Genomic DNA, 116675 nt, shown 5'->3' on the forward strand with positions numbered 1-116675 from the left:
AGGTTATATCGCAAGCCAAGAATTCTCAATTTTATACCCTCTTTCACAGAAGGCACAGCTCTGTCACATATTTTGAATGGCTGTTTTTTCAAAATTGGCATGTTCTTCAAAATATTGCTAAATAAGATCACTGTGTACCACATTCTTCTGCCAAAATATACAAAATGCACTATATCAGTCACATATGTAGTTAGGCATTCAGGACAAGACTCAGGATTGGCTTTTTTAAACTGTAAATAGCAAGCCTCTATTATGACCTAAATGCTATTCTCTCTGAGAGACAACCATAACATTTATTTACCCGAACTCAGCAGAATGGCTTCCCTCAAATTATAGCAAACTGTCAGAGACAGAAGAGAAAGACAGAGAAGATTTAGGCCCAGATCATGGGCATTTTTAAATCAAAGGCTGATCTGCCATTCCCTGAGAGAGACCAGTATTTTGCCTGTAATGAGCAGTTACTCTGAAGCTGGATTTGTGGCTGAATGAAAGAATAAGGAATTGCGTATGAAGGAGATTAGATTTCCTGCTATTGATCAAGGATGCATAAGCTGGTGTGTAAAAAAAGAATGTGCAAAATAGTATTCTACATGCTGGATCTTGAACTAGAACACGGGTTCATGTAATTTGATATGAATTTTGAAGGAAATAGGATTCAAAATGAAGCTCTACTGTGGGATTTAATTGATTAGATACACAGCAAAATACAAAACCACTGTTCAAGGAAAAGGTTTGTGTGACACCTAGAAGCAGGTACTGGGCTTGTTATCTTACCATTAGCTGTGACTGAGAATATGATAAGTTTATTTTGCAGGATTTCATGAGGGAGTACCCTGAAAAGCAGAATTTTATGGGAGGAAGTAATACTGGGTTTCAGATAGAAAGGTTTTACTTCAATATTTTTCTTGCTTTCTTCAAGGATAGTGTCACAGCTGTGCTGGTGTGAGTGATACAAGGGACGTAATGCCATGCTTGTGGAAATAGAAGGAAGATGTTATTATGCCATAGTAATAATTGCACAGCAGTACAAAGAGCATGCAATGGACAAAAATACGTCTTTGGACAGGAGACTGGGGTTATTTTAAAAATTGCATGTTTCCTTAAGGATATGAGAGTGAGCTCTTGTTTCTCACTGTATCTAACTACACAGGATTAAAATATCAATTTTAAAGTAATAGCAATATCAATTTTCAAAGAAATCATTGCTTATGAAACCAAAACTGAAGGTAAAGAAATTGCAGAGTAATACAACTAAATCCTAGGAGAGTTATCTATTTAAGATTATGGAGGAGCTAAAGGATCAATCAAGCACAGTGCAAACAAACTTAATAATCTAAAATTTACATAAGTACATATTGCATGTGTTAAGAACATGTTCACAGTAAAAGTGAGTTAGAGGACTTTAAGAATTCCCATTGCTTTCATCTTGAAAGTAATGACTTGTGCAACTGTGTCAGTGAGTTAGAGAACTGGACCCTGCAGAGGGTTTGAGGGGAAAAGAGGCTTAGCTAAGAGTTTCTGAAGAATATATTTCCTAGCCTAGTGAAATAATACAAAAATTTTACTTGTCAAAAGTCAAGGACAGTGGTCTTGTTTGCTTTCATGGGGGAATTTGCATTTCGAGTTAGATGAGGGAATCCAGGGGTGTTTAACCACAGTTTTGGACACTCTGCTCCAGTACGAAATGCTTACCTCACTGAACTGCAGGCCTGACTTTCAACATCTGACATTTCAACATGTAAGGAGCCCAATCTTTGTATGTTTGCAGAGCAGAGTGTACTAAAGTCTCAACTTCTGCGACACTTCAGACCCGCAGCTCTAAGAAAGAGAATATTCACAGCAGTGGAGAAGGAAATAAAGGCTGGAGAAAATACAGTGATAAGAAGAGGCTGAACAGAAGTGTTAAACTTTCCTCTGTAGTTTGTGGAGTAATTGCAGGCCACTCCGCTCTGTAGACACAGCTCTACCTCTCCAGATTTCATGAAGAGGCAGGAAAATCAGGCTTAGAATTTAATTAATTTAATCCCTGAATTTTACTCCCCCCCCTGCACTGCCCTCGTGTGGTCTTAGTTTCAGCACAGAAACGGTGCTGGAAGCACAAAAGAATTACACTTGGGATTTGGAGAAGTGTGAAGCAGTTACATCATAATTTGGACCTGATTCAGGATGCTTTAACCAATCTTGTTGTTCTGGACTAAAATCGCATGGTGCAGATGTGAATCTCTTGTTATTTCATTAGAACTATAGTTTTTAGTTGATTGTCAGCCCCTGTGCTCTAAGAGCACAATGATCTAAATGCCAGGGTCTTACCTCTTTATTCTCTGAGTTTATGTCTCCTGGTTGCTGTTGTGTGGCTTGTGTGAAATGAGTGAGTGGTTTCAGACCTTTGCACAGGTGGTTATAAAATGAAAATCAGTGTCTCCAAGCAAATGACGTAATTAGCACTATCAGATCTTTGGAACAGAGAGGGGAAGGCTTTGGGACTGCACCACTTTATCTCAGAAGTGACTCCTGCACTTGAGTCACCAGCTAAGGAAGTTAAAACTCTCCCTAACTATAGAATGTGCTGGATGTGTTTCACTGATCTCTGGAAGAGTTTTGCCTCTAAAACACGAGTCTTTTCACAGCTCTGAATTGTCTGGACGCATAAAAGAAATGTGGCAGATGGCAACTGTTCTTGGTGGCAGTGCCATCCCGGGGCAATCCTGTGCTCCCCCTCACCCTGCAGTGTCTGAGCAAGGTCTGACTGGAGCCCGCTGGAGCCTGGCCGTGGCTCTGTGCAGGATTACAGACTGTTGTCCTCTCTTAAAAAGACAGGATTGCCTGGCTCTCACAGCCCTCACTTCTTTCTGCCTTGTGCTCTTGGCTGGGTTGCATTCAAGGACTGCTGAAGAAAAATCCGTGTTTTCCAGGGATCAAGGGCTCACACTGCCTGCAGTATAGGCAAATGTAACTCTAACAGTAGCAATATGCTGTCTCATGCTGAATTGTGGCCTAAATACTTCTACACCAGTGATTTACTGGGCAGAATTTTACTTTAGCTGCTGCCTTAACTAATACTAAAATGCAGCATGGAGAGGGCACTCAGCCAGAGCTCTGTGTTCTCTTCCTGGCTCGGCCACGCTCATGCTCCTTCTGATTTGCTGGCTGTCACATAGGAATAGTAATACTGAAATTCCCTTGTAAAGTGCTTCTATAGCTACAACCACTGGGTAAGAATTAATTACTATTATTACTGTAGATCTTGGGAGCCAAATGTTGACCTTTCCTTGCACTCATATGTCATCAAGTTGCCATAAGCCTGTCTGAAGAAATAATTTAACCAGCAGGCTGTAGTAGAGCAAGGGCTGCAAAAAAATGCTAACATCACAGATCCAATTGAAGTCTGTTGTCCTGCTACCAAAGAGAACAAGAGAGAAGAGACCTAAAACCAGCAGGTCTTAGCAACATTTCCCACAATCTCTTCTAGGAGAGGTGAACTGATGGAAGTTCATTTGTGTGTGATTTGAAGAAAAATCTCAAGAAAAGCAACAGATAAAAGAAACAAGAGTTGTGAAACTGAATATGATGAGGCCTGTTGGCCACATGACCCTGGCTGTCTCTTTGAATCCTTTTCTGCTTGCTCTGCTTGAATCCTTTTCTGTTTAGGTAAACACAAATAACTGCTATGTACTTTTGTCTGAGATAGACAACCAGGAAGGCAGAAAGAACAAAGGTAACTTTTCCATGAGAAACCACAGTCGATCTTGAACAAGCTGTAGGAATTCAGAGAACAAAACAACTAATGCCTCTGCAACTAATGCTTCTGTAGAGTTCCTACAGCTTTACAAGAGGAAAAAGCCATGGGGACTTTTCAGCAACCCTCCATGCTCTGACTTCCACGTTTAAGAAAAGGCAAAGGGTGCTGGTAGAATATATCAGAGCAATACCCTTAGAAATTAGTAACAGAATGTGGAAAAAATCCGTTTCAGTTGTGAGTCATGATTTCTCAACAGTGCATCCATTACTACCCAACATATCCTGATGGGCCTAATTAATCACAGAGGAAACATTTTAACAGTCACAAAAAATGAAGGAGCAATTATTTGAATATGATCTGATAATGACTGGTTTGTGGAAAGAAGGTTGGATATTGGCAACGCTTTTCAAAGAGAATTCCAACCAGAAAAAATATTATTTGCAAATAGCTATGATCTGTGCATTCCAATTGTACCAGAAAAGAAAGCATCTGAAATACATGGCTGTGGAAGCAGATTTTACAGCTCTTCTTCTAATTGTTTTTCCTAATTTTCTGCAAATTTCACATTATGACCAGTGCTCCCCATTGTTGGCCCCAGGCTGTTTTCCCACTAGCACTCTTAGGTGTTCCTTATTGCTTCCTCCATGCTATATTAGATGCAGGTTGCCACAGGTTATTATAGCATCCTTGATTATCTAGCATAACAGTGATTATCAATAAATAGGAAAGTGGATTAGCAATGTTAATGATTAATTGGACACAGAAACACATAAAGAGTGCAGGTAGCAGGATAACTTCCCTGCTCGGGGAATATGTGTGGACAGACGCCTGAGATTTTGCAGCTAAATGAAATCTTCTAAATCATTGTAGAAGGTACATTTCATTCATTAGCTGGGGAAATAATCTGGTGGTAAAATGAAGAGTCTGCCTTATATTTTGGTGTTGCCTGGAATTTGTAGATACTTTTGGGTTGGTTTTGTTTTAAATTAAGTTTTTTAGGTGATGTGTGTAAATTTGTATGTACCTTCACTCTTTAGAGATGGACTTTCTTTCTTTTGTTTCCCTCCTCCTTCCTGCTAGCTACTGTCAGTGAAAATTATGAATTCTAATGCAAGAACTCAACTACCATGTATTAATTTTAGATGGTACTCCTGTGCCAATGTGGAAACTGGAGTGGACAGGGAGCTAGCTTCACCTGCACATGCAGAGAGCTTCAGCTTCAAACCCTGGGAGATACCTAGCTAGGAGAGAGGACATCTTTTGATAACGTGGTGAGAGAATAGAAAGAAGAGTTGTCTCATGAGAGCTAATATGTTAACCAGTTTGTTACAAATAAGCTGTTGTTCTTGTTTTCAATATATGGTTGGCTGGCAGCCAGCTACATTTATGGTTTTGTTCCTTGTCCTCGTTATCATTTGGATCCTGTGCCCTCCACCCAATCTATATACCTCGGTGCTTTCCGGGTTTTGAGGTCTTTGGAAGTTGTTCCTTGTAACATGTGGTTTCTATGTTTGTTATTTTTACATTAAAAGTTCTTTGTTTTGGGGCAACTCCATTGTTCCCATCTCTCTATATTGATGCCACAGGTTCCTGGCTGGCCTGGTTCTGTTGTGGCCATATGCCACATGGTGCTAATGCTGGCCTCATTGTATCTGGACACTCTTTTGCTTTAAGTCGCCTGACAGCAAAGCTTTTGACTAAATCCACAACGAAGCTGTGCTTAACACTCAGCAATCTCTTCTCCATTATTCAATTGGACTATTCCTTTTGGCTGTGGCTGGAAGTTTCATTGCAACGATTTAGACCTAAACTAGACATGAGAGTGAAAAGTAGACTTTGGAAAGGAAGAAGGAGCAAAGAAAGATTACTACTTTTATTCATAACAGAGGCATTTTTGTGTGTACTCAGAAAGGAAAGGGAACAATTTTTAATCCAGCTTTTCAAGGTGAAACTTTTCATGTTCTTTCAAATTTGGATCATACTTCAGTGTATTTCTAAGGCAGTCACCCCCCACTTTTAACAGAACAGTAAATCACTGCATCACATTCTGACTGTGCAGGTGGAAGCTTTGTCCCAGTCCTACAATAAATCAACAAGGCAGGTCACAAACTCACTTTTAGCTGCAGCCCAGTCATGGTCCCTTCTCCTGTCCCCCAAAGCAGACCCTGTTGTGAGGTGGAGCTTTGTGCTTTTCAGCATGGACTTGCACTGACCTGTTTTCCACCAGTGAGATGATGAACTTGCACGAAAAAATGTCCCAATACATTTTGCCATTTGGACATGGGTCAAATTTGCCTTGATTTCCCTGGTGTGAGTCAGAAATGGCTCCGTTACATCACTGTAAATTAGATAAACCTTACTGGTCTCAGTGGAATGACTGAATTTGGCCCATTGCTTTAATACTGTGCTATTGAAACAGTTAATCTTCTAGGAAGGAATAATATTTAAAAAATGAAGTTTACATATGTTGGGATGTGCTCTGGATAGCAGTGGAGTAAGACAGAATATCAGGCTTAATCACATTTTGTGCCACAGTTCTGACAGCATATATGTGGCAGCACTGCAGAAAGAAGCAGCCTCCACATTATTCTCAGTGTGTTTTAGCAGCACACCAGGGCATCTGGGCAAGGAGACTCTCAGAACTATGTCAGGGCTGGAAAATATTGCCTGAAATGAAGTGTAAAGATGAATTAAAAAATTATTTCCTTGTTTTAGCTTGAAGAAATTTTGGAATTTTTTTTTCCAAAAAAGCGGGAAGATCATTTGAAAAGATTTGCATCTAATGTGAACAGTTCCATGTATCTTCAATTAACATAAAAAATACATCAAAATTTATGATGAATTATGTGTCTCCTTGGTCCTGTTCACATTATACGTACATCTGAAGTGGAACCAATGCAATTTATGAATAATTTAATTAAAATAATGACAAGTATTATTTTTGTAGCACAGAAACTGTAAACATTAATTGACTAAGGCTGAGAATTATGAAATGCAATCTTAATTACTAGGAACTAGGATAATCAGCTGAGCTGAGGCAAACAGGACAACAAACTTTTTAGAAAGGCATTTACAGCTGCTAGGGTGGAGCTAACATCTTAGAGGAGTTAGTGTAGTCAGTACTTTGAAGTGCACAAAATTTTGGAATAAACCATTAAAGCAACACAGGATGTCTTCATTCTGCATTTCTTTTGAATATTCTACAGCTCTCAAAGCTTCTTCCCATATTTTATGTTCCTGTTGTCTGCCAGCCCCAGGGCTTAGCAGTAAATGTCCAAGCCAGCCCTTCTTCATAGTGGCATTTCTGTCCTGTTATCCCTCTCCTAGCTACAACTATCAGGGTCTGCTTAACAATGAATAAAGATTCCTGCATCTTGCACTCTCCTGGGAGGAACTTCTCTGGCTTGCCATGCAGAAACCTTCTTCTGCTTTCCTGACTGTCTCCTACTTCAAGGTGGGGACATTTTTCTTCAGCTTCTGTGCTCAGGTTTTTACCCCTGACCCTGATGTGTTTAAAGAAAAAAAGAATACTTTTTGTACTATCAAGATAAGCAAAGAAGGTGTTAGAGCCTCCTCTTGTAAGATGGACTCAGCTTTCCCTTGACTGTTATTTCTAGTTTGATCTCAGCATTCTTTAATATTAGTACCAAAATTGTGCAAAGCTTTTTGTCTGGCTGTAGAGCAGAATGCTTTTCAAACTGGGTCACCCTCTGCAAGGGCGAACTTTTACTCCAAGTTCAAAGTCAAAAGCATCAGAAAGCTCGGAGTTACCACCCTGAGGATAAAATACAGAGCTTTTAAACCATAAATGCTGTCCATCACAACATCCCTGTTACTGCAGCAGGCCAAAATGACACTGTCTGCTTTGCAAGTGACACTGCCTTTTTCTGTGTGTGTTCGTTTCTCTGCTTTCAGTCTCCAGTGCCTCATTTCTGACTCATTGTATGAACTGAGCCAACGAATGGGAACAGAGGGCTCAGCCTTCGTGTTTTCCTTCCATGCTGCCCCTGCACACTGAGAGATAAGAGTTTCCCAGTTCTCTGAGTCCATAAATTGCAAAACAAACCTACAAAACATGCAAAAATGGGAACTGGGGGGGGGAGGCTAAAATTCTGATCCCAAATTACAAACGTGATAGACAAATTTTGACTAATTTTCACTCTCTGAAGAAATGGGGTGTTAGAATTTTTTAAGAGTTCGGATTTCTGATTATGGTATAATCATTAAATTAGGTAAAATATTTGCTGGCATCACCATTTTAAAAACTGAAAACGGTTTGAAATGAGAATGAAATTAAGAGGTTGTTTGATAAAAGCAATAGAACTCACAGATCAGCCAAAAAAAAAATCTTAGTGAGGTGCCACCTTGTGCCTGCAGAGCGATATGGCCGAACCTGTGCACTATAAGGAGTGAGCTGGAGTGGCATCAGCCGGCACATCTGGGCACTCCGGGGCACGTGGAGGGATCAGCTGTTCCCACAGTCACTTGCAACAATTGTGCTGCTTCTCTCATCGGTGCACAGAGCAGTAAGAGGTTGCCAGGAATGGGAATGCTTCCCATCTTTGTAGCCTGCTGAAAAACATTTTCTTCTGGGTTTATTAAAAATTAATTTTCATGTTTTTGTTTTTAAAACGTTAGCACAAATTTTGCTGCTCTTGGCATTTTCTGTGTGTATCAAAGTTTTTCTTCTCTTTTTATTCTGTGATTTGTATTTCTTGAAAATTAAGTTTTTTTAAATGCAATTCCAGCCTCAGGGAATACAAGGAGAGTAGAATTTGGTGACATGAAGTGCTGAATTAGAACAAATTTCAGCAATATCTGAAACGTCTGTACTCCTTAGTTTGAGTTGGATTTTTATTAGGCATTATTTCATTCTATATATATTCATCAGCTCAGAGTCACTTCAGCAATGGCAACTTGCTATTACTAAGTCACATTTGGCAGGAGCACTGATGTTTGTATGCTTCCAAGAGCAGAAAATGAATATACCAGGACTGTTAAACAACTGAAAATACGACTATCACTTACTAAATTTTCTGTTCATGTATAACATAACTATGTTTGTCTTGAAGATAGTTTCCATAAGAAAACGTTGTGGTTTTTTTTTCCTAGAAAGCAAAATATTATTGAACAACCTTACATACTAAGGATTACATAAAATTTTCTGGTGGTTGACATGGTACATCTCCTATTTTCAGATGTATTATTCCCATAGTGAGTTTCAGTATTAGTGAGTCAGGTCTGACAGTAAGTTTTAGGGACAGAAAGTAGAGTTGTGCCTTTATATGGACAGAGAGCTGGTTTCCTGATAGTACTGATGAGCTTGTGTTTGTATAGAATTGATCAGTAATTAAATGGAGACTTTGGCTCAGTTTGAAGTGTTTCATGCAACTATGAATCCATGGTGTTTTAGAGATAAGAATGTAAGAATCAGAAGAACACCCACTTCGCAGAAATGACAATCCAAATTGTGTGGACTTCTGTTTGCAAGTGTGAGTCTAAGAGAGATGTTGGTTTTCCACATCCCCATCCTTCCCCAGCTCCTTCTCTTTCTCTCCATCTGATATTCATCCACTGTCAGATTATAAATGGAAACAAAGGCTTCATGCCTAGTCTAAGCAAATGCCCCAATCCCTGTTCTTCAAGAAGTCTGAGTCAGGATTTTAATTCTTGGCTCTGGCCCATGGTTTGATGTGTTGGGGTGCAAATTGACTCATTCACTTTTAACCAGTGCTATGAATGCTGAGCAAGGGGATCCGTTTGTAAAGACTAGCTACAGAATATGTTACGGTGGTGGCCAGAGAACGATCTAAGGCTGGAAAACACAGAGAAATCACTTCTAGTTTACCATTAGTCTTTTAAATATTGCTATAAAGCAGAAATCCAATGACTACTGTGTTAAGGCCTCAGAGCATGCTGGCAAATTGCCTGATAGGGCAAGTAAGGACATCTCACAATCCAGGCTTCACAATCCGCCTTAAACAAGAGGGAGCAGCAATTTCTTGCATTCTGTCATTTGGCAAATATGCAGTTCTCAGATGTAACAGCACTGAGTATTTTATTGAAACTTTCAGACATCAGCCTGCACTCTCCTTATGTTCAGGGTTTTACAAGCTGTTTCCATGACAAAATGAGATTGATTCTGGAGCCAGATAGTTAATTGGTTAAATCGATTTTATTTACCAAAAAATGTAGGCAAAACACCGTTCTCTTCAATACAGTAGACAGATTCCTTTTTTATGTTTTGAAACCTTATTTTCCAAAAACTACTCTGTTTATAAAGCTTTTTCTGAGGAAGATGGTTCCTTCGCTAACTTCTTGTTGTTGTTTGTTGTTCCTGGTTTTCTTTCTTAATTACATTTCATTCATTAGGATAAGATTTTTTTTTCTATATAGAACTTCTAAATCCAACCTTTTAAAATGCCTTTTCATTTCTGCTTCTGTAAGAGTGAAACTGCTAGGTAGCTTATATTTTGCATGAGATACTAATCATGGATCAATAGAAAGAATAATGTCCACTGTCTGTATCATTAATGTGCATGTTGGAAAGTTGTTATAATCAGGAGAATGTGTTCCTGTTTTTTTTGTTGTTTGGTAGTTTTTTTCTTTTTTCCTTCAGGATGAGTAAGACAGGAAAAAAATAGTTATCCATCCACTGACCAAGTGGTAAACTAGAATATGCTTCACAAAGGGATAAATTTCATCCAGGAGTTTTATGGAGGGAAAAGCTGTTTGTAATGAAAGAATCTTTCATTTCAAACAGCTGCAGTTACTCTTCAGAAGCAGAAATTGCTCCATGTATTATTTAGATTGTCATATCTTCATAGATCCACTAAAAGAAATTGTATTTTAGATGTGCAGATAAAGTCCACACATTTTAAATTATATTAACTGATGCTGAGAGTCAACATTTGAGTTTTCCCTGAAGTTTTGGTGGCATCAGCTCACGTATATGCCAGTAGAGCCAGTGGAGGAGATCAGTGCAGCTGTCCCAGGGGTCACCCTGCACACACAGCCTCTCTGTGTGAGGGGCTGCTGCACTGGGGAGCCATTGGCTTCCAGAAGGCCTGGTGGGCTGTGACACTGCTGCTGTTGGTACCCGAAGCAGCTGAGAAAAAATCTGGATTGCAGCTGCTGCAGTCACACTTCTTGTGGGCACTGTGGGGGAACCAAGATGGAGCAGCTGCCGCTTACCTGCCCTTCCTAAGCAGCAGTGCTGCATCACAGCCTGATTTTCACAACTGCTGGGACACAGGGACAGCAGGTACAGCAAATTATCATAACTCTAAAGAGCAGTGTTATGTGTGAAAAGCCATCTTGTTTCACATTCCAGAAAAGAAAGAAATGGGAACTTCTTAATTGGTGAATATTTCTTGTGGGGCAAATCCGAACATAAATCACCCCATTACTGATCATGGTGATGTAATTGCTATTGTGAAGAAGTTAATTTTGGATTCTTTAAAATTGAAATCATCTACCCTCTTTGACTTTCCAGGCTTTATAACCAGCAGACACTGAAGTGAATTTCAGGGAGGTAATTTTTCACTCAGGCTGTTTTCTGTGAAGCCCAGATCAAAGCCTGCTCTGGAAAGTGGAGTAGGCCAAAGCCACAGTACCAGCTAAGGTCTTTTCTCAACTCCTTGTTACAAAGTCCGCTTTGAACACTTTTTTACCTCATCTATTCAGCATGTGAGGCACTGGGACAGGTTTTTCAGAGAAGCTGAGGATTCTCCATCCCTGGAAGTGTTCAAAAGCAGGCTGGATGGAGCTCTGAGCAACCTGGTCTAGTGGAAGGTGCCCCTGCCCATGGCAGGGGTTTGGAATTAGGAGATTTTTGAGGCCACTTCCAACCCAAACCACTCTGTGATTCTATGAAATACAGAGCATTATTTTCCTTTCTTGTGAGCAGTGTTCTCACTTGGAGACTGCCTCTAAAGAATGTCTGCATGAGTTTTGGAGCTTTAACTCTGCCCTGCAAAATTTGAAAAAAATAAGTACACTGGTGTTTTTAGTTTATAAATCAGTACCTGATGCTCCAGATAATCTAGGTTCTGCATAAGATACTTTTTTCCCCCCACTAATTAATAATGGACTGTGATATCTAACTGGCTGTTAGAAATCCATTAATTGAAGTAAAATGGTTACAGACTTGTCTTAAAATTTAGGGAAAAAAAGAATGTATTTGGCAGAATTTTTAATTATTTACTCTGTAAAAGAAAGAAGGGAAGACAGAAAGTATAGTCATTCCTTTAAACTAATCTCTCTTGGAAAGTTCTTTGCATCACCATTCAGCTGATTTGAACTGTGTGGGAAGAAAGTTTTTATTTAGAAAGGTGCAGCTGAAGGCTCAGTTTATGTGCTCATAGGTGTGTAGTTTTATTGAAGTTTAGGCAGCAACCTCTTAGACCACTGTAGCTCCTGTTATTTCCCAAAGCCTACAGAAACCCCTCCATCTTCCATCCACTGTGTGCATTACAGAACAAACAGGGAAAGCAAACAAAAAGTGCCTTTGACTGTTCAAATCCTGGCAGTACTTGTTTGCAGGAGATGGCCAGCTCCATGTGTCCCAGGGACAAGGAAGGAGCACCCAGTTCTTCACAGATCTGCCACTGGCTGCACTGATAATCTACAGAAGGCCACACTATATGAGATTTGCTTGCTCTGTCTTTCTAGTTCAAATGGAAAAAAAATAATTTGTAATGAATATGGATGTTTCTATGGATTTCAATGGTTTTTAAATTAGGAGCTTGTTGTGTAATCAAATTCAGTGAGGATGAGAAGACACATGGTAAACAGAATGGTTTTGTCTATAGCACAAAGACTGAATTAGATTTGAAAAAGAAAATCTGGTTGGAAGTTAATGTAAGACTATTTTATGATGTTTGTTTATGACTTGGGAAAGGAGGAGAGTTTGGCAAGGAAATCTTTTGTCCTAAATCCTGGCAAGCATATTCATATGCCAAAATGCTGTTTTGTCTACTTTTCATTTTTCTGGATTCTGTAGACAGAAAAAATATCACTTGTGGACATTTATTCTGTTGTGACAATGTAGATTCATCATGTGAATATGAAATCAGAGGATTACAAATTGGGTATTGCAGCTATTTCACATGTACATGTTGGAAACTTTGAAGTATTCTCAGTATGCATTCTGAAGAGAAAAATACACAATTCAGTAGAAAATCTGCCTTGATTTTCCATTCACTTATGTGAGTTTTGCATTAGTGCAACCTTAATACATTCATTGGGCTTACTCCTGGTTTATCACATTGCAAATGGAAATAGCAGCAGGTCTATATGCTTTTGCAGACTTTCACTGATTTTTGATGGGTTGCTGACCTGGTTGCAGAGCCATAATCTTAGGAGAATACCAAGAAAGAAATAACAGGTCCTTCACAAGCAGTGCAAAACTTCATTAGAACATTTATACTTCACATCTTAACAGCACTTGGGGGACATCACATGTAGGCTAGATAGTTCACAGTGTCTGAGGTCTAAAGAAGCTGACAAGTATCCTTTGAAGATGGTTTTAGTGCATAATGCATCTCAACTAACCAGGCTCAGGGTCACAGGAATTTTTTGGACTCCTGGCTTCTGCTTCACCATTTGAGTTGCAAGAGCATTTGCAGTGTATTTGATACTGATGGGCAGTGAATAATTCTGTCCCCTGCTGTAGAATTCTGTTTCTAGTAGTGATTTTGTAGTGAGGAATGTCCAACCTTTAGCATCCAACACAGAGCAGTGAAAATTATATGCACAAGTATTTCAACAGCTTGTGTAGCAGCTGGCAAATTATGTGTAGGAAGGTTTGTTCTCTTGTCTGTGTATGTGCTAAATACTTACTGCTCCTCACCTTTTAAATATGAAATACTAAATAATGAAATTTAAAGAAATAGAAGCTCTCAGGAAAAATGTGGTTTTGTGTAATATATACCTCATATTTCATTATACAATGAGGATATGCCTCAAATGTCAAGACAGCACTTAAAAATCATTCTTCACTCTCACACAAGATGTCAGCTTGGACTCCATGTGAATCTAAGGGCATTCAAACATATTTTGAAACACATTTGCTGAACCGCTGTCTATAAATAGCAAAGGAACTGAGTAACACATCAGTAGTAATAAAATTCCTATCAAATATTTGTATTAATCAACTTTAAACTTCACCAAGTACAGGAATCCTGCAGCAGAACCTCTAACAATTATTTTCTACCACATAGACAGGAATTATGAAAATAAATTACAGTTCATATTCTAAATATTTTAATAACAGTAAATAAGTAATGTAGCAAACAAGAAAGTACAACTCAAGAAGCCGTACCTTTGAATTGAGTTTATGAGGAAATAATTTTGTATCAAAGTAAGTTCTCATGCATTTCCAAAGGGGAAAAGAAACAGTTTGCCTGCAACCCAATTCTGTAATAGATTATAAATTCTGCAAGTAACATTTCAGAATTTCTCATGTTAAAAATTTAAAGCAATTCATCATTTTATAGAGAATACAGAGTTTCCAATAAGGCTATTTTACAAAACATTGAATGCAGAAATTATTCAATCAATCCCCAAAATGTGCCTATGTGAGCTATACCATATAGGTGTGCCTGTTTCAAACCCTGTTTCCCACTGTTCCTGATAACTCATTGGATTTCCTGGATGGACTTTGGACACAACTTGCTCCTTGCCTTTGTCTGGCAGTGTCTGGGCTATTGCTGGAACAGCCACTGTCCCAGCTCTGCTCTGCTGGCCCCAAGAAGCTGCCATGGGGCCCAGTCCTGTCTGCACTGTGGTTACTCAGAGCTTTCTTCACTAAGCATCCCTTCTCTTACTGCTGATAGGAGCTCCTCAGAAAAGACCTAGGGAATTTCCAGAAAGCTGCAAAAAAAAAATTGAAAATAGGGAGAGAAGTACTAGAAAGCATGTGGAACATCCCCAGAAAGCAGCATGTGAATTTCTAGAACACTTTAAAAATTGTGTAGGAAAAAATCCGGGAAAACAAACAGGACCTTCCTAGACAGTATCAGGATTTCTAAAATGTAAGGGAAACGCTAGAAAGTAGTGGGAAGATTCCTAGGAAGCAGTGAATGAATTGTTAGAAAGTAGAAGGTGAATTCTTAGAAAGCATCAGGAATAAGGATAAAATGGACTGGTGTAATTACCAGAAAGCACTAGGAGAAATCAAGAGAGTTCTTCCACTGTTAAGGGTTTTGCAGAAAGCTGCTGGAAAAGTGCCAGAAAATACCAGCATTGTTTAAAGATCCAGTTATCCTTATAAATCTTCAGAAAATATATTTTTTATGCCTCCAAGCAGCATATCTTGTTTGTTTTGAAAACTTGATGCTTCCTTCTGGCCTTAAACAGTCTTCCTTTTTAATGTCTTATTGCAAATGTTTTCTCTTTCATCATGAGGAATTGCAATTTCACAGTCAGCAGCTTGTGGTTTTAGATGAAGGAGAAGAAATTGGACTTCTAGAAAAATACAACCTTGCTGTCATCCAAATCTTCTTAATAAATAAAGAACAGGGAAGAAGGAAAAAATATGGGCTCTCAGCAGACTCAGTGAGAGTTTTCCATGAGAAGTTACTGGTTCTTAGTGAATCACATGAATCTATTAAAATATGCTCTCCCTTTTTCAGCATATAATACCTTGGCTTGCATGCAAAGTACATGACTAGTCTGATTTGAAATGATTTAGGAGGGTGCCAAAAGAGTAGTCATGTATAGATACATCTCAAGGGGAAGATGAATCTCCAAAGTAGTGCCTGCCAAGACCTGAATATTTGTATCTATTTCTATGAAAGTTCATCCCTACCCGTGCTCTCCAAACTCCTGTTGGCTGAAATGTTTTACTCTTTGTTCCTGGGGGATAGCATGACCCAGCAGATTGGGCTCCCTACCCCATCTCTGCCAGGTCCTGCTCTTGCTTGTGCCCTTCCAAGCATGAGTTTCCCTGGTTTAGTTTACCCTGTGTCTGCTTTCCCTTTCACCCAGAGCTCCCCAACCACTGTGGAACACCGGTATATTTGGGTAACTAAATAGCAGGATACCTCCTTCAGGGAGAAAACTATTTCAATAGATTCTGTACCTGAGCAGGCCCTGCAGGTTATGCAAAAGGGAACATTTCATAAATACATATTTCTCGGTGAACCTGATACCCATATTTTTGTACCAATGGCATATGAAGGCACCATAGGCTTGACCTGGCTATAAGCTTTCAAAATATTGGCCATATTGAATAGTTACAAGCATGCATATGAATCTCTTGGGGCATATTCCTTCTAGATAAGAAGTCCTTCATTGTAAATGGTTTAAATGCTTTAAGGCACCAGACTTTGAATTCAGCCTTTATTGCAAATGCATCTGGTTAATGTTAAATTAAAACACTCCAGGAAATCTGTACTTTTCACTTAATTGTTATTTATGTAAATTTTTGGAGAGTATCCATTGCTCTAAAATCAAGTTAATTGGAAACAGAATAACAGGCATGAACACAGTCCCAGCAGAACATTCTCTGTCTGATGCCGAACTGTTAATTTTTATTATTTTTTCTAAGACATTGTCCAGATTTCCATCCAGTGAAATCTTCAGATGCCAGATGAAGGCACAATCTTTTATACTTAATCTCATATTTTTTCTGAAAACTATTCCTATTCAGCAAATACTATTTGTAAACATTTTAAGTCAGGTTGACATAAAGCTAAATCTGTGCTCTGGTGACTTGGGGGCTTTGGCCTGCATTTGCAAGGTTTTGGGGACATTCAGAGTTCATCTAAGGCCACAGATCTATGTTGATTCATCCATCTATGGCCCATGAAGAGTGTTTCTCTAAAAAAATTCAACCCACCAGGCATGTCTGTGGCCTCTCTGTGATGTTTCAGTCATGCTAAATTCTGACACAAGGCTTTGTAGACTGCTCCCAAGTTTAATAATAGGATGGCTCGCTACATGAGACCATTTTCCCCACTGCCCATTTGTGTAGTTTTGTCAAAACATTTTCCTGCTTGGCTGAAATTTGGCTGAACTTCTTTCAGCAGAATGCAGCCCAAAATGTTTGCCCAGAAAACAGCACAGCAGGATTAACAGCAGGCCACTGTGTCTAAAGGTACAGAGAATTTGGGAGCTATGTCTTAGCTATTTTTTTCTCCTTTGGCTGAAATGGCTTTTCTACACTGAAATGCTTTTGCCAGCCTAGTTATATTGGTTTTAAGTTCAACAAATGCAGGTTACCTGGTGGCCAAGAAGGCCAGTGGCATCCTGGCCTGCATCAGGAATGGTGTGGCCAGCAGGAGCAGGGGGGTCATTCTTCCCCTGTACTCGGCACAGGTGAGGTCACACCTTGAGTGCTGTGTCCAGGTCTGGGCCCTCAGTTTAGGGAGGACCTTGAGATGCTCGAGCGTGTCCAGAGGAGGCAGCGAGTGCCTATGTGTAATGTGCCGCTCAACTAGCAGAATTGGTTAAAAATCTCAAGGTTCTCTGAGATAACCAAAAAGTTGGTTTTAAAGCATCATAAAGTTTCCCTTTAGTAGGCCATGGTGATGACAGCAAGGGAGGAAGTTTGGCTGTAGGACTCCTGTGGCAGTTTGCAGATGTTAATTTGCAGAAAAAGAAGCTTTCATGGCAATGAGATCTATTTGCAGAGAAGGGCTTTTAGTGTGTGATACTGGTTTTGAAATCCTTGCAGGGCTGAGACCTTCTGCATGCTGGAGTCCCTCAAGAATTATAAAAACTAGCAACAAGTAACAGGATTTGTACTTTGTGATGGGAACAGAAAACTGTGTCCTGTGTACCTGCGTGCTCAGGACAGCTCAGCCCCCAGCTGGGACAAAAAGCTGGTGTGGGCAGGGTGCCAGCAGCTGTTCCTCGGCCAGTTAACTGCAGGAACAGGTGAGGCTCATAAGCCCCAGCTGAAACCTTATTAATAAGTCTGTGTAACTCCTGAGAGCCAAGTTAGTGTCTTCAGCCTGGTGTGCAAAGAGTGTAGAGTTGTCTCTGGAGAACTGCAGCTTTTTTTAGACAGCAAATCCTGCTCAGCTGCCTGAGGACACAGGTATGTGCATACAGCCAAATGCTTTAGCACTTCCAATTTGAAAAATTTTTGCTCCAAGCTTTCTTTCCTCCCTTTTGGCCATAGCTGCATCTTGTTTCCTTTGCCTTTTAGTAAATATGGCTGGTCAGGCTGAAAAAGCAGAAAGGAGGTCTCTTGATTTCATCAAACAACAGCCATGTCTGAGGAGGGTATCTGCTTTGAGTGCCCTGGGTTTGTGTGGCCTCACAGCTCTTTCAAAATACATGACAGATTTTGAAGTTTTTCTTCAGAAGCAATCATAGTTTTAGGGATCCCTCTCTTTCTCTCTAGGTCCTGTGGATTTTACCAGGCACCTGACCCTTTTATATGGCTTGCCTTCTGCAATATGGGCACTCAAACATTGAAGAGATATCTCTATTTTCTTCCCAGCCTTGCTCTTGGATAATGGTTAGGCCTTTTAAAAAATGTCCACATTACTTCATTTTTAGTCACAGCTTGGGAAAAGGTTTTTATTTCATGTAGAATAGACAGTACTTGATTTGTGGCCTTGACTTTTGAAGAATTCAAGAGCAAACTGCAGGCTAGTCTTTAGAAATCAATTCAAACTAGGAAATGAGATATAAATTTGCATCACTTACGTTTCAAAACTGAATTGATGAGATCTCTTGGATTTGGACTCAAAAAGACCTGAAAATTATAATCAATTCATAATCCTGAAGGTATTGGTTGGGTATGTTCCCCAATGAGAGTGTGAATGTGGTATGTGAAAGTGTCTTGGAGGAGGTCAAATACGGTTTATATATATAAGAGGGGTTAAGTAAACTGTGTCAAGATTTTCTGCAACATGTTTCACTGAGACTAAAACGTGCCATCATGTCTTTATGGGCTAATGTTTATAAAAGGTACAAATTACTTTCAAGTGAGGGCTATCTGCTGAAGGTTAGCTATTAAAAATGTTTCCCTCTGTTGTTATAGTTTTCTAAACCTGGGTTGTCAGTGGAAATACTGGCAACTACTCCAAGTATTGAACATCTCCAAAGACTTTGACTGAAGCACACTGTTCTGATGAATTCTTTACTGCTGACAGTGTTGGCTAATACTGTGAGATAAATAGATTAAATATTGACTCCTTAATTTTAGTTGCCATAATTATAAGTGCACAACTACTGAAGTATACAAGTAATTCATGTAAGTCTAGATCAAAACAAGTTAGTAGGAAAGGAATGATCAATTATCCTTGAAATGTGCAAATACCCAAGAAAATGTAGTTATATCCTAGGAAGCATTGAGATAGAGAAAGTAGGTAGATGTTTTATGTGCACCTGTGGAGAACCTGATTAAAAACTTGCTAAAATCAGTGGATTTGCTTTCAGTGGTCATAAAGTCCTAAGTTATTGTACTATATCAATTTCTATAGCAAGTATGGGCCTAGTCTGTAAGTTGAGACTGCAGTTCAAAACCATCACCCTACAGTCAGCTCCCAATGGTTGGGCAGATTTTATGGAACCTAAACATTCTAAAGCGTGTCTTGAATTTGGGGATATATTCAATCAATTTGATACAACTCAAGTTTTGAGTGCTGTTTTTATTTTCTTACGTGAACTTCAAAGCATAAATAAATGTATTTTTGATGACTTGCAGAATTCAGGGAATTTTGGAGTATGTTTTCATGCTCTTCTATGTACTTCAAATCATCAATGTTTGCTTTTAAATTGCTGTTATAAAAGCTAAGGCCAATTTGTGACAACTGTGATTTGATTCGAGTTTTAAGTCTTCCTCTGAACATAAGGCAAACCAAAACAAACTTCTGGATCATGAATATGCAGGTTACATTGCACCATTATTTTCAGCTGTCCTGGGAACTCATTAATTTCTCATTATATCTTTTGTCTAAACATAATTTCCTATTGAGTAATTAAGCGATGAGCTTGCAATTCTCTTTCTCATAAGCATATGCTTAAATGTATATATAATTCTCTATTGGTAAAGGGGACTGTGGAAATATTGCTCTGATTAAAAATCATGAGCTGATAAAAAAGGAATTAAAGTGATAAGAAACTTGTGTCCCACAAGATCAAGTACCACTTTGTAGCAGTATTGGGCAATGTGCTAAGGCTATACATTTATATACAGCTTTTGGTATTAGTCTGCACAATTAGGCCACCTTTTCTTATAGTATAATCAAGTCTTTTGATAATATTTCATTTTCATAGTGTTCCTAAGATGACAAGGATATGGAACACATGCCTCAAGTGATCTCTTTTTATTGCCTGGTTTACATAATTTTTATTCTCTTTAGTCTCTGAAGGATATTTTCTGGCCATGTGTTACTGTTTAATTCAGTGACTTTTTGTATGGATTTTGCTTTGTAATTCCTGGGTTCCTAGATTTGCTTATTATTGGTATAACACCTATATATAAACTGCCTAGAAACCAGAAGATGTCAATACATTGACATATTTTAATCAATTTGTTCTCCATGATGTAGTGTGCATGTTTTCTCTACTGTTTTAAGGCAACAACTTCAATACTGAGAAGATACAGAGTTTGCGAGGCTGGTGGTGAAGCAATTAATAGGGGAAAAGTGTAAAATATCACATGGTGTGCTTTAATTCTATTATCAGAGGCTCAAAAGAAGAAAATTTGATCTCATTACAGTTCTAGTGTTCTTTTTTTGAAGAATTCAACAGGACCATGTCTTGGTTTATTGTGGAGCTTTCTAGTGAATAAAAGAAATATAATTCTGGATGAACACCCAGTTTTAAGTCATCTTTAGCAGAGCCCATAATTTTGGCCTAGCTATCATTTAAATAGTCATGTTTCCATATGCTTCATTCATGCCAGCAGCCTGCTTTATACCTGCTGCTTTGTATTTAGTCTATTCTGAATATGGGTATTCAGAAGAACATCACTCAGAGTTAATAGGAAAGTGCTTTTTTCCAGAACAAATCTTGAGGAGAACAATTGTGTGTAGGTTTCTATAACTTGGCTACCAAATTTGAAATGTCAGTGCAATCTGTCTGTGCCCATTAGAAATCCTTATCACAGCTCTGCCTGGTGCAGTCTCCACCATTTTGTAGAATACTTTTGTAGTATTATGGATATGTAGATCATTTTAAGGGGCTGCTCTGTTTTTATAGGCAAACCTTGCCTCTAATTTTTGGCCCTTCAACATTGCAATAGGAAAAAGTAGGTAGTTATCCCTTAGGAAAATCTCAGATATTGACTGAGGAGTAAACCGTTAGATCAGGTCACTGCTGACTTGAGATATTCTGATGTGCTCTTTCAGTCATGAGCATTTGCTTTGCTGTCAAGATTTTATTAAGGCTCCCAGGAGGACAAAACAACCAATCAGTTTAACAAGGAGCTCCCCAGCTCACTGTGGAGCATTTAGCTCACATTCCAGTATGGGTCACTTTGCCATGTTCTGGTTCCTTCCAACATAATGGAAGCAGCCTCTTCCCCCACAGCCCCTTGCATAGAAGAGAACAGCTACCTTTGTATCTTTAAAAATACTTAAAAAACTGGTGGCCTTTCTTTATATAAGCACAACAAATAACCTAAAAATAGAACTATAGCTGGAATGTGAGCTATTCAAGATGAATTAATGTGTTTGTTAAAAGTCTAGGGATTTCTGATGGTCTTGTGAGATACACATGACCTTTTCACGATGCTCCCTAGAGATACTAGTCATCCTGTCCAAAAGCAGCATGAAGTTTTTCAAGCATACACAATGTAATTAGGGCACTTTGAGCCTGGTAATGGAGTATGAACATTGTAGTCCTGCTCAGATGGCCTTTCCAAGTATACCAGTTTTCAAATACTGTGACTATTGGCACAATTAGTACAAGGGTCTTATATCTCTAGATATAACTAAGTTTTGTGCTTCCAGTGTAAAATGTCAAGAATAATTTTCTTCTTTTAGTAAGCTTATGCTACGTGCTTCTCCAGGTAAGAAGGAACTGAAACTGTGTGCCTGGAGCATGGTGATCTCAGTTTACTGGAAACCCATCCAGTCACCCAAACCAACCTTCACACTCGGCATTAGTTATAAACTATATTATATTAGCATTCTCAGAGAGATCAGAGACTGCACAAATGGTGCAGGTTAATGTATCTCCCCTACAACAGACGGCTGAGCTCAGGATCAAGGGTTATGATGGGGTAGTACAGGAAAGCTTTGGTCGTTATCATCCTGGTGCTAGGGGCCTCATCACTGTGCTTAGCATCATACAAACACATAGCAAAAAAATGTCATCACTCAGTCCTTACATCCTAATCATTGTCCTCACCACTTGGGCACAGAGGACCTGAGTGACCCAAGGGTGGCATTTCCTATGGCATTGCATTTGTTCACTCCATTTCACACTTACTCTGCTGCTGACTACAGAAGCCACACCTCTGTGAAAACACAATAGACCTTGTTCTTACAAATTACTGTTTTTAAGAGCTATTAAGATTTTCAAAAGGTCTTAAGACATTCAAATAAGCAAGCAGCCAGATGAATACCTAGTCCATGTGTTCAAGACTGAGACAGACAAACAAAATGTTCAGAATTAATGTGATCTTGCCGTACTCATTACACTTAAAATGTATATTTTATGTCAAAATAATGTTTCTCTAGTGTTTATAACGCCGTGTCACAGTCTTGAAAAAAAATAATACAGTAAGGAATAGTGATAAACAACATCCTGTCCAAATGAAACTTAAAACCAGGCTTTGCTTAAAAAAAATCTACCAGTGAGTATGGGGCTATTACTTATACTTACAAGTACTTTTGATCCATAACTGACAAAATAATCTAGATGATGTTGCAGTGTTGATACTCTGAAAAAAATGTTCTTTAAAGGGCTGCCTTTCACCAGGAACTTCTCTTTGACCGGTAAATACTTATGGCAACAGGCCTGAAAACTTAGATTCACCTCTTCTGTATGTCTAATACCTTTTGTCCAGAGATGCCCAGCAGAGCATCATGCCTTAGGTATCTCCTTATGCTTAAATGCTGCAGTAGGTTTCTTTTTTTTTTTTTAAGTGTAAGTTTTTATCTGACTCTCAAAACAGCCGGACACCTTTAGTCAGCACTGAACCCCTCCTGGGTTGTCCTCTTCCTCCATAACGATGAAGCTGAGGTGGCACTAGAGCCTTTGTGCTAGGCACTGCTTTGGATAAAGCTGCCCTACAGAATAAAGCATTGTTCTGACAGTGAAAAACTTCCCAAAGTCATGGTAGGAGGAAGGTTTGTGGGATGAAACCGTCCAGAGCTGACTCAGCTGCAATTTTTTTAGAAGCCTGCTGTGTAACACTTTGCTCTCCCACAGCCCAACACACCACATGCCTGTGGGGAGCATCACTGTATACCAGGGCAGAGGAGGGAGAGATGATCGTGAATGAAGACATGTTTATTATCAGGTCAAATAAGAGCACACAGGAAAGGACCTCCTTTGTGTTTATTTGAAAATAAATATTGAAGAGTTGGAACAGAGAACACATTCAGGAGCATCAGTGAAAATGATGACAGTAGCAAAGTTCATAGCCAGAGACTGTGATGTTACAAATCTATTAAGAAAAATAAGTTTGAAAGTAAAACAAGCTAGTTATTTTTGAGTATGATTATCTCAGTCATGGTAACATTAAAACACTATCAGAGAGGCTCACATCATAGTTCTTTTACAACTTTTCATTTTTCTAAGCTGTACATGGGCATGAAGTTAAGTGAAGAGAGCTTCTGACACTCTATGGTCTCCCTGGATAGCTGTACTCTGAAGTTCACTTAATATCTTTTAGGAATATGTTTGCCTCTAGCTTTCTAATTGCTAATGAAATTACCTGAATCCAAATGTACAAAGAAGAACTTTGTTAAGCCTAAACACTTTCTGTCCCAAATCTGGAAGGCAAGCTGATTGTTAGTGATTTATGCATCATATCCTGTAGTGCAGTATTTCTCAGGGTCAAGCTTGTACAACAAATAAAATCCCCCAGTACATGAACTATGTCTCTTGTTCTAGGATTTCCCTAGCAGGAAATCCAAATCCCGTGTACTGTAGATCTGCCCTAGTGAGATAATTTGTGTTCTGCCAGGTTGCTGTAAGCAATATATTTGATCCAAGGCAAGGGAAAATAGTGTAATTGCCATGTGAATTGTTGGAAGTCCAGTTTACTAGCGGTATATGTTTTGAAATTTCATGGAACCACATGTATTTTGAAATCTGCCTCAAAATTGATTTTGCCTTCTTGTAAATGGAATATTTTGTGTAGGTTCTGATGCTCGGGGGATGTGAAAGACTTAGGCAAGACAGGAGCCCAGGAGAGAACCAGAGGTTTGCTGCCAGTTGTATCAGAGAAGCAGGTGAAAAACTTGGAAGAAGAAAAGGCCCACTTTCAGGTATGCTAAATATTTCAGGCAGATTTTAGTTGTTTTAAAATGTATGGTTGACTTCCTCTGTTGAATTTCAAAGAGCCACCTGTGATAGCAAATGGGGCTTAAAATTACTTCCATTTTAAGGAACGGTTTTGTCTTTTTGTGTCAGAACAGATTGAAATGTGTGTGTGTGTGTTCATATCTGTATTTTGTTCAGCCATCATATATTTTCTTGGATTAGAAGCCTCTGAGGTGATAATGGTATTTGCATATATGTTATATTTGCAAATTGGCCTGTGACTTTGATTCAGAACCACATTGTCTTCACAGCTATGAATGCTTCAAAGTTTTTCTGTTATGCTTTCCTCTTCGAAGACTTGCTTTATCCCCTGAGATTCCATGGAAATCTGGCAGCTGGATTCAAGTCTCTTTTTATTTGTGTTTCTGCTAGGTGTTCTACAGTGCAAGCATCTTCAGAAACATGTTGATTCTATACCCTGTAAAACATGAACCCCCAGGGGAATACATGTGTATGAGATGGAATTCTCTCTGCATTGAAGCCAGACAGGCTTCCTGCCTTAGGTGGCAGAATGGTTGTGTAGCAGAAGTCTTCTGCAGAGTGTAGCCATCAGCTGCTAATGTCTCGAACATCTGAGATGGAAATGAAGATGAAACAGTTTTTGTCTTTATATTGTATGATTTTAATGGAAAGGTCCAGACTGCCTCTTTTGAGCAGTTGCAGGAGGGTTCACAGGACTGGTAGTTAAGTTACTACTGCACTTTCCCTTTTCTCCACTGAGATTTCAATTTTTTCCCCCGTGCCTCACCCTTGATTTTTTTTTTTTTTTTTCTCTCCCTTGTTGCAATAATTTAAAGATGTTCAAATCATCAAATTTTGTTCCTCTACTATGGAAAACATCACTGCCACAATTTAGTCCTTTTATTCTAATACAACTTATTTTTTTAAGTCTGTCTAAAAGACATTAACAAAACACCTGCCTCTTTAATTTAGCAGTGCTTGTTGCCAAGTATGTGCTGCTGCTTGGGCTTCATGTTTATCTGATGCCTCGGTCATGCTACAGAAAGTGTTGCATCTGTTCAGTTCTGGCTGATTGTTCATTTCCTTCTATTGAGATGCTGAGTTTAAGTCTTAACATATTGTTTACTTTGCTGCTTTTTCATTCACAGCCATGTTTATAATGGGAAGGCAGGCAAGGTTTCCTGAGAAGAGTTGTGCAGTGAAACAAAGTTTTGTTATTTCTGAGCGTGTGGAAAGTTCTTCACCCATTAGGCTATTATGTGCCTGATGCTGAGGAAATAATGGTATTAATGTGCCCAAACTGGTCCTCTTAATGGTACTGAGAATGTCAGAATTTGCACCCAAGACATCTGTGTGTGATAGGTGATCAGAAATCATTGCTGATATAAGCAGCTGCTTATTCATATTCCGTCTTAGAGATGCCTTTGGAAGGAAGCTGTGGTCAGCGAAGAGGGAAAAATTATATAAATGTGTCATGCCCAGCTTAGTACTATATGGATTTCTCTAATATTTGATTCAAGTATACAAAGAAACTCCATGGTAAAAATATTTACCTACTACTTTCTCCTCTAAGACTATTCTATTAGACTGTGCAAACAAGCAAAAGCATTAACACTTACAGAACAATAATTAAAAATATTTGTTTACCAAGTTTTAAGTGCAAAATAGAAGACAAAAAATCCAAAGTATTAACTGATGGGTGCTGCTTTTTTTTCCCCCTGGATAATCCTGCACTATTTTTAATGGTGGTTTGAAAAAGACAGCTTTTAAAATTGTACGTGTTTTAAAGAAGCATTTGCTTATGCAATAACAATTGTACTAAGCAGAAAAAGAGCAGCTGTTACTGAAAGTTACAGTTAATTGTTGTATTTCCCAGCACAAGGTTATTTGGTGGGAACAGAGGGGAAAAATGCAAGCAACTGCCAAAAAAACAAGCATGTGAGGTGAAACTTGAATTTACTCTCATGAGAACTTTCTAAGATTCATAAGTAACTGAGGAAAGCACACTGTATTTAAATCTCTGGAGATGTGCTGTATGGAGACAGAGCACAGCACACAGTGCTGGCAGAAGGAGGAAAGGAGAACAGAAAGTCACAAAGACTGATAGGAGGGTAAGGCTCATCAGGATGGATAGAGGATAAAATGCCTGCCACCTCACATACTTTTGTTGTTTGTTTGGGGATTTTGTTTTGTTTTGTTGTTCTCAGAGTAAATTTGAAGCACCTATCCTTTTCCTTGCTCCCATAGCACAGGTTTTCCTGTGCTTTTTAAATGAAACAAGCAAAGCATGCCCCTGTTACAAATCTGTACAGAAGATGGATAAATTAGCTGGGGCATTTTGTAAGCCCTCCAGGCCAAAACTGATTGTGATCTGTGTATGCCTAAAAGCAATCTCTAAAGAGGGGTTTTAGCAAAATATCCCACCTGGGCTCTGGCTGTTGTTACAGCAGTGGGAAAGCTGTGGCAGAAGTGTCCCTGGGCAGGCTGCAAGCAGGAAGGGGAGAAGGGCCAGGGCAGGAGGCCCTGGTTATGTGGGTGCTTCTTGGCCTGGCACTGCCCACTGCTCTGCTCTGGCACTGCTGCTTAGCCACAGAATGTGCCACAGGGGCTGTGCTCTGGGAACCCAGCTTGTTAGTCCATCTGTTCTTCCAGCACAGGCTATAAAACATTATAGGTCATAACAGGCAGCTATTTATTTCTTAAGTCCTTAGGTGCCAGAGGGGAGATTTCTTTTATATATATAAAAATAGCACTGGAATGCATTTATTAGGAATTGACTGGATTTATTTTGAACCACAATATTTGAACATTCAGATCCACAGACAAAACTCCAAGAAAGTACAATGTCTGCCATACTCTGAGCTCAGTTCTCTCATCACTTATCCTTGCCTGTATTGCCACCCATTGTGAATAATTTCACTGACTCCAATAAAACAACATGCAGTAGCCAACTTCTAATTCAGTACTATTTACAGCTTTCCAAGTTACTCCAGTACTAAGTTTAGCTCTAAAGAACAAACACATTGCTCCCAAAAAGAACAAACTCAAAATGAAAATTGAGCAATGCCCTGACATAAGTTTTTTCAACGTTAAAATCAAGACTGATTACTATTAACTCATTAATCAAAACATCTTTCAGCTAGAAAAACTTGTTGCCAACTGTTACTATTATTAGCTTAATGTAACTATGATGTAACTGAATATCAGTTGATATTAGGAAATTGCATAGTTCATACAAAGTCAAAATATTTTTTTGTTTTTTATAAAACAGCTAATGTCTGTTAAAGTTTATGGAATGAGGTGATTGTTATTGTTCCCATTACATTGTGGAGATACTGGTCGTGGTTTTGTAGTAAAGATTCAGCTGAGATTTGTCCGGAAAGCAGGAATTAATTCCTTGAAATTTAAATTGTCAATCAGAGACAGGTGTATAACACCTTATTACTGAATGAAATTCTGGCATTTGTGAATCCAGGATGAATTGTGATATTAATACCATGTGTCCCCAAAGAATTTACAGAATATCAAATGACTAATTAAAACTTAAATTCTTTAAGCAAACACAGAATTGACAACAATTTGAGAGCATATTTTAAGATATTGCTATGCTATCACACTAGTGTGTCACTGCTTAAGATTTGCATGGTAATAACTTCAGACAAGTAAATGTCACTCATACAGAAATTCTGTGCATAGGAATGGCATGTGTAGGAGAAACAAGATTTTATGTTTTATAGACAGAACATATTGTGATCAAAGGGATTTTGAGAAAATGAACAACTTTACATACCTTGGCCAATGCACAGGCATACAGCAAGTGTGGGCTAGTCCCTGAGTCGGCTGTAAATAAACTGTCCCTTTCTCACTTCTCTGTATTCTCCTTTTTCTCATGTTTTCCATGGTGGATTGAAGAAGCAATATAGTGATGCATATGGAGCCTACTTACTATGCAAAATTCTAACACAAATGATAACCTGCCCCTACCATTTTGGACAAAATTGGTTACTTCTGATTAATTAGCTGTTTATTTGTATTTTCTGCACAGATATTTCATATTAGATGTTGATGTCAGTGGAAGAGTAAGTGCCTTTCAGAGCTGAGGGCAGCCCTCAGACTGTTTCTACCTCTGTAACCCCTCTCCAGACACAGATGGTTGGCAGCCACCTGGGAGTGCTCCTGCCCAGGGATCACCGAGGGGTGAGAGGCACTGCTCACTGCAAGGGGTGGGGTAAAACAAAGCATAAGTCTGCAACTGCATTTACACCCTGTCCTGCTTCATGTAGTGCAGTTTATCAGTGTGCAGGACAGAGGATCTAGCTTGTCTCTGCTGCCAACAAAAGGTCTAAAATTAGGATTAATTTTCACATTTTACTTTTGATTCTTCTCTGCTCAGACTGAGAACTGTTTCTATAAGCTCTCCCTTCTTGTTCCTGAGTCTCTCCAGCCAGTGATACAAAGGTGCAGTCAAATGTGCATGGATGTAACAGAATTTAACCCACAGCAGAGACACACTGAATGAAATGAGCATTTGCAAAGGGCTGATATGTCTCTGGGCAGCCTGAGTTTATTACAGTTATGTAAGTTTTCTTAAAAACATAATTACAATGGGAATTATACTCCCCCAAGTATACTGCAATATCTCACTTGGAGCTGCAGCAAGCAGAGCTTTGCTTGACCTGCTATTTCTGTCCCTTTTCTGCCATGAATTTGGCATGGCATCACAGGGAGTGTGATCAAGACAAGCGGTGACAAAGACCTGATCAGCCCAAATGCTGAGGCAGGTTCTGACCACAGTATTTTGTAAACATCTGCAGATACTGCACAGAAGTGCACAGGCACTTAGTGGCAACACAAAGGGCTCCTCACTTCAGGAGTGAAATCAGGAATGTAGTGTGGAATTTGAGAGAGCAGAGTTATAGGAATCCAAAGGGAAGAGCACCCTGAAATGAGTGAATTGAACTGGTGCTCTGAAGTTTAGCCATAAAAGTAGCTCAGGAGTATTGCTGAATCAGATGCCTGTTTATTCATGATAACCACCACCAACCATGGATAGATGTATGCATAATAGAAATAAACTTTAACTGAATACATTCAATTCACAATGATTAAGCAGAAATAACTTCATTTTCAAGGCTGGGTATTTAGGAAAGGGTATGTGTCCAACCACTTCTCTTTAGTGAGAAAGAGCCCCCACATCAGAACTCTGATGTGGATCTGGCCTTCCTTGGAGAATTCAGATCTAGGACTAGCTCTGAGACCAGTTTTTAATTTGAATTACTGCTACCACATTAAAAAATGCTCCCACTATGCAGATGAAATCCACCTATATAAATCATCATCAGCAGGACTCTTTAAAGCTTATACAGACAGGCTTTGTGCTGACCTCTGCACAGCAGCAGCCTCTTGCTGGGCCATCTCCACAGGAATGAATTGTATCCAGAAAGCACAGCGGAAGAGATTCAGATTAGTATTCTACATAAGGCTTTTAATATTGGGTAGCATAAAGATCAAGTAAATAATCTAAAAATAACTAAGCTTTAATGCTATGAAGACCCTGTGCAGAAATTTTCCTTTGTCTCTTTGGTGCTGATCTTACAACAAACAGTTTTTACCTTTTGTGATCATATTGTGAGTTATTAAATCTAATCACGGAGGAGCTGATTTCTTGCTGATCAATAGTGGATGCATAAAATTTAGTAAAGTTATTTTTAAACTGTTTCAATTGGTATTTAACCAAATTGGGTATTGTTTTAAATGTTTAGGCAAGCTATCCTTAAAAGGGGAGGGATACTCTTGCACATTAATTCAGCACTGAACTCATTAACTGGCTATGCATGCAGTTTTGTATCAGTAGCTCAACTATTTTCAGTTAATTAGGCAACATGATTAAGATCACATGAGTTGAATTAACAGGTCAGTGCCTTATCTCACTACAATTGCGTCTAGGAGATACCTTGATCTAAAAGCCATAGGAAAAGGACAATTTAGCCTTCCCATTCTCAAGACACCAATTTTGAATGTGATCAGACCAATGTTTCATGGAAAGGCTTCAATTTTGAACTTATGTACAGAATTTCTGCTTGGAAAGGTGAATTTCTAATCGAGGCATATGGATTTCATACCGTGGTCCCAACAACCATTTGCATAAAAGCTGCACAACAAAATGACAGTGGAAATTCTTCACTTCTTATCCCATATTGGTCAATTCATATTTAGTATGCACCTCATTTTCTTCTCCTGATTGAGGATCTGAGTGATGCATTTCAATAAAAATTATATAGATCATTGCTCCAAGTACACCTCCCAGCAGAGGTGCAACTATAGGAACCCACCACCAATTATTACCAGCCCTGTAAGACAAAAAGAACAAGAATTAGTGTTATTTGTTACTCTAGTGAACACCTTTCTGTGTATTAGTCACTGAACAGATCCACTGGTGCACCACTTGCTATAGTGTAGACCTTTTCATTTTGTCTCCCATTTCTGTCAATAGGTGAGACCCCCATCTGCCCTACCTAGGCTGGTTCTGATTAAAATGTTAAATAACAAATAAGGCTAAATAAGGCCTTTTTACTGCATGTCTGAATGGAGACAGAGGATGATTTCTCCCTTGTGAAAAGCACTTTTCACTGACTTGCAGTGAAATGAACAGGGACATATTTATTGCCCAGCAGTCTTGACTTGTGCTGTCCTCAGATGCTTGTAAATAGATTTTCAGGATGTTACAAAAGTGGCTGATTTCATCTGCATGGAAGCTTGCAAGTTCACACCTGCAATAGTATATGCTATCTTCCTCTTGACAAATGTAATAAATTAAACTGGATTTTGAGTATATTTACCTTAAGCAATGTAATAAAACACAGTGACTGTAACATTGATTATCCTTGACTAGAGAGTTCAAGATTCAAATTTCATGATGTAGTATCCTATATCTATATTTAAAATGTAGTGTCTTTCAACAAGAGGCAAATAAATGCTTAGAAGTTTTATATGCCTAAAACTTAATCTTAGGATTTTTTTATTCACTAAGAAAGTCCAGCATGCTGGTTCCACTGAAGTGTTTACATTTGCACAATTACTAGAATTTAATTTTAAATATGTAGCTTTACAGCCATATTTAAAGTAAGAAGTCCATCAGTGAACTGTATAAAACAGTTAATAACAACCTCTTTATGCAGGAATATTGGGCTAGTGGAATTGCTCTCCTTTTCCTAGAGGTCCACACTCAGACAGTAAATTACCAAGTATCCATTTCAGAGCACGGAGTCTCTTAACTGTACTGATGCATTCAGGTGTTTTGGTTTGATAACATGCTGTATGAATTGAATATTAAAACTAGCTACCTCAATTTCATGCATATTGAAAATTGAGATTTATTTTTTTTCTCCCAGAAATACAAAGGGACAAATTAATCTATGAGATGAGCTTTACAGGAAGCTGCAGGTGAACTTTTAAACTGTCAGGATTATTATTCAGCACTCAGTTGTACAGATTTATGCAGAAGTGAACTTGTGTTTGTCACAATGCAAGAATAGAACTGGGAGAATATCTGTGCCCTGTTGATTATACTATTACTACTTGTTCAGAAATGCCTTGGAGGTGTATGTTTTACCTTTGGAATTACTTCTATTTTGCCCTGAGGATATAAAATAACTTCTGATGTTGTTTTACTGAGTTCATAAATGTTTGTTTTTGAATCATGGATGACTGTTGAGCTCTCGAATTTCTGGAACAAGCACAGACTAAGGTTTTATTGAATTAATCAGCAGAACAAAAGCTGTATCGAGTACTAGCACGTGTTCTTCTGTGTGATGTGTTTTTACACGAGTGTGTAATGAAGGTGTTTCTTGGCAGATTTCTCTCAGCTTGCTCCGTGACCTTGCCTGTGCCTTGTCAGTGCCTGCATGACCTTCTCCAAATCCTGGCCTGTTTGCAGCAGCTGCTGTCAGCGGTGCACTGGATCCCCTGTGCTGAGGTGCTGGGTTAAAGCCTTTGGAGAGGGTGCTGCCCAAACTGCAGTGGGATCAGGACGCAGCTGAGTAGGAGATTCCATGACAGTGCTCTGCCGCTGGCACAGGAACAAGAACTCGCTGTGACAAGCAGAGATCACCGGAGGCCCCTGAGTGCCCTCAGGCCTGGCTGTACCCGGCACAGCTCGGCTGCCAGCCCGGGCGGAGAGCGCCCAGCCCAGCCTGTGCCATCGCCAGGGGCTCTGGGCTCGGCTCTGTGCGGGGAGCTGGCAGGACTGGGCTTGGCTGCCGAAATTCCCTGGGAACGAGAGTATCTAAGCTATGGGGACTGGGAACCTGGGCCCATTTAAACTTGCAGAGACACCCTTCACTAGCCAGCTGCTGCGGGAACGGGAGATCCCGCTGTTTGTGAGGTAATCCGGGCTGCAGGGCTGCACTCCGAAATACTTCCGAGGCTGCTCTGCCATCGCAATGCCCGTGCAGGCAGGAGCTGTGCCTCCTGCCCTTTCCCGAAGCGCAGGTTAGTGCAGCGCTGCCGCCTTGTCCCCGGAGCCGGCGGCCACGAGGTGTCAGCGTTACCGCGCCGAGCGGGGCTCAGCTATCCGGGACTGCCCTCGGACGCTGCCACCAAATACTGCTCTGGAGAGCCCTACCCCTCTCTCTCTCTTCGTGCTGTTTCGTGCTCGGTTTTGATTGTCAAAATCCCCTCTGGTATTTGGACTCAGCGCTCTAGCTGTTTTCTCACTACAGACAATACTTTGCTCCCCAAACTTTTCTTAAGCTTATCCGAATATTAAGCATGTGCTTTAGAAATACTGCTGGTTTTCTGATCGGAGCCTTTAACCAAAACAAACCATTTGCATGGGCTAGGGAAACCACACCATAGCTTGTGTCTTCTGGCTTGGTTTGGGGGAAAATGCTCCTTCAGGTGTCTTTGTGCAAAATGTAGTAACAGCAACATTTAGAAAGCACCTGCTGAAATGAATTCCTGTCTTCTGGACAATTCCATGGTCCAGCAGAAGGGCTCCCCTCCAGTCTAGCTCCCTGCCTGAGAACATGATAAAACCAGCATTTACTGTACCTGCAAGCACAAAGAAGGGTAGAGGGGATTTCTCCACTGTGAGGTAATTATCTCAAGGTTTACAGCGTTTGCTTAGGAACAGTGTAGAAAGTCTTGCTATTTGATCTATTAGAAAGTGAGGCTTTCCCGGTGGTCCCTGGCTGTTCTATAGGCAACACTGGAATATTCACTGACATGGACTCAATTGCCTTGGGAGATGCTTCCATCTTCCCCCCAAAGGAAGAATGTTCAGTGTTTCCCGAGTATTTTCTACTGCTTAGTTTGTACGGAGCTCCCCTCATGTCTCTGTGGAAGTTTCATGCTCAGGTCTCCCAGTTTCTGGACACGCCTTTACTTGACAGCTTAAGAACCTGTCTCAAGTTTGTGAATTCTATTTAAGTGAAAATACCCAAGGTTTATTTGCCAACTGTTGCTGCACCCCTTTAAGTTACCCAGGCACAGCAGAGCATCAGGCAATTTAGGATCCTAACTACAATAATTCAGGCTTTTCCCATGGCTCTTCCAGCTACCTAACAAGGCTTAGATTCTACCTAAGTATCACCTGGATCTGTGCACTAAATAAATAAGAACATACTCCTGTTGTATTGTTCCCTTGGGCTTGGTTTTAGCTGTAGCCTTTTAACTGAAGGCAGGGAGGAAGACTTCTTCCTCAAATTTTCACATCCCTTATATTGTTGCAGGTTTATTCTGGCAAAGATCAGCGATCTTGTATCTTATTTTTTATGTTCACATTTTAAAATTTCTTAACAAGGTCTTTACAGGGGGACTGCATTCCCTCTCTTATATAAAACCTTACACTATGGTAGGAAAGAGTCCATATTGGTATAGATGTAGAGTTTTCTGATAGCTTTTTAATGTAAATGAGTATGACCACACTTTTGGAGAGAAGGGGAGTTCACAGGTATTCTGTGACTAGATCACAGTACAATCAGGCTTTCAAACTTTCAGTAATGTAATAGTCAACTTCATAATACATTACTGATGATAGAATGACACCATGGCTAATACCACAGTCAACAACTCCTTGTAATTACTCAGATATGAGAGGAGAATCCTGAGTGTGGGATGTCACCCAATGTGTCCTTGTTTTTTAAAAAAGTGCAGTCCCGTGGTGCAGTGGCAAGAGCTACTGGGGAGGAAAAATTTGGAGGTCACTGGACCAATGAGCTGATCTCCCACCAGCAGCTCACCTGAGCTGGGTTACAGCCTTGGCTCTGGCCTTTGCTGTGGCTCTGTGCCTATTTCAGCTATGCCATGCCTGGCTTTTCTGTATGAGAAAAGCTTTGCTACTGCTTTCCTCAAATAAGGTACATGATCTATGTAAATAGAAATCATACTGAATAAATAGAGATTATTTGTGCTTCTTTTATTTCTTGCTACAATAAAAGCTCTACTAACCAGAGCTCAGTGCTACAGTACTACTGGGGATTTCTACTTGTAAATAACTGGAAAAACAAACAATACAAAAATAAACCAAAATATCTGCTTCCCAATGACAGATTACTCTTACTTAGATACCCCAGAGTGCCTCTTCCCCTGGATACGTGTGAGATGTGGATTTGATGTGCAGCTAATTAACTGTGCAGTGGTCCAGCCAAGAGCGTGTGCGTGTGCACATGGGGATTTGAGAGGGCTCTGAAATGTGGGAAAAGGAAGGGAGCTTTTTCATTCACTCCTTCGCTCCCAGCCAGGAAGTCAGGCTTTTAGACTGTTGTATGTTTCTGCAGTAACTCAAAAGTAATCATAGGCTAAATCAATCTGATATGTCTCTGTTTTTTACAGCACCCAATAAATATTTCCTCCTAATTATCTCCTTTTTTTTGTTTGTTTGTTTTTTTTTTTTTTTGTTTTTGGGGAGGGTTTTTTGAGGGTTTTTTTTGGGATTTTTTTGTTTTTTTCCTGAAAGCTGCAGGACCAAAGAAGAAAGTGCTAACATTTTCAGTGACCTCTAAGAAGCTCTAATATTTTGGGAAAGGTCTTCTTGAAACAATGATTGATACTGGAGATTATGCATGTTTGATTTGCCCTAGGAGCAGGAAATCCTTTTTAAAGCCCAGTTCCTAGAGGATATCTGGCTTAAAGTGCATGAATAGCTGCTTCTGGTATGCAAAGAATTACCTGTATGTATATAAAGTATGACTTGGTACCATGTTGAATCAGGATCTTACTTTCCTTGAAACAATTTTAGCCAGGAGCATTTGGCTTCATCTCCAGGCATACTTACGTGAATACTTCCATCCCCCATCCTGCAATGGCTGTGAAGAGCCTTGGGCCAAGATCCCTGGCTGGGTTCATGGCACAGCCACTGTTCATTCCCAAGGAGCAAGTAAGAACAATTATAAGAAGTCCTACTGCAATTGGCTCCAGGCCCTTGGGCACGCTGTTATTTTTGGTGTCAAAAATAGCAAATATAGCCAGAAGAAGAACAGCTGTTGACATCACCTGGCCAAGGCAAAGAAAAGAATATTGAATAAATATGTGTAGATTCTTTCCAATAATGAAAAGAGGGGCTATGGTAGCTTTGTGGATTGGAGTGGCTTAGAGCTGGTATTTAGTTTTATCCCACTATACAGAATAGCAAAATTTGGAACTCAGTGCCTTTCTACTTCACATTAGTTTTTGATACAGAGAAGTTTTGATATCAGTGCTGAAAGACAAAGACAAGAAATGTGCCGAGAACATTTAGAAAAAAAAAATCTGCAACAACTAGGTGGGGAAAGAACAGGGGATTTAAAAGGCATCTCCTTTAGACCTGTGGTCTCCATTAGACCTGTGAGGTCTAACGCTTTGTTTCCACATTTTTTTTCCTGTCAATTTTTGGTAGTTCTGCCACTATAGCAATGCAGTCGGTTCCAATAACATAGAAGTGTTTTATGTGACTGTAGCTTATGCTGATAAATTAGACTAGAAATGCATCTCTTTATCCAGGTATTGCATAACATTAGAAGAAAAAGTGACATCTGCAAAGTTAAAACTGAGCAGCTAAAATTAGGAAGCACCCAAATTAAGGTTGCATTTATGACCATACCATGAACTCTCTATTGCATATGCTAATTGAGCTGATGAAAGAATTTTTTTAGAATTACTTCAGTACAAGTATAACTCTGCTTAAATCAAATGCTTTGTCAATGTTGATTTTGCTAATAATTAACTTGATGGGAAAACAGACAAAAGCTTCAGCAATGTCAAAATGTTCAATTTCTATACTGATTTGAAGAAGCTTAAGTTTGAGGGGTTTAAAAGTTTTTTGTTTTTCATCTGCTTTTAAGTTTGTTTTGAAACATGCATGGGTAAAAGATATCTTAGGGGAAAATCTGTTGACTGATCCAAAGATCAGAACTGTCTTTCTTACAAAACTCAAAATAATGTTTAGATTTTTTTGAAGCCAGATTGCACAATCTTTTACGTAATGAAAAATTTCTGTGTTCAGGCCATCCCTTGTTTTTCATGCCTTACTTATGCAGTATTTATTTCATGTATTCCCAAAGAAGATGAGTAAGTTGATTAGAAGTATATAAAAGATATGAAACTTCTTTTTATTTTTTTTCTGTTGCATAAGTGGAATTAAAGGACACACCTTAGAAATGAAGTTGAGGATTTTTCAGATTCGGTCATTTGAAAAACAAATACTATAAATCTGTCTGCAAAAAGAAGGTAAGAGAGGAGGCTTGTGCAAGAAGGAAACTCAATTGTTCAGGGTATGTTAAACTGTCTGGTTAAGCATTGTATAAGGAATAACAGGTCCACAAAACGGGCTGGATTTTGATGTAAATGGACATGACTGCTGAGATTTATGGAGAAACATTGATTTATGCTGAGCAAAACCTCTTACATATATTGCTTTAAAGACATTTTGAGTGCAACAATTAAGATGATGTATGAGAAAAGAACAACTTCAAATTATTTTGCTTGTAAAATGTTACTAAAATGTAACCTCCTGCAAACGATATTGCATTCTTATTGTATTGTACGAGAGGACATCTGGCTGAAATGGCGAGATTTGGCACGCTTTTTAGATCTATGTGGTTTTTTTTACTGCTTGGCTTTACAGGTTTTTTAATGTTTAATTTGTAGAATTAAGACAGCAAGTGCACTTACCTGATCTGCAAATCCATTTACGAGGGACAGATAGGGAGCTGGATATGTTGCAAAGATTTGAGCTGTTGCATTAGGTCCTGTGACTTCAAGTTTTCCATCACTGTACTCCATAAAGGCATCTATAGAAAAAACCATTAACTGCTTGCACTTCTCCAAAAGCTTTTCTAGGCTTTCCAGGACTAGAATATATGTGATAGGTCTGAGCACTTCACATTCTCGACTGGAAACTGATCTCTAAGGTCCCTTCCAACCCAAAGCATTTGGTGATTCTCTGAAGTTTTTTTCCTGGGAGCACCACGATTGGATTTGAAATCATGTACTCCTCATACCCTCCTGTCTCATCTCTCTCCTGTGCCATGAAGTACTTGTTTTATGTACCACAGCTTTCCAAATGGGGCCTGGTTTTCCCCTGCTTATAGCTCCCAACTCAGTGCCAAGGAGCATTTTCTGATTCTGAATACAGATAGGTCATTCTGCAGGAGGTGCTACATTTGTTGTGATGATCCAAGAAATGGACAGCATCCTGATTGTGCATTTGTGGATTCCCAGTCACCAGGAATTACTGCTATTCCATTTGACAATTGTGCAGTTTTAGAAATAGGGAGATATTAAGATGGGGTACTCAAATTGTCATAGACAGACAAGAGTAACAAACTCTAATCCATTATTTTATTAGTGAATCTGGTGATGAGATGATACTTGTGAAAAAAAGAAATAGTTCCTCATCTCCCATGGAAGTCAAGGTGAGGGTGATAAGCTCTTCTTGAAGCTAGCAGACAAATCTATTTCTCCTTGTTTCTGTTTTTTCTGGCTTTGCTTAAGGCCACAACATGAGTGCAGAGAATTTTAGTTGTTTACTTTGATCAGGCTCTTATTTGATGTGTCAGATAGTTTTGTGGCATTTAACTATTACAGGGGGAGAAATAAAAGATGATCTCCTATGTCTGTTTTTCTACCAGTGACTTTTCAGGGGACCTCAAAGAGTGCATGGCAGTCCTACAAGTTGCAGGAAGTAAAAACTACAGAAGAGGTTTGGAAATTGATTAGAGCAAGAGGAGGACTTGAGCAGAGATAGGGATATGAGAAAATCCTGCACTCCTGGATATGAGGAAGATGTCCCTAACCTAGACCTAAGCTTCCTGCTTTGGCTCCCTATCCTACTGCTGCCCTTGTGGCAGAATACAGTGACTCCCCTGTCAACCCCATGTATATATTGACACAGTGCTGCTTCCCAGCCACAACCCTTATTCTCACTGTCAGGCTTGAGGAGGACTTAAATTCAGATAGAAATCCTGTTCCAGAATTCGAGTTTCCAAATTCTAACACTAACCTTAAAAAACATAAACAACTCTTCCCAAAACAATTATGATCTTTCCTAAAGATTTTCCTCTTTGGGATTACTGTGGGTCCTGAGCACTGAGCTGACATACAAGGGGCATTTCCATTTTTGTTTTTCCTCTGTTGCACCTAGAACCCAGCAGGGTCTGCAGACATAATGCCCACAGGAGAGGAATGTTGAAGGAGATGGGCTGAGCCAGTAGAAGCAGAGTTTTGGAGTAGGGGATTGAAGCAACTGCTCTGAGTGGATTCAGTCAGACAGTCAGTTACTCTTTTTTCCTTTTGTGGCACACTGTGTAAAAAAAACCCCATGCCTCAAGGATGGGGTAATTTTTTTCTTTTTCCCTGTCAAATATGTGACCCCTTTATCACTGTACCTGGAGTTCATTGCCTTGGAGAGTCACCTCTCAAGGGTGGTCTGAGGTTTGGTCAGGAGGGACTTGATCTCATATCCTGTACCCTCAATGAACGATGATGGTGATTCTTGCCTACAGGCACTTGTAGCAGGTCTTTAATGTTTCTAATTTGCTTGGAAGATGGATAGCCCTATATCCTGGCTATTAAGTAATTTAAAATCCTTACTGGGAAATACATGATCTCAGAGTATCTGATTTCCCATGAATAATTTTTCTAAATATCAGAACATTTCCTGGAGTATTAAGTGTTTCAGTAAATTTGTAGGGTACCTGGAATGTTCAAGCCATTGTTTTTTCCCTTCAAATTCTTTATGCTCCTTCCTTTCTTTTGTAGCTTTAGCTTCATTCCTGCCATTAGCCCTGTGTGAACAAGAGTCCTCTGCCTGCCTGACATTCATTGAAAAATTGGGGCCTTAGAGACTGCCTGACCTCTAGTTTGTCCTGTGAACATGTCTAAGGTGTACTCACTGTAATAAATCCCAAAGACAGCTGCTGCTCCAACGAATGCTCCCAGGAGTTGTGCTAATATGTAAATTGGTAATTTGGTCCATTTTAATCTTCCAGTCACGCACATGGCTAATGAAACAGCTGGGTTTATGTGACCACCTGAAAAATAAATCACAAATTAAGTCATGTGGATGACTCAGATACATAAGAATAGGTGAAGAATTTGTAAAAATGTGGGCACTTTTGAACACCAGAACAGTACATGCTTTTCTAGATGTTATTTTGCAGTTAAATGCTGACTGCAATTAAACTGAAACAAGTTGGGTGAAATCAGAGGAGGGAGGGCAAAAGCCACAAAGATCCATCTTTACTCCTGATGCTTGTGGACTGTGCTCTTTATTAGACTGCTATCCTGCAGTATGTAACTTATAGACGACTTTTCTAGAAAAATAGTAAACCTGCCCCATTAGTTGTGATGGGATGGTCCTTTATTCTGCACATATTCTCTCTCCTCGAGGCCTTTGGCTTTTTATTTTTAGGGGAGAACTAGGGCAGAAGAACATTCCTTTAGTTTCCCAAGCACCATATTATGATTAAGATTAAGGATTGTTACTGGCTTGAGCATATGTCTTGAGACAATTCTGGAGTGCCCTGGATTTAAGTCGTGTTTGTGTCCCTGTCTTCAACCTGAGGTTACTTAGGAACTCAGTTTTCATGGACACAAAATCAAATAATGTTAGGGCTGTCCAGTTTCATGTTAGCTGTTGCTGAGCTATGCCTAAATCGAATCTGGGGGCAGCAGTGCATAGTCCTTCACCATATTTTTATCTAGTTCTTGTGCATTCTGGAAAGGTCCTTGATAAGGAAACTGATAAAGTAGCTGTGCTGAAACAAAGTTCAGTTTTGTGTGAAACTTCCTTTTTGTTCAGGAGTAGCTACACCTGAACTCATGCACAAGAAAGATTTCAGTAACACTGGAATTCTTTGTGGCAATTTTAGTTTCTAAAATACATTTATGATGTCACACGTTCTCTTCCTTCAACATCTTTTGTCAACAAAAAAGGTGGCGTATGCTCTTGGAAAATTTCATTGTTTACAGATACATGGTTGCTACTTAAGAAATACAAATTGCCAAATAAATGAATAGGTACTTCTTTGTAAATAAATACCGAATAATAAACCCTCCAAATTTTGCAAGGACATAGGATCCTTTGCTTCTCTTCCAGGTAAGGTCTCATTTCAGTCTGTATGAATATCAGAAAAAATGGCCTTTGTCTTTGGTAAAATAACTGAATGAGCATGTCCTTTATCTGTCAAAGGTTAGTGATGGAGAAAGGGCCTCTATGTACAGTTTCTGTGTTTGTTTGCACTTCAGGTCAGTGAATCATTATCTTATGAAATCCAGGCACCTTTGATACATAATGAACTAAATGAACTGACAAACACAGATAACAAGCTGGATAAAACCTTCTTTGTATAATTTCCAAAATGCTGACCTAGTAGCACTAGTCTTGAATTAAAAGTTGAATTCCTCACTGTGTTTCAAATTCTTCAGCACAGAGCTAATAGATGGATGGCAACTAATTTAACAGCCCTTCATGTGAATTTTGATTAATTGTTGTCTTATCTTTTGTTCCTTACTCTGGCTGGAATTAATAATTTTCCTTTCTTTCAACACCTGATTTTGTTCCCCACCTGTATATAATACAGGGTGACTATGATGCCAGGACAAGTCATAATAATATTACACAGGGCTGATTAACATTAAATATAGAAGTCTAATTGAAGGCTGTCATGCTGACATAGGGGAGTTACAAGATTCTTGGTTCCTATGCCACTGGTTTAAAAAAAAAGTTCACTTTGGACAATGTGTTCCTCATTCTTTTGTAGTTGCAGTGATCACAGTCATGGGTTTGAAATGTTAAGTTGGATAAAATAGTGGGAAATTATCTAGATATTGAGGAAAACTGGATGAAGGAAAATTAAAAAGGAGAATTTTCCTAAAAAAAAGCTCAAATTTACCAAGCATGCAGATTATGTATTTTGTTACCATTAATTTAGAATTACATAAAGAACTGATGAAAAATATTTTAGCAGTAATTAAACATGAGATTTTGGCCCAAGAGCCACAGAAATTGTTAACAAATTATACATAGGAACTTGTATTCTGAAGTGTCCACTGGTAATCGTGTGTTGGATAATAACAGCCTGTTGAAATATCTGTTCCTATTTTTTTCACAGAGAAAATGCACTGCATGCAGAATCCTTTGTCATGGGAAAAACACAGGAAGCACAATACTGCAACATCTGCAACTGCTCTGCCCTGCTGGGATTGAACTCTAATTTTCTACATAATGATGGAGATGAATATCCCTTAAAGGTGCAAATGTAGGACAGGTCTTCACAGGTTTGTTTTCATGATACTACCTTAGAAGAGTTTAGCTGCCTACATGTAAACCAAGACCTGTAGTTAAAAGTTGTTTCGATTATAGGAATGTGCTGCTGAATTAATTTTGTGTGATATTAAGGAGCAGTTCTGGTCTGTATCAATGACAAGATTGTCTATTTTGTAGAACCTGGAGCACTTTCTAATGTGAGACTTTCTAATGGAAACCTTCTGCATGGTGCCTCTGTAAAAGAATCTGTAAAGATAAGAGAAATGGCCAGAGTAATTTCTGCTACAGCAACTATTTCTAATGCCCTAATTATACCTAAAGAAATTTGTCCAGACCAACTTAACTGTCTTTATGAAGGGTAAGAAATGCCTCTGAGACCTGGAGTACAGGGCACCATTTGCTTTAAAAGCCAATATAAACTCTGCACACAACACAAAGTATTGTGTATTTCCATGCACAGCATTGTTGTTACAACCCATCAGTTTCTATTTTAAAGGAAGACTTTATATGTTAAAAGCAGCTATGCAAATGTTTCTGATCTTAGTTTGGCCAAGTTGAATGGTGGAACTAGGAGACAAGACAGCATCCAATATGCCACTTGTGGACACTGCTTAGTTAGCCCAGCTAACTTAGCCCCAGGACTAAAGAGAGACCAGTTCATGTTGAGGAAGTGTTACAGCAGAAATAAAGGGGAAAGCACAGTACACTGACAGTGTCATTGAATGTATCTCTGGTACTAAATCTTTCTGCTGTTTCTGCTTTCTATGATCTGCTACTTCTGTGAATAATCAGACAGGAGCAGACTTGTTATTATAGCCTGTCATAGGACATGAAGAAATAAATTGCACTCTGGAAGGTGAATCCTGTTCATTATACCCATTAGTCATTCTGCTTTCTGTGTAGCTGGCCACCATTTTATCTGGTGACTGCTGGATTGGTCTTCATGGTTATTTCCATAAACACAGTGCCTATTCTGGCCAGGATCATCTCTATTGACAGAATTTTCAAAGCAGCACCAAGCACATTTCTGGTTTGCACAGAACACTTTCTATAATAGCCAAAGATCTGCCAAGGTTTTTACACTGTAGTTGAGATCAGAATTTGGTGGGACATTTGGTCAAAAACAAAGAATAGATGGAAACAAGAACACACAAGATTTACTAGCAAAAAACTCCATTGTGGACTCTGCTGTAATGGTGCTTACTATTGCTAAATTCGTGATTGTTTATACCATGAAGTGGAAGCCCTTTAACAAGGAAGCATTAATACTGTAGCAATAAATGCTAATACTGTAGCCATAAATGCTATACAAGAAAAAAAGCCACTTACCAGAAACGCCCCCAGACACGTACACTGCAATGGTGACTGCCATGGCAAATCCCACTGACACCGTCATGGGCCCTCCATGTTCCCCCCGGCTGAGCACTGCCTGTCCCACACAGCCACAGCCAAGAGTCTGCATTTGGAAAGAGAAGTGTCAAACCACCAGTGTGTCTGTCAAATGTTACTGCTTGTGACTTCTGCTGTCCTGGTATAGCTGCAAATGCTGTTGAATACTGAAATGGTGCTGGAATTTGTCATGTGTGCCATTGTTGCCTTTGCCGCAATGCACATTTGCTTTTTATTTTCCTCATCTGTCACGAGGAAGAATGTCTGCTAACGAGGACCTCTCTCCATACAGAAAACAGTTCTCAGGCACAACGATGGGATACAGATCAGGACTTGGAGCCAGAACAAGACTGCACAGCCTCCCCAACAAAACTCTGCATCTGAAAGTGAAATTAATTCTGTGTGGTAAGTTTTCAGTTCCAGACTGATGTTATAAGCGATGAAAAATTTACTGTAAAAGTTATGAAAGATAGTTGAAAAATGTTTTAATGTTTAGTGCTGGAACTCTGGATTGAGATAACCTTCTGGTATTTTACAATGTGTGTTATTGTTATGCTGACTTTATATCACATATTGCTCTAGTAAAATATTTCACTGGCTCTGTAGCTTGAACAATTAACTGAAGTGGATATATCTCAATAATTCACATGGAATAATTCTAAATGGATATAAACTAGTTTCAGATTTTTGTTGGTTCCCCTCAGAATAAAATTCAGCAACATATTTAAATATTTGCTTAAGATGGTGATTATTCAGTTTTAAGCCTCTGCTTGCCTTCAAGCATATGTTTAGATCCTATTAAAGATGATAGGAAAGATATTCAAAGGGATAAAAAACTTTTGAGGTAGACTGCCTGATCCATTTCTGTGTCCTTGAAAATCTGCTTTTTAAATAACGCCTATGTGCTCTGCTGAACAAGGAGCTCAATACTCTATGGAAGCTCTGAAATAATTTCTATAGTCTGAAAAGTTTTGCTTCTCTGCAGCTATAAGTGTGACTAGATTTATCTTGAGCTACTTTAATTGCTTGTTTTCAGTTGCAAGGCAGTTGAATTCAGAAACTGCAAAGTTATGGGAAAATCTCTTGCCTTAGAAATAGATTGTACCAAAATGATTTGGTGATCGAGGTTTAACAAGTAAGTCCTGCTAGAATAGATGCAATTGAAACAGGCAAAATCATGCTTTTGTATCCATTATTTCCCCAAGGGTTTTAGCTAATACCAAAATGTGACAGAAAAGCTCTCAATAAAATTACACTCTTAACCAGCTTTTTAATGCAGACGGCGTTTCTAAGTGCCCCGAGACTCTGTCATATACCCAGGTGCAGCTCTTGCCTTGAGGTCATAATCATGTAAGCAAACAAAATACTGACTGGTGCCAGAGTGTTGCAGCTCTGGTTGTGTAAGGGTAGGGTGGTGTTAGATAGCTGCAGTTTATTGGACTGTATAATGAAAAGCTCCAGGACACAGTGCAAGCTGCAGTCAGCTGCCGTGCAGTGGATGGGGCACGCGTTAGCCATGCGCTCACCTTGCACTGCATGTGCTGAGCACGAATGCACTCACAGATAGCAAACCAAGATAAAACACAATGGGGCTGTTCACAGGTGAAATTACATCTCTTTTTAAACTTCATATGAGAATTCATAATGCATTTGCGTGTGTAATATGATAAGAATGCGTATGCTGGAATTCATAAGAATCTAGAGGAGGTGGAATTAGCATACTCTAGTCATCACTTTCCAAATTTCTCAAAGGGAGTATTCCAGAAACTGCACCAAGCAAGATTTTGGGAAAGATATGGCTCAGATGAGGAGCAAGCTCAGTGTGTTGCTCTAGGCTCCTGCACACACTGGGGTGCAGGTTGAATTCAGGTAACCAGCTCAATCTACAAGTATAGGGTGCACTTGTGTTCTGAAATGGCACAGGCAAAGTTTTGCAGATTCAGAGAAAACACCATTCTTTTGAAAGCATTACCTCTTTCTGTAAAGATGATGAAAAAAGAGAACAGAGGTAGAGGAGATGGTTATAGAAAAGGATAGGGGATAGCAACATCTGTGTTCATCGACAACAAATTCACAGGAAAAGGGAATTTTGGAAATAATGGAGGGAGGCTGTGGCCTCCCTTCCTTATTACCAGAAACAGCTGTGTAGTCCTCTTGCATTGTAGCTCCTGCTCTGCAGGTCTTGGGGAAATACACAGCTACAGATGCTCCATTTCTGTGCTAACCAGTCTCTCTTCTACAGAGAAGACATGGAGCTGGAACACAGCTGCACTCGGTGGACCTGCTTATTTCCAATGACTAAACACTTCTGCAGGCATAGCCAGTGTGTGCCCATCCAGGGATGGGAAAACTGGGAACTGAGCCTGCAGATCTGAGCTGTGTCACTGTAATGCTTTCTCCATTTGCTGACCTTTTAAGAAGGAGAGAAAAAAGTTGCCTCATACCTACTGTAGCTAGGTTGGCGCAACTGGAAACTATCACCTAATTGTGTAATTACACAAACAGTGATTTAATACCTTGTGTTTGCTTGACTAGACCAACTAGGTCATTGAGTTGTAATTAAATATTCTAAGATTTTAGGCCAAGTTCAGCCATCAGTGGCACCCACAAAACTCATTGACTGAAGTACATGGAGTTAATGGGAGTTTAATTTACAGTAGAATATAGACAGACGCTTTATCTTATCTTGTGTATCTTATGTTACCAGGTTTTCCTCTTATCAGTTGACTATAGCGTGATCTACTTAAAATTACTGGAGTACTTTCAGCACTGGCTCTTTTTTTGTTCATAAAGTCATTAGATTACTGTCCTAAAGAACTTGCTTGGATGAGGAATAGCTGTCTGAACCTGCTCTGCCAAAAAACCTTGCTTCATAGCCCATTAGATCGTCCTCTCTGTTTCGGATAACAAGGCTTATGTTAGGAAGGGAAAACAATGGGTCTTTAGTGAGCATAAGGTCCTATTATTGCCTGGAAGCTTGCAAGACTTTCTCTATCCCATGCACCAGAGAGACGAAAGATCATTTTGCCTCCATCTTACTATTTTCAGGATTTCTCCAAATGCGATTTTTCAGTGTAAATAGGATTTCTGCAAGAGCTGAAACCACAATTTTAGGGAACCTATTTTTCTATGTGGCCAATAAAGTTTTAGACATCTTAAAGAATGTTTATATAAAAAAGGCCCCTTCTTACCACAGAGTCCTAGAAGTGGTGTGTATTTATAGCCAGACCTCTGACATTCCACATTAAAGAGGAAGCCAAACTTTTTAGCAGCATGGAGGAGTGAGCTGTGCAGTGTTGGACTCTGTACATCCCCAGCTCCAGCTGTGGTGAGGCACACCTGCAGTGGGTCCCACAGGTGTCCCTGCAGGCAGAGTGTGGCCTCAATGGCTGCACAGATGATGATGTTGTGCATCAGTACAGGAACTCAATGTGTTATAAGGAATACAGTCAGGAGGTGAAAAAAAAAAAATTAAAAAATCAGTATTTAATCATAAACTGCTCATTTTCAAGCATGACGTGCTAAAAAAACAGTGGCTGCATTTGCCCTTCCTTGCAGGTAAGAATCTGTGCCATGAAAACTTTACAGGGCTCCTCATGGTGTGCTGTAGTCTTGTGCAGTTCCCCCTACCCAACATTAATATTTCCAAATAAGATTAGCTACTTATAAAAGCAGTGAGTAAGTTTTTCAGTTTGAGGCATGCTAAATTGGTGATGTCTTCCTAAGGGAGTGTGTTTTAGAACTCGCTTTCATTTCCACCCTCTTTCATTTACAAAGCAAGTCTGCTTAGGAATTTACCTATTGAATTTCATAATAAGATCTTTTCTAATATGAGAAACTCTTTCCACACAGATGCATTTTTCTGTGTATTACATAGGATCTTAATTCAGACAAGGTTCTAAGCATTCTTTCAACAGGGACAGCAATGCTAAAAGCAACAAAAACGGAGACATGTTAGATCTTCTAAAATTCAGGCATTAGCCCCACAAGAATTCAAATTACTGGAAAACCCTTTCAGGAAAGACCAGTCCTCATCCAATTTAATGTTTAATATTTGCTATATTTTGTTAAATCAGAGAGTACTTAAGCTTTTAAAGGTGAGATAAAAATCCAGCTTACCAGTCAAGTAATTTCTAAATACTGTTAAAGCACACTGCTCTTATTTTACCATTAATGAAATGTTTTGGTGGGGTGGGGAGGATTTCTGTGCATTATGATTTAATCAAGCTTAGAGCAATAAAAAGTCACTATATCCGTTCTCCCGATGATCTTCTGGGAAACAACCAATATCCTCTTGGGCTCGGATGGATTTTAATTTTTTTTCAGACTTGCTATCCAATAAATAAGGGGTGAAAAAACCCCAAACCCTTATTTAGTTAATTAAATAGTATAGACACAAGCCTTAAAATTATTGCCATTTTGAAAACATTTTCTAGTGACAGAAAGCATTACTACTTGGAGACATGACTGTAAATTTAATAAAACTTTGGATGATTTGTGTTTATAAAGCTTTTAAAACATATAAATATCAGGTTCAAATTGCTTTGTGGGAAAAAATAGTGAAAATGTTGAGGGACAGACTATGCTGTGTTATATAAACTGATGCTTTTAAATTTTATTATTGCTTTTGCATGTGCAATAGGAGACAAATAAAAGTTTGAAATCACCTGGAGAGAATGCAAAAGCCTGCATTTTCTCATATTTTATTATGATTAATATTGCACTCTTCATCCTGAAATGCTAAATGTTTTTTCTTTCCTGAATTATAGAGGGCAACTGGTTTGAGTCAGTTTCTTCAGTGAAGACTGTTTTTATTTTCTTACTAATTTTTAGAAATTCAGGAAAGGAAATGAAATATGATATTCAGACACAAACTTTCAGGAGTGAAACATTGCCTCTTGTATCAGGGCTAAAATGAAAAGTCCAGGCAAAGGAACAAAATCTTATCTAGCAGCCTTGAAGAGAAAAAGAACCTATTCAGGTGCTGCTTCCCTCCCACCTTACTCATTTGTTCTTGAGCTATGATGCTTTGTTTCCTGCCCCAACTGAAAAGCTTTAAATCTTTCTAAACTCCTAAAATATGTTTAGACTCTGCAGCAACTCTTGGGGAATTGTAGCAGTGAGAAAGCATGCCAGAGTGGGCATTGCAGACTCAGAAAAGGAGGTTTTCTGTCCTCTCCTTGGAGTATAAGGGTACATACACCTTTTCTTTTACTTGTTCCTTTGGGTGCAGAAACAGGGGGGCTGGACCTTTGCTGTGCCCTCACGGGTAGAGGTACATGATTAGGAGTAATTAAAGCCTAAGTTGTTTCCTATTGGGGGAAAAAAAAAAGAAAGCTGAATGCTTTTAATGGTATAGAAACCTGTGAGGAATGGGTTAGAGGAACTGAGTCCCGTTTGCCTTTAAACTGGACCATGGATTAGAGAGCTCTCTAGAATTTACTTTCAACCAGAATGGTTTATTGAACTGTTGAGATTGCAAAGATATAAACTCACTGCATAGCACAAACTCCATTTATTGTCTTTTATTCTGTTCTCCAACTGTTTATGACAGCTTTAAAAAGTTATTACTTTTATTACCTTTCTTTTATTTGGTGAAACTTTTGAAAAAACACCTTGTAAATTTGTGTCTGTAAAACATAAATTCAAGTTTTGCACTCACAGTTGAATGTTGGAGAGATGCAAGACTACTGTAAGTCCCAGGCAGAGGTGCCTACACTTTAGACCTATGGATGTAAACTTTCTGGGGAAAAGGGTATCCACAGAAAAAAGTTTTGGGAAATTAAGCTCAACTTACTGAAACCTCTTGGTTAAACAATGAGTGCTGAGTTACTGCTGGGGCTGACATTGCAGAAATGATGATAATTTTCTTCAAAGCTTTCATGTAACACAACATCTGAGTCACCTAAAACTTTGAAATGTCATATACTGGGAAACCTATGTTTGGATGAAAAACAAAAGATTCCCATGATTTTTCAGAATTATTTGCTACCATAAATATTTTGGGGTAAAAGAACAATTAGCTAACCTTCCTTTCAAATTTTTCACACTGCTAAATATTCAGCTGAATTAAAGAATGACTTCTAAAACAGAAGGACTATCTAGAAATAGCCTGATTCTGATAATAATAAGATTATAAAAATAACTCCAGAGTATGTAAGAACACCTCCTTAGCCTTAGTACAGCTAAGGGTCTTTGTTGCCACTTTGTTTTCTGTTTGCAATGCTGATTTTATGTAGTTTCAAAAAGAAGAAGAGTTTGTATATCTTCACCAGAATCATTGGCAAAATGTAATGCCATCAAAATATATGCAGCTATATAACATTAGATTCATGAGTGGCCTCTATTTTTTATTGGTTGTACAGTATTATTGCTGCTAGAGACCTAAATGTATGCATCTCTGACATAAGAGCTGCTTTTCAGAGTGCAAGCACTAAGGCTCATGGTATTTGTAGCATTATCTAATATTTTAAAAGCTGAGTGACAAATCAAAATACCAATTATAAATACCAATTTATAAATATTTTATAATTTTATAAATAATTTTATAAATACCAATTATAAATAAGTTTTAATACCTTCTAGCTTTGATAAACTTATGTTCACTAAGAGCTAATTATACAAGATTCTCTGCTCCAGGAAATTGATTGCTGATGACAAACAAGGCAGCTGTTAGAAGATGCTGATGTTTAGTTTCTTACCTTAGACAAAACTTGCTGTAATTTCATCCTATAGAAATAAAAGTCTCCCTTTCACAAAAATCTAGAACTTGGAATTTATCTTCGTTTAAAATTTCTAAGTAGTAGCTCTGCGTTAAATGTTAAACACTTATTTAAAGAGCAAAGGATCAAAAGCTATGTTTGCTTTCATGTAATAACATAATGTAGTGAGAATTCTAATGAATGTTTAGAATAAGGGATATATGTTATCCTACAGTATTGTAATTAGCATGCACTGGAATGTAGGGACACAAAAAGTAGATATAGAAAAGTTGTTTAAATTTTAATCGTATGGACTGAGAAAATCCATGTAATGCCAATCTTGAAGACTTTTCTGATGATACTCAACAGAGCAGGAGAGAATACTTGCATAATGAAGCAGTCAGAATATGAAAAAAAGACTAAAATACTTTAATGATAAATAGCCTTCCTCATTTAGCTGGACTATTTCAGGGCTGTTGTGCATTCAGTTCATGCTTGTGCTCTGAATCCTCTAAGCACACACAAACATTTGCTTCAATGGGAGTTGCAAGAGGCTCCCCCACCTCCAATGGGAGACCAGGGATATGTGCATAGGAATATATATATGTACATATTAGGAGCATATATACTCCCCACTTGTATTTATATGCTAAATGGAAGCCTGTGTTTTGTCTCAGCAAGGAAGTGTATGCTGCTCTGGCCTCGGGAGATTCTGGCTCCTGTGCAGCTCCTTTCTGGGAAACTCTGTTCAGTAAGATGCTCTTGAGAGTGAAAATGAAATCCAAGCTATATTAGGTGAGCAGTAGCTGTTAAAGGAAGCCACATGGCCTATTTGGCATCTATTTTTGGAACTGTTTCAATTCAGATACACTTAATGGCATAAGTCAGAGTAAATCCCATTTTGGTTGAGAGCAATGCAGTCAAGTTCCAAAGACGAAATATGGAGAGAAGCATGATTAAAAGCAGAGAGGCAGCTGGATAGGTGAGTTCCAGGCAGACTCACTAAAAAGCCACACAAACCATCTATCTGATGCAGCATGGCTTCCTGACTCTTTTGTGCTGGCACACAGGTGTTGTTCCCCAGATTAACTCTCAGAAATCCCAAGAGGAAATGTACTGAACCAGGAAACATGATGAACAAAAAGCTCCCTAGAGAGCTCTTCCTCAAGGGAGACCTTGAGGACAGTCCCAGTCACACAGGCCTGAGATTGTCTGAGGCTGGGAACTTTGTGTGTGCACTGGCTCTCAGCCACCATGGTGCAAAGGCAGGTGTTCTCCCAACTAAGGATGCTTCCAGGCTCCTGGAGTTTCGCGTTTCTTACCAAAATTGGGTGCTTTTCTAAGCAGAGATTGTGGCTCTCTCTACCTGGGCTGTGCCTGTATTATCAAGTTGTGTAATGTGTAAAGTTGTGTAAGCTGAGAACCTGACTGTGGATCTCTCAGGAGGGATTATTTATTTAGAGCACCTCCAGTCTGATCCACTGGACTGAGCATCCATTAATGGTCAGCACATTTTGTGTGATTCTCACCTTCTGCTTTATTTTCACCCGGAAAGAATTTCGTCTACGTGCTCTGAGTCCATGCAGCAAAGCAAACTGCAGCATGTTACATAGGGCTGACCAGGCGCTATTATCCACACTGTGTGCCCAGCGCCTTTCTCAGGGCTTGTTGTGTCAAATCTGTCCGACATTGCAGCCGCACCCTTCGCAGCCTGAGGTGAAGGCTGGGTTTTTGTCTGATGAGTGATTCCACTTTCTAGATTTCCTGTTTGGAAGGTAATGTTGCAAGGCTGAGTTACCAAGATGGTAGTTTAGACTCCTATTAGTTTGTGGCCTGTGATGTTATTCTCCAGAAAAATTAGAAATAGGTGATTTAGAGGGACAGCATTTCACCCGGCTAACTCCCAGCCATGGGTCCCAGATTTAGGTGTGGTCAGTTAACATTGGTTTCCAGACAGAGCCTGTGGCTAGCATAAATGCACTCTCAGCCTTGCTTCCTGGCACAGGTGCTCTCCACAGTCTCTAAACCCCATCACAGCCATCTGAAATGGCTTTCAGCAAAGGCATGAATCAAGGCCGTGAACTCTCCTCTTGATTTGTAACAGCTTTAACACATAGTTCTTACACTATCCTATTACTGTAACTTCTTTTGCATACATGCTGTCTGTTTTTCTAGCATTTCTGTCCTCTGACTTACCAGGGTGCCCCTTTCATTAGCTCCAGTTTAAATTAAGGGTCTAATATTTATCTGTACTTTAAGTGCTGACAAAGCTTAAAAGCAACAGAATAAATAGAATCGCAGAATTACAGAACAAACTAGATTGGAAAAGACCTTTGAGATCATCAAGTCCAGCCTATCACCTAACAATACCTCAACAACTAGACCATGGCACTAAGTGCTATGTCCAATTTTTTTTTAAACACCTCCAGGGAGAGTGACTCCACCACCTCCTTGGGTAGATGATTCCAGTGCCCAATCACTCTTGCAGTGAAGAATTTTTTTCCTGATGTGTAACCTAAACTTCCCCTGCACAGCTTAAGATAACAGCAGAACAGGCAGTTTCTTCACAATAAACACTTGGTACTGCTGCTAACTTGTGCAGTCTGAACAAGCTGAGGTATCCAAGCACTGAGAAAGCTGCAGTTTAATCCAGGTGAGGCTCTTTCTGCTTTAAACCAAGGCTGAAACTGGAAAAGGTAAGAGAAATGAGAAACTCAAATCGTCAGCAATAATTTTGTAGCTGCTATACTCATATGGAGAATATACTGGAAAATGGGATCTGGGTTTGCATTTCCTTTCCAGCCTTGTGCAGCAGGACATTAAATAATAGCATTTGCAATCTAATCTGCACTTTAATATGTTTTCTTCTCTTGCTTAATTTTATTAATGGAAAGAGGAGGAGGGTCTTGTGGTGAGGACAGAGTACTGGAAGTCAGGTGATGTGGGTTATATTCAGAGTTCTGCCACAGGCTTCCTGTGCAGGCTGCTGTAATCAGGTTTGCTAATATACAAAATGAAGATAATGACATTTCCCCTCCTTACCAGGGTGTTGTGACACTTAATTCATTAATGTTTGTAAAGTGCTCTGTGCTCCTTACCTCTAAATGTGCTCCTTACTGTAATAATGTCTTATGGATGGTATTAAATTTGAGAATAATGTTATTTTAGTGCCAGTGTACTTCAGTTGGCAGAAGTGTAGTAAAGACCATAATTTCCAGTATTTTATGAGCTACTGGAATTTTTAGATGACTTACTTGAAATTTAGCTAATATAGTTACAGTTATAAAACCTATGTCAGTATTGTGCTAGATGCCTTTTTTTGTCTTTTCAACTATGATGAAATATTTAGCAATAAACAAGCCTGCGTTGTCCAGACTAAAAGGAGAAAGAGAGTTTGCCATAAATAGTCTAGCTGCTTGACTTCTAACTCTGCTACACAGCCTGCTCTCTCTCCTGGTGAGTCACAGTCCCACTGCAAAATGCACAAAAAACTGAGCAAGAAATTAGGTAAAAAAAATAAATTTAAAATCTGGGGTTATAAAAAATCGGAAATTTGGGTATTTATCCTAAGTTGTAGCAGTACTATAGGACCAAGCAACATACGCATAAATTATGTAGTACAGTTAAAAATAAAACAAAAAATGGTTAACTTACATTGCCAAACCTTCTGAGATTTTGTATTTCCCAATAAATTCACTACAAACCACAAAGCTAAATTCCTATGTTGCACAGGAAAACTGAAACTCAACCGAATTTTTCTAAACATGCGGTACAATATGTTCAACAGAATTTGTGCATAAAATGAACTGCTGAGTTTTTAAAAAACAGGAGAGTATTAACAACATTCATTGTGCATATCTGGATTGTTCAGAATGTGCTCCTTCACTGAAATTCTGCTCCTAGATGAAATCCATGCCAATCAGACAATTCTAATACATAAAACAATCTGGTTTTTATAGGCAGCGATAATTACATGGGGTGAAGAAAGAAATTACAAACTTACCGTTATAGAGCAATTCATTCAGGCTGTGCATGGTCAGGCTGTAACCTCGCTGCTGGCACAGTACAAGAAAAACGTACATGTCCCCTTATAAGCACTGTCCAACATTAAATTAGTAGGAAGAAAGGAAAGCAGCTGACACTTACTATCAGTATAAAAGTTCCCAGGAACTCTGAGAGGGCTTCTTTAGCCAGGCTGTTCTTCAAGGAAAATTTCTCCTTTAAACTCCTTTTGCTTTTCCGGCTCATTTTGGCTTCCTCTATTGCTCTGGTGCCCTAGTTACAAATACACACAAAATTTGTTCTGTATTCGTCCCTGCTTCAGCTGAACTTTGACACTTTTACTTAAACATTGAAATATGAGATTTCATCCTGTACAGCCAGTGAAATCATCTGACTGCAGGCATTGGCAGAACCAACTCAACATGCCCTAACAATTCATCATGGATTTGTCATTCTGTGCTTTCTCTGAGTGCACTTCTATTTATACTGGTTAGATAATACCTGTAAGTTCATAATGAGATTTCTTCTTTTTTCTTACAGAATGGATTAATCATTACAGTTCCTATGTTACTTTATTTTATTTTAATCCTAGTAAGAATGAATAAAATGTTGTTTCAAAAAGATAAACCACAAAGTAAGGAACCAAAAGATAGTTGCAAATTTCTCTCTGACCTAGATTGGGATTTAAACCACGCTACTATTGGCTGTCAAAGAATTTTTCAAGGGGAGGTTGTAAAGAGAGTGAATGCTTGGGAGAATGCTGTGCTGTAGCCTGCATACAAAAGCCCTTAACTTCTGAGATATTTCAGTGGCTAATGAGGAATCTTACCTTGGTGATGTGTGTTGAATTTGCATATTCACTCACAATACTCTTTTTGGACTAAATGTCTTGCTCTCTAGTGAACTTCCCTGTTTATAAAAGAGCAACGAGGCAGAATAAATTAGGAACATTTAATAAAGTCTGCTTCAGTCCAGTGGCTCCCTACAAGGCAGAACAGGAAAGTAAAGCACTGAGTGACTATATATTTCCTATATGTTTCGTTTAAAAGTGCATAGATGCTATAATATGGAGCATTATAATATTCTTTTCTATGGTCTTAAGACTTGAAGTTGACAAATTTCTCAAAGAATTGCGCCTCCTAGAGAAAAATATTACAACTTTATTTCTTCATCATCTTGAACAGTTTTATCAGATGTGATACAGACTTGACACTGCCTGGTTGATTCACAAGGATTTTCTCCCATTTGACTTGACACCAGAACCTCAGTTCTGGTAGATTATTTTGGCATGTATTGTAGCTGCTCAGTGCAGCTGAGGTTTGTATCTGTCCTAAACAGGGCAGAGCCTTACAGGGTTAGGGAGATGTGTCATTTCTGTTATCCCATCAGTGTTCTTCCTAGCCTCCAGCTAGGTTCTGATGTGTGTTCCCTGCAGCAGTGGTCACCTTACGACCACCAGCTTCATCTCTTAACCACCCAGTTCTCCCCCACCACTCAGTTTTAATCCTTAACTACTTTACTGTGTCCTTTTACTCACCTTTCTCTCTCTCTGCATCCAAACAGCACTGTGCCCTGAGGTGGTTCTGAAGTCGCTGGGCTGTGGAGCCCCCGGAGCTGATGGAGCAGCAGATGGCAGCGTCTGTGCTGGTGCTGCCTGAGCCGGGGACACCTGGGCAGAGGCGGGGACACTGCTGCAGGACAGCTCCAGTCCTGCTCTTCAGGTCCTGCCTGTGGCACAGACAGCTGGGCCCGCCCTTTGGAAGCCCCCGAGAATAGCCTGTGTATGGCAGCTTGAAAGCCTTTACCCCACACCACTGAGAAACAAACATATTACTCAGGACCTTAATTATCGCAGCGTGCTAGAGTACATGTTTGCTATGTCTGTGAGAGAAGTCTTTCAGAATAATGTATACATTTGAACTGAGGGAGGATGCCTGGGAGGGTGTTCATTACAGCAGGAATGAGATAAGCCACTTCCTCTCTTTCAGGGAAATGATAAATATATTAAACTCGTTTATTAAAGCAATTTTTAGTTGTTTGTCCGTAGTCATTCTTTCTCGTACGCAGATGCAAGTCTTGCTCACAAAGTAGTACGTAGATAATTCTGAATTTGGTCTCATGGCAGGTATGAAGACATTAATGCTATTTTTCAACTAATAATGGGGTAATAACATGTCAGAGACAGAAATTCATACTCATTTGATCAGATCATGTTGGCTTTCTTATATGAATTTTCTGTCTTTGGAGGGTGGAGAACTGGCACAAATACATCTATTTCACATTTGCTTTTATCAGATTTTCTTCAATACTTTATGTGATGCTAAGTTAGACCAAAGGTTCTCCTCAGCTCCATAATGAGATTCAAGTAGATGCTCTAAGAAAATATTGAAGAATAGAATACACAGGAGATGACCTTAGTAAATCCTTCCAGCTTTTGACAGGTGGCAATTTAAAGGTATTGCCACACTTTTCGAAGAGAAAAGGGGGCAGCTCAGAACATTTGAATTTTCTCCTTTTCTTCTATTTAGAAAGAGATTCTAGGACATTTACCAAATTTAACAAATATGTATGTAGCATTTTAAGAAAGACAAATTGTAAAGATAAACACCATGAAAGCTTTGATGTTAATTACTTTGATTAATTTAATTACTTTGCTGTTTAATTTGATTAATCTTCTGTTTTACTGCCTTTTAGTTGTATGCAATGGAACATCTGGTTGAAAATGGGAAAGAAAATGCACTGCGATTACTGTTTTCTACTGCTCCCTCACCTGGCCCTGCTCCCAGAGTCGGAGTGATACTGGCAGTGCCACCCATAAATATTGACAACTGAGGGAAGGAAATGAAGACATCTTCCAAAAATGGAAGTTACGTAAGTAAGTAAGGAGCATACATTATTAAATGTAGAACCACAAGAAAGCTCACCAAAAAGATTTTAAGGTTTTGCCAAGAATGTGAAAGTAACAGTCTAAATGTTTTCAAATGCCATTACCAGAGGAGTTCTGTGAGATTGTGAGTAAAGCCATGGAGGATGGAAGCACAGAAGAAGCATTCGGTGTGGCTATGTCCACAGCTAAGAGAATTACTTGCCTTGATAGATTTGGTGGGCTGAGTGTGAGCAACTGTTTTAAAATAAATTGTCATCAGGAAACACTTCAAAAGAAATTGATAAATTAACCAGTAACCAATTGCTGGAGCTGTGCAGTATTTCCGTCAAGGGATTAAAATGCTCAGCTTTTCAAGTGCCTTGTGCCAGTGGATTGGTTTTTTGCTGATCCTGATCCTAATGTCAGCAAAACAGAACGTAGGAAATATACCAGTGATCTGCTGGTGTTTCAAGAGTGTCCTTCAAAGGTGATCATTGGAGCTACAAAACTGTCAGTGTGACTTCTGTGCCAGGAAAATTACATGAACTGCTGTAAAAAGTAAAATCAATAGACACAAAGATAAAGCTGACGCTCTGTAGAAGCATCAAATGGATTCTGTTAAGGGAGGTTATGCCTCACAAATCTACTAGCATCCTTTAAATACATCAAAAAGCACATTGATATTATTTTCATGCTTGAATGTGGGATCAGTGTAACCTTAGATTGCAAGACTAAGACTCTTGGGACCCTTACCCCCAAGGCAGTCTGGACTGAACTATTTCTTCTCTTCACCTGGATTCAAGCAGAGCAGGAATTCACATGATGTATATAACCTAACCATTTTTATAGTAATCTTCACTCCTATAGAAATAGCAAAGTAGAGAATAATGCACATAGCTCCCACAGTTTAAATCCCATGGGTAACAATATATAGTGTACTGAATTTTTAATAGCACATTATTCAGAGTATCACATAAATTGTTATTACTGATGTAATAAAACCTAAACCAACACAGCTGGAGAGACCAAGGTTGTAAATACACTATATATTTTTTGTATTGTAATAATATGGGCCAAATTTTTTTAAAGTCTGCTGATTTTAGTTGAATTACACTAACTCTGAATGTGTACCTCTAATTCAGATCCCTGGTCAAATACCTTTGCCTAATTTATATCTCAATTTTCATACAGAAATGCTGCATGGTAGATAAGGGGCATTCTCTGTTTTACGGATTGGTTCTCCTGCTCGGGAAGTCAAAGAAAAAATTCAGGTGAAGAAGATCTGAACACATTGCAATTCAGCATTCAAAGTGTTTTAGTACATAAACCCTCTATTTCTTTTGTTCTTGTATTTTCTGATAACCCTTCTATCTCTGCTATAGTCCCTGTGAAAAAGTGCTCAAGGTGAGAAATATCTGTAATGTACAGCTCAATTTTAGCTAAGCCCACCTTGGAGGAGGGGCAGGGTACACAAAGAGACCCCTTGAGAATTTGTTCTTCTCAATGTCCAGATAAAACATTTCTGTCTGTATCATGAATATGAGCTCAAACCCTCACCACACATGTGTGCTTCAAGCTTTTTGCTCATAATCTTTGCATATATATGTCTGTTGTTGCTAACACTCATTTCAGGGATAACTAAACTGGACTTTCTCTAAAGCAGGACCCAGGGTTTTGCTTTGTTCTTGACTGTCTGGGCACACCATTAGGCCTCAGTGCATAACTCGTGCAAACACACATGATGATACACACATATATGTTATGTATAGTTGTACAAATGATAGTGAATTTCAAAGCTTGTATGTGTAACACAGGCCCTGCCTGAGAGTTTCTGAGCCAGTTTAATCTCTCAACAGCCATGTTGGCACAGAGGGGCATAGCTAACATTTCACTGCAGAGGGCCCCATGACAGAGGTGTCAGTGCTGGCACCACATGGAAGTGTCAGGGCAATGCTGGACAGATGCTTATGTGCACAGCTGTTATCAGCTGCACTGGGCTGTGCTGCCTTCTCAGCTCTAGGAGGAGCTTATCTGGAGGGTTATGATATGGGCAAGTCTTACTCCTGAATGCATCCAGAGAAACTGTTTCAGTATAAGAAGAATTTTGCTTTTAAGGCATAGATCAATTCAGTACAGACAAATGCTTTGTTTTAGCCAATTCCCTGCTCTTTTTTTCTGCATATTCCCTTTTGTGAAATAGCTTTGCTATTAAAGACAAAAGGCATCTTGCTAAATATATTAATGCAGCATGAAGAAAACCTCAAAGTATATCCAGTGGACTTTGCAGGCATCTAAAGCCTGTGGTTTCTCAACCTGAATGGGACAGGCTATCAAAAGCTTTCATCATTCTATAGAGCACAGGTTCCCTATAGCAGCCCTGAGACTTACTAAGGCTACTTGTAGGGTGGTGAAGAGGAGGAGATCTGAGCCTACCTAGCTGATAAAAGGAATATAACATGAAAGCCAAAGATAATGACAGATTTGACTCTACTGACACACAAAAGGAAAGTTGTGTGTTTGGCAAATAGATGGAGCTAACTAGGACAGTTAATTCACTGTTCTAAAACCTGATTTCCACTGGGAAAGTGACAGTGTTTCCTGTATCTGACTCACCAACCCACCTACTTTCACCTGTCTCCCACTCTACTTGGCCCTCCAAAGAAGCCATCCAGCCACAATCTGACCCTCTGTTAGAGAAGAATATTCTATAAGAGCTGCTGCTCCCAGTGCTTTGTCTCCTCTCCCACAAGAAGAGCATTTGTTTGTTTTGCCTCCATGTTCCACTCATCCCTCATCTTTTAGTAGGTGAGTTGTCAGTCTGCTTGGTTTTCATTCTTTTAATTCCCTTTCATTCAGAATTATTCACGTTTAAATCCTCTGGTTTTCCTGATACACGTTTTGCTTCTGGGATTCCTTTTATGTGTTAAATATTTAGAACATAGATGATACATTTATCTCAGACCCCAGTATAAGAATATTAGATTGCCAGGCCCTTTCAATTCCTTTGAAATTCCACAATCAAGAAATTTTAATTAAAAAAAAAAGGTGTTCTGAGGTTCATAGCTGACCCTTTATAGGGTATACTTGGGAGCAGACCCAGCAGCAATCTTTTGTTACTTCTGCATGGTATCTATGTTCATTAAGGTAATGAAGCTATTAATTGAATATGTAAGTTCAGGTAATTAAATACAAGACTTATTTCTTTAGTTTAAAGGGTAATAATAAAAAATTTAAACTTGCAAACCAGATCACACATTTAGTGATGATGAATGTGAGCTGGAAAGTGCAATATTCCAATATGAATTAGTTAATTGCATCCATTCATTAGGTGATATACATTAGCAGAAGGTCAATCCATTTGAGGCTCAATGTGTTTTACAAATAATAAATTTCAACAGGTAAATTGAAGAGAAATTCAAAACAGAAAGGTTTTTTTGCATTTAAATTCAGAATAAAATCCTTACACCCAAGAACATGTTCCCTGTAAGTTCACAGTTACCAGCACATGCTCTTCACAGTGCTGTGAGGTCACTCTGGCCACTGAGGGACAGGTGACATTTCAGCTGCTGGCTTAGACTAAAATGCTAATTTTTGAGACTGACCCAGTTATAAAGTGAGTCAAACACACAACTTTTTCAAGTATTTTCTGCTTTATCACTCTCACTGAATTATTTGAAGCTTACTTAAATCCTTACATTTGCATTTCAGTTTTGGACTAAATTTGCTATAAATTTACCAAAATTTTAGCAAGAACTGGTAAATTTACCAACTATATCTGCATCCCTGTTTCTTGAACAAATTATTCTGCCCTTTAGGCCTCTTCCTTTTGTGAATTTTGTAAATTTACCAACTGTTAATTTGCCAGCATTTAACAGTTCTACTGTGTATAAAATGGCCAATATCACAGGTAAGAAAGCTGATCTGTTTGACTCATTTTACTAAAATTTATCAATTTGACTCATTTTTAGTAAAAAAAGTGTTAAATCAAGTTTTCTTCATTAGACATTTGTGAATATTCAGTAATAAAAGGGTTGTTCTTGATATCAGCATTTTTTCTGGTGTTAAATGTTATGTAAAAATAAGGAAAGTAAAAGTAGGTTTTATTCTGTTTATTTATAACTTAAGATATATTCAGACTCAAACAATTCTTTATAAAATTTTTGATATTGAAACGATTCACTGAGATACATGAAAAATTCTAAAATAGCATTTTAGAGGATCCTAACAGTATTGTGGGTGTTGCTTTACAGATCATATTGCTTAGGAGTATTACAATACCTTTTTACTTTCTATGTATAATATAGCTTTGTCTGGAGCAAGGACTGCTCTCATCCTGCACACAGCTCAAGAGCCATAATTCTTAAAGAGATTTCAACCAGTGAGCCTTCTGCAATGGTCAGGCATAGAGACATTTAGAGAATTGATTCAATTAACCTAGAGGAAAAAAGTGCTATAATGTGTGATTTATGTTTGCAGATAAATTAAAATACAAGTATCTTCTGAAGAGCATTTGCTGCCCTCATGGTCAGTAATGAAAATAGCAGGCAATTAAAATAGAACACCTGAGGTTGAAGCTTTAATGTATATATCAGAAAATGAAGTTCAGATTTCGTAAGTGAAAGTCTGAGCTGACAAATAACTTAGGGGAAATTTTTATTCAATCTCTACTTTTCTTCCAAAAGCAATTTATAAAGCACACAAGAAATAGGAAGAGATGTTTACTGAAGCAGGAGGCAAAGGGTACAGAGGAGTGGGATCTCTCAATCAATACTGAATTTGTATGAGGAACCAGGAATATCCTTGCTAAATGGTAGTGGAACAGCTGAGAGAAAAAGTTATATATAAAAGAACTTATGGGTCATATTAAAATAATTTTGGGGTAGATTTTGCAGTTGATCTTGAAAGGAATCATTGGAAGTGTGTGATAGAGTGATGTGACTCAGTTCCTTCCTGTGTGTGACAGTGCTTTCTGGAGCTCGCTCAGGAGCATAAGAAATGTCCACGGATTAGAAACAGTGAGAACAAAGAGCTCTTGCTTGTTGTGTTGTTGGAGTTGCTGCATCCACTACCCATTTCAGTGGTGTATCCATATGTGCTTTGGCACAGCTAATTTGCCTAAAAGACGTTTTGAGATACGAAGAGTTTCACCTCATCCTCTAGTTCTATGACTTCCTTTAGACAACAGGTACACAGTAATGTAGAGCAGAAAAAAACCCAATACTCTGAGAAACCCAGGAATGCCTTAATTACATCTGTATTGTCTTCAAGATTGCAACTTTGTCTTTTGCACCCTGTCTAGCTATCAGAGGTCCTGTTCCCATCAGATGGTGTTTGTATAAGCCAGGTCTATATCCTTATCTATAAATAATACCAGCTGCTGGGGGCGGCTGGAGGAATTGAGGCTTTTAAATATAACAAAGGCATATCTTCAAATTATACATTCAGGTTGCTCCAAATATAAAAAACAAAACCTTGAAGGAATGATTTTGATATTGGCTGTATACTAGCTTAAATTCTAACACTGAAGCAGGAAACAGAGTCACTTGGTTGTTCTTCATTTTATTGACAACCATTTCATCACAAAGTGTGAAGACTCTGTCATTGCAATCTGAAACAGAACATATTTGTTTCCTGATTTGCTGTCTAAGTAAAAGTTTAATTAAAACCCATTCATGTGAGAGAAAACAAGCCAGTTGGACTTCATTGACAGTTGATTTAGTTTTGCAAGTTTACAAAAAAACAACAAGCAAACAAACACCCCAATAACCCTACTAGAAACTACAGCACTGCAATAAATAGTTTTCTGTTGTACAGAGGTGTTTAGGGATCATTAGACTGAACCCCAAGTATTTTTTCTGTTCTTTATTTTCTATTTTTGGATTTACTTTTTCTTTCACAAATTAATTCATTTCTTTCTCTATTCATTTTTTTTTATTGAGTTATTGTCCTAGTGTCCAGAGCTGCTCTTGTCCTTGGTGAGAGCCCACCTTGGCCTGGGCACCAAGGCTGGTGTCTCCCTGGTGGTGGAACTCCAGTCACTCCCTCGCTGTCCGGAAGAGCAGCAGGACACGTGTGCCATTGTCTTCTGGGGAGCCCTCCGAGGGTGGCTGCACACCAGGAGCCTGTGGGATGGTAAGTGCAGTCCCATTCTCCATCCAGGAATGCCAACAAGCCCTTGGTCTAAAGGTCTCTGAGGGCTTTTGCAAACTGAATTGCTTTTAGATGTAAGAAGAATGTGTGGTTTGTACAGCGAGAAGTTGATGAAGGTCACTTAAGCAGCTCGAGATTATGTGGGTTTGAGCTGCATCTTCACACACACTGGAATCCCTTCTCACCAAAATCTCCTGAATTTTATTGATCTAATAATGAAACTGTCATACAGTTTCCTCATTCCTGAAACTTGTTTAAATGCATACTTTTTTCGAAGGAGCACATCCCCACTCTGATTTATTTTAAAATGGCTTTTAGAAGGTGTCATCCTTGTGATGAAGTGTTAGGTCTGTGTTGCCAGTGTGCCATTAAAAATTGAATTTCTGACGTTTAAATGTCTCACTCATCCCAAGTGTCACAGTTTGACAGCTCTGCATGTCACATTACAGCAGAATATTATGAATCCATTTCCTCTGTCAGGTCAAAAAAAAAAAAAAAAAGAAGACTGAAAATGAGAGAAAGCAAAATCTGTAGTCTTCTTCATTAGTGAGGCGGAAATTTACAGAAATATACATGTTAACCCTGAACTGACTTAACTGGCATTCTGTGCCTTGTGCTGCCTGACTGTGCCCAAGTAATCTTTGTCCCATGCTCCTGTACAAACTCTCAGAGAATGCTGGGACAATCTTTTCAATTGTCTGTGAACTTGTCAAAGATGGAGTGAGGACTGTAAAGGGCATCAACAAATACTGTAACAAAATCAAAACATGGCCAGATCCCGTTGTTTAGTCTTGACTATGTCAATGAAAAGGTCATGTGGTGTATTTCTTGTTGCTTTGTTTTGCCAGCTTTAGACAGCTGCGCATTTGGTATCCTTTCTTTGTTCATCTATGTGGCATGTGATAACTTCAAAACATGACATCTGATCAAGTTCAAAACATTGGGAGTGTTTGCATCAGTGAGCAGAACTTCACTGATTTTGCCTAAAGTAATGCAAAAGTCCTGGGCTTTCTATGTTTTCTGCCTAGCAGGTTTGACCAGGGAGCGTGCAGACTTTTTAATACATTTCTGATGTCTGTCAGCTCGTGTATCTGGCTCGGTTTGGCCGCTGCCTTCTCGGTACCCTGCTGTGCGGCATTGCCCAGCCGCTTCTCCTGCACGACCTGGCCTCCCGCTAAGAGGGCTCTCAGAAATAATCGCTGGCATCAGCTGCCTGTTGCTCAAACAAATTTTTCTGCCCCTTAAGCCTCTTCTTTTTGCAGAGAGCTTTGGGCAAAGCGCGGCCGCGGGGCCTGGCCGGGGCCGTGAGGCGCCGCTCCCCGCGCGCTGTGGGGCGGGCGCGGCCGGCAGGGGGCAGCAGGCGGCCGGCGATGGCGCTGTGGCGGCGGCAGGTGGGGCCCGTGCGGGGCCGCTCGGCACCGGACACGGCGGGGCGGCAGCGCCGAGGGTCGGGGCGCGGCCGCTCCGGCGGCACCGGGACAGGGGAAAAGAGGGGCGGCCCGGGGAGCGGCGGCCGCGCTGCGGGGCACGGCTGGCGGGGACGCTCGGGGAGCGCCCGGAGGCGGGAGCGGGGCAGGGCGGGCGCGCGGCCGCCAGGTGAGGCGCCGAGCCCCCGGCCGGCAGGACGGGCAGCCCGGGACAGCAGCGGGCGGTGGGGCCCGAACGGGGAGCGAGCGGATAGGGACACGCCGCCGCTCAGGCTGCGCCCTGTCCGTACCCTGTCCGTGCTCCGGCCCGGGTCCCGCGAAGGGTCTCCCGCCCTGCCCCGTGGGCTCCCCACCCGAGCGCACCCGTGCTGCTGGGGCACCGTGCCTCGGCCAGCCGGCCCGACAGGGCTTCCCTAGTGCAGCCCGGTGTCTCCCCGTATGCCGCTACCCCCGCCGCGGCCGGGACTGCCCGGCCTGTGTCGAGCTGGGGCTGCCGGGGCTCCCCGCGGGATGCCGGAGCCAGGACTGGCCCCTCCCGGCCGCGGCGCCTCCCGCCCAGCCCCGGGGAGCCGAAGGGGGAACGCGACGATCCCGGTGACCCCGCTCCCCGCGGCCGCTCCCCGGTGCCGCTCCTGGGGCGGAGGGCAGCGAGTGCTCCGGGTGCTCCCATGGCGAGCCGGGAATCCCCGGGACGGGACAGGACGGGGCGCGGGGCCGGGGGGGCCCGGGGAGGCTGCGCCGCAGTGAGCGGGGCTGTGCCGCTCTCGCCCTAGGTAGGATGGACCTGCCCCCCTGCCTCTGCCCCCATGTCCAATAAGAAGAGACCCGGCTTGACACCTGCCTATATACAGAGGAGGAGAGCAACATCTTCAGCGCTGGGCTTTGGAGGGGGGGACCAACCCAAAACACAACACAGCATCAGGGCAGAGCGGGGGGCTCGGTGGTATTATAAAACCCCCCCAAGACTATGACTTCCAGTAAAATTGAGATGCCAGGGGAGGTGAAGGCAGATCCTGCAGCCCTGATGGCATCTCTGCATCTGCTGCCTTCTCCCACTCTCAACCTTGAAATCAAATACACCAAGGTAAGTTGTGTTCGTTTGTTCTGGCGAAGAAATTCATGGTTTTCTCTCCAAAGGAAGGATTTTGCTTAAAATCAGTTTCATTCTGCCCTACCCAGCCTGAGTGTAGAGATAAAAAAAAAACCAAACTGCTAAAAGACTGCCTTGGATCTGTGATAAAAGAAAAAGATTTTTAGCCCTGTAATCATCTGAAAAACCACAAGATAATAGAAAGCAAATTAGATCTGATGGGACTGGCTTTGCCACTTCTCTTTAAATGTACTGTTTTCTACAGAGCTGTTTGGGTTTATTTTCAGTGCAAAATCAGTAGTTCTCGGGTATGTTTTGGTTGATTTTGATGTGCTTCAGAGGACATTACTATACATACCTGTGTATCTCAATCAGAAAATAAAAACATTTTCTTTCTTGAATTACCCTGTGTGCCCAAGGGACTCTTTTACATTTCCTGTAGGACTCTTAATACTACCAGGTTGTTACAGCACTGGAGCACGGCTCTACGAACTTCCATGGTTCTTGAATACACCCTTGAACAATATTGCGAGAGGGCATGTTTTTCCTACAAACCTTTAAGAGTGATTTTCATAAAGAAAGGGTTAAGAACAAACCCACTGAGTCAATGTAGAAAAATCTGCTGGGTTTCTGTGGTGTCTTAAGAGACAAAATTGGTTTTGTTGATTAAAATGGGCTTTAGAACAGTCATTTGTTTGTAAATGCGTTTTGTATTTTAAAAATTCGTTTATATATTTTTAATCTTTAAATCTTCAGTATCTTTAAAGAATGTTTTAATTTCTCTTGTAGATGTTTCAGATCTATTGTATAAACAGATTACAATGTGTCAGACTTTGTTTCTAATTGCCAAGTAACTTAATAGGAAAATAAGCACATCAGCACTGGAAAAAGGTGATAACATTTTTATCTACTGGAAATACAACTTCAGGAGCTTTAATGCTGATAGGAGACTCATTTTGGCGATGTGTAATTTTTTCCTCCATATCATCACTTTAAAAGCTTTTCATCTTTTCTCTTTTTTTTAGTGGGTGCCAAAACTAATTTGTCTTCTAATTTGTTACAGCAATTCCTTGTTTTAGAAGAATGTTTCAGAGGAAAGTTCAACTATTTTAAATTAATTACATTTTAATGCAAGCTGCAGTATGCAAATCTAAAAATGCATATGGTTTCTTGCTCATAATTTCTTTTTAAGTAGTTAAATAAGTAAAGAATTAAGTTATTGGATGCTGTGTAGTGCTACACCTCGGGAGCAATCATACTGTGCAAAGAGTATTTGGCATGAATTTTGTTCATTGCTGGTTTCAGTGTGAACTGTGCTTCAGGAGGGTTTGGTGGGAAATACTTGAGAGTGGTATCACAGCCAGTTTGCATCATAAATGTACTTGCATTTCTCTGTTATAAAACTGGAGAACTGTTTCTAAAAATCTTTGAAAAATACAGCAGTCATCAGCAATCATAGCTTTCTTTCTGTGAGAATGTACAGTGACCTTTAATAAATCCATACATAATGCCATCATCTCAGATCTACAGTGTTACACATTTTATACTAAGGGAACAATTAAAAGAAAGTTATTTCAATATTAAGCCAAAAACAACGGTAATGTGTTTCTTCTAAGCTTGGGTTTGAGATATCAGGTGACTCTTGGTTGCTTTTGAGAAAATTTTGGTTTAGGATAGATATCAAATGTTTCACTTGGCATATCCTCTGTCTCTGTTTTTCTGTCTGTCTTGCTCTTTCCTCCTTTTTCTTTTTCTCTGCAGGAAATTCAAGTGATTTATAGATAATTGGAGTCTTCAGCTTGGAGTTTTGTCTTGGGCAGGACTTTTATCCAGGATCCACTTTCCCACCTATTACAAAGAAAAACAATCAAAAATGAAATAATGGATTGTAACTTGATTCTTTCTTTTGGGGGAGTGGTTGCTTCATATCCTAAATGACAAACAACTTCCATAAACAATAAATAACATGAGACTAAAGCACTTTGGCAAGGAAAAAAAAAGAAAACAACAACCCCAGACCTTGTAAAATCAGACATCTGTAAGCATTCCTAGCGGTCTCTCTCCTGCTTGTTAGCTGGGAATTTTAAATACACAGCCAGAACACAGAATTCTTGAACTCTTTATTACAGGTGTCTATGAATGTAAAAACTTAACATTTGGAAGTTAATTCTTTATGAAAAACAGAAGTATCTATGAACATTTAAACTTAGTGAAAAAAATTTAAATATTTTTTGCCAATTAAATTCTATTTCTGTAATTCTAAAATTGGTAAATAGACAGGCTCTTTAGGGTAGAACATGCTAAAATGACAGGATTCCCTAAGTGAGTTTTGTTAAAGATTTGTAATATATACCAGGAAAAAGAAAATTATTCATTAATCTTTTAATAACTGCATTACCCTTGGGGCTGCTATGAAAGCTCCTTCCAACTACATAGATGAAACAAATATCACCTGTGTTATTCTCATTTATTCGATTATTTAGCAGAATTGTTGAAACTCGTGAAATATTTCTCTGGTAAGTTTATTGAAATAAGCAGAAAACTGTATGTGAAATCCTTCCAATCCGTACACCTGACAGAGCACCCAGAGGCAATGTAGGTTTGGATAGGTCAAAAGAAATAGGATTTAGTGATGAAAATTACCCGATGCCAAGGTTTTATGTAAGATGTGCAGCAGTAGCTATTGGGACTTCAGTATAGGGAGTCAGCCTATCCTGCTTTAGAAAAATAGTCATTAGAAATATTTTTCCCAGTTTTTTTAATACCTTGGCATGGTCTATGAAAAATAAAGTGTTGTAGATGTGTGTAATAAGAACTGGTGAGCAGGATGTGAACCAGACATGCAGGTGAGTGTTCAAGCACACAGGGTTAAGTTTTGTGTGGCTGGCAAGTACTAGAACTGCTACATTCAGAATTATCTCTCTTTTCACTGTGATGACTCCTTAACCCTTTTTAACGTTATCAGCTGGGGAGGGATTGCATCTGCAGAATAGGGCATCTTGGAGTATTGCATGGGATTAGGTTGTTCCAAAGCCCTGTGGCACAGCAAGCCCTCCTCAGGCTTGTCAGGAGCATACAGGCAGTGATGTGCTCCATATGTAAGGGGGCACGTAGGTAGGAAGGGGATCCAGCCCTCCCCCTGGGAATAAGTCACGCTTCTACAAAAGTCAGCTTTGTGTCAGAAACTCTCCCAGAATGTTGGGCTGTTCCAGAAATATCAGATGTGTGAGAGAAGCAGTAGCATGATGTCTGCTAAGGACATGTATTAGCATGTTTAGTATTGGCAGCACAGCCCGGAGAACCTGACAGCTTCTGAGGGTGGTCGGAGGGTTTGCACTGTTACACTGATGCCCCTCTCTTTGATGCATTTATGAAACTTCATTTTCTTTCTGGAGACTGTCTCCCAGTAGATATGGAATCAGCCCAATGGACTGAGCCCTTTGCAGCATTTCCCTCCTTCTGTCTCCATTTGTGGAACTAAAGGTGTTTCTGCAGGATGTGGCTGTCCTTCCTTTGTTATGGCATGATCACATCTGCTTTACTAAATATTTTCTTTGTGGTTTTAATAAGTCATGTTGACTCTTTTAAGGACAGCCTGGTATAGAATGGGGACCCCAGGGCTCTGTCCTCTTGCAGCTCTGTCACTCCATCAGGTAGCTGAGTGAATAAATGTTCTCAGTTTGCATCATGCTGAGCAAACTAATCGATGTTTTAAGTTTTGTTTCTTGCTTGCCAACTGATTTAAGTCTGAGCAAGAGATGAACGATTTTAGCATAAGGAAAAGCTGGAGAATTGTGGTTTTGAGAGCTTTTCAAAAAGAGGTGCCCTAAAGGGATGAAGTTACAACACAGTGGCAGTGAGGAGGTACATGAAACACTTCTCTATTAACAGCCTATGATTTAGCTGACAACCATATATTCCTTGTCCTGTGTAAGAGGGTTTGCCTCTACCCTTACACCACAGGCTAAAATCTGTCCAGGTTCTGCACACAGGCCAGGTGAACTACCCAGCACTGCAACAGAAAGCTGTATGCAGGAATTTGTATGAAGTGTAGGCAAACTGCTTCTGGGTAGGCAAAAGCTAACAAATACATCTCAAATTATCATATGATAAGCATCAGAGTTTGAAGTATTTTATTGCTAGGTTTCAGTATATTCATTCACATTGCACTTCCTTGGCATTAACTTTTCCATAAAAATTTCCAGCACATGTTTTCCAGATAAAATTCTAGGCTAACCTTTTGATAGGAGGCAGGAAATCGATTTTCTTTAGATTAATATGCAGAATCTTTGTAGTTTTTTGAACAGAAGACAAGCTTTGGCAAAACTCAGGTAAGTGAGGAATACATGCACTTTCCCATCTGTCTGTCCCTGAATGAGCTACTTTAGTGCCTTTTGAAGTCCTGAAAAAAACAGCTTGGCTTTTGGGTCACCTAGGTGAGCACAGTTCTTTTACAAAAGATGGGGCATGGAAAATTAGAGATGCATGAAGAGTAGACAAATAGAACAGCTATTTACCCACTTGGGGAACACCTCAGCATCTGATGCTGGCACTAGGGATGCCACTCTGTATCATCACGTATGATGTTTCGTGTGTATACTGTATGCAGATACACTGCTGCTTAAATCCGCAGTTTGAATTCTCTTCCGGTGTGTTCATACTTTGTGTTCAGTATTGCAATCCATCAACTCAGATAGTGATTGGAAAATATTTATGCATTTCCTTCCAATTAGTAGCCTGAATATGGGATTAGTCTTTCCTCCCAAACCTTTACAGTCTTCTTCACAAACCCAGTTTACCCAGGTTTTGCATGAGGGAACAAGACACAGGCATAGCTTTATGTGTATCCAGTCCCTGCCTTTGCTTATTCCAGCCACAACTGCCACGAGCCTTAAAAAACACAGAAAGCACGGGGCTGAACTGGCCTCAACTAGAGAACTGTGGCAGAGTGCTCTGTTACTGAGAGGTAACTATGGCAGCAGTGACCTCTTACTGTGCTGAGTCTGCAAGGAGAGGCTGGATCTTTAGGGAAAATGCACCCTGGTTTAGTGCATCAATCAGTACAATAATACACTGCTGACTCTGTCCAGTTGGTAGGGTCAGATGATGCACTGAAAGACTTTCTCATTGCTTTTCTCATTGCAAAAAATGTTTAACACTTCAAGTATTCAAATGCAACCCCTACTCTGCAAACAGAGCAGAAACTTCAATATGGATCTCTAATTTCTTATGGGGGATAGGTCCAAATTTTGCCAACTTTGGCTGTCTTTGGGAAGAATTTCACGTTATCTGCTGTTGGATAATTCACTTCTAAGTATTTATGAGGTCTCAGATATCAGCTTGATAGCCCAGTAGGCAAGACACTAATGAAGGAAAAGTAGGATTCAGGTCTTTGCTTCAAGAATAACCATGATGTTGGACTTTGGACAGCTCACCCTCTTTCACTCTTTCTCATTCTGATTTTTAAAAAAAGTCCCTCATTAAGTCTCTGTTTCCTCTGTTTCATTTTGTTCTTCAGAAAGAAGTTGATTGCCAGTTCTGGTGCATTTCCATATTACATTTCTATCTTGTAGATCTGCGTTTTCTGATAAATACCACTGTCCAAAAATTATTGATGCAGCCTGTCCATCTCCCTGTCCATGCAAAATTGCTCCCTGCAGATCTTAATGGGCTCTGCCAGTTTGAAGTTATTCACTGCCATAAACTACCTGGGAGGACCACACTGTGGAGCCACCAGATCCAGTTGTCATCCTTTCTGTACGATGCACATGAACAGTTCCCTTCAGTGAGCTCTTCATGGACATTGCAAATCAGTGGGCACAGATCAGCATCCAGAACTTGTCTGAACCCTTCCTTCCAAGAGGCTTGGCTTTGTCTTTCCTGCCTTTGGCAAATTTCATCTCCCTTGAGTTGCCCAAATGTTATTTAACTTCAGGCCCAGTAATATTTTCTACAATACTCTCATTAGCCTGAACATTTTTATCTACGAACTCTGTACCTTACTATGAATGATTTGCAAAGGCAGGTGAGCCAAGATATCGATTGCCAGTCACAGTAATAAAGGGGCACCTTGCTATTAACCTCTTTCCAGGGAGAATTATCCGTTTATTTCCAGTCTTTTTATCTTATCTCTTAACCACTTTTTAATCCATGGCAGGACGTTATCTTTCACCATATGGTTACTAACTTTCCTTAATAGCCTCTTGCTAAGGACTATATCATCAAAAGCCTTTTTAGAGTCTAAATAAATTGTATCCACTGATTCATCTTGGCTCCTAATTTGACTAACTATCTTCCAAGAAATCTCACACATTTACAGAGATAAATGACAAAAGATGAGTTCAGTGGTCCATATCATAAATTCTTTTTCAGGTCTTGCATAAAGTCATATTTCTTCTTTTACAGTTTTTCAGCTATCTTTTGTAAGGCTGGACTGTAACATTTCTCTGTTTATTTTTTGAAAATTCTTTAATTCTCCCCAGTTCTAAAAAAACCTCACGGCTTTTTATCTATTTGGGGTTTTTTTAGGAGTAGAACTCATTCCCTGAAACAAGTAACCAATATATCAAATCTAGTTCAGCTGAAAGAAATGACAGACCAAAAATGCAATTAACCAAAGACAAGATCATAAGGAAGCTATGTAAATGTAATGTAAACACACAAGTGTAGAGGTTTAAAAAATCTTCAGAAAACTGCAGTTCCATGCAGTTCTCTAGTGAGGAATCCTCAGACAAGGGACAAGACATCGTACTTAAAGCACAGTAAGTGCATGAATAGCTGTGTGAAGATTTACTACCAAGTATTATGCAGAGAATGATGAAGTCTAAACATTGATTGCCATCCAAGGGTTCAATCATTCATTACTGTTGTGTTTAGCAAATGAATTCCTGTTCAAACTGCATATTCCTCTCTGGTTTTCTCCAAAACACAAGTTCCCTATTTCAGAATTTGTCAAAAACCATCTTTCTATTCATTAGTCTTTTCTTGTAAATAGCAATCTACCTTTTGACATGAATGCAACACATCAATGCTAAGTCACACGGTGAACTAAGGTTTAGGAGCACTTCTTTACTAAAAGTGTGATATGTGAAGCCACATCAAAGTGTTGTTGCAATAGCATTGCTGCAATAATCTCCCAAATGACAAAAGAAAAAAAGAACCTATTCCTTGATTACTTGGAGTCAGTGCCTTTCATAGAGAGCCTAGTGACCTACATCGGTGACTTGAAACATAATGCATTCCAGCTTTGTTGGACTGAAGTGGGAAAATACTGCAGAGGAGCATCCACATCACATTCTGGGACCCAAGTGAAAATGTTTAAGGTTAGCTCAATCTCAATTGGCCTCAGCTGGAGGCTAAAACACGGGTGCCACACTGACCACTAGAGTATATAAACCTTAATCCGTGAGGGATTCCTAGGTAATGAAGCATTTGAATTGAACTCAGAATCTAAGGGTGTGCTGTGGTACAGCTGTGAGGGGCCTACAGCAGGTGGTGTGGTTACAGAAAGGATATGTTTGCTAATTTTCATGTGGATTTATAGTATGCCCTAATTTAAACTGAGTTACAAAAACATCCATTTGGAAAGTCAAAAAAATACCAGAAGTGTTGCATAGTAAAACAGGCTGCAGCCCCTTTGCTGAACTTGGAAAGAGGATGCCAGGGGGACACTGTCCTCCTACTGTGCTCTGGTCCTATTGCAATGATTACACTAAATCCACTGGGTTTTCTCAGAAACTATCAGAAAGTGCCTTTCCAGACAGAAATTCCAAACACATGTATTTACACAGGTAAGGTCTTATCTCTAAAGTGAGACTGATTTCTTTCCAAAGCAGAGCTAGTTACCATTTGGGGTAAATATAGGTATTTTTATACCAGTCCTATATAGGCTGGTCTTATCCTCTTGTGAATAGGTCAGCATGCCTTAAATTTGGCCCCAAGAGACTAGAGCTGGTTAGAATGTCAGGTGTACATTTCACCTGAAATAGATCTCTCCAATTGGAAGATCCTTCCAGGCCTGTGCTGTGGCATTGTTTTCTCATGCTTCAGTGGGGAAAAAACCACTTAATGCATCATCACCATCATCCTTCTCCTCCCCCTCATCTCCCCCACCATCACTCTGGTACACTCTCAGTGATTTTTATGCAATTCTTGATGCCTTTTGAAAACTGGAAGAACTGATGCAGTAAATTTCAGGTTGCATTAGCATTCAGGATTTCTTTTTATTTCAGGAACTTTATTTCAACTCCTTGCAGCACAATTGGGAGTGAAGCACTGGGCCTGTCCTGGACCCAGCCTTAAATGATTTTTGGTATACTGCTGGTGTTAGATTTTTAATAAAGATGATTCCCCAGAACAAGTATTTTACCTGTCATTTTCTAGTCTTTCAACTAGTGGCTCTGCTTTTCTAATATTTGAACAGAAATATAATCTACTTTGGGATAGCCAAATAAGGATCTCCCCAAAATGAGCAGACACCTGTGGAAGTATCTTCAGTCTCCCTTCCATAGCCAGGTTGTTTTCAGAATCCAGTGATTTTCCTACAGCCTGTATCTGCTTATTTATTATTTTAGGCTTCTCTTGGCTGTTTTACTTGTGTTCCCTTTCCAGTAATTTTCTTCAGAATATTTAGTATGTTTAGTAGCAATCTTTAGTTTTTGTGTTTGCAATCTTGGTGGTTTTCAGCCTACTTTTCCTCTCATATATTCCTTCTTTGCCACCCCATTTATTTTCTTGCTTGTGCTTCCCGTTTTTAGCCTTGGGAATGCAAATCTTCTTTGACACTTTCACATTCTTAAGCCTCCATGCTGATTCTATGGATTTTAATTTCCGAGCTTCAAGCAGGGAGTTTCTAAGTTACTTCCTCTTTAAAAAAAATCTGCTGCTTGAAGTTTAGTATCCCAGAGAGTATGGCTTCTTCATGTGTTTCTCTCCTGCAATGAAGCTAGAATTATTTACATGGTAACCATTTCTCAGGGGTTCAGACACAATTTTTAGTCCTTGACAGGACTATGTCAAATGTTGTTTACATTAGGACACAGAAAACTCTGTTCTCTACACACTATTTCAGTGCAGCTTTCACTGAACTAATACGGAATTATTTTGGCACCAGCCTTACTGCCTTCATACTCTTTTTCCTCTTCAGTACCACTTCAATGTCACTTCAGTTGCTCTTATTTAGAAGTCAGTACCTCACTCCTGGTATTATCCTTCACGATCTACACTGCTTCTATATCTGGGGGTCTGCATTTTGTGTTATTTCTCTCCTGCAAGCAGTGCCCACGCAAAGCGTTGCACACAGAGCTGCTCCCCCCTCTGCAGCCCGACTTGTCCTCCCTGCACAGCTTACACGTAAAAAGTGTGGAATGCCTCTGATAATTCCCAACCCCTTTGCTCAAAAAAAACGCTGGTTTTTTCCTCTCTGTGATACAGTCCAGATCACCCATTTTCACACTCAGCTTTCTTAGGCTGGTTTATAGGCACTTGCGCTTTTATATCCCAATTATAAGATTACCTAGATGAAAATTGTGATCTAGTTTGTTGAAAAATCCTGTAAAGTCTTTTCAGCTCAATTGCAAAAGCACTTCCCATGATACTGCACCTCACTTTTATTTACCACTCTGCTAGTGCAAATGTCCTTAAAATAGAATTTAATTTTAAACTGCGTTTAATACTTCTTTATATTGTCAGGTTGATTTGAGAAGGCATTTATGTAACTGACAGGTGGATACATAAATTTCTTTTTTTTTTTAAAGAACCACTTCATTTCGTTGTCTGAAACATATTTGGAGTATATTTTAAACATTCTTTGCCCCTACACATAAAAGCACTCTCCTGATTCCACTGGATATTTTCAAAGCTTACCATAATATATGCATTTTGCATTTGCTTATGTTTCTTTTCAGCTGTAACAGAAATAGTTTATTCTTGAGATGTTCAAAACTAGAAAGAAATTGCCACCTACCTTTCAAATCAAGGGACTTTTTATTTTTTCCAATTGCTTCAGTTGTGACACACTGTGGCAGCAGTCCTATACCAGAATGGACCTTGAGAAACAAGCACAGTTATTTTTCAGGACATCTGGCTTAGCCTTTACCCCCTTTTCCATCAGTGCCTGACATTTTGTTGGTCTTCCTCTTTTTGTCCTTATCACACTTTCTTTACCCTGGCTACTTAACGGCCCCTTCTCTTTTGTGATGTTTATTGGATGCTGTTTTCCTGAGAGGTGAAAATCAAGCTCTGCTTTTTTCACTATTCATTTGAAATAGTGATAGAAGACTAACAGTGAATGTGCTATAGCTATGCTGATGATGGCCTAGGAGTCTTGGTGGTCCAACCCTTTCATAGTGATTTTTAAATCAGTTTGTTACATTACTAAAGATGTTTTTAGCTGGCATCACTTAACTGCAAGTGTTAATATTCTGCTCCTTCACATCTTTCAGAAGGCATTAATTGATTCAGCCTCACTGTAAACTGTAAAACTGTGACAAGGTTCCTTCACAGATGGGGGAGTTTAAATTTGTGGGAGTGTAACCATGACTAACTCAGACAGTAGGTCAGTGTCAGAGGCAGGATCTCTTGCTAAACCAGCCAGACTACAAGAAGATTAAGCCTCTATTTTTGTACATGATATTCTGGGAAATGGCAATACAGATGAATTTTGGAACCAGTGTTTACCTGTGGACGCATGTCTGAATTTCTGTATGTTATTAATTACACACTTCTCTGTGTACTCACTATACACGCACACACGGTATAGATGAAAAAAATCCCTTTCTTTGTGCTCTGTGCTCTCTTTCTGTGTCACTTCATCAGGAGTTGTCTCTGTTGTTGTTCCTCTGAGTGTTGTCAGGGAGGCAGTGCCCTCCTTGCTGCAAGATCTGCATAATGAGTTCAGATGAAGCTGGAGCTGGTGATGTTGTTCCCCTCTGTACTTCTCTTTAGGAGGAGGAATATTCCATCAGTGCAAAGCAGTGACAGTACTGGAACTCCAGTTCTGGTATCACTTCTATTCACGTCTGAAAGGTTTTGTTTTAGTAAGGCACTCCAACATGGAGGGAGAAGGAAGGCCCTCCTCTTTAGATGCCAAGCAAGAGCCCAGTGCAGAACATGCCCATTGACTAGTGCAGCACAGCTCTTCCTCCCATCAGCCAAGACAATTGTTTTTAATGTCTGGATTCTGCATACAACACAAATGTGTTCATGCTCTTGCTCTCTGTCTCAGTTCACTTCTTTCCTTGAGGGAGCAACAGGACAAATCCTTTGATAACTTGTTATCTGGTTAGAAGCCTTTACCTGCTTTCCTGGAGTGGTTCCCTGTGACTGGGAACCTTTACAGTCAGCTCTTCCAGATGTTTGCCTAAATGGTCTTCAGGGAGACTAAAAGCAGTGAACCAGGAACAGCAACATCTGACTTCAGCCAGGTCCCATGGGAATTTAGTTATTACTCACTGGATTAGACTGGCAACATACCTTATACCAGGTACCTGCCAAAGGCTGCATGCCATGAACCTTCACAAACAGCTGTCACTGGTGTGCTTCTCACAGAAGTGGGGCACTGGGTGACACATTTGCTGTAATTAATACAATGTCTGGGTGAAAAATTTCTCAGACTAAAGTCTTGATAGCGATTTTAGCCATTTAGTGTTCACTGTGTTCACTGCAAGCATAGTGTCACTATGCTTGTGTTGTGGTCACTACAAGTGTGGTGAACTACAATGACAATACATTTAATGTCCTTGTGTTCACTGCAAGCATAAATCCTGTCTTGTAGACAGCAGGGAAATTAATGAGGTTTGCCCATATTCTGGCATCACTACAAGGGGTTCCAGCAGAGAAAAATGGAGTTTGGTTAAAAAAGGGGAAAAGAAATATGAATTTTATAGGAAATGGGGAGAACAGATCTTGGGACTGCATATATGAGTATTGAAGATTTTAAAGAAGGCTCTTTATTGACAAGACTTACAGCACGCTTTGCTCATTTAAGGAAAGCTCGGTATAACCAGGTTTTGGTTTTGCCCTAATCCACTTTTTAAATGCTGTATGTGTGGCAAAAGTTTAGAGTCATGTTTTTAATTTACATAGTTGAAGTAATTGGTCTGTTTCTATTTAAAGTTAAATAGAAGAACTCATTTTTCATGCAGGCCTTCATCTCTATACAGAATAATTTGCTGGTCCTACACAAAAATGTTGAATTCTATCAAACGCTGGCATTATTTTGGTATATCCTCAGGTGTTCTATTTGATTGAGACTGTAATATGCTCTTGCAGGAACACTCCACATCCAATTTTAGCCTTAGCACCACAGTGTACTTTGAGGTGTAAATCTGTCAGGTATCCAAGCACAGCAGGATACTTCAACAGTTTAAACCCAGTTCTCCCCAATCAGCCTTACGAATAATAAAAAGTAGAATGGCCTATTCCAGTTTTGTACAAAGGCAATGACTTAATCAACAGAAAGAACTGGAGGAGAAATCAGAACTGAACTGAGGAAAGAGAATCTAGAGGTTTCTTCTCTCCAGAAGAATATTCTAAAGTAAATAAATAAGTATTTTCCGAGACTTTTTATTGAAAAGAATTTCCAGCCTGAGAGATTTCATTACAGCATTGAATGAGAGGTATCGGGTTCCTTTGCATCTTCTTGAAGAGCAAAAAGAATTTATAAATCAGACTTCTGGGAATTGTTATCTCACAGCTTCTTCTAACAAACAACAATTTGTTTTAAAGGCTTTCACCGAAGATGTCATAAGTGGTAATCCCTATGTTGTAAGTGGGTACTTAATGTGATTTAACTTAATGCTGATGATGCAAAGGTATTCTCCCCCAAAGCCCATTAAGAACATCCAATTTTCTGGTAGACTAACACTCCTGCTTACTATCGTAGAGATAAGTGACTCTTTAACCAGGACAATAAGGAATACTTTAAAACCAAGGCTGCAAAACTGAGTGGGCACAAAACTGTTCTCTGTGAAAGTTCAGACTTTGAGTGTAAATGTCACAAGCTGAGTTTTTTCTTTTTAGGAGTAGTTTGGATTTCTGTACATACAGACATATACATACAGGCACTTTGCATCATCTTAATGGGTGTACTGGTGAATATCATTATTTGTGATATCAGTAGGCATTGTCTAGTAAGAAAAAGGCCAGTGCAAGCCATTTGTGTAAATTAAGTAAAGAAACTGCTAAATAATGAGCTTTATTTCATGTCTCTCTAAAGTGCAAATAATTCTAACAGTTTATCCAAGATAATGCTTCTCTTACCACATGCTTTTTGTGGATTCTGTGCATGCAGAACGGCACAAAAGGAATTGGCTCTGGCATCATTAACAAAACATGCTAACAGTAATATTTGAAAAGCTTCAGAATGCAAAGTAGAAGCGAAGGCAAACTTTTCAGGAGCTTAAGGCTGCTCACTTGGGTCTAATATAGACTTAGCACTTTGCAGGTCAGTGGCTCTGCTATTTGTCTCTGACCTAACAGATCTGGAGTTCTTCACATCAAAACCAAGTCTTGCTGAGCTGAGATCAAACGTGTTAAGGTAAGGATCTTGCCAGTGATTTATCGTGCCAGGGAGGGTGATCAGGCCATAAGGGGCCACTGCAAATGAAGCTGACATTCCAGCAATTTCTCATGTGTAGTTATAAGGTAATTTTCTCAGGCAGAGCTTTTAAGTCAAAATAAGTTTGCTCATTGTATTTTTCTGTGTTGTCTATAATGTCTGAAATCCTAGGAGGAATATTTATTTATGCAGCACAGCTAATTTCTAAGTAAGAACTTGTTCCTGATGATGAACGTTTTAAATGGCAGTTACCTATGAGGGAGATTAAATTCTTCCAAATGGCAGAACATGTTTCCCATGTACAGATGAATAGCTCACACTGTTTTCTGTCACACGTAAAGAGCACACAAGACTTGCAATGCACAAACAATGCAAGACACAGGACAACCACATAGAGTAATATGAGTCTTGTTTGTACAAACCCCTCCTCATTCCCACCATTTCAAATGAGTGCTTGTGGAAGGGTTTCCAGGATCAAGTTCTTAATAGCCACAACTTCATTAAAGCCCAGTGACAGCCCAATAATTGATTATGTAAACAAATACTCCTCCTCTCCACTCTCGATTTAGTGGATTATAAAAAATCTTTCATTATATCACTTTTTAAGGTGCAATAAATGACATCAAGGACCATACTCCATAAAAACCACTGCCATCCTTACCCAACTCATCCAGTGATGGTTTGTCTGTGTAATTAGTGAAAATGGAAAGCATGGGTAATTTTTTAGTCATCCTGGTTTCACAAACAATGCAGTAAAAGAGAGTAAATGTTCTTCTCCAGCAATTAAAGAGTCCCACTGATTAAAGGATAAGTAAAGATTGTGAGCTTAGTTTCTTAGGAATACATGAAATATTACCTGAGCTACGTTATTGCTGCTGTATTGTTCTATTAACAGCAGACAAAGTCTTCATTAACTGAAAAAAGTAAAAATTACTTTGAGGAAAGACTTTATGTGCTGCAATGAAAGTTTCTCCCCACTGGTTTAATAAGGCAGCCAAAAGGAGTAAAATGTTTGTGGTGGGTATAGTTCAACAGACAATACAATCTGAAGTTTCTTCTCTTTAGATTAATTTTCTTGAACAACCAGGCGCAAAATAATCCCTTTAATGAGACTGAATTGAAATAACGGATGCTGTATCAGCATGTGGCACAGTGAGAAACTAAAATAGAAAAGGGTATCATCACAGTTTGGCAGCCTGGGTTTTGTGCAGGAAATACTTGGGGGGGAGGAGGAAAGTAAGCACGCTACTGCATGTTGTTAAGACTTATTTAATCTTCTTAACTAATTACTCACACTTCCTAATTCAAAATCATACAAACAAAAATGTTTAGATAAGCCGGGAGTTTTTTCAAATGGGTACCCCCTACAGCTTAGAAAACAAACATGACAGGTTTCCCCTGTCTGATGTGCTGCCATTTGCAGAAGAACAGACCCAACTCCCAGAAAGACAGAAGACTAATTAAGACAGGAAGACAGGCAGGTCAAACATTTGGTGTGAGGGATGTGGGACATAGGGGAGAAAAAATCATGTTACATTCCACTTTCACAGCAGACTGACGGGAGGCTTCTAGCCCTTTCTCTGATTCCATTTGCTGCTCAGAGATCCTGGATTCCACCAGTTTCTCCTCCCATCACACCCCTTTCCTAGCATACATTCCCTAAACCTCTTCTATCTGTGAGCTGGCTCAGTGGGGGACTTGCCTTGTCTGCCTTTAAGCATCTGAACAACATCCAGGTGAGCAGAACAGGGCAGCAGCCCCTGCAGACAGGTCCTGCTTTGCCCTCTTCTCCCAGGTCTCTGGGACTGAAAAGAGACCGCGCTCCTGCCACCATCAGAGCTCAATCACGAGAATCCTCGTCCAGCTCATGTCAGCCGCACTGAAGCCTGACAATTTACACAGGCTGAAATGTCACTGAACCTTGATGTATTCACCTCTTTCAAACATTTGGCTTCTGATCCAAAGTCCACTAGTATGCAGCACTGGCTTTAATTCTGGTAGAGTTGACTCAGACCTTGCTACTTGGGATTTACACCCAGAGAAGACAAACATCCTCGTCTTCTCATCAGACACCTACCCTTGGCACAGGACTGGGCTTGCACAAACAAAATTGTCCCAGAGCTGGCTGTACTGCTGCACTGACAGCGAACCAGAGCAGCCCCTCTCACTTCTTGGGCATTTTATTTTTGATTCCACTTTTTTGATCCTCCTGCTGTACTATGTTTGTAAAGGTTTAAAATTCCCCAACCCTCTCAGTACACTCAAAAGTGTGCACTCTAAAGTTCTTGAGTGCAATTTCAAGCTTGAGTTTATGAAGGAAATTTCTGTACCATTTCTGCTACAGTACATCCAAAAGCTATGACATTATCCATCAGGCTCTGAGGTCCAAATGAGAGTTTTAAAAAGATTAAGCACCCCACAGAACACAGAGCTTTAGAACAGAACTCTTTTTCATTTTCGATTTTTTTTCTTTTTTTTCTTTCTTTTTCTATTTTTACCATGTGGGGGGGTGTGAGTAAGGAGAAAGGACAACCCAGCAGCCAAAGAAGAAAAAGAAAAATCAACATATTCGGGTTTTGTTTGGTCTTTCAGACCTCACAGGCTCTAGAGCATGTGTCAAGTTTCCAGTGAAACAGCTTTGTTTCCCAGTACAAACATCCCTCTGGAGGCTGTTACCACTGATTCCTTTTCCTCAACTGGGGCCTGATTCAGCTCCCACTGAAACCAGCTGGATTTTTCCTTTTGTTCTGCTCTGGATCTCTTGGGCCTCTTGTGGCTGAAAACCAGCTATGCCCATGGGAACTTGCTTGCCTGAATTAAATTTGGTGCAAAGTTGTTCCTGTACAGTTCACTGGTACTCTCATACAATTGCAGTTCCTCCACAGCTGAAAGGCATCTCACTAAAGAACCCAAACCTGGGTAACTTCAGAGGATGATTCTGCTCTGGGGTAAGGAATGATGACAAGCACCTGTGCTGGGGTGCTGGGCCAGCCAGGCTGCCTTGGCTAGTGCAAGGGTGTCCCCTGAAAGCAGCACAGCCACTGGCACTGCCCAGAGAGGCTCATTCATGGCTCAGAAACAGGATTCTGTACTGATAGTGCTTGGGGAGGTTGGCCTTGAAGCCCATTACTTGCCTTTTGTGAACTGCCAGCAAGAAGACCCTTGCTGATCACCTGAGCAATCCTCTTCAAAATAAAATTAAATGGCACTGCTGATCCATCGCTGCTCATTCAGCCAGCAGACTGCTGGCATTGCCTTTTGCTTTCCTAGTGCCTTCTTATAAACCAGGTTTTTGCTGAGTCCATAGCCAGCTGTTGGTTTCCAGCCACTCCCAGGAGTGCCTCACAACACACTCTAGAATGTGAGAGATTTGTTGTATCGAGACAGCCATAAAAGTGAAGGAAAACAAGGCCTGTGAAAATAAACAAGCTGCACCTCTGTTTTGCAATCCCACCTAGTTCATTCCCTTACAATCGTACTAATCATTAGGACTCTTGAAATGTTTCCCAAGGAGAGGAAATGAAGTTGCTGAGATGGGAAAGGATATGAAATTTCCTGACCAGACTGAGGCACAGGTGCCCGGTATCTGGGATGTTATGCACTATTTACCAAGGGAAATGCTGCTGCTGGATTTTTTGCATGCCTCTAAAATCATTGTCCACCCCCCCTCAAAAAAGAAGTGCCATTATGTACTTCCTAATGCCTCCAGCTCTGAGAAGATGCTGAGGGCCAAGCAGCTGTGATTCTCTTATAAAGTACTTTGGCATCTGATGCCCCCTCCCCCATCCCAGCAGATTTAGTGTCAAAAGCTCTCTAAGGAAAAAGCCACATATGAAAAAAAGATCGTTGATGGAATGAAACTATAACCAGCTACTAAATCAATTGAGTTAGGAAATTCCCATTCCTTCCTCCATTCATCCAGAACCAAATCTCCTGTGGGAAGCCATTATTATTTGGATGTTAAAATCCTCTTCCTGTACCAAAAAACATTTCTGGAGCTGCAACAGCACAAAAACCTTGTTTATTAAATCCATGGGAAAATAATTCCACCTCCAAAGAGCTGAATGCTGGGCCACTGTCTGTGCACTGCCTGAAGTTCTTAGTTAAACAGCTGGGGAGCCTGAAGAAAATGTCTCATGACATCATCACTAAGCAATATCGAATTAAGAATGTAGATCATCATTTCACTCACACATCATTTGAGAACATTTTTAAGAAAGGAAATGAAAAGTTATGTTGTTGCCACCTGTGTTGATTACTCTTATGAATTAAGAGAGCCCAAAATCATTTTTCCCCCTGTATGTTTTAAGGAAAGACAATACGAAAAAGAGAGGCAGTGAACATGCAGGAATCCCCAGTGATTTTCTCAAATGGAGGGCTAGCCCCACGCTCAACAGCAGAGGGAATTTGAAGTGCCATGAAACTAAAGCTCCTTCAACTAAGAGCTGCAAAGGAGATATTAGTTTTGTGCTTTATTTTAATTAATTATATTTATACACAAACTCATAAAGATAGTTGTTTAATACTTCCTTTCTGGTAAATAGTGACGAAAACACAAAATATGTTTTCTCCCTGGTCTAAATTTTGCTATTGCTGCACTGCAGATCAGAATGTCCAGCCTGGGTTTGTACACATCCCTTCCTCTTTGAATACTTGTCACTCCAATTACCTGCATGGTTTAAAATGAAAAATAAGTTGCTAATAATTACTAAGCCAGTGGGGATGGATGGCTACTGAAACAAGAGAGTGTAGCTGTTTATTTGAAAAGCTAAATTTGCTTTGTATTATACTAAAAACATTTACTCTTGGCTTGATTTCAAAACTGATGAGGATCTAAAATGATTGAACTCAGTGTCTAATGCTTGTGTAATGCAGGTCTTGTGCAAAATGCAATGTATGATTTTTCGGTGCAACTACATGTCAGTATTCCAAGTAACTTGGAATTTTTACGTGGTAACTTTGGAGTTTGCTTTTCCTTTCTCCTTTTCAATATGACGAGCTATCTCCAAGGCTCTGAACAGTCACTTGGCCTGCAGGATGAGTCAGATTGCTTTCTTGATGAGCCCTGTGGAACTCTGTCAACAGAAGCCATATATAATTAGCCACAGGCAGGATTTGAACCTAGTAAAGACATAGTGAGACCATTATCCTGCAAAGTTCTAGCAAAAGATCTGGGAGGTTCTTGATTATTGTCAGTACCAGGAGGGATGTGACTGTTCTCTTTAGGAAAATCCATGCCCTCTCTATCTTTCATTTGGGAAGGAACAGAAATTGCCCAGAGACCTGTGTGATGCAATCTCATGAAAATGATGAGACTCCAAGGGACATCATGTTCACAGGGGCAACTGGGAGCTTCCACCCAGGCTGTCACATTGCACTGTTTGGAACAGCCCCTCCCACCCCCCACCCCCCCCACCCTCACATACCCCAGCACCTGCACCCCCAGGTCCCCTGCTGCCCTGCTCTGCTGGCGCCTTTGGCAACACTGGGCAACAAACGTTTGGTTTCCTCCTTTGCCCACTGCACACCAACTGCAGCCAGACTCCACTCACAGGAGGCCTTGGCTGCTTTGTCACTTGGGTTTGTTCTTGGCTAAATCTCTGCACTGACAGGGGCACCTCAGCACAGCAGCAAAGTTGGCCTTTTATCTTTGCTCTGGTGTTACTGCCATTACTGCCTCTACTGAGAGTAAATGGCAAACAAAATGTTTGTGTATTCCAAGATTTTTCAAGTGCTCCCTTCTTCCCTTTGCCTTTTGGCACAATGCTATTGATAGCACCCAACAGGCCAGGTTATTTAACTACCACAATACCACATAGCAAATGCATGACACATTATAGACTTTTTCTTCTCCCTACTGCATATCACAAAAGGTAACACTAGGACTCAAACAAAAACAAATTACCTCAGTAACTCCTGGAAAACTCAAGTGGTTAATCAGTTACCTTTTATTTACATATATATGCTTAATGCTGAATTAAGTTGTAAAAACCAAAGGCTGATTTATAGCCACAGTCAGCCTTAATTAACATTGATTCCAGGGGAATAGTAAATGTGAATAGCCTTCACAATTGAGGTTGAACAATGAACTCACTGGGTGTTGTCCAATTTGTAGCATGATTTACATGGAAGCAAGCCCTTCTTTTTCTAAGGTTACCCCTTTTTTATCTGGTGTTTAAGATGGGTTATATATAATCCATAGATAGGAACATTCGCTGTCAAATATTCTCCCTGATTTAGAGTCAGCCTTTACCATGGTCACTATAAATAAGGGAGAAAAAAACCCAATTTGAGGCTTTGCAGGGATTCCTTTTTCTTGCAATGTGTCATCGCTTCTCCATTTCATGGCATTTTTACGAAGTGGCCATAATGAAAGTCAGATTAAATGTACAGGATATATACATTTAATCAACAGCCATTGGAGTCAGTAGTGCTGGAAGAGTTATAAAAGCCCCTGTGAATGCAAATTTATTGCAAAAGAATCTGCGTCTCGGTGGTAGGAATATCTGCTGAATGGTACTACCTGACACAGAACACCTAAAACTTTCAAAAGTGAATTATTTAAGTGTAAGGCTTTGCTTGTAAAGCCACCAGCTGCTGGATTTCAAGACTTGAAACTGTTCCAAAACATGGGACTAGGTACTTTATTTGTGCACTAGAGTAAATACTCTGATTTTACTGCCAATTTAAATGTGCTCAGTTTACAGTAATGAGCTTGTATAGGCAATACCTTGTTTATAGAAAGTGGAACAGGAAGAAACTAACATTAACCATTAACAGTAGCAATTTCTCTTGCTTTCAGCTCTAAATTTATGCCAAATAGATCCTTCCCATGTCCTATCTGAAATATTTACTATTACTGTTCTTTTTCTAAGTCAGTGGGATAAATGGAGCATTCAATAAAATGATACAGCTTTTCCTTCCAGTCAGCTTGAATTGCAGCACTCTTTTGTAATTCCAAGGCACTATTTCTCATTCCTATGGTGAAATGTATTTCAAGAATAAATATATGTCCTGTGTACTAGCAAACCTGATGATAGGTGTTAATCCCAGCAGAATGGAGTTAACATTTTTTAATCTATTTAAAAAAGAACAGACCACTTCCCTAAGGGAAGTGTATTGAATTGTGGCTGCCACGATTTCTCAGGTTCTTGTACTCAACCAAACTGCTTTATTCTTTCAATGCAGCTCACACGAGAAGCCCATGTGTTTATGTACATCCTGTCACCTTAAACAAACATGCTTACATCTTCTCTGGCCATCTGCTCCTGAAGCTAGAAGCATTTCTCCCTTCCCCTCCCTCCTCAGCACCCCCCAACACACTCACTGGGTGCAGTTAACTCTAAGAAAACTCGGTGGAAAGCATGAAATAAATTCCTTCTTCTACACAGGTCACAGATCTCAGTGTTTCTTTGCTTCACGTACAGTCTAAAAGTGACAATGATACACCAGAGGATTTTGGCTTAGGCGTTGGTCATTAGAGATTGTGCTGGTGATTCTTTCACTGTCTCATTTTGGGTTAGCTCCAGAATGTCCCAACAGGGACCAGTACTTGGGTTTGTCAAACCTAAATGTCATCACTGAGCAGGAAGACACCAGCACAGTCTGAGGACCTCACAGTCCAAGGACGCAAACAGATTGAGGATAAATAGGGCATGCAAGGAAAGCAGTGGTAATGGTGTGGTAGGTCCTGTGATAGGTAACCTCTGAAAACCTGAACAGAAAGGGCAAGAGGGAGTAAAGAAAGGACAGACTCTGGAATGGATGGAGGGGGGCACACAGCAGAGGCTGAAGTTTGAGGCACAGGGAAGATCAGGAAACACAACAGAAACACATCCATAATTGCAAAAGCACATGGAATTGTTGGTTCTGTGTACAGTTCTATCAGCAGGGTCTTTTCCAGGCAGGCACAGGTTTCTCCTACACGGCTGCAGAGCCAGACACGAGCAAGCTCTGGAGCAGGAGCTGTGACACTGCAGCCACTGTGGCACCAAGCCTGAGCTAATAAGCCCTGCTGAGAGGAACACAGCTACAGGACTTCCATCTGGCTTGGAGAATAAGTTTGAGCAAGCTCATATCTGGTAACTGAAAACTCTACAGATGTATTTTTTGCCTTCATGTGTATAAAGATGGGCCAATTTCTCTCACCTGAGTGTCTTTGACGGGAATGGAGACTCCTCAAGCTTTCAAAGGGTCCCTGTCTTTATAAACACAGCCCTGTATGCAAAAAACCCCAAAACCCAGGTGGTGAACATTCCTTCTCTCTGCATGTGAACTCATGCATTCAGTGGAGTCAGGAGTAAAATTCCTGTGTATTTCATCGAGGCCAGGACATCCTCTTGCACATTTAAGGTTGTATTTCATGGAATCCAATAAAAGTACATTGATATCTGGACTTCAAGGAACCCAAATGGTGTCTGGAATTTTTGAACACTTCAATTCTTAGAAAGAATTAAAAGACAGAAGGAGTCTGAATACCTGGAAAACTTTTTGCTCAGTCATTTTCATGTAGTGCCTTCTTTAATTCTTGCTAATAAATAATTGCATCCTGTTCTTAAAAGTCATTCAGCAGAAAATAACTGACAAGTATGCAGCTACCAGTAAACATCTACTTCAAATAACTCATTTGTCATTACCTTTCTCAAGACAGCTGTTGTCAGCACCATTACCATTTAAATTTGTTTTGCCCCTGACAATTAAAATATCAACACTGAGAGAATGTAACAATTTCCATTGTTCCTAGCAGATAAGCAAGTTCTTTTTGTGCTGCAAGCCGTCACTGTAGCCATAATTAACTGACTGTGTATTGAAGAACTGTGATGTTTGAGATTATTCAGCCTTGACTGGGATGTATCAGTGACTAAATGTTTACTTACTGAACTGAGTGATTACTCCAAATCCTTGTCTTGTCTCCAGCAGTTTCAAGGCTTTTTCTCTGATACAGCTATTTCTTTTTTTAGTTTATTTGTTACAGTTTTTGAACCAAATTTGAACATCAACCAATGTTTAGACTTTGATGTTGCTTCTATAATGACAGTGCTATAGAATACAGAAAGACATCAGGGGCTGACCTCAGCCTGAACTCTTGAAAACTGTAATTTTCACATGCAAAAATAAGTTTCAGTTCTTTTGTATTAGAATCTGTAACTTTTCTCATGAGTTTGTTGTTATATGCATTACTCTTTGTTCATGCAAGAGACCTGATGACTTTTCTTTGTTTTCTAGATTTTCATCAATAATGAGTGGCAGAATTCTGAAAGTGGAAGAATATTCCCAGTATATAATCCAGCAACAGGAGAACAAATCTGTGACATTCAGGAAGCTGACAAGGTAATGTATTCCATGAATGGCTATATGTTTAATGTATAAATTAAATGTATAAAGATAATAGAAATGTATAAATAGATCAAAGCAACCAGTCCAGAATAGCACTACTGGGCAGTTCTTTTATTAATCATATTTCCAAAACCTGTCATGTGACTAATGTTGTATAACAGCAAATTCCATAAGCCTGCTTGTGTTATTTACCTGTGTCTTCAATTTTCTTCTTCCTTCTTCCCAGGTTGATACGGACAAGGCAGTGAGGGCAGCTCGGCTGGCTTTCTCCCTCGGCTCCGTTTGGAGGAGAATGGACGCCTCGGAAAGAGGCCATCTTTTGGATAAGTTAGCAGACTTGGTCGAAAGGGACAGGGCAATTCTTGCTGTAAGTGGTACATAAAAAATCAGTAATCAAATCAGTAGTCAGTTTTACATTCTGAGAGCCAATTCGTTCATAAATGGGTTGATATGAATTGTGTGTGAAAACCACACAGCAGCTTCCTGACTGAAATGGTTCTGTCTGCTCACAACGTGATGCAAAACCCATGAAAGCCAACAAGAGGCTTCCAGTGGGCTCAGATCAGCTTTAAATTGGACGTCACACAAAAGCAGGGGTAAGCACACGTGCGTGCCTGCCATGCACACCTGTAACTCCTCTAGAATAAGAAATGGCAGGTTGGGATGATTTGTGCAGACAGGAAGGGAAGGGCAAGTGACACTTGCTGGTGACACGAATTGCGGGTGCGGCTCCGTTTCGCTCTCGGATGAAGCCATCGGAACGGTGGCATTGTTAATGTTGTTTTCCGCATGTCAAATGCTTTGAACTAAGCCCGTGAACATCTTAATTCCAGCTTTGTCAACACTTAAATCATCTTACCACCAGCGGGTACTGTAAAATCGCCATGGGGAGAAGGAAGTGCACAGCAAATCAAGTTTACTCTGCCTGTCATTTAATTTTTATTTCTGGAGCCAAGTTCTTTACTGAGTTGCACTGCAGGCAGTGCCATTAATTGCTCTTGGGGATATAAGTCAGTGCAGAATTAGGCCTCCATTCTTCTCTATAGCAACTCATTTGATGGTTGGTGTATTACACATGGGTGTTCTTTGCCCATTCTTAATGATTTCTATTAGACAGCTATTGAGAACGAGTTAAGCTAGTCAACATCTTAGGATATTTTATTGGATTATTTTTTTTTGCTAAATGATCTTAGGAACCCCTAAGAGGATAGCTTATAAGATACTTTAAAATATAGGAATATTAACTAAAAAATAAAGACATTAGCTTGTTAATTTATGAGCTTCCCTAGAGGAAAGTTTGTTTATTTGATGGCAATAAATAAACTGTCTGTACAGTATAGATATCTCAGACCTCAGCAGGAGTCTTGGCAACCATATAGAGAAATTTTTATATTCACATCAATTATATAAAGAGGGATGTGTCCATTCTTCTCTTTATGGATTCAGATCATTAATACAGGGTTACAAGGAGCCCCTTCTCAGCTGTTATCATTAACATAACAGAACCCAGTTTGACAGGCATTTTTATCTTGGCTCCTGATTAAAGCAATTCAGCATTTATAGATCTGGACCAAACACAGTGGCTATTAGGTTCAAAGTACACAAAGGCACATGTACATGCATGTGGATACACACATAAACCCACAAGACAGCCGACAGACAAACACACATAAACACACACATATATTCTTAAAATCATAGCCATTCCAGAATACTCCAGAAGAAACCAGTTTGAGTTTTTCAAGGAAAATACTTTTTGTTAACATTTGTGAAAAGAAGTAACAAAGGAGATCAGATGATTGTTCTGAACCTTCTGCATTAAAATTACACCAAGGTGTAACTGATTGATCTTCATTAAAATCTTTGTCATGGTTCAAGAGCTGTTAAGATGGTGAATACTTAGGTACAATAGTCCAAAAATGTTACTGTACTTACATCTCTTTACTTTTTCTTGTCCTTCAGACTATGGAATCACTGAACAGTGGCAAACCGTTCTTGCAAGCTTTCTATGTAGATCTCCAGGGAGTCATAAAAACCTTGAGGTATTATGCTGGTTGGGCAGACAAAATCCATGGAATGACCATTCCTGTAGGTAAGGGGAATTAAAGCACAGCTATGCACCTAAACCTTCTCATGGCCAGACTAAAGCTTAGTAGCTCACAGCTTTGTGGAAAGCAGAGGAGAAGCCTGGTTTGCTCTTACAGTGTGTAGTGTGTTGCTGAAGCAGATGTTGGAAAGTCAGCAAGGGCAGGACTGGATGCCCTGCTCTTGCTCTACCCTACATGCACATATGAGGAGGGCTTGGTTTCTTTTGCATGTGTCCATCTGAGAAGGACATAGCCCAATATCTACCTTTAATTATTGATACACATGTAAAAATGGATGAGGTATAAGCCTGATAAACACCTTGGAACTCATACAAATAGTGTTGGGTGCCTGTTTAAGAAACAGTATCATTATGTATGGATCTTGTTTGTATATGTCTTCTTATGCCAATAATTTTACCTTGGACTAACACTGGATCTAACTTAATTTATAATTTTAGAGCATTCTTAATGTTACTACAGAGAACTACATACATATGAGATATATTTTGTTATAAATGCTTCTTCAAATTATTCAGTGGGATGAGTTTTATATGGTATATATGAGATAAACCTTCATGCATGCTAGGAAATTATTATGTTCTTAATATTTTGCTAAAGAGATATGAAAAAATCCTTACCATTATTTAACAAGTCTCTCCCTCCTGCTCCTCCCTCCCAGCTGTTTAACAAATACAGGCTGCATTGTCTGATGCAAACATATTCATTCATCTGCAGTCTGGACTAGATGCACCAAGTGCTACAATTACACGACATGGCAAAATAGCAGAAAATTATTTTATGTACGTGCAGTCATTAAGATAAGTGTACTGATCTTTCACCTGCATAAAATAAATCTCAGGAAAAACGTTAAGGAAAACGAACATTCATTATGTGGATTCTTTTTGGCTTCATGGTGCACATGTTCATTGCACATGCAAGTTTATTCCACTTTACCCAGTAAGGCCAGGAGGGCACACTCAGGGGTAAATGCCCCGTGCTGTTGCCCAGCTATTTCCCTGGTGTTTCACTGTGTGACACAGTAGCTGCAGTGCACTCACTCGCCTCTCTGCAGCAGACAACCAAACCACCCCAGTGAGGCAAGCAGATAAATTGGAAATGTGCCTCCAAAATTTTCAGAAGGGAAACATCATATAACTCTTCTTGCACTGTTACTCATCTTGATGTTTCATCTTATTAAAACCACAGTGTGCACTGATTGGCATTTATTTCATTACCTTATTTTCACCAAAGAAATGACAATAATAGTATTTCAGGTGTAGACATTCCTGCAAGGACTCAAAGTTTTCCACAGTCATTTAGGCTGAGATTCATAAGTCCCAGTTTTGCTGTTTGCACTTCACATTTAATCATACAAAAGTGCAGACCACACTATAAATTCATGTATTCAGCAAATTTCCTGTTTCCTAATCTCTTTCTCCCTGGTCAGTGAATGCCTCCTCCTCACTCTTTAGCCCCACAGGTACACAGAAATTAGGTCAACCACCAAAAGGCACTGCCAGATAAAGGAGAATAAATATTCTCTGCTTATTCTTGGTTTCAAGTACCTTATAGGATAAAACCTGATTTTTTTCAGTAAGGTGGACTATGCTGTGCGAAAGGAAGGTGCATTTTCAGCATGCCTTACTCAGGGCAAACTTTGTGCTAACACAGTTTTCAGTAGTGTAGAATCATAAGTCCATTCACAGATCTTCAGGGGATCAATTAGTTCTTCTTCGTTTAACACTTCTCTTTGTTCCTCTATTTTCACACTAAATTTGTCATTCTCATGAAGCTATTTTAGGGCAAAGCCAGTGTTAAACAGCAGTGCTCTTTATGTTCACTTACCATCAGCTCACCAAAGATAAACAAGAAAACAAAACAAAAAAAAACCCACTATTAAATCTTGTCTTTCTATTCAGTGTGCTAATGAATCTGAAACCTCCCAATCTTTTGTTGCTGCTGTTTTTGTTGAAGTTTTCTTTTCCTGTAAAATAAAAACAGGCAATTGATAGACAAGTAGAAGAAGTGTGTTTTACAGTCACATTCCTTTTGGTCCCAGAGCTACAAAGCCTTCAGACTGCCCTTTGCTTGCTCCCATGCGTAAAGCCTTGATGATTTAAATTAAAACAAAATGAGACTAGACCAGAAACTGTTAAACTAATAAACTGAATGCAAGCAGAAATGTATCTTTAAAGCAATATATGCTATGATATAGTTTAAAGAACAAATTCAGCTCTCCTCACCCACTTGTTTGCTGTGTCCTGCTATATGAGGCATGAGTTGTTATGCAAATAAAAAATCCGTGTTAGAGACTCCTGATGGAAATCTGAGCAAACACATCTGTGGACGATATTGCTGTCCCAAAGTGAGATCCCTGGATAAATGGGACTTGCTTCCTGATTAAAAATTAAAATCTTTGGGCCAGGTGCTAAGCAGCTGCAAATTGATCTTGCCCTATTAATATCAGTGAGGACGGAAGAATGTCAGTTTACTTCAGCTGAGTATATTAAAAAAAACCTTTTAGCACAAAGTTTTTGATTGGAGGTAGGATCACTGTCTGGTCCCTCTCAGGCAATGTTCTTCTGGCTGCCAGCTAGTAACGGGTAAGAGTAACAATCATCAGCCACAGAATCTTAGAATAAGGGTCATTAGCATGACTAAAAACTCTCAAACATTTAAAAAGCCTCCTATATAATTTCTAAGCACAAGGGACCTTTCTGTGCTCACTGTTTAGAATAATGGAATTAATCTCATTTAATTCATGAGTTATTTTGTCATGGTAACAGCTTGTTCTACATTATAGACAGGGTGGCTCTCAGATCCACCTTTGGCCTGTCCAGAGACATCCAAGCCTTCTGAATAACTTCAAGTCACATATGTTCCCAAAGATATTGTTAGAAAGCAACCTCAAAAATCCCATCTTGACAGAAAATCTGTGGATGATGAACTTTGGAAGTATGTGTCAAAAAGGGCAGCTGTCTAGAGTCTAGTGGGAGACAGCAGGGAGAGCAGCTCTGCAGGGGAGGCATCGCTCTGCGGAAAGAACGTTCTGCCTACGCTGGGCAGAATTAACCACCATTTGTCTGCCTTGGCAAGAGGTTCAGGTTATCTATAACTCTGTGTGATGAAGCATGCAGACATGTGGCAGTGATTATGCAGTGACAATCTAAAGTCAGACAGTGCTAATGTAACTGTGTTACTGTTATGTTGCCACCATCCTTCTGGATGAGAACCCACCTCTCACAGTACTACTGAGTACAAGCTGGTATTTTTAGCTGACTCCTCTGTATTCCTCTTGAGCACTTAAACAGTTTTGCTTGTATGTACTTCTCTGTATTTTGACTTCTACTTCTGTCAGATCTGATGAATCTTCCTGTGGTCTGTGAACCACTGCTAGCATCTGTGAAAGATAACCTGGAAAACCAAACTGATCATCTTAGTCTGTGACACAAATATTCTCATCTCCACTCGGGAATTGTCAAACGTCTGGAGATCAAAATGTTACAATGACGTTTTGTCAATGCAGTGCAAACTAACTAACCAACTTCTACCTTTTCCTGCTCCCTTTTCTCTCTTTCCCTCTCTCCTTTATTGTCTCTGTTATGTCCCTGGTCTTGGTTGCAGACTACTGTTACCTTTCTCATAATTATTTTGTATCTGGCCCCCAGCTGACATACCAGCTACTCTAGCTCAGGTTTCTACAAAGCAAATCCTGTAAAGTAGATGGATAGAAATAAGCAGACCTGACAATAAGTTATTTCTAATCAAATTCAAGTTGAAGTCTTTTCTTAAACCCAAGAAACTTTAAGGATTAACCTGTTTATTGTTACCAGATATATCTTAGAGGATATTGCAGCAGGTTCCCAAAACACACTCTCCATTGTGAAGTCAGGCCCTTCCCCAGCATTGTACAAGGGTGGCTGCAGCTCTGGACTGAACGGGGGAGAGGCTGGGGCGGCCACTTCCCAGCCCAGCCTGGGAGGGAAAGCACATACCCTGTGTCAGACAGAACAATGGGGGCAAAAGCCTTGTAATCTCTCCTCTGCCTCCTGTTACTCCTTTCCACTGTCTAACCTTTTCTTATCCTGGTAAATCATCTCATGCCAGTAAGCCTAGGTAACCTCATCATTCTCACATACTTAGCTGAAATTATTTAACCAAGTTAAGAGATTTGAGTTTTTCTAGAAGACCAAGCACTACAGGCCAAGGGGCACATTCAGCTCATGCCTTTAGCATAGCCTTCCCTCAGCCTCACTGAAAAACATACGACCTAAATTCAGACATAGTTTGAGTCTGGGCTAGTTTATACAGCTACAAGACTCAGTTGAGGTACAAAGGTGCAGTAAATCCACTTTGCACAGGTGCAGGCTGAGCACACTAACAAAGCTGCTGGTTAGACAGTACCCTAACTGGTCCCCACACAGCAAGTCCCTTTCTGGCTCTTTGTTAACTGGGAAGAAACCTGCATGTGTAACCTCAGCATGTGCCCCCGGACCACAGGAAGTAAATGATGCTCAGTGACAAAAGTCACAAACTTCCTCTCTTCATTCCATATCTAGAGATTGTGGTACATCATTCTATCACTTCACACTGCCTGTGTCCTCAATGGCAGATGAGTCAGCTGAATGTTACTCTATTACCCCACACTGGGTTGTAGATACACCTTTACATTGCTGTGTTCCACTCATGCCTTTCAGTAAATTGCCTTTGTGACTCTTCACTTCTCTTACCCTTAAATCAGCTGGGGCCAATAAGTGCTTCCATGATACTGCAATTTTATGTGCAGTGTAGCTCTCTGCCAAGGAACAAAGCAGGTTACTTTCTGATGGGAAGCCTGCTTCCTTTGTTCTACAGAAAGAACAATTAGGTTGGTCCTGAACCTAGGCTTCCCATGCTGGCTCACAAAAAACCACTTCCATGACTTCTTTATTTCTTTTACTGCCATCAAAGGCTGATCCTTAGAGCTTTTTCCCTCTCTCTATTTTAATTTTTTTTTTTGTTCTGCCAAGTCAAACTGCACTTGAGAGTAAGCATGCTCATCTGTTTCAGATGGAGATTATTTTACGTTTACAAGACATGAACCCATCGGAGTGTGTGGACAGATCATCCCTGTGAGTATCTCTACTAGTGCTTTCTATTTATTTTCATTTGAACCAGCTCTCTTTAAAGACACATAAAACATGGTCTTCAGCTATGTGTGTTTTCCATTACGAAAAAAGCTGAGCTCATATTGTTGACATATCTTTAACAGCCTCCCTGCAAATGCTTATTTGAACATGCTAATAGGGTTTAGGCTCTGTTATTAGGAGTTAAGTTCTCAAGTCATAGAATTCACATGATTAAAATAAGCAAAGCAAAACACAGTGTTAATATGCTGTCAGTGGTTATGGATGTTCACACAACTTATGGAAAATTGATGCTTTGCTGTGGTAGTCTCTTTATTTATTTAGTTTTTTCTGTGATTTAACAGGCTCCTCAGTTCCTGGGAGAATGTGATGTATTTTAATTCCATTCTTTCCTGCTATTTCTTTTACAAGGCTGGAGGAGAAAAGGAAACTCCAGGAGACATATCATTACAATTAACATTGTGTAGCTAATAGAAGACATGAAATGTTTGTTTAATTTGTTGTGAGAGAGAAACAGATCATTTAATCAAATCCAATACTCCCCCTACACCCCAGCAGACACCCTCATAATAAAATCTTGCTGAACACTGCATGGGAATTGCACTGAAAGGGTAACTTTTTCAGGAGAGCCAGTTAACCAGCTTTGGCAGAAATTTCAATGGGAGGCTCACATATAGCTATTAAAATATTGCATGGAAGCTTTTTTGCTTGACAAAACACTGAGGGACTAATCAGGCCATTCTCTGAAATTTTTATTGATGCTGATTTTTTATTTTGTTCATGTTACCACAGAGCCACTAAACAGAAACACGGAGCAATTCCATTACAAAAGGAGCAGCCAAAAAGATTACTTTAACAATGTTAAGCCCTTCCTCCCTATTTATATTTGTTGTTATTTCATGTCTTTGTTAAGGGGTGGCTTTTGTGTTTGGCACCCAGCAGAAACCCAGAGAAACATCCAATGATTCAGAGTCTGTGGCTACAGCAGTCCTGCAAACACCTACACACGCTCCTAACTTGGTCCTTATGAATGAAAGATTCCACAGCTCTGTCCCTGTTCCTCAGCCAGGCACATGGATAAGCATTTGCTAAATGACAGCCCCAACATCTAAGCCCAGCATTGCTGGACATCTCTTATGTTTGTTTCACTGAGCTTAACTGACAGACCTGCTGAAGAAGCTTGGCCACAGGCTGGGGATCATGGCAAAAGTCAGGGTACCCAGCCATCTACCATACATGTTTGTTCCTCCCTCAGTTTTGTCCTCCAAAGCCTGAAGATGGCTGTCATATCCATCTATTCTAACACCACTGCTGATCTGTTCTGTATTTCCTCCATGCTACCAGTCCCAGAAGACAGCCCAGGCTGCTGCATATGCTTGGCCATTGCCTGAGCAAATACATTATTCGAAAATAAAATTAAACAGCAAGTCTAACACTGAACTCCTCATCCTCTTTCACATCCCAGCTTCCATCAAAACATGTGCTCTTTGGCAGTGCTGTAGCATAAACAGGGCTATATAGTACCCTATAAAACTGCTGTGAGCTCTCCTTGCAATGCCATTAGAAGTGCAGGCTGTTAGCACACTGCTGGCCCGACAGCTCCCCTCCCAGGTTTATGTACTGGAGATGGAATTAAAACATCACTTTGTCTCCGGAGTTTATAAACAACAGAGGGAGTAAAAAATTGGGTGTTCGGTGAAGGAAAGACAGTTGTGTATTTTTTCAAGCTAGCCAGGGGCTAGAGAGATGTCTGAGAGTGGCAGCTGATATGCATCAGGCAGCAACACGTTCTGGCCAGTGGCTGACTCTGTGACTGATATTTTCTATTCTCTTTCTAAAAGAGACTGTGCATGCATTTGGAAGAGTGATTGTGCAAACACAGTTATTTTATTACTCTGACATTTTCACTAAAATCAGGAGGACTATCCACTTAACCTGCTAGGATCAGGCCTTGGTGCAAAAGGCTTGTTACTTTTATCTTTATCCAAGGCATGTTTTGTGCATGGAATTAATATAATTCCCTACATCATCTGCTGTTCAATGAAGTTATAATAAATGACAATTCAAAATTTTACAGCAGCAAAGAGTTTCTCAACTTGTTTTTTACTGTTCTTTTAACATCTTCCATATAGATTTCTCTAAGAATCTAAGTAAGAAGTCTTCAAGAAAAAGAAATGCTTTGATTGAACATTGACATTTATGGAATTTTTATTGTAATTCCATCAATGAAGGATTATATAATTTTGAATATAAATTTTATATCATTCAGGGATATGAAATTTACATCCGAAACTGCTTCAGCGTGAGCAAATGGTTCTTTCCAAATATATCAGAAGCAAAACCTATTTTCATGGGGCAATTAAAAGTGCCAATAGCAAAACAGTTAATGAAATAAAAAGTTGTGACTTAAAAAATTAACAGATAACAGAATTTTTTTTAATGGAGATTGCAGGTGGGGGTTGTATTTCTTTGAACAGGAGAGAAAGAACTAAGAAGTCAAACTAAGAACTCACTGTTGTTGCTTTCTTAATGGCAGTGATTTTTTAAAAAGTCCTTGCTTTGTGCTGGGAAAGATTTATGTTGAGGATCAGCCTGAGAAATAAGTGAGGTATCAGCTTGACATCTTGAAAACAAAACACCACGGCAATATTTTTCCATCTATCATCTTTTTTTTTTCCTACAGTGGAACTTCCCCCTGCTGATGTTTGCATGGAAGATTGCTCCAGCTCTGTGCTGTGGCAATACAGTAGTTATTAAACCAGCAGAACAAACACCACTCAGTGCTCTCTATATGGGTGCCCTTATCAAAGAGGTAAGAATAACTGGGGGGAGTGATGTCTGTCCCTCCTTGTGAGGAGGGAACCACCAGCACATGCCTGCTTTAATGTGCTCTAACAGTTCTCATAAGTCATGCTTACCTTCATTCATTCCTATTTTGACAGGCTGGCTTTCCACCAGGAGTTGTCAATATTTTGCCAGGATTTGGTCCAATTGTTGGTGCAGCCATAGCCTCTCATGTTGGCATTGATAAAATTGCTTTCACTGGATCCACTGAGGTAAGAGGATTCACATATTACTGTAGAATGTGAATAAATACTTCAGTCCTTGTGCTACATTTCTTATTGTCACCGAGTAAGAGTTACATCTAAACAAGAGAGGTCTGTGCTTCCCAGCTAAACTTATGTACCACAGGACTTCCCAAGCACAAGCAGCTCCTTTCCTCCAGCCCCTGCTGTGCTCAGCACCTCAGCACAGGAGATATGCCTGGAAAAATATTACTGGGATTTCCTGTGGGCTTATGAGGATGTGAATCACATGCAAGTAGGCAGAACATCCCGTGTATATCATAGCACACATAAGTGCTGCTTCAACATCCATAATTTGTGTATCCTGCTGTACTTGGGGAAAAGGGAGAGGAAGGGAGCAAATTGTGCAAATATACTTCAACTTTGATGCTGCATTCAAGTATATTGAGGATGAGGAGGAGGCCTAAAAAGGAAGGAATGTGGGGAGAAAAGGACATTGTCCAAGGTGTCGGTCCCAAAATGATGGAAAGAAGCTGTCCAGAGAATGAAGGGAGTCAGTTTTCTCCTGGATGACAAAATATCTTGTTATGAGTCTATGCTGCAGATGTTAGAGAGGAGGCTCTCTGAAGATGCAGGCTGCAATCTGCAGCAAGACTAACCCCCAAAACTCTCATCACATCTTGCTCTCAAATATGTGCCAAGCTGGCTGTTATCAGGGTTGGGGTGGGGATGACAGAGGTACTCCAGACTGAAGTCACAGGAGAAGGGGCCTTATCTCATCGTCTGAAGGCAGACAGAAAGGAATCTCTGTGGGAGTTTCAGGGCTGGTTATATTTAGAGAGTGCTAAACCCAGCCCTTTCCAATTCAAAATCTGACAAACTATTGTATGGAGGGAGCTAAACCCCAGGGATCCAGTCTCTCTTTGATATGTTTGACTCCCACTCGTGGCAGTGGAAGGCTTTATGCATCCCAGGGATACTGCTCTTCACAGTGAGGCAATTTGTTTTTTGATTTGCATCGATAAATTCACTGATCATGCAGCCCTACTAGATATGTGGGTATCTCCCTGGTGGGCCCAGGGATTGCAGAGATCTGCTCAATTATTTCAAATAAATTATTATGGTGGAATTATTCTGTAAATGAGTGTGCAAGTCAAACACAAACCTAAACTACCAGTAAAATGTAGCTGCAGTTGCATGCCTAATTTGCACACACAGGTGTTTTGTAATTACTATGCTACATGCCTGTACATGATTTTTTAATGACAACTTCAGATTCTAACATACACAGGTTACATTCTAAGTCAACAGCTACATCAGATTTCAGATTATTCTATGGAATTACACTAGTCATTACATCTCCTGTATCCAATTAAGATTAGCATCCTGGAATACTGAAAATTTTAATATGAGCTGATTACCCCCCATAAATTAAGTTGAAACAATTGTTTTCATAAAGATATGTGGTCTCTGTTTAAGATAAATATTCTATTATACAGGATGTTGCACTGTTTGGAAGAGGAAAAATACAGATGGGTTAGGTTTCAAAGTTGTCTCTTGTAGCCAAAATAAATTTTTATTGTAGTTCCAGACAGCTTTAGTTTTAATAGGCGTTTAAACTCAAAAGCTGTGGGTTTTATACTAACTCAGTGCCTACCTTTAAAAGCCTTACTAATAGGAAGTGAAAAGCATTACAGAGATGAAAAAGCAATTCTCTAAGAACCTAAAGCAAGAACAGATGGATCGTTTTAATGCAGAGTTAGTGTAAACTATTCCATATTGTTTCTGATTTCCTGTAACACTGAATTTTTGTAACAGCAAGTCAACATTGTAACATTTTAAACACCATATTCTGATATGAGCTGGACTGTAGTCTCTGACTCCTCCAAAGCAGATTTCAATTTCTAGTGAAATAATAGTGGAAATATTTTGTCTCTCTGGTACTTGTCTGAAACGTATCAACTGTACGCTCCAGTGATGGGAATTTCCAATAGCCATTAGGTGTATAAACACCACGTTTTAACTCCATTCCTCCATTCCATCCATGTGCTAGTTTAGACAGTTCATGATGGGCAAATTAATGATAAAACCTATCAGTACAAATGCAAAGATCTTAAAATTGGGATTCTGAAGCATAGGTTTTTTCTCAAGTTTTCACCATGAGGTTCTTTAATATAAGTTCTATACCTCTGAAGTATACTTATCATAAATGAAAACTCCCCATTTGCCTGTAAAAATCACAAAAATGGGCTATTACTATTTTTCTGTATTCTATTCTATTTCTATATTCTATTACTATATTACTATTTTTCCTGCAGCATTCTTGAAAGGCAGAAAACAGGCTGCTCCTCCTAAAAAAAAAAAAAAAAAAAAAAAAAAAAAAAGGAATGCTAATGTGTTCCAATATTTGTAGAACCCAATCCATAGAAACAGGAGCCAAAAGGCCAAGTTCACAACCTTAACTCAATAAAGCCTGACACAGCCACACCACAGAGCCCTCCAGCCTCGCACCTTATCTTGCAACAGGACCAGTACCAGATGCTCACAGAAGAGAGCATGTGTGGAGTGATCCTTTCCTTGCTGCAGCCTCACAGCTTCTGCCAATCCACAACTGACACACTTCCTGAGCCCAGAGGGCCACATGGACACTTGTACTCCATGTGGCAATGGCCTCGTCACCTGTGCATTAGTCCAGTGCCTCTGGACAGTCCTGGTGACTGGAGGCCTCAAGCCCATGCCCATGCAATGACAACACAGAAACAACTTTCAACTTCTGCTTCTGATTTCTAGCTTAGAGCTATCCAGTGTGCACTCTCTTCCTCTGGGTTTTAGATTCTCGAGTGCTCTGAATTTTTTTTTAAATACTGCTATTTACTTTTCACACACACAAAATAATGTGTGAAAAAAGCATAAAGAACTCTTTTTCTCTGGCACAATTACTGTTTGATTTCACTTCTCTCCATCTTTCCTGCTGCCCCTCCTTTATGGGTTAGCCTGCATACATTAAAAGAATAGTCTGCCAACTCTTTCATCCCTCAGCCTATCTGCTTCTTATGAAACACTCTCCCATGGATCATCTTCCTTTCCCAATTTCCTAGTACATGGATCTATCTCAAAACTCTTCTGTCCACAGCTCACTTGGAAAGGGAAGGGTTGTACAAACAGCTGGCAGGCTATGGATTTCACTCTGACAACTGTCACAGTGAAAGGAATAAAATCATACTGAGCATGACAGCCCACCTAAAATACTATGCCTCCCTAGATTCCAGTAGCTTTCTTGGCTTCTCTGCTTGCTTTGGTTTGCTCTTCAGCAGCCTGTTTGGTATGGACATTTTAACCAAAATGTTTATTTTTATTGTGTTGGTTTTAGTGAACCAGGCCTAATCCATGATCCTCCTTAATTACAGCAATCTCCTCTCAGGCTTCACTGACACTTTTTTTTTCTTCATCTTCCACAACCAGATGAAATTTAAACTGTCACAAGCAAACGTTCTTTCAGTCAATACAACCATATTAACAGTTGCTCCTATCCTTTTCCTACCTTTCCTTGAAAGTCCATAATCAACTTACATATCTCATTACATCTTACTGAATTTCTCCTTGATCCTTCTGGTCCCAAGCTGCAGGGTGAGATTCCCACTCACTGGGAGCATGGGAGAGGCACTGTAAAGCTCAGCTGTGTCCCACTATGCCCGTTGTTTACTGTACATGCCTTTTCCTTTTGCACTGCCCCTCTCTGCCTCAGTTTCTTCACTGTTCCACATATTCTTGTCAGAGTTCCTTTTAAAAATTATTAGCAACTATTTAATTAAAACTAGTAATTTACAATTTCTAAGAACAGGTCCAAACTCGGGATGTGTGGCATTCCCATGCGTCTGCTGTTAGGCTGCAGTGCTCAGAATTACAGATATTCTACAAGTCTCTTGCCCAGTGAAATAACAGTAGGCTTTATGTATTTCCAAGACAAATGCTGATGAGGGGACAATTTTTACACATACCACAAATGCAAAGAGTTTCTTCATATTGCTTTCTTATTCTCTGAAAGAACTTTTGCTATGCAAAAAAGGTGAGAGGCCTTCAAATATCAGAGAAAAGCAGCCATCAGAAGCAGGTTTACTCTTAATTTGCCTTTTTTTCCATTCAAATCTGTTAGTTCAGTTAAGGCTTTGCAAATACAGCGATTTTCCTGCTGTGAGCTGTCTGCCCAAGTTGCTACCTGTGTGCTCCATCTGATCTGGAAGTGGTGTTGAAATGGTGTACCCCTAAGTTCCTGGTGCACAGGGAATAGTTGAGGGGAGTATGTTCTGAGTTTAAAATTAGATATGATTATGGAGAGTAAGAAGTTACAAATATTTTTAAATGCAGATTTACAGCCCTGCCTAGGATAAAAATTGTGTTTTGATTGTTGCAAAAGTTTAATGAGTTCTAATAACTTCTGTTTAAAACCAAATGTGTAACCTCTAAATCAGACTAGCTTACAACTCTCTCCAGTTGTTAAACGCTCTCAAGATGAGAATTATAGATAACACACAAAACATTTGAAGTTCTGGCCAACAAGAAATGTATCCTAAGTGGCTGGTTTCCACTTTGTTCAAACTACGACCCATTAAAATGCAGACAGATTTAAGATAGGATTCAGGTCTGTGTTCAGGCAGTTCTGTGGAGTAACCCAAATAAATATCCAACAAATTGGTTTGGATGCCTGTGTAAACAAAAGGTCTATAAACAACTGCAATAAACCCCAGCAAAAGAGACTGCATTTTGCTTGGCAGAATGTTTTCTTTATGCACTTAGATTAACAAACCATGATCTCATCATTAGTCAACAAGATACTAGAGAGACCATCAAAGCAAACTACGGGAGAGTTGAGATTGATTCATGCCAAACAAATGTTTGTAGCTAACAGCTGTATTACCACTGATTCTAATTTACTCAGCAGGATTCTCCTTTCATTTCTAAAGTGAGATAAATGTCCCAATGCATGATGTAGACAGAATGTCCTCCTACTGCACGGCCAATGAGTTGTGTGAGCTCTCCTGGATCACACATCTCTTACCGGTTTTAGGCTTCATGAAAAATTGCAACCTGACCTCTTCTACTTTACCAATAAGAATCCTAAAGGTGATCTGACCTGTTCTGAGAAGTCTGTGAGCTTATAGTGCTACACACATGCCCTGTGTAAGGATTTAGGAAGGCTACATTAGCATTTGTTCCTGCTCCTGCAGAATCTTTTGGATCCTATCTTGGACAGCTTGTGACTCCTGAATGAGAAGAAGTTGTTTCCCTTTTCCTTTTTTTGTGTTTTTGGTAGCATTTAGGAAGCTGTCCCTGGGCAACTGTTGTGCCTGTTTGCCTACAAAAGATGCATGTCAAAAGGAATCACCTTCTTAAACCCAATACAAATAGGATGGCCCTATGTTAGCAGGAGTTTAGCCACAGACTTCCATGGGGCCAGGATTTAACCTATGGAACAAATGAGCCATTTATAGCTTAGGATTCTCTCCAGGAATTTGTGTTTGGGTTTGCCTTTTCACTTGTGCTGCACTATTCAGTATGCTCTTTTCAGGGCTGTTCCTCACATAGGGCATTGCAGTCAAATAAAGCTGCTCTTCTTTGTGACAGTATTTCAAATTCGCTTGTCCTTGCAGGAGACACACCCTGAATGTGCCAAGAGGCTCTAAAATGCTTTTCAGAAATATTTTGCATATAATCTGGAATTCATGATAAATAAGGCAGACTGAGTGAGCAGCAGCATGGGTTTGAGGGTTTTGCCAAAACAATGACAGACATCCAGTGTCTCAACAGCTGGAGACAAAACTGTACTTACAGAAAACATTGAAAATTTCTGTCTGGCCACACCATCTCCCCAAAACTCAATCAATCTCTTGTAACTTAAACCACTTACTGTTCTTCAGATATTCTCTCTATATCCCAAGAAAGGTATAGAAGGTATTATTTTAAATGCCTAACTAACTGATGATATATATCTACTCAGTCAAATTTTGCATTGTTCATGGAATCTTTTAATCCATACATTTCCCTGTCCAGTTCTTCCCTTCACTGTCTTGTCTGTGGCAGTATCAAGAAAATGACCTGCTGTTCAGCTAGACTGCAGTTCCCCTATATTCAGGTGTTCCCTGACGATTTACTGTTTATCTGTGAGCAAAGGAAGGTTCAGAGCAAAGGAGAACCCAGACATTCCGAATGACAGAGCTGAAGAGGAAATATCACAAACCTTGGAGGTTTGCTTTTGACTCATGAGACTTTGAGTGCTCTAACAGTAATAGACAAATCCACCTGTTCCCATTAGAAATACAGATTTCTGTCTGAAAACAGAAAATTAAGAGTACATGAAAGGCAATAAATGCTTTTTAATTTCTGCACGAAGTATTTAAAATGCGACTGCTTAGGCCTCCTCTTGAAAGAGACATTAAACTTCCATATAGAGAAGGCATAAATAAACAACAATCAAATGTCTTAGATCATGATAACTGCCCAATGTCACACCATTGACAGTCCAGAAATAGACCCTTCCAGGACTAGCCTTCAAATAGCTTTGTTGCACAAGAGCGCCTCAAACTACTTTTTAAATCTTTGTTGTTGTTGGTCTGCATAACAAATTGTTTTCTTTGAGATGGACCAAATTACGTGTGCCTCACCCTCCATGCAGCTTACAAGGTTATGGTACTTCACAAGCTGTCCGGGGATACTCCTGATATCAATCTTGAAGCCTATTCAAAACAAGGATGGGGAGTCAGGCCTTTCTCTGCCAACATTCCTGCTGAATAATCACACAGCTCCATTATCTGTGGGGGAGTCCTCTCTTCCAGCGTTCCCTCTCCAGGCTGTGCTGCCTATTGGGAGCTCAGGGATAGAGCTGAGAGACACCGCGGGAAGCGTGTCCTGAAAGCCCATGCAGATTGCAACACTATCACTTATCCCTTTCATGCTGTCTTTCTCCATAAAGAGAGGGTCAGTCACAAAAGGCCGCCTTTGTCACTAAATAACCACGGTGCTGGTGCCTTCCCTAAGACTTTTCTCAACTTATAAGTGTACAGGGCACAACGGGAGCACAGTGAACAAAAATGCTGAGCAGCATGAGCCCCACCATCCTGATGTCTACACGGATCTCTAACAGGAAAGACACAGTGAAGCCTTCTATTAAGTTTTTACTTGGAAACTTGACAACAGCTTCCCTGTATTAAAAATACCTCAGACTACACTTTTCCAAATTAACACCACTGTCTCAAAGCCCTTTGGATTTGAATATTTGCCATACACACTATACTTGGACTTGCATGCTTGTCAATCACTTGTTTGCATGGAATCCTTTAAAATCTTTACTTATTTGTACAAAAGTGTTTTGACATTAAAGTAGAACGGAAGGCAGAGAGATGAAGGCTGGACACATTGCTCTGGCTTCCTTGGTCTGTCCTGCTCTTTGTGAATTTTTGAGGGGAAATAGCTGGTTGTTGTTCTTTGAGAGAGGGGGGTTCAAGGCAGTGAGGGTGTGAATGGCATTGGCTGGCACGGGCTATAAATACAGAACTCTGGTTTCTAGTGTACATTTTCAGCACAGTTTGAGAGGCTGGAATTTCCAGATGACGTGCTCGATGTATGTGGTGGGGGTGGAAGGCAGAAAGGATCCTTTTTTTTCAGGTTCACTTCTGGCTGTCAGTCAAACATAGCAATAAAATCAGCTCCAATTAAGGGGATATGCAAGGAATTTCATGATAATGTCAACACTCCATTCCATCAATACAGGGGTAAAGAAAAAAAAGCTTTTTCTTTTTTCTTTTTAAAGAGAAAACCTCAGTCACACTCAACTGTGGTATCACCAGATAAACAGTTAATCACAAAGGTACATGAAGTGGTTCACAATTCTTTCATTATCCTGTGGGGTTTTTCCTTTGTTTTTTTTTTTTTCTTTGGGGGCCCTGGTTTCTGTTTCATTTGCTTTCTGATTACTCCAGTGCTGACTTAACTTTCTCTAGCAGACTGCCTTCAATTCTCTAAGAGGTTCAGCTTCTCATCCATTAACCCCTTGCTGCAGGGAATCTCACTCACATAACCTTCGAAATAGAAAACAGATAGAGAGACCAGAGTACTACATGGAGAAAAAAGCCCAGCTCTGGACTCGCTCCCATCTCATGTCACCTCTAACTTTCTGTGTGACATTAAAACATGTCTCAGTTAAAATAAAGCACTTACCAAGGTTCTTAGGCTTCTTAATATTCAACAGGTACTTTTAATCCTGTTTTTTACCATGTAGGAGCCTAAATCTACTTGTGATTACTTCCTTAGCTGCAAAATGGTCACAGTTATACTGCAACCATACAAACCATACAACTGATCTGTTTTGGATTTGTTGATCCAGGGAGAGGAGAATTTCCCCTCCAACTGTACTGATGTGGAGGCATGTCAGATCTGTAGCTGTCAGATTGCTACTCCATTTAATCTACTCTCATGTTCATTGGTGAGATCTGCAATTTGTAGCTGCTCCAGCTGACCCCACAATCTACAAAGACAATTTGGAGATGACTTTGACCTCCTCAATCCGTATTAAGATTATCTGTGGTGCAGCTGTGGATCAGGTCTGGGATAGTGCTTTTGTAACTTCTTGCCTACTTGGTATTCTGCTCTGTGCTGTTAATCCTGCAGAGGAGGATGATTTCATCAGAATTTGATGTATTAAGCCTTGTGAACATGTCAATGGTTTGATAGAAGTAATTGCAGTTACATCCATTTCAAATTTCTAATTCAGCTCTCCTAAAATGCCTTAGAAGAAAGCCCCAAGCCATTTTAGCATAGCTGCATGGGGGTGAATGGTACACAAACATAGTGCTGTGCCTTCTCCCCTCTCAATTTCTAGGAAAAAAAAAAAAAAAAAAGGAAAGCTGTCCACTGCTGATGAGAATATGTTTGGATCGAAGAACCTGCTGGATTATTTAAAGCTCTGCTCTACTGATAGCCAACCCTGGCTGTTAAAATGAGCTGTATGACTACATTCCCTGTAAAATGTGTGTCCATTTCCTTTCAGGTTGGGAAGCTGATCCAAGAAGCAGCTGGAAGGAGTAATTTGAAGAGAGTTACACTGGAGCTGGGTGGGAAAAGCCCAAACATTATTTTCGCAGATGCTGATTGTAAGTCAGCACTTCCATATTTTGCTAAAAACATGATTGTGTGATGTCTTTTTTCTACTTTTCTTCTTTTTTAAAACTAATTTTAGGGTACATCTCTCCTATAAAGTGAAATGAAGCAATACAGCTGTAACTAATGGCACTTTTCAATCTTACAGAAGCAACCTAAGGTGTGCTATCTCTTATAAAATACAATTTTGAACCCACAGATTCATAGTCAACAAGAGAGCAGAAAAAAGGTTACAACCAAGCATATAGACAGAGTGTTTTTTACAGTTAGTCCCACACACATTTGCCATCCTATGCTCTGCAGCAAGGTGATTTAGTGGTTTAAATCTAGAAATTCTGTTATTTTTTTGGTTCAAAGAAATTATAAAAAGGGAGGACTTTTATGTACACTTGACTTGCTAATCTAGTCAGTGCAGTATTTCTTTGTTAAGTAGCTGTAAAGTGAGATTATTCCATTTTTTAAATTTTCACAACTAAAGAATTGTGTATTGAAATATCCTCACTGCCACTGTCAGCAGGGAGCTGAAAATTTTGGCAGATGTATGATGTTGTGCAGCTGAGATTTCTGGCACCTGAGAAGGTACAGGACAGCTGTTTAGGACAGGATATAAACACAAACTGGAAGTTTCTGCTTAAATGATCAGCCACGAAATAGTTACAATGTTGATATCTAAATTGTCAGCAGGAGGTTTTGAAGTTAACACCCCCTTAAGATGAATGAGATGGGTCACACCATCTCTCTGAGCTCTTGTTTCAGGCTGGGTGTAGGCACACTGTACTCAATGCCCTTCCTGAGAACTTTGCAACCCCAATAAACAGACACATAAGGATTTGATCTTCTCATTTAAAAGGGGGAAGTGAATAGAATGATTTTGAATAACATGAATTACAGGAGATGGTTACAATCCTGTATCCATTTTCAAAACTTACCAATATCTGAAAAACTAGGGAAAGCTTGACAACTTCCAGCATATTTCTACATAGAAATGCTTTACCAAGTTGAGGATTGAAATTTCAGCCACAGTCATCCTGGTAAGCTAAAAAATCTCTTGTCAACTGGAGCCAGATGCAGATATTCCAGCCTTCTACCCCAGTTACTCATCTCCACCTCCCACCAGATATGCCCACACCTCAAATGTCCCTCACGTGCTAACTAAGATTTGAACACCTAAACTTTTCCAGTAGAGCAACACGTTGCCAGGAGCAGGTCTGTGTTATGACCTTCCACAGGGGAAGGACAACTGCTCTCTGGTCTTCCCACAATTACAACCTCCAGCACTTGACCTAAGACTTAAACTTCAAAGCTCTGATTATTTAAAAACAGCAACTGGCTCACTGTTCCAAAGGAGTTGTTTGTTTTGCATGAGGAACGCTGTGTGCCAAAAGTTAGCAGAAAGCATGATAAAGCTGTTGAAGGTTTAGTGCACCAAACAAACAGAGAAGAATGGTTAGAGCCCCTCATGGTGAAAACTGTTAACAATAGAGGAAGAAACATTAGTTAATCACAGCTATCCACTAGTGCTTTCAATCTCCATGGAGCTGCCAGGGAAAATTTGAATGTGGCCTAGGGAACACCCCATATAATTTTTCTAAAGACCACACTGAGGGCATAAAAAGACATTTCTGTTAGACAGAGTTTCTAGAATTTGTTGAAAGTAAAGCACAGTTGCTTTGTTTAGTCCATAAAAGATTATACTTTAAGCAGTGTTCCAAAGGGCTACAACTGGTAACAGAGGTATTACAGTGCTGTAGGGCATCACTGTTTAGGGATTGCTTCATTATTCTTGTCTAGTCAGTTATTACACCCAAAGTAAGAACGTGGCCTTGAATGTCTCTCCTGCTTGGACAGAACGTGTTAGTTGTATCTCCAGGGAAGTTAGAGAAGAAATCGAGGGTTGATTGTTCTCTAACAGGCCTATAATGTTAAAGCCTTACCCAGTCATCTGCATGGGTGAAGAGGAAATTTCTATGTTGCAGAAGAAGAATCTGGCTTTTTGGGAAGGACAGGTCTTGCCATTATCAAAATCAAATTCTCCCATGTATTTGGTTTGCTGTAATTCTCACTCATGAAGTATTAAACCCAGTGCCACATTGGGACCACAGGCAAATTTGCCTTTCCTATAGTGGTCCAGTCAGATGTATTTATGTGGGGCACATTCTTCTGAAGTTCCCTTAAGGGTTTTACTTGGTAAACGACATTTTGCTGGATATAAGACACTGGTGAAGTTGTATATCTTACTCCTGTTGACTGCTAAAGCACTGTCTTAACTTTTCCAGTGGGAATCATCCTCATTTCTGACCTGACACAACTAAAGGATGTCTTGATTTAGTTTTATTTAACCAAATCCTACTACTGAAGTTTCAGGAACGTGGCACTGTGTAACACACATAGCCCTGGTGCAAAGGCAGATTTGCCCATGGTATTGCAGTGCAACATGTGCTGTGTTGGTTTTCAGTGGACTACGCTGTGGAACAAGCTCACCAAGGAGTCTTCTTCAATCAAGGTCAATGCTGCACTGCAGGCTCACGGATTTATGTGGAAGAATCAATCTATGAAGAGTTTGTTAGAAGAAGTGTAGAACGTGCAAAGAGGAGAGTTGTGGGGAGTCCTTTTGACCCAACTACAGAGCAAGGTCCACAGGTAAAGGAGTAGAGCTTTGGCTCTACAGCCTAGGAGGTGCCTGCAAGTATTTAAACTCCACTAAGGCAGAGTACACACTCACTCAAGGTCCCAGACAGCTGACACAATACATACTTTCAAGATTAAAATTCTAAGGTAGTAAATAAGCTGTGCAGCTCTGAGTTGTATTCTTGTTAAATAAAAAAAGAATCTCAGTTTAAATATCAATGTTTGCCTCCCAGTTTTAAAAGCAAGATTTGGCCCTTCAGTCCCCAAAATACTGGTGTAAACTGTGAGAAGCTCTTAAAAGTGTCAGTGAGCACTTAACTGTCAAGAACTGTCTACAACCATAACTATGCTTGGAGATCCAGGAATTCTAAGCAGAAGATGGCCATAATCAGAAATAAGTCCTAAGAAAATGTTCCTCCCGCTAACAACCAGCTGGATTTATAACATTTTCTGGAAGTTAATCTGGGACAAAAACTAATGATCTGCTTTTTTTTGTGCTTGTAAACTAGTTTATTTAGCAAGAGCATGGGTTAAGCCACAAGTAAAAGGTGACACATCTTAAGAAGTCTGAGCCCAAGGTTACAGTCAGCACCTGCTTGTAGATCTTTGGCATCTGCAGCTCAAAGAGCAGTGAATGGAAGCAGGAACTGATTCACTGGAACATGACTTGTCTAAAAACACCTATTCCGACTTGTCAAGTACATGGTCTGCACATCTAACAGCTTCTTCTCTTTTTCAGATTGATAAAAAACAATACAACAAGATCTTGGAACTGATTCAAAGTGGCATCACTGAAGGAGCAAAACTTGAATGTGGGGGAAAGGGGCTGGGAAGAAAGGGATTCTTCATTGAACCTACAGTGTTTTCCAATGTAACAGATGACATGCGGATTGCCAAGGAGGAGGTACTCACACGTGTGGGCAAGATCCTTTCAAAACATCCTAAATATTACTTTTTTTCCTTTTGTTTAATGACAAAGACAAAAACCTCAGGGTGAAAATAATGACCATATTTAAAAAAAAAAAAAAGAAATCTATTCAGAACTCCTTATGCACACAGCAGGTGACATCAGCTGGGTAAGGAAGCTCAATTTTTTTCACTGATCGTAAGGTCTCAGATATGAAAGAGGAGATATGGGTAGAATGGACAAGTTCCCCTGAGGCACCTGCTTTGGGAAAATCATGCAGTTTTACAGACAGATATCACTATTTATCACAAACTTTTGCTGTGGGAAATTTTAAAGAGTATAATAGGAGATAGAGAGGATAATTAAGAAAGCAGTATAAAACAAGAATAAAATTTCTCTGAGGTGGCTAGTTTATTAATTATTAATCTTTGTTGCAGATTTTTGGACCTGTTCAAGAAATACTGAGATTTAAAACCATGGATGAAGTTATAGAGAGAGCCAACAATTCTGATTTTGGGCTGGTAGCTGCTGTCTTTACAAATGACATAAACAAGGCCCTGACAGTCTCTTCAGCAATGCAGGCTGGGACAGTCTGGTAAGCAGAAGTTATCCTACTCCCACTCTTGAAGATAAAGAGTTTGACTCACTATCATCATTTCACTTCAGTTTTGCACCCTTTGTTAAGAATATTTATGCAGCCTGTCCTAGAGTGGATCACTGGCCAAGCCATGGAACAGCAGTGGGAGGTGCTGTGGCTGCTCACTGCTGGGGAATGCTGCTGGAGCTGGAGAGCACCTTGCTTCCCAGGAGCACGGCAGCACTGCTGAGCAGCTTTACTGACAACAAACAGGATCAACGATCCTTTCTGGGGAGCACAACAATCCTGGGAGGTTTTCCTAAAGGCACAAAAGATTATGTACTTTCTACAACATTAAGAAACTGAGGAGACACTTCCTCTCCAGTCTTTTAGGAATAGGGAATGCCAACTCTAGAGTTTAGTAGCTTGCAATTCAGTATGTCAAACCTGAGTAAACTAAAGATGTGCAAGAAATGAGGGAGAAAAAGGACAAACTCAAATCTAACAGCTCTTTGTTATAAATTGGCACTGAGGTTTGGCAGCAGATTAACAGTTCATTACTGAAGATGTGTCCAAGGTATGGTGCTCTCCTCCAGCCCTCATAGGTCAAATCCAATTCTCCTTAGGAGTAAGAAGCAGACTGTTGTTTTTGCAGCATAAATCCCTCATTTCTTTTCAACACGAAACAAGTTTGTTATTACTGAGAGGTATAGAGTGTCCTTAGCTCCACAAGTCTCAGCCTGTCTCTGAGTTATCCAGAGGTCTTTCTGGCAGTGCAGCTGGACTTAATGCCTCTTCCTGTTACAGGATAAATTGCTACAATGCCTTAAATGCCCAAAGTCCTTTTGGAGGATTCAAAATGTCTGGCAATGGGAGAGAGATGTAAGTATCACACTGCTGTTTTCTAAATTGTTTTCAACTCTACAACTTAATAAATATTAATGAATGTTTCCATGCAAACTAAGATCCAGAAATATTCCAACCTGAGAATGAGGGCAAAATATAAGGTGACCTGTAATCATCATTGCCAGTTCTAAATGCAATTAATTTGCATGGTAAAACCACCTTTTTTAACATTGCAAACTAACTTATTGGAATTCACTTCTTATCCTGAAAGGAACTGAAAATTTCTGAATATTTTTCTGAACTTGTAACCTGTATTTTCTGGAAAGTTTTAAAGCCATATTAAGCATCTTTTCAGAAAGACTCTCTCTTTAGTGATGCTGAGTGCTTGTTGACTGGTTTGGTGTACTTGTTTCAGAGTTGTTTTGCCATGTATTGTGTCTCTCTTGGTAGTTTTTCCTTTCCTTTCTTCAGTTTTCACTATATTTATTAATATAGGTACATTTGAATTTCATAAAAAAGTTATCAGCTTGCAGATTTTTAAACAACAAAATCAGGCAAAGAGAAGGAAACAAATGTGTTACCTCCCTTTGAAAAAGACCACTTGCCATTATAAAGCTTTCTGTCTTTCTTATTCCATTTAGCACTAAGTACCAAATATTTTGAAATAGAGCTCCACACTTAAATATTGTCCCATGTACCTAATTTAAAGTCTTACCAGTTTCTCATTCTCATTACAATCACAAGGAAGTTTAGCAATTGCATCAGCCCCAGATTGGTTACATACCAAGGATTCAATTAATTTCTGTGCAGGAGGTATGTGTACCAGATATGTCTCACCTAAGTTTTCAAAATAGCTTATGGCTAATGGCAAACTCAGCAGTAAAACCAAAGTAAGGTCAAACTCTTTAAAACTTTAAATATGTTGAAGTATACAACTTGATCTATAAAATAAGCTTTATGTAATCTGAAGTATTTTCCCTCGTTAGGGAGTACTTTGAATAACACATTCATACTATTCACATTCATGAGTTATGAGGTGATCTCACACTGGCATAAATATGTCAGGTCATCTAACTCTTATCATTGTGAAAATATTCTAAAACTACTAAGCTCGATAGAGCACATGAGTAACTTGACACCCAGAGGTGACCCCACTGACTCCAGGGAGGTTCAACTGTGCAAGCAAAATATTCACATATCAATGTTGCAGAGTTCTTAAAAGGGGAGAAAGCCAGGCAGCACCCCAGCTCTCACGGAAAAATCTGTGGTAATTGCATACTTGATTCCCACTACAGCTTTGAAAGTATTCATCATAAATAATAAATGTTTGGAATGGCAATATTCTCCATCTCACAAAGATGCCTGAAAAACTACCTATAAGTAATTATTCTAGTCCTTTCAGAACCTCTTTGATCAGATATCACCTTCTAATTCACCTCCTCCACCCTGCATTAACACCTGCATACTTTTATTAAAATACCAGTTTCCTACATTCTTGTTTTTGAGGCATACATTTTACAGAACAAATAATGTTGAGTTGGGTAGTTAAAGGAAAAAAAAAAGTATCTCTACATAAGTGTGTCATTGCTAAGGTGACACTATATTACAGCCAGATCATAACTTGGCTCCTGTGCTGCCTGTGCCAGCACTGCATTATCTGGGACTTGTTTTGGTCCTGCATTTAAATTCACAGGTTTTCATCACACGTGGGCAAAAAATCAACACAGAGTTGAGAACTGTTTTACTCATTTTACACTCCCACAAAATGTAACAGAGTATGTTCATCCCAGTACTCATGTACACAAGATTTCTGATTGCATTAATGCTACTTACAGTATTCTTGTATCCTTGAAGAGGTCTAGAAGACATGGGTTTGGGTTTTTTTCATTCATGTTTCTTTAAAGCTTCTTATCACTACCTGGGAGATGTAAAATTTAACACATGTAACTAAAAATTGGGTGGTTCCTGCAAAAAAACCCTCATTGCTTTAATACAGAAAATATATTCTACTTCCACACTTGGATTGTACCTGTTTTGAGGTGGGGACACTGTTTGCTTTACATCCACAGCATATGGAAGGCATAAATTCACTAATGACATAAAGAGACTTCTCCATTACTCAAAATAGGCACAGGAAAATGGGAATACCTGTACTTCAGAGAAGACAAGTCCCAAAAAGCCATGCCACATCCACTCTAAACATCAGCAGAGGGGCCAAAGAGATGACCCAGGCTGCAGCTGACTAAAACAAAATGTTAATAGCATTCAGAAACACCCACTTTTAAGTGTAATCTATCCAAAGCAGAATGTGCTCCCCTCAGAGCCATGTGTCAGATGATGACTGGGACCTAGTAGGTGCCTGCTCTCTAGCAGTGTGGAGTTCTTATGTAATGTCCTGTGCCAGAACAAAACAAGGAATTCTACTGGGAATCATAGAAGGGAATCTGAGCAAGCTGAACTCTCTTCCACTAGATGTTTTGCTAGGGAGAAAAGATCATCTTTATCCATGGTTGTGAGTAGTTCATCTTTCATTGTGCTCAGTCTGAACCTTCCCTTTCTTGAGTGCAATATAAACAGTAATTTCACTAGCCAGTGGGGTAGGTCTTGGTGTTGGGACATTTTTCAAAGTCTAGAAAGGACAGAGGACATCAATTAACTCCCAAAACTCCATCAACAGACAGTGAGTATTTCTGGGTTTAATGTTGTCTATCTCCTTATCAAATTCTGAAGCCATCCCATTGCTCTGACCTAAACTGAACTGCAACTTTGGATTAATATCTTAACTTTAACAAGAAATCACTTTGCAGATTTTTGCTTGATAAACAGTACCTGGTATAAGCTGATGCTGCAATTTGTTCTTTAGGGGCGAATGTGGATTGAGAGAATATTCTGAAGTTAAAACTGTGACAATAAAGATCCCTCAGAAGAACTCCTAAAATGACAAAGGACCGTGTTGTGCAGAAGAGCACATGATGCCACCTTCTCTATTCCTTATGGAGACCAGCACTCAGGAATAAAAAGTGTTACACAATATATATTTAAGAAATTAAGTTGCAACATATATACTGGGCACATAACTGCATACATAATACAAACCAACTCTGCATGTTTTCATAAAACTCTCCTGAGAATCATTACATCTTTATAAAACAAATCATAACGAGATAAAATTGCTACTGGGCATCATTTAATAATGTTTCCAGCTATAAAACTGTTAAATGCAAATGCATGCACGCACACATTTATCTCTTCCTTAAATAAACAAAGTAAGTCTTACTGCTTTCAGGTTGCCTTCTCAAACAGACCTGCCTTGTACTGACATTGTAGTTTCAATCAGGGCTCTACAAGACACATTATATCCAAAACACTAGCAGTGAACAACACAAACAAATGTCATTGATGTTCTTAAAAAATAAAAGGCTCTGAATGGTCATGGCCCCAAACCTGGTGTGGTGGCAACTTTCCAATTAGCACGCCCACAGAAAGAGGTCAGACTAGGGAGGGAACAATCTGCTGCATGGCCAATGAAAGCCAAATACTTATCAGCGAAATTTGGCTTTCATGGCTCACAGCAATTTAGATTTCAAAGCTTATTTTCGTAATTACTTTATGTCTTGCTATAAGCAAAAAGTCCTCCTTCTTTTAAAGGAACTTGAAGGGATTTACCTGCCTGCCAAAAGAGCAAGGCCAGACAGGGTGGGTGGGTGTTAACGAGAACAGGAACAGATTCCAAGGCTTCACAGAATATTTTAGCTTTCACTGCTTGTCTAGTTTTGTTGTTGTTGTTGTTACTGTTGCTTTCACCTTTTCTCTTTTTTTTTAAACAAATATATGCACGCACAGGCTCCATTTATTTGTCTGCTATTAAAATGCCTGTGATTACACTGGGAATCATTAAGT

At 39.7% G+C, this 116675-nt stretch overlaps 2 protein-coding genes and 1 long non-coding RNA gene across 7 annotated transcripts; 2 read left to right on the top strand and 1 right to left on the bottom strand.

The window, feature by feature from the left end:
* Positions 1–26925: 26925 nt before the first annotated feature.
* Positions 26926–55694, bottom strand: AQP9 (aquaporin 9). 3 transcript variants are annotated; one of them, XM_014874040.2, is made up of 8 exons: positions 55539–55694; positions 54831–54910; positions 54146–54274; positions 43239–43365; positions 39535–39672; positions 37313–37431; positions 35439–35656; positions 26926–30513 (listed from the first exon to the last, which is right to left on the bottom strand). In XM_014874040.2, exons 3-8 carry the CDS (start codon positions 54245–54247, stop codon positions 30351–30353), a joined length of 867 nt encoding a protein of 288 aa, XP_014729526.1. In that variant the 5' UTR covers positions 54248–54274; positions 54831–54910; positions 55539–55694; the 3' UTR covers positions 26926–30350. The 3 variants fall into 3 exon arrangements, with proteins under 3 accessions (XP_014729526.1, XP_014729525.2, XP_088028614.1); XM_014874039.2 differs by lacking the exons at positions 54831–54910; positions 55539–55694 and adding an exon at positions 54503–54641; XM_088172488.1 differs by lacking the exons at positions 54831–54910; positions 55539–55694 and having other exon boundaries at positions 54003–54251.
* On the top strand, positions 52337–56027 carry LOC148222223 (uncharacterized). The gene is made up of 2 exons (XR_015806484.1): positions 52337–52695; positions 55565–56027. It is a non-coding gene; the product is annotated as an uncharacterized LOC148222223 (long non-coding RNA).
* Positions 56028–61066: 5039 nt separating this feature from the next.
* ALDH1A2 (aldehyde dehydrogenase 1 family member A2) lies at positions 61067–116218 on the top strand. 3 transcript variants are annotated; one of them, XM_014874038.2, is made up of 13 exons: positions 61067–62999; positions 88318–88422; positions 88655–88795; positions 90391–90520; positions 95565–95626; positions 98325–98453; positions 98584–98697; positions 107708–107810; positions 110273–110457; positions 111185–111349; positions 111790–111947; positions 112737–112811; positions 115639–116218. In XM_014874038.2, the coding sequence occupies exons 1-13, from the start codon at positions 62997–62999 to the stop codon at positions 115709–115711; spliced, it is 1443 nt and encodes a 480-aa protein (XP_014729524.1). In that variant the 5' UTR covers positions 61067–62996; the 3' UTR covers positions 115712–116218. The 3 variants fall into 3 exon arrangements, with proteins under 3 accessions (XP_014729524.1, XP_088028612.1, XP_014729523.1); XM_088172486.1 differs by lacking the exon at positions 61067–62999 and adding an exon at positions 64387–64408; XM_014874037.2 differs by lacking the exon at positions 61067–62999 and adding an exon at positions 65185–65528.
* The last annotated feature ends 457 nt before the right edge of the window (positions 116219–116675 follow it).

The sequence above is a fragment of the Sturnus vulgaris genome, chromosome 13 (genome assembly GCF_052056855.1).
Source record: "Sturnus vulgaris isolate bStuVul1 chromosome 13, bStuVul1.hap1, whole genome shotgun sequence".
In the NCBI taxonomy this organism is placed as follows: domain Eukaryota; kingdom Metazoa; phylum Chordata; class Aves; order Passeriformes; family Sturnidae; genus Sturnus; species Sturnus vulgaris.

Excerpts from the sequence above, each read along its gene's own strand:
- AQP9 (XM_014874039.2), bottom strand. Across the intron at positions 43,366-54,145 it reads TGGGAACTTTTATACTGATA|ACTCTTGGCTGTGGCTGTGT; the intron begins GTAAGTGTCAGC and ends TTCCAAATGCAG. Across the intron at positions 39,673-43,238 it reads CGTGTCTGGGGGCGTTTCTG|GTGGTCACATAAACCCAGCT; the intron begins GTAAGTGGCTTT and ends TTTATTTTTCAG.
- ALDH1A2 (XM_014874037.2), top strand. The coding sequence starts at position 65,412 with ATGACTTCCAGTAAAATTGAGATGCCAGGGGAGGTGAAGGCAGATCCT. Across the intron at positions 98,698-107,707 it reads CTTTCACTGGATCCACTGAG|GTTGGGAAGCTGATCCAAGA; the intron begins GTAAGAGGATTC and ends ATTTCCTTTCAG. Across the intron at positions 110,458-111,184 it reads CTACAGAGCAAGGTCCACAG|ATTGATAAAAAACAATACAA; the intron begins GTAAAGGAGTAG and ends TCTCTTTTTCAG.